The 108,393-nt window shown below is 45.4% G+C and overlaps 1 protein-coding gene across 1 annotated transcript; it reads right to left on the bottom strand.

Annotated features, from left to right (window-relative positions):
* Positions 1 to 23,766: 23,766 nt before the first annotated feature.
* On the bottom strand, positions 23,767 to 106,737 carry LOC131284747 (mushroom body large-type Kenyon cell-specific protein 1). Its single transcript, XM_058313607.1, has 8 exons — positions 106,644 to 106,737; positions 49,497 to 49,871; positions 48,065 to 48,502; positions 47,092 to 47,492; positions 46,782 to 47,019; positions 46,471 to 46,708; positions 25,460 to 27,103; positions 23,767 to 25,411 (listed from the first exon to the last, which is right to left on the bottom strand). Exons 1-8 carry the CDS (start codon positions 106,735 to 106,737, stop codon positions 23,767 to 23,769), a joined length of 5,073 nt encoding a protein of 1,690 aa, XP_058169590.1.
* Between the last annotated feature and the right edge of the window lie 1,656 nt (positions 106,738 to 108,393).

The following is a 108,393-nucleotide window of genomic DNA, read 5'->3' as shown; positions in this document are numbered from 1 at the left end:
CCTTTTTTTTGGAAGGGGGAGGAAAAGAACCGTTCGTTTGGTGCTATTGGGAGTAATTTTGGAAGTTACCTGCGCACCGGATGGGAAGGTTTTTTTTTTGGTGTTGAACGGAGAAGAGTCAAAAATGATGGAAAAATGAAACCCTTGTCCCTTGCCCGTTAAATGCATCCACCAGCGCCGAAGGGCGGTTAGTTTGTCTCGTTCGGGTGTCTTTAGCATTAGCATATCTTAATGGCATCTTGGGTCCACATATCGGCCATTATACTGTAGGGCTGCAGTACAGAAACAGTTATTCATGGGGAACATTTATGGAGCGAACCGGCAAAAGATTGCACGTAATGGTGGAAATTTCAGACAACAACGCAAATCGATCATTAACGAACACTAAACTGTACTGTATTGAGGTTTTGTTAGCAGGAAATGAATTTATGAATTTATGAAATGAAATATGTATGCAGCGTTTCTATGAACAACGGTTCAACATGTAGTTTACCGTGAAAGTATGATCTGCACTGTAGATGTATGTGCTTCTATAATAAAAGTACATTCAGTTTTTGATCCAGTATTTTGTCACTTTTGATCATGTAGTCACCTAATTTACTATGATTTCAAACATTCAAAGCAAGCGTTCACAAGGAACTCGAGTTCCTTGTATACATATATGTATACGTTCAAAATAAAACGGAAAATTGCAAACGCAGGGTACATTAAGACACATTTGAGGAGCTCTTCATTAAAAACAAGTCCTTTGGATGCGGAATTTTGCTATCAATTTTGGTTTAGGTAAATCTTTTTTCCAAGCTGTATTTTTTCCGGGATTTTTTTACCTGGTTTCGTTAACCTATATAGTGATTTATTTGAAGTATTCCCATTTTACCATTCCTTTGTGTAAAGTATTTTTCCCTGAAAGTTAGCAGGTTTTACTCAACACTAGAATACAATTTTCGGGCTATATTTTTTCAATTTTAATATCAGGAAAATGGTTGAATCTAATCTTTAAATCTTAAGTTACATATACAAAAACAAACTGATTTTTATTTTCCACCAGTTCCGAGAACCAAATTTTGACCAAACCCCAATGCCTTTTAGCGGTCATGTTGACCGCTCGTTTAACCAGACTGTAACTTCGGGCTCTTTTTAGCTGGCTTAAATTACTGAAGATTTTTCAAATTCAGTCTAGTGCATTCTTTTTTCTGAACTTATATTTAGCATTTTGAAAAAATAAATTTACAAAAGCATTCCCATTCGATCTTTTTCTGCTTTACACTGAGCTAGCGGAATGATGGAGAGGTACATAGAAAAACCGGAAACGTCAAAAGATAGTCAACAAATGCGCTAAAAAGTAATCGTTTACGGATTTGAAAAATCTTCAAAAATGATAATATAATAGCATTTGTGAAAAAGTGGCCAAAAAGGCTGCTAAAAAGCATTCGGGCAATATTTTAAAGCAGTATATTCCAATATAAATATAACTAACAAATAATAAACAACCAATCCGAGCGTGCAAAATCGTCATGCTTTCTCAAACAAGAACCAAAGTTACTGAGCTGGACTGGTATGCCTAATTTACGTTCATAATGTAAATTAAGGTATGGGTAGTAAACGAACCAGTAAAAAAAGGTCAGTAGTTAAAAACGGTCCTTTTTGTCTGTTTTATTAAAATATATTCATCATGATGATAACAAAAAATCTCCAGGTCCCCTTGCTTCCTTCTACGGATCGGTGTATTCGAGTCTTTGTGTTTGTAACAAAGGTGTGCTTTCCAAAAATTCACCTCAAAGTTGTTTTTTTTCCGAAAAATGTCCTCAACTCGAGGCGCAAGGTGGTTTTGTCAATTTACACAAAGAGAAGGATGAGAAAAAATCAACTTCAAAATTGTGCCCCTTTGCAGGTGCTGCCTTGGGTAGTACAATTTTGTCCTTGTTCTTAACCTAAACAAAGATCGAACAAAATACAACAACTCCGCACCGCACACTTAAAAAATACGTCGTGTTGCAATGCTGCGACTGTTTTTCAGCTTACGCACAGTTTGCTCCATGTGTGTTCTTTATTCGCGAACATTCACCGAACGCGAATTGCCTCCCGTTCCCCGACGAAGGGTGACCAATTGGGGTGCCCCCGGGTGCGTTCGTTGGGCAGGGGGAGGGCGGACAGGGTGGTGGACAGGGAGTTTATTTTCGCGCTTCCAATCACTGGCTGGCGCAACCGTCTGGCAAACCGGGGCGATGAGAGCTTATCGCCCTGCGGTTGATGTACGGCTGCGTCCTTGGACTCGGCTCGGAAGATGCCGGGACGGAAGATGCTCCAACGTTCCCGGCCGTTAGAAAACGCGCGAGCTGACGCGCCTGTACCGGTGGTGGCGGATCTTGCCGGTCGTGGTCTACAATCGGGCGAACAAAGTTTCTTGACACGCGAAAAATAAAAAACGAAAAAACAAACATGCGGAGGAGATAGCGATAGCGGGGACTCGGTTTGCACAAACGGGGTGTGCAAAAAACGACATAACAACAAAAAAAAAAAAAAGAAACGCACACCCCTGAGCCGCACACAAACGTCTAACGCACAAACGGCATATCGCCCTGTCCCGGACCTAGCCTAATCTGTTGCACAGTGAGGTTCGCGAGTCCGGCGGGTCTGGAGGACGTTTCGGGTTCAACGAATTAGAAACATTGAACTCGCGAGCGTGACCGCGACGGAGACAGAGTGGCCAAAGCAAACAATCGAATGCGGTTTCGTAGGTGGGAGAGGATGGGACGGCGGGAGGGTGTTGTTTGGTTTATGTCTGGTTGTCTTCAAGTGGTGCTTTTTAAGGTTTTTTTTTAATTTAATGGTATTACTCATCGGTTGACTTTGGGAGTTGCACTTTCGGGATTGGCCTTTCGATTCGTACAAAATTATCACTTAATTGCTCAACTTTATTTTGTGTTTAATAATTAAACATTTTAGCTTGATTGAAGGAACCATTGATTTTGTTTAATTTATTTCGTAATTTTAGAAGAAATTCAAACATGTAAATTGGTTAACTTTACCCGCCAACTTTGAAGGATATTTAAATCCGTGGAAACGTTTAATTAGCGTGTTTGGAAAAATAGTACAGTCATCCAATTATTCATTTTATTAGAGTTGGAGAATTGCTTCCCGTGGAATACAGTGTGGCTTATAACGAGTTTATAATCCGCTCCAGTGTTTCAGTCGGTTCAATGAAAAACGCGTTATGCAGGAAGTTCTTTTCCAACGAATCTTAAATTAACCTTGGTCATACAAAAATGCATGTAGTGAACACAACTTTTTAAATTGAAATTTAATAGTAGATCGAAAAAATACACAATGAATTTTACCGACCGATGAGTTGCTTCCACTTCGACTCCGAACAGTAGTAATAAAAGTGTTTCGGGACCCGAAAATGATCTTCACATGAATTCCTGTTCGATAGAAGAAGTATTGTCAAAACATTTCTAATTGATATTTATTGCGATTTTTTAAACAGTTGTCCTCTTCACTAGGGGGTTAGCTATATTACAAAATGACAGTCCGTGTGAGGCACTAAGCGTTAAACTGACTCATTCTGAAAGAAAGCGATCGGTATTACGTTGTACCAACCATTCGGACGGGCGTGAATGATGAATTTCGCAAGCCCCTGACTCCAGACAGACCGATCCGGCTGAAGTGACCCGCGGGGGGAGTGCTGTTGTGCGATTTCAAGGCCACCATTTCGTCTGGGGAATGGATGCGCCATTATCGTGTGCGGCGTTTGTTTACATGGCGATCGTTCCGTCTGACGGAGCCGGAGCGTCGGGGTGTTCGCCAAAATGAGGTTAGGATTGGGCGTTCCGGATGGGATGGAATGGAATTGAAAGCAGAGCGCGACAGAGGCAACAAAAAAGAAAAAAAAATCGCGAGTACTTTCAATCTGGCCATCGTCGGGTCGGGTCGAAATTGGTTTTTTCTTTCTTTTTATTTCGGAAGTGCACCCGACTGTGGCCTCATTTTTCTACGGCAGATTCGCCGTCGGCCGGGGTAGGGGTTGCGTTTGTGCAATATTTGACCACTTGACACTGCGTCCCGACGGTGGTGGTTCTCGTGCAGTGGCACATACACACGCACAGGGGGCCAGATGTGGGACTCTCTGTGTATCGGCGGAAGGCAACCCTTGGGGTAGATCGTTGAGCGCATTTTATTTCGTAAAAGAATGAAACAACAAGCTGATAAAGATGAAGCGAAAATCGCCACCATCCACGGGGGGTGGTGGGAAGCGATAAGACTCGTACTCGTTGATTTAGGTCAGTTTCGGATCGGTTTCGGGTGTTTCTGTTACGCGACCGTGGCAACACGCGGTTAATGTAGGCCATCTGTAGGCCATGGTTTTGGCTGTTCGCCGTTTATTTTTAGCTCCCGAAGCGACAGGAAAAAAAGGTTATCACCATCAGACAAACCCGGTTGCTTGTTTTGAGATGGTCAAAATGTGGTTCAACATTGAGACTTTGGCTCCTTTAAGCTAACACTTCGGTGGACCATGGACATTCTTGGGAAATTTGCAATTACGTTGAGATTGAAAATAAACTCTCTCGGAACTTACCTTCGAAAGAGTAATATGTTTGGTGTTGTGTACAATTTCTGCTCCTGAAATACATCCGATCTTTTTTCTTGCGAAAGACCCAAGAAGCCCAAGTTTCAATTCCTATTTTTAACTTACCTTGTAGTCCAAGTTCCAATTCCTATTTTTAACTTACCTTGAAAGGAGCATAACATTTACTTCATGAATAATTGTTCAACTGAGAAAACCCGATCTTGCTTGTCGATCTGAAGTGATCTGACCTTTGTTCCAAGTTTAACTTCTCCTTTCATGGTTAAGAATTTTAAAATATATTTATAAGGGACACTCATGTTCGTGTTAAATGAAAGATAAATGAGGAACATCATGGAATAGAACATCGAACATACCATTCGTAATGAAATAGAACATTGAACTTACCTATCGGAGGTGTAATATTTTTAGTAGAGAAAATTTCAGAATACAAATCGCATAATTCGAAGCAATTGAGTAATCAAACTTTAAAAAGTAATACTAGCACTGTCTGATCTTACTTTCGTAGAAGTGTTATACAGTCTTATGTTTTTCTTTGTGAATATTTTTTTGTTGGAAAAACAAAGCCAAAGCCGATGACTGCTGCGTTTCAAGTTCAATTTCTTACCAGGTGATTAATAACATATTTTATAAGGAAACGTATTTTTTATTGTCAACCAAATTCTAGAACACACAAGTTAAAATAAAAAAAGCATAATATTCACCCTTTGTTCTTACCTTCCAAGGAACATTATATCTTTCTTCGGGACTACTTTCCTGTTGGAAGAAAAACCCCCTCTATTCTTTTTGAAACGAATGGTTCTTTGTCGCAAGTTTAAATTCTTTCCAGATTGTTTACTTTTTAAATACATTTTATTACAGTATAATAAATACTGGTTATATTCCAAATTCACATTATAAATATATTACAATAATTATTTTTTTCTTGTTTATTATATAATTTCACCTCTCTGTTCCACCTTCGTGAATTACATTTCCCCATCTCTGTGTGTTTTGCGTGTTTGTGTGTGTACGGGTTTGCTTCAACACCTCGCATCCTTTTTTGTTTTCTTCCCACAGCTAATCTCTAAGCCATATACTTCCCCAATTTCTTAGCCGAACGGTGTGAATTCATTTTATTTGTTCCTACATCACTCGCATGTCTGAACTGCATGATCAACACCGGAACCGCAATCGGTACGAGCTGCTACTCGAATGCGTTTCATTCTCACACATCGCGTTTGATCGACCTCTGGGGCGATCCGTTTCCATGCTTGTCGACACATGTTTTCTCTTTCCTGCATATGATGCATCTGTACTATGTTTAAGTTTTCTTTTATTTTTCAATAACAATCCCACAACGTTTAATATGTATTCAACATGTTTTGTTTGATTTACTCGTGTCCCCTTTTTACCGTTAAGTGTACACAGTCTGTGGTGCGTCTTTTACCTTTTCATTGGTTTGCAGACTTTTTTTCGCGCATTTTGTTCTAGTGTTTTTTCCCCCATTAGACTTTGATACCGAGTGTGCCCCATAGAGACAATGTTTCCCCCGGTCGATTGTTTGATTGGCTAGTTCCCTCTAGAGTCGCGTAAATCTTTTTTGCTGTTCTACCGGACGAATTATGATTTGATGGGTAAGTTAGCCAAGTGGTTCGATTTTGAGGACTATTTTTTCGAAAATGTACTGATTTTCAGAGCTGCTTCGTTTTGACCCTCTTTGGGCTCCCCAAATCTTAACTATTTTACACTTTTGTTTTGCTTTGATTTTGATTTACTTTTGATTTCATCAAATATTTATCGGAATTATCTTGTGATTTAACTGTACGCACCGACCTGTCGTCTTTTGCTGCTTCCGACAACGAAAAGGCATTGATATCGTTCAGCTTACTTTGTAACAGTTCCCCCTTTTTTTGAAGTGCTTTGCAGACCTCCTGCAGGCTGCGTATAATTTCGTTCCGAACAACACATGCCGGTTTCATTAACTAGTTTATTATTTTGCTTCTACACGTGCACGGTTCATTTAGATTGTAATTTTCAGTTTCATATGTTTGGATATGGACTTTTGGAAAGCTGATTCTGGAGATGCTTTTGGTCCCAAAACAGGTTTTGCTCGCGTAAGTTTATTTTTTCTTTCTTTCGTTTTTGGTTCACTTTTCTTCCGTGGTGCTCAAAGCTCAGATAGATTCGGGATACAAAATTTCAAAAGCAGTTGATTTCCACCCCTATTTGACTCGATTACTACACCCGGTGTGACTGTGTTTAGATTCACAGTTGGTTTTGTTATTTTGGATTGAGAAAAACTAAAACAATAGAAATTGGAAACCAAAGGTTGGCCAACTGCGCCAAATTATTGCCGGATATGGCATCGAAACAGTAATACTAGTAAACCATTTACTGGCTAGAAAATATTTCTCTAAGTACGTACGTACATGTTCCTTTTTTTTCTCGTTCCATAACGTCTTTAAGGGTTGATTTTATGGATTTGTCAGTCTTTGTTTTTTTATATATTTTGTTTCATTCGGTTTTGCTATGGAATACGATGTCGCATAGCTTCACACCTATTTCCTTGCCTGAACGTTTCGAGCCAACGGTTTTTTATTCTTTTTTGCTTTGTTCTAAAGTTGTCCTGGTCGGTTTTCGCCTTAACGGTACTTGTAGTTTTGCCATGTTTAGATCCTGTTTTGGTATAAAGATGGTAGTGAAATGAAAACTTCAAACTAAGACTTCGAGTTGGGGCTATTGCTTTTGCCGTGTTTTGTGTGCTAATGTTATAATACGCTGGTGGAAATGGTTTGGGTATTGTTTCTGTTGCTGCACTTTTATATTAGTTTCTATTGCGTTTGAAGCTGGGGTTGTTCATCTGTTTTATTTTTTATTGTTGATCTTATTGCTGTGTTCATAGTTGTAATTGTTGTTGTTGTTGTTGTTGTTGTTTGTTGATCTTAACTGCGAACAACGATAAACGAATGGAAAGTTTATGCAATCGTGACATGCACCCGGAGCATACCAGCATAAATGTAATGTTCCTGCTTGGGACATGTGATTGGAGGGTAAAATTAACGTTAAAAATTAATCTGAATCGTAAACCAACACCATACTCCTACCATCTACAAACCTAACCAACTAAACTTAAAAGGTAATGAACGATTGTAAAATCTAAATAATTTCTTATCCAACAAAATCAATCCTCTACCGTCCTAAACGCTCATTGTACTTGTGATCTGAAATAAACGTTCGTCCTTGTCGTCCCTGCTCGGGGCCGAGAGAAGGAATTGCACGGCGCGCTGATCGGACCCAACTTGAAACAATATATACTCTTACAACGTAACCCTTGGCTTCAAAAGAGGAAGTTACTGCTAGATTTAGGCGCTAGAAGTCCTTATGAGAGGTAAAAATTAGTATTATCTGATAAAGAGCGCACGTCCGGAGTCAACGTCGAGTGTCGACTCCGTTCGATGCCTCGGTAGAATCTAAACGCTTTGCTGCTGTTGCTGCTGATTCTGCTGTGTCTCAAGCATGGTTGTACAACTTAACTAAACAACTGACAAGTTGGCTAAAATTAAGCGCAATGAACAAAACCCAACTTGGCGCTACGCTAATACCCAGTAAATAAATGAAGCTTATTAACTAGCACTTATTAGAACATAAAGACAAACAATGTACCCTTACTGCTAGCTTCCTGAACAATGAATATTTATATAAAAAAAAAGCTTTCCATATACTCTGGTCATAATCCGAATCTACAACCAAAGTGGCCTTGTTCTGTGGTTTATTCGTCCAACGTGTGATTAAAATTAAAATGTACCCTACTGTACACACCGCCTCTATCCCCAGGATAGAGAACGTGCCAACAAAAGTCTCAACATAGTTAAAACGGATGTTGATCAGCCAACATTTAGCTTAAACTGGCACTATAGTAAAATAAATTCCCCATTCACGATTTCATATTAGCTGGCCACGAACAGTAATTATTTCTGTTATGCGATGCTGCTTTGGAAGAGGATTGAGAGCGTCAGAGGCTACCCACTTCCAGTAAGGAGTTTCCCCTGGGCGTTAGATGCACCCATTGCACGATTGCATTCACTTTCTCGATTCGCCTATTCGATATGGTACGCTGTTTGGTTGTAAACTCATATTACACCTGTTGGACTGTTAGTTGAAAAACATAAGATAGAACTAAACGCTACCTCTATTGTGTGTTCGTGCTGGAACCGGAAAACTCAATTCTGATCCTGTTTGCATTGAAGTGGTTTACTGCGGTATTGGCTACTGTTCTCGTGCTCTTCGTACTCTGGTCGGGTGCTGGTTGTTTTCCCGCCAGGTGACCGTCGTCGTTGCTCGATTTTTCTCTATAGTTTCCTCTCTCTCAGAGTGTGTGTATCGTGTGCGAGATGGTTCAGCATTTGCTTGACTTTCGTTCAGTTTCTCGGTTCGGTTTTAAATACAAGTGTGTAATGCCATTACATTGACTACTAAACATCGTTTAGTTTGCAGCGTCTTCCTCTCGGTAGATTTTTAAGCGATTTCTGTTCTCTCCTACGGAAGAAAAGATGATCCTTGCTCGATAGTGTTCGTTTCCTGGTACTATTTACACAATAACGTTCTGCTTCGTTCACCCACGCGGGGCAAGCGACCCTTAGTTAGCGACGACGGCAACATGGATGCCACGTTCGAACTCTTTTGCATGCTGTACGATCATATGATTTGTTTTAGAGTTAAATATTCTACCAACTTGATTTACTGGTGGAAAAGCACACTGATTGCATTCTGTCGCGTTTGCGCAGAAGTTGCTAATAATTCTGGCTTTCATTGCCCCCTAAACGTGATCGTGCTGTTAGATGCTTGTATGCTTTCTTATGCTGCTTTTTTGCAACACCCATTAGCCACTCGCGCTGGAGTACGTCTAGCTGTTCTGGGATCAATGTGTGTATGCGTATGTGTGGTTTTCGATTCTTTTCCGCCTCAACCTTATCCGTTTGCACGTTTTGCATTTAGTATGATGCTTCATGGATTCTTTCTTGTTTGCTGTGACAGTTTGTATTTACTTACTTTATCGCTATTGTGGAGTCTTTTTGTGTGTAATTGTGTTAATGTGTATTGTTTTGTTTTATGTTCTTAGTGTTTTGTTGTTTACTGTTATGCACATTTAAATTTGTCTTCCTTTCGCGGTTTTCCTCCGCGCTCTAGTGCATGCTGCACGTTGAGTCAGCAAAAATGTTCTTTTGCTCTCGTTTGGCTCGACCCCCGGTAGTTAGCATCGGTTCTCAGTTGCTTTCAGTGGCAACGTGCTGCACACTTCATGGTGTTCAACCTCATTTGCGCTTTGCCCAAAATAGTAATGATCCTAGAAAAGAACGTAGTTGGCGTCGGGAAAATGTAAGACGCACAAATACTAAAGTCGTTAAAATAACTTTCGAGCGCTAACACAGGTAACTGTACTAGGAAAACTAAATTCAGTAAATATGAAAAGAACGATATTTGATTTGGAAAAAGACGAAGTAACAGATAAAACTTAACCTAACAAAAGAGTTAAAATTGTATATAAAGAACTATGAAAAAAGGAACAAAATAGTGTTAAATAAAATTAGAAAATTAACAATTACTTGGGAGCTACTATTGTTCTCAAGACTGATCGTAAAACCGAATATAAATGGAAGAAAAACAGAGCAGAAAATCATAGCGGATACATGCAGTAAAAGATAAAAAATGATTAGAAGCTTATGTGTTCCTTCAGAGCTTAGACATTGCCGTTGGACAGGCAACTGTAATTGCGTCTCGTTTTATAAAATAACGCCGTTCCGTCTGGAATGCTCATAGCCATGTATGTATGTTGAGTATCGAACATGTTTTGCAACATGCAACAGCACATGGCGTTCGTCGGCGGACAGCTATAGTGGCTAACTGTCAAAGAACGAAATATCCAAAACTATGTGTCGGACACTGTCACCGGCTGGCAATCATCAAAGCGTCCTGTATTGAGCCGGGACTTAAAAATGTCTATGTTCAAATAAAATTCAACTCAGTCAATTAATAAAGGTGAATAGTATTTCTTGCAAGGAGTAGACACCTGATACCACCGCGAGTTACATTATGTGCCCTGTATGGTTCCATCGATCGGGAATGTAAAATGAACCCTGAATGTGTTTTGTTTTTGCTTCTGAGTTAACAGTGCCACCTGAAGTTGTTCGAAATTGGAATGCTTTGGATTTGTGTTTAGGCTGATGGTCAATACAGATGAACAGAAAGCTGTCGATTGCTACTTAACGCTGCAGTTGGTATCGGTAGCCTACTCCTTTAAAGCAAATTAAATATAGTTCGTTCTTGAATGATTACGATTTCACGTAATTGCCTCTGCTTATGGTTGTGATGTTTGTTGTTGTTGTGGTTGTTGTTCGTAGCCTATTGTTGTATCTGGTTTCCTGTTGCTGGTTGATGGTATGCCTATTGCTTGAGATAATCTAGTGGTGTTATCTGCTCTTATTTCATTGATTTGATACGAGTCTTTCCCCGTACCAATGATATCTGCTATGACAGTGCCTTTATTGTAGCATCGTACAAGCGGAAAACTAATCAAGTATTATTTACGATCGTAGCTGATCATATGTTGAAGGTTCTTCGTAAAAGAACCGGCTGCTATTTCTATGGGGTGGAGAGTGTGATTATTTTATTGTTGTGTATGTTTGTGCAAGTGCTTAATAAGCCATTGTATGCTTGCCTTTACTGTTCTATTGTATTTAGCGATTGAATGTTATTGAAAATAAGATAAACATATTGAAAGTATAGCAATAAGTTTTCAAATAAAATATGTCAATTTTTCGTTTAAGTGCAACATGGGCTTGATACTATTCGAGCTTCTTTTCAGTTTGGTGAAACTTTCATGTGCATGTTGTTCGTTTTGCTGTGCAATTTTTTAAATTTCTCATCTTGCGGCTTGACTTTCCATTATCGTTACTCCTTTATTTTTGACAGCTCGAAGAATCTAAATTTTGTTGGACCACACCATACACGCTCTTATTATTTAGATTTTCTTAACTTCCTCTGCGGCATGCAGAAAATTTTGATCGTCTTAAGTTCTTAAGCTGATAAATCAATACACACTTTCCCGTAGCTTGTAGAGAAGCACAGATTTCCATCAGTTTAAACGGAATTTATGCAGGTAGTGTTTACCTCTTGATATTTATTCAGCCAATATATCCTAAATATCACATTTAGACACGAGATGAAATATATACGTTTTCGTCCATGACCACTGTACTCTGTATAATTTGGAGGCCAAAGTTGTCATCCTGTTGTCGTGCATTTATGATTACCTTTAGCCCTCGATTATATCCCTTCGAAGGAAAGTTGTATGCACATATACTAGCCGGCAGAAAATGTTAGGTTCTAACTTGAATTTGATACATCTTTTTTGTTGTAATTTGGACAGAAAGTACATTTACATGGTGCTATCTCGAAATTGTATCCATCCCAAGAATTTAGAATACCTTTTCCATACATTTTTACATTTCAAAATTTGTATAAAAGCGATCCTTCCTCCACATGCTCCATACAAGTATATAAAACAAAGAGAAATCTTTCAACGTTCCCTAGTAATTATAAACAGTTTTCTTTTTCTGTTCCACAAAGCCGTTTGTAACACTCTAGCTTGGTTGACATGTTCGGCCGAAGAGAAGATAACAACGAAATAACAAATTCCCATTCGGGTAGAAGGTGTGTGTATGTGTGTTGATCCTTTGCTTTTACTACTATTTACACAAACCAAAACGCTTATTCGAAAAAGTGGCAACAAGGTAAGCAAAATTAAACTTATTTCTGCAGCAGAACACGACAGACTTCTCTATATTGGTAATACGGTAGAGCGTACCTACTCTGCCGCACTCGAATGCTTCATTAGTTACCCTATTCGTCAGATGTAAAATCCCTATCAATTGTTGGATTCATGACCGTGTTGGATGGTCGACGACCACGCTTTCCTTAGCATTGGAGTTGAAAAAGTATGACTAAAAGCTAGCCGATCATTAAATATATTTAAAATTTTCTAAAACTTTAGCACCTCTACATGTGAACGAAGTAATAATTGGTTTGAATTTCGATATTCAGTTCAAAACATGTGTGTGTCTCAATGTAAAAATTTGTAATCACAATTTTGTTTCGTAACGCCCTTTTCGCACAGTCTTACTAAGTTAAAAAAAGTTGCCGATTTTTCAACGCCAATTTTGTTTCTATCTGAGAAACCATTTTAAAATGAAGGCAATTTATTGACAAACCGATTGCAGCTTTTAATCACGATTGAATTTTGTTTCTAACATTGAACACTAATTTAATTTCTCTAATTCCTTAGCCAATTGCGATGGGGTTTTAAATGTTTCGTATCACTTGTTCCGTAGCGTTTTCAAATAAAGCATAGTTTTCAATTTTCCGATGGTATGAATATTAATCAAAGAAAGCTGATCTGCCTGCCGGGAGTAGCTGGATGGCGCTGGCATTACGAGTTTCGTTTAGATCGATAGTCATTTTACAATTCCTTTTTCTACCGCAATTTTAGTTTAAAATAGGCATAACTAACCATCAGAAAACGTTTGAAACCATGTTTCGGTGTTGTTATCATTTACACGATTTTTTAAAAATTTAGTAAATAAAACCCGGCAATTTGTTACATAGATCAAAAGAAGTGTAAGTACCGTTTGGCTAATTTTCACACTTACTTTTCGTTAAAGATGTTTTGAGCATTTAATTTCAAACTGTTGAAATGCCATGCTCTAGTACACCTATTAAACCAATTCTTGGAAAAGCTTTCGAGAATATTGATTTTTAACTTAAAGTAAAAGAAACACTTTGCTTTGCTGTAGGTAATTATAGTAAACGTCTCGCTTTGCTGTTACGTCCATCCACGCGATTCCGCTACGATCTCAACTTTTTCCACCTGTCGGTCATATCATAGTCAGGATGTTTGTTCTCATGTCCCTCTGCTGATCGCTTAAACTTTCGCTCAATACAAGTAAGAATAATCAATTTATAATTTTCATTCTTTTTACTTCCGTTATAAGGCATTGTTTTTCATGTTTGTTTATACAAAGATAAATTTTGTTTACACTTTAGTCGCTTCACATTAGTATTAGCTAAAACACACCTGGGATGCACGTGTCGATGGTTTAATAATTTTATTCCCTTATCAAGCCTTTTACGCTGGTGGCTCGCATATGGGCATCGTACGGGCTGCGGCACGAGTTTTGCGGCCCAAAATGAACTAAATGCATCGAGAAATCGTTCCAGCCGGCCAACGAACGTACGATAGATGATGATATATATATATTTTTATAACAACATTTTCGATCACCTACCGGTAAGGTGTGCTTGTGGGGGGGGAGGGGTGCTGGTTATTTTAAAATAATGTGCATTCCTTTTCCTGCGCTCGTACCAATGTGCAGCGCAGTAGATGTAACAAATGTAAAAAGTTTGTGTGATTCACTTTTTTGCTTGTTTGTTCACGTTCATTGGCGCCTGGCGTACACTGTCTTTAGATTTTCCCACAGACAGCAGCGCCTGTCTGTTTCCGTCACGCACGTTCTCTGGCACATTTTTGGTGGTAAATACTTGGTTGTTGTAGATTTCTTTGTTTTTGTGTGTGTGTGTATGCTTGTGTGTTTTTGTGTTTGGTGGTAGTATGTTAGATTTTAGAGCTTTACCTATACGTTTCCTAGCGAGTAAACACATGTATCAAAAGATGTACACAAGGTGGAGAAATCCAAAATAATCCACTTGAAATCGTTTATTTCCTCTGTCTAAATTGCCATGAACTCGCCGCGCGTCCCCATCGAAACATTGTGGAAAGAATTTGGGATTTGCAATCAGTGAAGCCATCCCGATGCCCTGATGGTGTGTATAGGATGAATGTGTTGGTGAAAATGTGTAGCCGGTCGCATGTGAATTACTGATCATGGAGGGGGAGAAAAAAAAAGTCTACACTTGGTTTCAAAACGTATTTTGTGTCAGCTGTATTCTTGATCTTCAACTAAAGTATTGTTGTGCCAATGTAAAGCATGTATTTTTGCTCGCGGTTTCACTTAATGCTAGTTGTTTCGCGAATGGGTTGATGCGTTTTACATGGGTCTCTATTTGCTAATGTATATATCTCTATGGGTTTCTAGGCAGCCAGTTTACTTTACGTTCCTGCAGCTCGCTCGTCCTTCTGCACGCTACGCCGTAATGTATGTGTATTTATATTTTAACTTTTGTTGTTCTCACGTTATTGTTTTGCTTGTCTACTGTTCCTATGGGCACACGGAAAACCGGCAGGCTGTTTTACCTGTTCGATCTGTTGATCGACCATGCGCCTCCATTTCCGCACTGCGCGTCCCCGGAATTTGTCAACGCGCATTTGGAGGCAGATACAACTCAACCATTTTGTTCTCGCACGACGCATACGAGTTTCGTTTCGTTAGCAAGAAGCGCTTAAGTGGTAGAAGGGAGAGAAGGAAAGGGAGTGGGAAAGAAAAACAATGGACACTAAATTAATAAAAGTTTCAAAGTAAATCACTATGCAACAACTGCACGCCTGCGCCAGGCGCTCCCGCCGTCGTGGATTACGGGAGCCGCCGTATGCAATAGCATCACGTTTCAATTGCTGGTAGTACTCGCCCGGGCGTGTAACGCATGTTTGGGATATTTCCTTCTTTTCTAGTTTATACACTAATTCAACTAGCCTTAAGCCTACAAACATGATTTAGTGCCTGTCCCGTCCGCTCGCGCGGAAACAACTCGCGCCCGCAATGTTTGCTTCACTTTCTCTCTGACCGCTTAACCCCCTGATCGCAAACGTTCGACTCAGCTTCTTGGTTAAAGTTTGCCCTTTTTGCTGCAGATGAGTCGTAAACCATTTAAAAAAATATAAAATTCAATATAAAGTATCTCAGTATTTCCTACGATCGTTTCCCAAGCACGCTGGGCCCCTTTTAGTCCTAGCTCATTATCACTAAGAGTTGGTTCGAAACTATTCTGCCTGAACGTACGGAATGCAATATTGCTACTTCCGGAATTGATTCGATTCGAATTGCTGGATCAAAAGCAACATATTTTAAAGGAAATGCATGCCGAAGAAATTGGGGTTTTCCGTCCGGTGTGTTTTGCTCGTTCGTTTCACATTGGCATCGCAAATGCTCGGTCGTCAATTTCCCTTTTACCTATGAACGTCCGCGTGCTGTCGTAAAACAAGACTTTTGCCACATTTAGCTTTTCTTGCATTTGGTTGCTGTTGTTATTGTTGACAAATGTATTAATCTGCTGCTGGTGGTTCGTTTGCTGGGTATTCTTATTTTATTTTTATTAAAAATTGGTTGTACTCTTGCACACTTTTCTTGCGCCACGTTACTTTAACCTGTGTCACCAACTGAATGCTTTCCTATGCTTGCGTGAGCTATGCTTGTCTTCCTTTGATAATCGTTGATCCAATCATTAAGTTGTAGATCGTGTGCTTTCCTATATGTGTGTTTGTGTGTTTTGTTTGTCTGCAATTGTGTTCCAGTTTTGAGAATGGTAGTTCATGAATGGATGGTTCCTATTTGTAGTTGCGTTTTCCTTCGTTTCCCTGTTAATCTATGGTTTGCTCTATTAAGTATCCATTTTGCGCCTTGGCGCGGCTGTACTAACTGTTTGCTGGTTTGTTCTGTGAGTTATTTCTATCCTGTTTTGCTATTGTTTCTATGGCATCGAATGGTCCCCCGCAGACAGTAGCGCGGTTTTTTGTTCCCTCCTTCTATTTCGTGGTAATGTTGTTCTTATGCACACCGATGGAGTTGGTTGCGTTCGGGGAGTTTTTTTGTTCATTCATGCCCACGGGGGAACATCCGATTGTGATACAACTGTACTCGCTTTGCTTCTTTGCTTCACGTGTGTGTGTGTGTGTATGTTTTTTTACATGGGTTTACAGATCGGTTGCTCTTATTGTTTACTATTGTAACTATTGTAAGACTGCAGTGTATTGAATTGAATGTGATCGCTGTAGTTTGCTTGTGTTACTGTTGTACTGGTAAGAGGATCATCATCAGTTTGCAAGGATATGCGGGAGGAAGGGGGGATATTATTTTTTTTTTGTGGTTTTTCATCTATTATTATTTGCTGTTGCGTTGATTACGGTTATTATTACTGCTTAGTAAGAGAACTGTAACAAAATTTAAACATTAATGTGCCCGAGCGCCCAATGGGCTCGGATGCACGCTGGTGTGTTTATGTATCTGTATGAAGGGTTGTGAACAAGGGACAAGACGGAGCTTATCCTAGAATCCTGGCTATTGTACAAGTATTTGTAAGCTGATGTATTTGTATAAGTGATTGAATTGAATAATCATATGATGTGAAGATCGAGCTTTGCGGCCCGCCCCTCGGTCGGGGCCACACCAAAGCTCTTGTTCCGGTCTATTGATTGTTGAACTGGCTGCGTGTCTTTATGTGTGTGTGTAAGAGAGAGTGTTGGTGAGTGGTTCTGTGTCAATTTACCGGATACTAATTTACTCGTTCCCCACTGCACTGTAGCAATAATTATTATAACCGTAACTGGGAGTTTGAAGTGTTGGTTTGTAGTGCAAAATTTTATCCATTTTACCATGCTATTGCAATCCCCCTTTTCGGTTAAAGGGGATCTGTTTCCATGTTTGTGTTGTGAGTTCGGTTCTATTGTAGCTGTAGTTCGCTGTAACTATTGTAAGTGAGCTGCTGTGATGTTTGTCTATTTGCAAGTTTGTTGTTGTTTATGGTTGCACTGCGATGCACCGCGAGCAGTTTTCACTCGGTGGTTGAGTTCTTGAAATTGGTGAACGGTCTAACCCGGCGGAGTGGAAAAATGGTGCGGTTTTGTCGCGGTGCATCACAATGCCAATCGACTGTCGGCGTAGGCTGGTTTTTAAAGGATGTTTGTAGTTTGACGGGTGGAAGGTGGAGGGTGGATGAAAGGATGGTACGACTTTTGGGGGTGGGCTTGGTTATGTTGTGCTGGTTGGTGAGATAGTATGGTGGATACTGTTGATATTTGTAATGATGGGTGGTGATGATGGTGGTGCTATTTGTTTTTCCTCTTTGTTCCTCAATTCTCTCTATTTCCGTAACGTTATCATCTCTGATCTCTGAATGTTTGATTTTTTTTACTTAGTTGGTGTCCTGTTTCTTTGTCTGCGGATAAGTGCTTTCGGTTTTCATGACCATTTTGAAGCTTTTCGTTTTGTTTTACGTTCTTTGATTTTGTTTTTGCAGATAATATCGGTGATGCGTAATGTATTTTCTTTGCATTTTCCGAACTTGTGTTGAATACATTTGCCAAAGCGTGACATTCCCAATCATAAAGATCGTTGAAAGTATGACAAAAAATAACCGAATATCTTTAGTGTGTTGTTGTGTGCGTGTGCTTGTGTTCTTCTTCATTTGTTACGTAAAAATACCTGTTACTGAATTGTTGTTGTTGTTGTTGTTGAGTAGTGTTTTGTTGTGCAGTTTGAAGTTGTTTAGTGGTGGTTGTTGTTTTTCCGAAATCCTTTTCTGTGCGAAACATTCTCCAGACTTATGTCCCGCTCGGACGTTTCTGTCTATTGGTTGTTACCTGTTTGTAACTCTGTGCATTTGCGGTTGGGTCAACTGTTATACGGAGGGTAAACTGTAAACTCATGTATTAGTAAACGAATCAATGTGAAGACAAAATCATAGGTAAGAAAACTGGATCATTGTAACGAGCTGTTGCTTTTCATGAATGCGATACGAACGGTGTGTCTCTTTTGTAATGTTTTCTCCTCGTACAGCGAGATTGCTTCCTGCTGTTGGCCACTTTTCTTTCTTCCGAACGTCGTCGAATCTTATCACTGCCGTGCCGTGTTGATGTTGTTCATACAAGAAAATATATCAATTTTCCGCTTATCGTTCGCTTCTTTTCTATTCCGCTTTTAGCTTCTACCTCGTTGATTAATCTTTCATACACATAGTTCATTCTTAAAAGTTATTTTTGATTTCGTTCACTTAAAGCACAGTTAAAAGGAAAACATGGATGATTCGTTCATGTCTTGCATCATTAAAACAATAAAAAAAAACATTGCACTAGCTATTTGTTTTGAGTTCTTCCACCGATGAGCGGGCCAGTTCGATCGATCGAACGATCAAACTACCATCTCAACTCTCTAACGCCTGCGCTATTGAAGGGCGCTTCGCTTTCATGTGTGGGTATTTTAAAGGGAAATGGCGGAAAGGAAATATATAAATATTTGGGTAAAGGATACTGACCCCACCGGGCCACGCGGGTCTTGGGAGAAACTAGGAAGCTTAAGTGAAAACTAAAAATTGTCGTAAATCAAGAGAACGGAAAGGTGTTGTTGTAACAGGACGACGCTGCACGGTAGTTGTTCGCTTTGTCATCAACAGAGAGAGTTCGTCCACTCGGGAGCGTTTCATTCGCGTTTTATGTTCAATCTTGTATCTCTCCAAAACTGTTCAAAAGATGCATTCCCTTTCAGCTATCTGGTAGCTGGCACAAATGGTTTTTACCATAATTTTCCCACGTTTTTGTTTTGCCTTGCGGAGTTGTATTGGTGACGTTTGCTGACCTTGCACACCCATGTTTTGCAGTTTTTCTTAATTCTAACACAGAAATGAACCGAAATAGTGTTCTCTGGCCTCGATTTACGATCACCTCCACTTACGTTACGGTTGGGTATCGTTTTTTATTTTAACATACACTTTAGATGCTTTTAGTTTTTTGGATTTTCAAACCACAAAAATGGGTCCTCGTTTTTGCTTGCCAGCTCGCGTTCGTACAACTAACCCGCGTTTGGTCAGCTCAATTATTTCCGCGACAGTTGTCTTATTCCTTTTTCTTGTTTTATTTGTAAATATAGAATTAAATATTTTTTCCCTATATATTTAAATTTATTTCACCTACCACTTCGACTCGCATGTCCGTGTAAATGTTTTCGTGTACGCGTGTGTATGCTGTTTCCATGTATTTTGTTTGTCCTCTCTCCTGTGACTCGTTTGGGTGTTGTCGCCGTTTTTCATAGCATCAGTTTTCAATGGTTTTCGCTTTAATATTTTTTGTTTGCTTTGTTTTGTTTAGCTTTCCCTTTGTTTTATTTTTGTTTGTTTCTTCAATATAAATAACGAATATGTTACCGTTTATGTCGTTCTAATTGCACTTTTTGTTTCATCAACACACTCGCCGGTTGCCGGGCCGGACTCTCCCGTTCCATTTGACCAGCCCCGTTCAATATTACACGTCTCAATCGTTAATCTTTACACCACCATGCATCGATTCCATGCGCATTCTCAGTCTCTGTCGCGCACACTCCGTCACTCCGTTTGGTTCTGCGTCCATCGCCATTCTTTCGGGTATCTACATGTTGCTTGCACTGCTTCCACTAACACTAAAATCGAAGGACCGCACCCTGGGGCTCCGTTGCACCTAGTTTCCCGAGCCCTCAGTCCTGTTCGAAAGGTTGGAAAATGTCGCTTAAAATAAGTTTCTGCTGCATATCATCTTGCACACGTTTCGCGTATTGTTTCCATTTTCTGTTTGTTATGTTTTTTGGTTTGCATTACCCTACCCCTCTCGCCTATCCGCTATAACGAAATCTCAGTTTGGTCAAAAGGCTCGAAATAAACGATCGAACGGAACAAGAACAGAAAACAAACCCACTTCCGGTGGTAGGACTCACAATGTTGGTAATTGGAAGCCATACCACGAGACATGGTTTGTACACTCTTTAGTCAACAATTCTTTACGCCATAAAAATCTACAATTTTTCGTCTCGGTTTTTTATCTTCCTAGCTTTCCACCTGTTTTCCACCGGTACGGTACCGTCATCCATCGATCGATGGTTCTTCTCCTAGTATTTTTAGCTCCTAAATTTTAAATTTTCTTCTTCATTTTTGCATTATTAGAGAAAAATATACATCAAAATTTTGGATTATCAATCACAGATAGTGTATAAATATATATTTTTTCGTCCTTCTTCTCTCTCCCGCACCTAACTGCTTGTGTCGTTCCATCAAACATTCATCGTTTTAAGTTTCACTAATTTTGCAACACTCGTCTTTATTTTCCATTGTTCTTATACCACGATCAAAACCGGGCGCTTTTCAAACCTCTTACCAGTGACAGAAAGGATGGACTGAACTTTTCTTGAAACAGAGTTTGAAACTTCAAAACGTTGTTTTTGAATAATATCAACCAAGCTTTAACTCATAAGATACAAAAAAATATATATAAAAAAACAATTGAAAAAATTAAATTGAAATTGAATTGAAATGAGCATGATTAAATTTTAAAACTCCTAGTTACAGAAAAAATTGGTACAATAAGAAATTGTTTAACATCAATGAATGATTTGTCCATCATCTCTTCTGTCGTGACGTGGTTTTCTTCGTTACTGCTTTCAGTTACTGGTTATGCTAAGTTTGGACAAGTTATTTTCCATTCCACACTGATTCCAAAGTTCTGCTCGTAATTCTTGCACGGGTTTCTGTTTTCCGTTCAGTGTTGATTTTGTATGTTTGTTTTGTTTGTTTATCGTTTGAGGTATACGCGACGTGAAGACACACACATATAATATATTTCTTACTTATTTTTCGCCTTCTCCCCTACTGTTGGACACTGCTACGTTTTGTGGTTACACACATTTTGCTTCTGCTCCGAGGGTGATGATGGTTTATGTCGAGAAGTGTTCCGCGGAATGATAAGCTAGTGCTGGTTGGTTTTGGGTGGGCTAGGTTTCAGGGTTGTATGAATAATCCAGGTTTCGCAGGTTGTTGTGTCTTGTGATCGTTTCCGGCAAACGTTTTCTCTCTTCCGTTTTGCTCAAAATACGCTCAACCTTCATTCGACTGATGTTTTAGCACGTTTTGATAATTTCTGTTTTTCGTTTTTTTATAGTCGATTGACGATTCGTCTCGTTACACCAATGCCAAATCACTTTTTTCCATTAGCTTCAATAATGTTCACCACTGTGCTGCTTAGTTTAAAAAACACCGAGTTAGATTTTAGTATGTTTTTGTTAGGATTTTGCTTTTGTATAGATAAATTTTGATAAGATTCGCCACAACATCATTCAATCGGCGCCATGCAGCCTTCGCTTCCTGCCCTTTACAATACTTTCGCTTGGTTTTGTTTTAGAGTAAGATGTAAAAACGTCGAAACATAGAGTGATTTGTTAATATACTTTCCGTTTTGATTTTCGTATTTTTTTACTTTCTTTTCATATAATTTCAACAGCCACCCTGTAACCCCGCGGTGTGCGGCTTGCCTTAAAGATGAATATAAATATGTACGATCATTCGGAACATGTACGGGGAGCGATTGGCCAGGGAAAACATGTGGCTGACAGATCTGATATTTTCCCACACGTTCTTGACTCGCCATCCCCTTCCTTTGCCGCCACGGATCGCTACGGTTTTGATAGAATGATAGAATTTTGAACACCAAATAGATTTCATGCTAGGATTGACGCCCTGACGCTTAATTATATCGCTATGCTTGTTGTTTTTTTTTTGGGGGTTGGTTTTAAACTTCCAGTAATACGTTCGTTTTGTTCGCTCGTCTACCGAAACGATAATACTTTTGCAATTTTGATATAGCCACAACATTTAGGTAATTTTACTGTTTCGTTTTTGATAAGTTACAATATTCCCTTCCATTCTGGTTCCATTGATTGATCGAAAGAAAAACCGAGCTCTAGTCTTGTTCCGTTTATACTCTGCCATACACAACACTGAAATGCTCGAGGAATGTATGTTGCATTGTTTACAATACTCCGTTCGAAGTTGTTGTCCTCGATCGCGTTCGGATAGCAGGACTACACCCGTTTCCCTTCCTGTGCTGTTAAACTACTCAAAAAAGATAGCCAAAACTGGGTTCCAAAAACTTCCTAACTTCAGTGTTTTCAACGTTCGGTTCGGTGTTTGTGTAAATCCGGTGTTCGGTTCGGATGTTCGAATGTGTTTGACCCTCACTGCGTCCGGTTTGGAGTGTACAAACATGGTTGGTACCCGGTTGACAAACGATTGGCCTATTGGTCTGCCGACTATTGCTATGTTGGATGCGGTGCGGTGGTGTTGGTGCGGTTTGCCTGTGGTCGATTCGATATGGGTATTGATTTGCGCGATTTTTCTGATTCCCCATTTCGTTAATGCGTTTGCTTACCTACTTTCTACTCGTTCCTTTTAAAAATCCTGTTACTGATTTTCCAGGTTTGCATGGAAGTAGTAGTGGTTTGGGTGGTGGTAGTGGTTTGGGTAGTGAAGGTGTTTTTCTCTGTTATTTTAGGTATGTGTGTGTGTTTGTTAACGGTACCTGCGAGCAGTGTTTCGAAGGTGCCGTTGCCTTGACTCCTGCAGCCTACTTGTCGATTGTCAAAAACATTATTTTCTTGTGTGTGTGTGTTTGCGTGTGCTTGCAGATGCATATGATCTTTCTCTATCTTTCTCTGTTTTATCTGCTCCACGTGTTTTACATGTTAATGCGCGATTTTCCGTTTTTGTCCGGTTTACTTAGCTTTCCCTTTTTCCTAACCGCGAGAGGTTAGGTTGGCTGATGTCTTTACTCATCAGTGCTCGCAGTGTGCTTGGAGTGGGTGCAAATGTCTTAGACGATGACGCGAATGGTTTGATGAGGTGGACGATGTGTGGTATTCTCTTCTAATTCTTCTTCTTCTCTTTCTTCTTCGTGCCATGGTTTGTGTTTGGGGACGAAATAGTAAAGTGTTGCCTAACTGCCGCCCCGTGAGCTCCCAATCGCTCAGCGGGTTACGTTTTGTTTCGTTTTCCTGTTGCATTCTTATTGTGTTCTCCGTTCTCCGTTCGGTCGCTAGCTTCACTGTGAAGGTTTAGTTTAAATCCTTTTTCCCCCTACGAACCGCAGGGAGAGTAGGGCTCTGCTCCCTTCGCTTAAATGGATAAAATTGTTAACACTTCGTCCTCTCCGTTAACGGCTTCTGCGCTAAATCCTGCAACCGACCCGGCTCCACCTCGGAACCGCGGCCTGCGTGCACTTTCGCCTCTCTGACTACGGCGTTAGAGTTTACTGTATAAGAATAATATTTGAACTATGGATTCTCCATCGAACGCGCTGTGTGTGTGTGTGTGTGTGTGGCACACCTCCCGCTCACTTACGTACGTCTCGCTCAGCAGATGGGTCGTCGCAGTTGCATGGTCGCCGATGCACCGCGCAGCCGGCCCTATGAGCTGTCGTCCGTGAAGCCTCGCGGCCCGTGCTGCTGGTGGTGGTGTGGGTGATGCCGCCCGTGGCCGTGATGGTTGGCGGGGTGGTGGGAGCGGGGCGAGTCGGAGTCGGCGTCGCCGTCCGAGAAGTGCGCGTCCGACACTCCCGGCGGGGCCGCCGTGCCGTTGAGTTCTTCCATCGCGGTCCGCTGAAGGTGCGCCGCGGACATCGACGAAAGGTTCTCGTGCAGCTTCATCAGGCTCTCGACGTTCTTGGCCAGCAGCTGGTCCGCCTGGGGGCTCTGGTGGTGGTGTTGGTGGTGCTGGAGGTGCTGGTGGTGCAGGTGGTCCCCGAGCGTGCTCGGTTTGCTGCTGCTGCCGGTGGAGGAGGTGGACGAGGCGCCGGGGCTGGCCCGCTCGCGCTTGATGGCGTCGGCGGGGAAGCCGAGCGGGGGGCTCGTGGCGGACCGCTTGCTGCCGGCGGCGCGGGAGAGGGGGTGCGTTGGGTCGTCGGGGCCGGAGTTGGCGGCCGACGGGCGCAGGTTGCCCTTCAGCAGCTGGTCGAACAGCGCGCTGTGGGTGGCCAGGTCGCCCGACTTCTTGTCCAGACTGTGGCGGATGATGTCGTCGAGGAAGGAGCCGCCGTTGGTGCCGCTGCCGTCGTACAGCTGCTCGGCCATCTCGCGCACGCTGCTGCCCTTGGGCAGGGCCGTGCTCTGGCTGGCGGGCTTGGCGGGCCCCGCGCCGGCCCCGGACGTGGTGGAGGAGGAGGAGGAAGAGTGGAGGCGCGCTTCGGCCGCCACCGCCGCCTCCTGCTGGAACCGCTGCATCAGCCCCTGCGAGGCGAACAGCGAGTCGGCGGCCTGACCGGAGCTCTGGCCGCGCGAGAAGTCCACCGCCGGCATGTTGCCGTAGGCGCCGGCGGCCGCGTGCGGCCAGAAGAAGGGCGACCCGTACGGCAGCTGGGAGGCGAAGGCGGCCGAGTCCAGCATGGGCATCTTGGCGCCGAGTGCGCCGTTGGGGGAACCGGTCGCGAACTGCGCCTGTCCGGCCTGCTGCGTTTGCTGATGGTGATGGTTCTTGCCGAGGCCTCCGAGCGAACCCTTCGAGCTGGAGCCACCTCCGAGCCCGGCCAGACCCTTGTGGCCCTTGTCCAGGCCCCGCAACGAGGAGGACCCGTCCATTGAGCCCTTGGCGGACGACGGTCCACCTCCACCCAACCGATGGTGGTCATCGAGACCGGGCTGCGGTTTGGGCTCGCGCTTCCGAGGCCTCATCAGGTGCCGCTCCTTTACCTTGTACTCGAGGGTGGAGTGCGGCACGCCGTAGTAGCTGCCCGCGCGGTGCACCGACATCTCGCCCCGCTGCACCGCCTTCACCGCCTCGACCAGGCTGTCCCGGTCGTAGTTCCGGTACTTGCCTCGCTTCGGGCGCGTCCCCTTGCCGCCGGTGCCCGTGTTGTTGTTGTTGTTGTTGTTGGCCGCGGCGGCCGCCGCTGCCACCGCCGCGTACTGGGCCGCCGAGCCGACCGGGCCGAGGCCGGCCGCCGCCACCGCCGCCGCCATTGCCGCGTTGCCGCTGCCGAAGTGCGAGATGTCGCCGAGCGTCTTGATGACGGAGATCGATGGCCGCTTCATCTGCTCGATCTGCTGCTTCAGCAGGCTCTCCTGTTGCTGCTGCTGCTGTTGTTGCTGTTGCTGTTGCTGCTGCTGTTGCTGCTGCTGTTGCTGCTGGAAATTCTTGCTGATGCTGCGTGCGATCACCTCGTTCACGGAGAGCATTGGCTTGCCGGAGACGGTCGTCGTGGGTGCTGGGGGTGATGCTCCCGCCTCGTGCCCTTTCACGTTGTTGCGCAGCCCGACGAGGGGCGGCGAGATGACGGACAGGTGGTTCGATGGGCCACCGCCCGCCGCCAGCGACATCCGGTCCGGTTGGGATGACGACGCCACCGACAGCGTGGACAGCGGGGACGAGGACGACAGGGAGGAGGCCAGGGAGGCCTGCCCGACGGTGGACCCGCTTCCAGCGAGGTGGTTCATCGAGGGCGCCCCCTGCGGGCCACTGTTGAGCAGCGGGCTGGCGGCAGAGGGGTGCGTGATGCGGGCTCCCGAGCCGGACACCAGGTTGCTGAGGACGATGGCGGCCGCGGCCGTCGGGGGCGAGGGGGACGCCAGGGACGGGTGGTGCGGCAGGTGGCGCTCGAGGTCGGTGCCGTTCTTGCCGCCCACTCCCGGCGAGGCGCCGGGCGCGCGCCCGTAGGACGGAATCTTCAGTATGACCTGCGGGTCGTCGCTGGCCGGATCGTTGGGCTCCGAGGAGAGGGAGGCGGAGGTGTCGGGCGTGCCGGCGGACAGCGTGCGCATCTTGCTGTGCTGCTGCTGCAGCTGCTGCAGGAAGGGCAGGTAGCACGGGTCGAGGGTGGTCGGAGGAGGCGGGGCGGTTCCGTTGGCGTTGAGGGCGGCGCTGAGGGAGGGCGATCGGGCCATCGCCGCGTCCAGGGCCGAGTGGTTCGGGGTGGCCGGGGCGGGGCTAGGGATCGCGTTCCCTGCGGAGGTCGTCGCTGCTGAGGCGTTGCTGCCCGAGCCGCTGGTGGCGCTCACCTTCTTGATCTGGTCGGCCAGCTGCTGCTGCTGCTCAATCAGCTTCCGCAGCAGGTCGGGCAGCTCGGCCAGCACCTGCTGGGTTTCGCCCGAGGCCTGCGTTTGCGCCGTGGCCGTCACCTGCATGACGCGTTGCACTTGCATCAGCAGGCTGGGGTCGAGCAGCGTCGAGGCGGCCGCCGCGGCCAACGGGGACGCCTGCGGGGGCTGGGTGGTGGGCGGGCCAGGTGGGTGCTGAGTGCGGCCGAGAGTGGCGGCGGGGCCTTGGCTAGTGGTTGGCGGGAGGGGGCGTGGCACCAGGGCCGGCTTCAGGCTTAGGGCGGCCATCTCGAGCGAGCCGGGCTCGGGGGTGGCGCGTTGGGCCGTGGGCGGGGTGCCAGTGGTGGGGGGCGTGGGGGTCGAGTTGGGCTCGTGCGGACGCTGCGGGGTGCTGGGACCGGCTCCGTACATCTTGAGGATCATGTCCGCCAGCACGTGCTGGGGCAGCTTGTCCAGCAGGTCGCCATCCTTCAGGTCCAGCCCATCCTGCGAGTCCTTGTCGTCGTCGTCGTCGAGCAGGGCGTTGGCGCCGCGCTTGCCGTAGCCGAGCGCCATCTTGTAGGCTTTGTTGCGCAGCGTCGAGCGCGGGATCCCGTACTGGACGGCGGCCCGACGCGTCCCCAGACGCCCGGTCAGGATATCCTGCAGCGCGTTCCGCAGCCCGTCCTCGGTGTACGTTTTCCGTCCGCCGATCGGCGACAAGCGTGGCTTTGCTCTGCGAAGGAAACGAAGGGTGGCAAGGGTTAGGGAAGCAACGACACTCGTGAACATTGACGATAGAAGTCTATTTGTCTGTTAAAAATGGAAATTTCATCAAACTCGCTCTCATATCATGTTGACTGCAACGTCACCCATATTGTGATTAACAGCTGCAATCCTCATTAGCTCTTCAGTAGTGAACTTATATCGAAATATGCTTTAGTAATTACAACAGCGTATCCTTTGGGAAGGATAGTTTATGCTTTTGGTCTTCGAAAACCACATTCTACAACCAATTTGTGAACACGTTGACATGCTGTTTTAGTAAAGTTTTTTTTAGAAAAATAATTTTTGTTTACATTTGTTAAAACAACAAGTTTCAAAAACTAAAAAAAACTATGCTTCTTAAAGGGTACACTCACTACTATGTAAATCCACTGCTATATTAGTGTGAAGGGCCGACATTTCTGCGTACTTAAAATAGAGCATTGATTTTCGGAATAGTTGTGTCATTGAAATTGGTTAAAATATTACAGTTGTCAATATGTGTAGCTGAAATTTAAAGATGAAAATATCTGAAATGGTCTGATTGCCTGAAAAAACTGATAGAAAATGAAATGTTATATTTTTTAACTAGCTTATGAGATCCACGGCAATTTGTATTTGAACTAGTAAAAAATGAATAATGTATGTCAAACATTGAAATCATCTTGTGAGAAAGTTTGACGAGTTTTCGTTATCTTGTTCCATACAGTAGCACCAGCACGGAATGATTGAAATAAATTAAAACGTTGAGAATATGGAGTAAGATCCACTTCTTCTGCTAGTTGTCGTCAGTTTCAAACAATAAAATTTAAGAAAAGTCGTTCACGAGACGCAAAGGCGTAAACGGGGCTTTTCGAAAGACGTAGCCGAAAAGTCAGATGCAACAACTCTCCATCGGTAGCGAACGTCAGCAAACGTGATTTTTCATTAATTTGCCGTCTTGTACAGAAGCTGCTAGTCTGCGTCCGCTTTCTACCGGATTCGGACGGATGGTCCTGTCCCCGCTGACCCTGACCCTCCCCTGGCCGTGGTCCGTGAGCCCAGTTTAGCACCATTCTTGCTTCACACTTCTAAACTCGTGTGTGAACACCGATCCTCGTGCACTATTACGGGTTGGCAGCTCTAGAGCTCGTTGCGAAAAAAGCCGCATCGTAACGACGCAGCATCTTGCTTTTCTGGCAAGGCAGGCAAGGCGCTTTTTTTCGTCGTCATCTCAGTTTTTTGTTTCCTTCGCCCGTTTCCCCGCGTACCTTTCGGGTGCCTCAAGTGGTTCATGGCTCTTGTGAGGTGGCTTGGTGAAAAATTTTCGCCTGCCAGAAAACAAGTGCCACTTAGGACCGTGAAGGAGGGTGGGAAAAGCGAATGCGCTGGAGATGCCGTGTGTGTGCATGTGTGCTGTAATGCGTGGGTGTGCCAGCCGCACGAGGCCACAAGGACGAGCAGCGGCGTCGATGAGCGTCACAGCGACACAAAAGCGCGAAGACGGCGAAAAACAAGGAATGCGCCAACGAGCAAGTGTCAAAAGTGGGAATCATCGTGAACGCTGGCGACGGTGGAGCCAACCCTGGTGGTGGTGGTCGGGACGATGGGCGGGAGGCTGAAGCGTGAAACTCGAAACCGCCTGCCCTGCCGGAAGGGAACCTCGCTGGCAGAATCTGCCATCTTGATGGCAGCCAGGAAACCACTCTGGACGCCCACTTGCCCCAATTCGGTGCAACAAAAAGCGATTCGTGCGGCGGGCGGAAGCACAGGGTTGGAGGGAGGGAAGCTGACGAGGGGCTTTTTTAGCCCGTACACATCCCAATTCTATTACAACTCTCACAAGGGATATTGGTTCATTAGGCTCAGCATAGGCAAAGTTTGGAATAAAAGTTACCCTCGAATCGAATGCATTTGACAATTGAAGTACGGAACATTTGGATGTAAAAACGAATCAAAGAAATCGATATTCAAATATTTGGTTACTAGAACTTACTGTAAATAATGACGAAAATTAAACGGCTGAATCTACAACAAAATATTTTTTTTCTTTTAAAAAGCAACAGAATTAGGCAAAGTTTTAAAAATGAGAAAAAGCTGGGGTTTCAGGATTAAATTCAAGAATCGAGCATTCAATAAACAAACGATCAAATATGTCATAGTACTTTGCATGTGATATTTGGAAAAGTATTAAAGCTCTCTGAAAAAAAAAAAAAACAAAATAACAAAACAACCCTAGGATGCAAAATGAACTGACCAATGTAAATGTACATTGCGTTTGATTTCTGAAGAAAGGATCTGAAGTAGTGCGAATTTTATGTTAAAAAGATGAATCAAAAAGCAGATGAAATATTTGGTATTGTGAAAAAACATTTGGTTATTTCATTACGTTTTAAATTGTACACTATTTAAAGAAAAGTTCTACAGATCTTTGCTAATATAAAACACATTTACAAAAGAATAGCTTTCGGATCATTCCGATCCACTTTAAAAGAAAAACTGTCCAATGAATGTCGCTTGATATTGATATGATTAAGGCATGTAAATATTGTTTGCTTAAACCTATGAGGTCTTGTTAAGGCAAATAGAATTATTCTAATAGGATTTCTGCAAAATATAAAAAAAATCTACGCATTTTTGTAGAAAGAAACCGTTGTTCGGTGTCAATACCAAACCTGTGGTTTCATTGGCATGGGTAGATAGGTTCTGTCCTTCTAGAGTAGATAAAATCCAACCGCCCTGTCGCATTCCATTTCCAGCTCGACCGAGACGAACAGCGACATCTTCAGAATCGTCGAAGTTCAAGTGAAACACGATCCACGCGGCCGCCACAATCATGTCGTTTTTTTTTGTTCCCGGTTTCCCGAGCGCTGCGTTTGTCGTCGTCGGTCAGATTCGAGCTGGAGGACTCTGGCCAGTGTCGCTGGCCGGAGCGCCGAGGCAATCAACCGTATCGAACCGAAACCAATGCGAACTGATAGATGGAGAATCGTTAAATCTATCGGGTCGGTTTCGATGTGAGGCCAGACCGACGGAGCTGCCCGGAGATGGGTGGCAGGAGGCGCGCGGGGAGGTGATAATTGCATCATAAAACCGTTCCCACTCCGACGGCTGTCCGCGTCCTCAGCGCCGTCGGAGCGTCCCGGCGTCGGGTTACTGACCAGCGCAACTTGACGACGACGTGCTACCTTCGCCTTCAGGGCCATCCCGGGGCGGGGCGGGGCGGGGCGGTACGGTTCAGGGGCGGTGGCAGATCGAAGGATCTTCTTATCTTGCCGTGTCTCATTCGGTTCAATTCGCTTCGTCGATGCATTCGTCGCTTGCCCCCTCTCGTTGTAATGAAGTGAAAAATAAAATAAAATGAAGGAAAACGCGATAGCAGCGCCAATGGCGCTGATTATGTCGTTGCATCGGAAGGCTACACACTCAGGGCCAATAGTCGTCTTCCTTCTTCCCCGTCGTCGGCTTGTTGTTTTTCCATCGCTCGCCGAAGTTTGAACCAGTCGGTTGTTGGACCGCTTGTCGGAGGATCATGTGGCGTTTTGTGTCTGTTTTCGTTGAAAGGAAATAAAACGCGGAGTAGAAACGCGTCATGAGCTCGCGTCAAGATGAGAATGGTGGCGGGGAAGTGAAGGCACGCAAGAATCGTACAACATCCCCATTTCATATTGTCACACATCCGAAGCCCACGTTCGGCTCGGAGGAGGACTCTTTTCTGGATCTCTCTTTCTCGCTTCGCGTTGAATAGGCAGCCCAAGATAAGACGGGGGGAGACACACTTTCGAGAGGCCACCGGAGAAGAATCCCATCCCCATGGGAGCGGTAGGGTGGGGCGGGAGAGAAGGCATGTCTAGACGTGTCGATTTTTTTGAGGCCTCTTGTTCGGCTGTTGGCCCAAATTCCGGCGTCGCCCTCCCGACCGGCCCCGGGAAAACCACCCCCGGCGGAGGGTGGCGAAGTCGAGGGTTGGTGCAAAATCGGGTTCAAGTGGTTGGCTCATTCCGGGAAAACTCCGGCAGGCAGTTTTCGGTGGGTTTCGTTTCGGTTCGGTGGGAACCGAAAACAAACGGGAAAGAAAAGAAAAACTCCACGCCGAACGCGATGGCGTTGACTTGCCGACTTGGGAAGGGTGTACCTTTGCAGTGGAGCAAGCATTTCCTCGAAATCTTGTTTGTCAATAATCGACGCTTTTTACACTTTCGGCACCTTTCTTCCACGAAACGGCCGATGCTTAATCGGGTGGCGCGGGAAAGGGCAGAAGGGAAAAGGTGCGACTTTTGCGGTGGTTAACGGAATCCTAAAAAGACAATTAAAACACACGAAGAACAACGCTGTCATTTGCATCAGTGCAGGTGCAATTTGTTAAACATGAGAAAAAAGTGTATACGAAGCAAGTGATTGCACGGCCCGTTTTGCGGGGCAACACGAGGCAAGGTGGGTGAGTCACGGAGGCTCGTTCGATTTATCGCCCGGAATCGAATTACATGTCATTGGAATTTGAGTAAATAATTCACACATCCCGCTAAAAAGTGGTCGAAAATAAAGTAAACTAACTTGTTATACGCTGCTGCGTAACAAAGCGTTACAACACGTTACATGATCATAACGCTCAAGGCGTTCAGTCAACATTAGTCAACAGTAGGCGTTGGCGTGGTAAACGGAGATCTTTTCCAAACTAAATTGGAGCCCTTAGAAACAGAAAAACAGTGATAAATAGAAATAAATGAAGTCGCCTTCACTATGCTTGTAACCTCATGCGTCAATGAAAGTAAAAAACGTTATAATTTTCATCAGACAGCCTGCCAATTGAAAAATGAACAAAACAAAACCGATCACCAGAAAATGAAACGAGACGAAGATAGCTCAAAAAAAAATGTACGATGTAGATTGCTGGCACTAGATGAGGTGCGTTTGTTTAGAAAGATGGTCACCCGAACGAAGCGTACACGTCTTGATCGCCATCATGACTTCCCAATCAAAAGGGAAGGGGCAAAACGCTTGTTTCGTGTTCCTTTTTGTGCCTTTGGTTTTCGAGAGGGGCTTAGAAAACGCGAAAAGAGCCCTAAAGAGAACCGAAAAATTTGGTTGTTGAAACACGCCTTCTGATTGGGTGAATTTTGTGACGTGAGCCATATTGGAAGCGAGATTAGAAATTGTTTAGTTTGAACACGCACACACAGCCGGGGCTAGCGATGGTAGAAGTCTACGATCGATTGATCTTTTGTCGTGGGTTTTCCAGCTTAAACTATGATCTTACAAATATTAATATTAATAATGTATTTTGCACTTGAACCTGATGGCATGCCGACAAATAGTTCACATATTTGGAAACCATTTTTGATAGTCAATAGAGCCATAACACTTATTTTGTTAATTTACAGTCGTTCTCAAAGTCTGTCCTTTCTTGGAAAATTTTTTATAGGATGAAACATAGAAAAATCTCACTTTTTACATATTAATTCATCTCATTGGTCATATAGTGCTTATCATTTATTATTTATACAGCTGTGAGGTATTTCAATAATGTTTTAATAGCTTTCTCCAAAAACCACATCTTCCAAAATTGCAAGCTTCAATAAATTATCTGGATTCTTGGTATGTAATCTTTTTAATATGCCAAATTCTGCCTAGAAAAGTTATTTACATTAATTTTAAGGTATAAAAACATCACTACAGTGAATCAGATTCTACAAATTAATTTGAGGTAATGATTTGTTAACGGTTGTTATAGGAAGGTTCAAATCTTTTATCAAGCTGTGCATGTACATAGAAACACGATGTGTTATATTTATTCAATAAAAGATAGCTTCTTTATCGCTTCTTTAATCGACTAACCACAGGGTGGTTGAGAAAGCCAACAAATACCAATAGCCAGTAGATTGCACAACGAGGAGCGAAAAGACAACAGGACAAGCCCTTGAAAACAGTAACAATTGACACTCCTATGTGTACTGGACCTAATGAAAGTCCGAAACACCGCAATTGCTCCGGTGTGGGGCCGATCCACGTGCAGAGTCTGTCAAAAACAGGAACCTGGGGATGGTCGCTGTGACTGAAATAATTTGGATGGCAGCGCTAATTGAAGTTAGCAGCCAGCAGTCTCCACTTGGACGAAACAAAAAGTAAATTATATCTGCCCGTAGTTCGTACTTTTTACCACAGTTGAGGGCCAGCAGTTTGTGTAATTTTGTCGCTTACTGCACGGACAGGTTGAATAATTTCGTCAACGATCTGTGAAATCTAACAGGTTTAGTCTCAACCGTTGCTGGGTGTTGCATTTGTTGTACGAATCGATTATCGGCTCCTACGAGGGAGGTCTTCGAGGTATCGATCGTTCGATTTAGCTTGGAGCTACGTTAACATTGTATAACATTTTTAAATCCTTCAAATTCCGCTCTCCATATGAAACGATAAACTACACAACAAATAACAAGTCAATTGACATTTACTTTCGACCGGTTTACAAACTGCGTCGGAAGGTAAAAACGCCCCGAAAGTATAGTTAACTTCTTGCGACGAAAGGTCACAGCTCGGAAGTCGTAATCCTAGAGCCGTATGTCACTGTCCTTGCTCCGTTCTGGTCCCTTTCTTTTATTTCACCATTTACACACTCTTTATCCTACCCAGCCCGGTTTCTGGTAATAAGTTTTCTTCCGTGTGTTGTTTTTATCGGTGCGAACGTAGGTACTCACACCAAAAGCAAACAGGCGTACGTGCGAGCGAGAAAAGGAAGGCGAGAACGAGCGAGCAGATGCTCGAAGGAACTCCAAAGTGCATCTTTCGGTGCATTTTCTCCTCGGAACCAAATGTTGGGTTTTTCATTCCCATTTTTCCCCCCGGTCCGTGGCCGAATTCCCCACGGCATCCTTTCATCCCTCGTACACCACGTTGGGCGCTTCATGCGAGTGTGTGTGTGAATGTGCAGCCGAACTCATATATTTTTCTGCATGATGCAGTTTTTGTGCATCGCCCCGGTTTTCGCGGTGCATTCGCACCGGGGTTTGGATCGTTCCCCGTGCGTGTTGCAGCCGATTCGATGCCTTTTCGGTTCGCACAGGAAAGGGGCCCGAATGATACGGCTTTCCCCCTCTTTTATCTCCAGCCCCCCCAGCCCCCGTCACCCCTCGCGGGTATGCAAAGTAGCATTTGGGAAGCCCCTCGTCGCCTGCCGCATCCCCGGCAAACGCAAACAGAAGCCCCGACCGGACGAACATTACCCGATGCCGACTGACCAGATCTAGTAGGTCGAGGCTCTGCTACGGCCCATCTTCCCTACCGCATCCCTGCCCGACATCTATTTGCCCAAGACGGACGGTTACGACGACGACGACGTCGACGGCGGCATCTTTTAGCGGGCGCATGCTACTTTCAGTGCTTGCCGTTTACAACAACTACGTTGATGGGTGTGTGTGTGTTTGCATATGTGGATAAGGTTTTTTCTCTGATTGAAGTTTGCAAGAGAAGTGCATAACTTTAGGCACATGAGACCAGAATTTTTTACACTCTTTCGCTGTAAATTATTAGATTGAAAAGAGTATTTATCCATTTGGATTAATTCAACTAAGAGGAGATTTTGTGTGATTTCTAATGAAAAGTCTTGATTTGGATTATCCAAAAATGAATATAAAAATCCCATAGTAAACATCAAAAGTTGCAAGATGTAGGGAGTTATTATGAGAACAACGTAAAAACCATCAAAAGTAAATAGCAAAGGATATATTATTACCGTAAAACTTCAAAACGACTGTAAATGACATCTTAAGCTGCAGTTATCGAAATATCAAAGAGTAGTGTGCGAAAAACAAGCCCCGGATGGGAAAGCGGAAAAGTAAGCACACCTTCCTGGGACGAAAGTTTCCCGGCGTTCATTCCCCAAGGAGGAAAACGAAAAACCCCATAACCTTCGGTGGGGAAACACGGGCACGGGAAATCAAAACCACCAACGGTAAAAAAATACCCAAAACATGAAGGGAAAAAAAGCGAACGATTTCCCTTGACACGCATACACAAAACCGAACCTTCAGTTTGTGGTTTTACCACTCCGAGGGTTTGAAGGACGGTAATGAGCATGTTGGTGCATTTTCGGTGCATTGAAACGATTGTAATACGCTGTGGTGGATGGGGAGAGGGTTGGCTGACGGAAGTACGAGGACGGTGCTTGCTGCTTTCGTGCTACCGAAAAATGCATTCTAACATGCATGTGCACAGACGTACCGGAGTGTGCATATGTTGGGCCCGATGTGCCGTTTTTCGGGAATGCATTTTGTGGTATGGTGTAGTTTTTGTTTTTTCGTTTGTTTCAAGGGGGAAGGGTAAAGGGGGAGGCTAGGGGGTGTGTAATTTATGCAGCCATCGAAAAATAAAAACAAAAACCATTGCTCCTGTTCAGCAAAAAAAAAAATCACAAAAACCCCCACATCACCAACACGTACGCAATGCACACGCTCGAAATTTTCCACCGTGGCGTGGGGTGTAGCACCTTTTGTGCAGCCGACTGTAGAGCGGGCGGCAAAAAAAGGGTCACAAGGCGGGGGGAGGGGAGGGGTTCTTTTTTGTGGATTGTGGAACGAGAAGTAAAAATGTGTGTCCCGGTTCTCCACATCGGATCAGGAGACGGCGACGACAATTCGTCCTTTTTCGTGTTTGCGGCAACGGTCCTTTCGCGCGCGCTTCGGCGATGCACTTTTCTGCATGCGGGAGTGCATCCGAGTCCGAGGCCGCTGCAAGTCGGAAACGAAACGTCAACCCTTGGGCGGACGGGCTAATGAGCGGCGGTGGAACGAAATCGCGCCACGATACAACAACGACGACGACGACGATGGCGATGAAGACTGCTGCCTAAAAGGACACCATACCTTTAAGGTATGTTTGTGTGTGTTGTCTCTTTCGCCTCCGCCTTCTCTCCACCTCCTCCTTCTGGTGCATAGGACACACAGGGTTTTGTCTCGAGCGGGACGAAGGGCTTGGTGTTGGTTTAAAATTTTGATGAGAACTCGGTTTACTTTTTTACCTTTTTTTCTCCATTGCGCGGCAAACTGCATCCCAAACAGTGTGGATTGCATAGGTGAAGCAAGCGCGTGTGTGTGTGTGAGTGGACCCTTTGCTGTATTTTTTGCTTCTCATACCTTTGCACTCGGTTTGTGTTTGTGTGTGCGTGCTGGTGACAGAAATGCAAATTCTGTGCTAAATGCACACGGATGCAGCAGTTGCATAAGAGCGCGGTGGACGGCGGAAGGGAGACGGTGGAATCAGAAATCCCCGATCGCAAAAGGCACCGAGGGAAAGGACTCGGGCGCATGCAAGCGACGGTGCACCGTGTATGCACTTTTTTGAGCTAATAAAAGGAAGGACCGTCCCAAAAGGAAGTTCCTTCCGCAGTTTTCAATCACGGCGAAAGGCACAAAGCGGGCCAGGACTGGGGGCAAAAGGAAAAAAGAATGAAAGATGTTGTGGTGGCGGGAGCGGTAGTCGTTGCATCGAATGGAATGCATTCGAGGACGACGGGCGACGTCGGTTTTCCACACACGGAAGCAACGTGTCGCACGTACACGGTGTACTTTCGAAGATTTGGCTTCTTTTGCCGCGTCGCGATGCGGGGAGGGGCTGGGGGGGAGTTGGCTGCGGGACTCCGAGCCTCGGGAGGGTGGTAAACCGAGCGGAAGTTCGGCAGGTTCATTAACCTTCCCCGCCTTTGGCGCGGCGGTGCATTAGTGAAGGTGTGTTTTTATGAAAATTTGATGACATCGCTCGTATGTGGTCGCTCCGAGCGTGTGTTCGTTTTTTGGATAATGTATCGATTTCGTCTGATAATGGTTTTTGAAATCCTTTTATCCGTGATGCGGTCCACCATGTTGTTATACAAACGAGTAAAGGGTGTTGTTTTTCCATACTATACTTGTGCATAAAACCTCAAATTCATATGTAGATTGGCTTTAACAATTATTGGTTTGAATATGATGATAATGAAAGAAATAATGAAAAACACTATTTCCTACATTTTTGGATTTCTTTATACAGTTCCTCAGCAGGAACAAAACTGTACATGTTTTTAATAGTGAATATCCTAAGATGTTGAATCAAAACATAATAGAGCATATTCTCTTAATTTGTTAAATTACCCTGTTTTTATATCCCGTGATCGGCTGTTGACAGAATTGTATTTCTAGTAAATGTATTAGATGAAAATTCACTGGCCTTTGAGCATTGATGGTGAACATATAAATAAAAACAAGAGTAAAGTTCAAATAATTTAGTATCAATAACAACTCGCATTTGGCATCAATTTTAAGCATAACAATTTCAATCCAATTTAATGAATAAAACAGAGAAGCATAAGAAATTTTAAAAAATCACCCCGAGAAACATTGTACATAGAAGAAGGTCAAAAAAAGTTTTAAATGTTGTGCATGCATGTTTAAAAATATTGCTTTGGTTATGAAATCATGAAGTTCGTTTCGCAATATTAGTGTAGCAATCTTACGAGCAAATTCAAGGCAACAAAAAGAAGTGAAAAACCGAAATCAAAAACAAATAATTTACAATTCAAAGTACCGACGATGTGTGCAAAATTGGTGATTTAAAGCTCGAGATCAAAATTGTGTTAGATCGAGAACTAAATACTTGGGCAATCAAAAGTTTCATGAAAGCTGAATTCGTATCTTTACGTTACTTCCATATAAAAGGGCTTAATCGTTTTACTTTTATTTGCATAAGTTCTTTGTGCAATTTAACCTTAATATAAATCAGATGAAAATTTTATTAATGGTTTTTCGTTTGCTTCTTGCCAATTATACGTCAGTTTTTAGAAAAAAATACCAATACAGTATTGAATTGTCATCAACCCATAATGTTACAAAACAAAACTTTTTTCGTGCAACATTTGCAACTTTCTTATCCTAAGCATTTGCATCCTACTGGCATGTATTTGCGGATACTCGTATCTTAATTAATTCACACGCACACAAAAACTCACACATCTGCAACGTTGTGTCCACCCCGCTGTTGGAACAACAATGATAATGGGTAGCGCATTAACCGTGGCATTTAGCCAAAGACGCTTGGCTGACGTCGCATCCTTGCACCCACAAACCTCACTCTCTTCTCCTCTCCGTCGCCCGGGGCAATAATTGTTGACAGCCCACTCCACCCCAACCGGCGAACCGCTCTCGAGGCCCCGGATGTCCCAGAGGAAGCGACTTGGAGACCGAATTGTTCTCGCGCCTCCCCGGGGAGGATCGGATTGCACGCCGGTTCAAAGACGCAAAAAGTGATGACGCTCGTGCTTCATAATTAAACCGGCGGGTGGAAACCCGGTTGGGGCGACATTTGGGCAGGCGACCACCCTTGGTCCAGGTTGGACCAATGGGATTAACATTCCGCGCTCCCCATCCCAGGCTGGTGAAGCTGGTTCACCCGTTTCGTTGTCAAATCTCGTCTGCTTGCTAAATTATTTCGTCGCAATCTTGAATCCACTCGCAGAAGATCCTTTCCTTCGTTGCGCGCGCCTGCGACGGAGCCGATCGGAAGGACGAACGTGGGACGAAAAAGCATAATGCGGGTCGCTTTTCGCCATTTGCAAGATTTCATTCCGTTCGCCCCTTCCCCCGGGGCCCAAGATGCGGTGCCTAATATTTTAAGGTCAGATTTATTATTTATGAAACTCGCGTACACTCCCCTAAACCCTAGCCAACACTCCTGTCCTAGGGTGGGGTGGGGTGGAGGGGGAAGAAAGGCATGTTGGGAAGGTCTAGGCAGGCATTTTCGATTAAAATTGCAGTAATGCAACGCACCGCAGCGGTTCAATGCAATGCGGTTAGCGCAAGCAACAAGCGTCCGATCCCTTCCCTTTGCTCCTTCGATTTATGCTTCCCTCGGCTTCGTCCTAGGGACTGTTCTTTGTCCGAAGATCGCAAGGGCCGCTCCTGTCGTCCATCGTCGAACGCGCGTGTCATCGCGTGGTGCCGCCTCGGATCGCAAAGGAGCGTGGAAACCACGTGAAAGAACGGGGCAAAAAGTCGGGCGGAGGGAAAAATACGTTTGGTACAAAAAAAGTAGTTAAGCGAGCGCAAAAAGGTCACCACGACCGCGAGGTCGCGGGCCGGTAGGTGAGCGGCCGGCGGCACTCCATCATCCTTCGAGGGCGCGAAACGAGCCGGCTACGCAAGCTGGCATTTCGTAATGGCGCTGACATTTGATGGCCGATCGGTGGTTGATCCGCATCCGCTTCGCGTGTGTGCATGTGTGTGCCGATCTAAAGTTTGCTCACACGTCTCACGTCCTCTTTGCCATTCCGCACACAATAAAGTGCAAAATGAGCTCGAGATCAGAGGTGAACACCGGACACATAACACACATGGCTTCATCTTGGCGCTCGGAGTCTTGTGTATGCTGCACTTTTTCGGACTCGGACACCGCGCCCCTCCGGGTGGGTGGTGTTGTTTAGAAAACATCCGAGCATACCAACCCCCGCCCAACGGGAACATCCGCCAACGTGCTGGCAGGGCGCGCAAAAGACTAAACGGTGTGTGCGAGATAACTCTTCTCGAAACGACATCCGAACCCGGTTGGGCGTACTTTGGTGTTCACGTCGGTCTCACGTGAAACAGGCGCCTCGTATTTCCACCTTCCTCGACCACTCCCCAAAAACCCCCACCCGCCGAGGGGTGATAATTTGTCCGGCGTCGGTAACAATTGCATCGCACCGTGCACTTGTGCACTTTCCGCCGAATCGTTGCATTTCGTGGAATCCGGTGGGTGACACGCGAGACGACTGCTTATTTTGACTGCGTTTCGGGTACGGAGAAGCGCGGGTGCGCGAGTTTGGAACGGAAACTTCTTGAAATGGAAATTCTAGAATCTCGAGCCGAGCTGTTTTTTTTTGTTTTTGCTCCTCCGGTGCTCCAGTTCTCGTTGTTTTTGTGCAAAGTCAACTTTGTGGAATCACTTATGCTTGAAGGAAATTTTAGAATAATTCCAATCTGCAAATAATACTCTATCCAGAAAAATATAAATCCCCTATACAATTCCCGTGGTGTGTCCACTGGTATGCAATGGGAAAAAGTCTCACTTTAATATTATGTGATTGTGCGGATCAAAATTGGAAAAATAATATTATTCAGTGTACCTTTTTTTCTGACTCAGTTTGAGAGCATTTGTAAAGCACTAGGATTTTTTTTTGTTGATCCTGATCCGATGACGATTGATCGTTCGTACATCGACACATAGACACCATGGATCCGGTCACACACGAACACAAATAGCCCATCCGTTTTCTAATTGGAATTTATTCGTTCACATAGAGGATGGATATTTTATATTTACAGGAAAGAGAAAAAAACCGGCCGGCTGTTTATATCCACGCAAACGCGCATTTTTCCAGCCAAACCCATCGAAGCCCATCCGGTGCGAATTGCTTCCGCCAATGTGCCAATGTGGAAATCGATGCGAACGGTGTTGGTAAGCGAAACAAACATACAACAAAAAAATAGTGCAGGGGAGGGGTGGGAGAAACAAAAAAGAACTATCGCAAACAGACACACAAAAAATGATAATAGAAAATGCAGATGCACATACGGTGGAAAAGATGATGCAACAACAAATTTAAAACAAATAAAAAACCTGGGAATGATTATGTCGGTCGTGATTTAAAACGCGCCATGCAGGACAAACCAAACAAAAATATGGTTGCAAATCCATAGAATTCTTTTCAAACATCACACCTCGTTTTTTGTTTTTGGTTTTACTTTTCCCAACGCCACGAGCTTTCCGCGAGCGACGGAAATGCAAAAAAGAATGTTGGAAAAGAGGAAAATTCCGACAGGTGCATCATTCAATTAACGGCTAGAAACAATTGAACAAACCGGGGGAGACGGTTGGTTGGTTTTGTTTTCGGGGTCCGGGCTGAAATAGAAAAATTCTTTTGATGGCAAATCATCGGTTGACCCCGTTGGCGCAAAACGAGATTGAAAAAAAGGACAAAATATCATACCGGGATTTAAACAAAAACCCCGATATACGCCCCCCACATTCGGCAAACACACAGAGTACTGCACTTGACCAATTTATAGTAGAACAAAAACACACGCAAGTGTGAAGTGGCAACACGGTTAAAAGGAACAAAAAAAAGTTGCAAAAATGTTCCGAATGAAAACCGGAAGAGAAAAAATGAGAGCTTATGCTAGGAAATTGAAAAACTAATATAATTTGTACAAAAGAAGAGCAGAGCGCAAAACAACCGAAAAAAGGAAACCCTGATTTAAAAGCTTTCAAAATTAAATAGTCACAAGCCCTGGAAATACACATTACAATTGTGATGGACCTGTGTCTAAAAGCGGTGTTTCAGTCAAATTTATTTTACATTGCTTTTTATTTGTAAGATTGAAAAAAAAAATCATAACTTTGTATGATGAAAAGAGTCACTCAAACCGGATGAATAACGATTATTTAAAAGGCTTCAGCTTCATCAAATGGGATGAGTTATTGACGGATTAATTTCAACATCCCCGGCAACACGCGTCCTCGCCGGAGCATGGCCTTCTGTCACCTCAGAAGGCGTAATTTGTCACCTTCCATAACACTCTCTGCGCCCTCCGCGGTGTCAAAGGGATCCTCGAGCCTGCAGGGCCATAAAATGTGCTCGTAAAAATTTGTCAAACGAAAACGACTTCACACGCGGCGTGCGTTCGTGAGCCTTTTTTTTACCACATGGAAGGCAAAATGCAACGAATCTGTGCCTGAAATATCACCTCCTCGAAAGGGGGCAGGAAGAAATTGGCATGAAATCACTTTCACCCGTTAGGCCACGGCCGCAAACGTCATTAATTGCATTCTGAACGACGGATAAAGCGCAAATGAGAAACAGATTGCAGCGAAGTGGTGTACATCTGGTTTTGGGGGTTTTTTTTCATGTTGAGTGGTGAGTATGAAGATGGCAAATGTGGATTTTACGAGGTGACGAACAAGTTCGTTTGCAAACACATTTGAAGAGTACAGTGGTTTTCGGTTTCGAAATAAGTAGTCAGAGTTTACCGTGAACATGTAAAACCATGGGAATACGGCTTAAAAATAACACTCTTCCCCCAACCAACTTCAGTGTTTCAGGTTTTGTTTGTTTTCGTTTTGCCAAAACTCGACCGTTGACTTTTGCCTTTTCCCATTTCCTTAAATTATCCACACGTTTGCGGTCGTTTGGTCCCCGTACAGTAATGTAATTGCTTCAACGTAAATTTGGACCATATGGAGCCGACGGATATCGGCTTCATGAACCGGCAGTTTGGCGGAAGATGCGGACTGCACCCGAGGGCGCATGAAAGGGCGCGGTGCATTTGAAAGATTAATTTGTGCGTACCATTGTGTGCCCGAGCGGCGTTGGATTAAACTGTTAAACTCTTTCCTTTTTATCCACCCGAGTTGACTTGTTTTTCTTTATTTTGGCTTTTGCTTTCGTTACGAAACCCGCTTTTCCCGCCGCGTTCTAGTGCCGAACGAAAAGGAAAGTTCGGGGGGGAAACGACCTGAGATCAACGACCCCTACGACGAGTCGAGCGAGCGACTGGTGTCGTTGTTCTGTTTTGGCCACATTCGGTTGGCCATTCTTGTGGGTTGTCATCTTCTTTCCTCATAAGTCATGCGACGAACGAACCGGCGATGCACCGGGCCGAAAAGCGAAAGGGTTGCGTGAGATGCATCATGCATTGCAAACACAGAGAGAGAGAGAGAGAGAGAGAGAGAGAGAACAAAACCAAAAAAGGGAATACGAATGCGTCCGAATGTCCCGTTGGAGTTTTCGGTTTTTCTCCAAGCCCGTTCTGACGCATGAACGGCTTCTTCCCCGGGGGAGAGAGTTTGCCCAAATGTGAAATGCGCAAAAATTAAATGATACCCACTAAAGCGCCTGCAGGTAAAACGTGGCCCGAGGAAGGGTGCAAAAATACGGAGGAAGTGTACGAAACGAACAAAAAAGGAATCAACTTTTTGACACATTTGTCCCGATCTCGCGTGTCGCCTTCCAGAGCGGTCCGCAAAAGGCGACTGCAAAGGTTTTCCATCTGGGGGGACGATAGCGTTCCCTTTTGTTTTGTTTTGGGCACCGTTTCGCAACATGATTATTAGCACACTGTTATTGCCGGCCCTTTTTTATGATATGTTATTTTGGCGGCAAATTAACCTCACACGCACTGCAACCTCACGGCGGGGTTCGGCGAGAAACTGTTCGGCAGCTGGTGTGGTTCATCTTCACGAAAAAAAGCGAATAAAACTGATGCGAGATTCGCATCCCGTTAGATGTGAACGAACTTTGCGGTATTTTTGGTGGTCCACCGGGTCCATATGGGGCGCAAGAGGGAGCTCACAGGAGTTGGAGGACTGATTTTCCCCCTTTTTGGACCCTCTTCAGCGTTTTTTGCTGCAACATGTGTAGCGTTCGGATGCGATTTGCATGTGCACCATAAAACATAAATTGAAAACAAAAACACAACGTTTCGGGCCGGGTCAACTTGAGTGCGTTGCCTCCGAACGCCCTGCGAACCCGTCGCGAAGCGTCACGTGACCGGCTGTTTGGTAGCGGCATCATTTTTCCTTCGCCCCTTTTCCAGCACCAAACACACTAATGAAAGCAATCCGGCGGCGCATCATCTGCCTCCGACGATGGCAATTCAGGGAAAACATTAAAAATCTGGCCTGCCAAAGCTAAAGGCCGATCCGGCGGTTCTGGCGTTACGTTACGATGTGTCAAGAAATCTCGGCCGGCTGTCATTCGGTGTTCGTTTAGTCGATCATTTTTCTTCGTTCCCTAAATGGTCGCACATTAGAGGGCCTATTAAATGTCCATTTGTTTCGTGCGATCGTCCCGGTTTGGGTCGGGACAGCGATTGATCGTGTGTTTCGATTGGACTAAGAGTGTGTGACTGTGTTTTAAGACATTAAATTGATGCTAAAAGGGATAATAATTATCTACTCCAGTATGAGCGTAATTATAATGCAACAAATGTTATGTCAAACAGCGATGCGGTTTTCAAAAGACCATATTTTTTGGTAGATTTCATAAACGTATTTAGTGAAAAGGGATAGCAGTAAGTTTCTTGTATAGGTGTATTATGTACCGGTATAATATGAAAAAAAAATTGGGGGTGCCCATGGCGCAGCGGTAGCGCGAGGAAACACCACACCACAGGTGTGGGATCGAATCTCGAGTCTGGCACCCTCCGGTATTACGAACGGATGACCACCGATCTATAATATACCGTCTTTCGGTCACACAAACTCTCTTCGGAGAGAGGCCTTGTCCCACTAGGGGATGTCGTGCCACATAAAAAAACAAAAAAATGATATGAAATTTGGAACAGAAAATACAAATTTCAATTACCAAAATATGGTTAAAGCCAAAATCATTTTGAACACTACACAATTGTTTATTTTAGAAGACGGTGGCAATCGGCTCAAAACGGCTGTATTAAAAACCAGAAACGCCAAAAGATAGTCAACAAACATACTAAATAGTAGCCCTTTACAGATTTTAAAAATCTTTAAAAAAAATAACGAAATTATAACATGTGAAAAACAGTGGCCAAAAAGACAACTAAAAGTATTCGGGCAAAATTGCAAAGAATTATATTCTAGTGCTAAACATGTAGACTCTGAATCGGTTTTGTTTTCGTGTTCCTACGAAGTCATAATATTTTGTGGCGTTATAGTTGAAAGAAGACAAATTAACTTTAAAACATTACCTAACCAAATAACCCTAATTTCTGGCAAATAGTGATTTCTACTCAATATTTTCCCTTGTTTTATCCAAGAATTGAATCAGACACATAAACATCAATTCATAGGCGTAATATTCAACTTGTAGTTCTCTGCTCATAATAAGCTAGAGTACCATCCATAAATTAATAACGATTGGGTTTTCTACAATTTTCATCTTTTCCTCGAACACTCCAACGCAAACAAAGGGCACTTCCAAGGATCGTTGTAAGCACGGTCCACCCAATCAGCTCAACAAGTCTTCCGGCCACTTCTGCGGAGGGAAAACGCTGAAGAACTACACCTTGGCTTACAATTGGTCGAAATCGATGGATTAAGTGACCCACGGGTGGTAGTAGTGTGGTCAGGGAAGGAGGGGCTATTGAATCGGAATAAGAAAACAGTCCCTGGAAGACAGCTGGGGCGTTCAAATTACTAATTAAAAATTTATCCTTCACCAACAATACGCCGGCACCGGACACGATGTAAGCGAGTGTGGGATCGGAATCGCTATCGGATGTTTTTTTTCCCCATCCCCTCGGTTTAATGACTTTTCTTAGCTCATCACACATCCACCCACCCTGATTCCCCTCTTCCGCCCAGCTCGATTCCTATTTTCGAGCGCCAACCCTCGGCGGGGCCGGAAGATGATCGCGTTGAGGAGTCCGCTTGATTCAGTTTTATTTTCCTCTACAATTTGAAAAAAAAAACCACCATTCGTGAAAAGAAAACGCGCTGAACAGCGGAAGAGGGTTTGAACGAACCGAGAACCTCCCTGGTTGGTGTTAATGAGAAAGGATAGCTCGGAGGAAAACCCCTCTATAAATACGGAAATAGAAAAGCCAAGCGGAGGATTCGCTTTCGAGTGCGGACACGAACCGAACCGAAATGCAGCTGAATCAAAACCAATCAATCGAACCGGCTATCTCCTCGATTACGTGCCGATCGGGAAGGACCCGGGGCAGCACCTGGTGGAACTTCCTTGCCATTGTTTCTGCTCCCGCGACACGATATGCTCGATGGTCTCGACTGATTTGTATGTTTGTTTGTTTTTTTTCTTCTACCCTCTACTTCTACGAAACCATACGCTCAAGCGGCGGAATCGTGGTAGTAGGTTAGAAAAATGGCAAAACAATCGAGAACAAGTAGATTTTCATTATCTTCCCTCCACCTCCCCCCCGTCACCCAAGGGGGCAACCGCGTGTTAATGGGTCACCCGATTGTGCGATGCGGTATCATAGTGGAGTATCGAATTTCCAATTCCCGAGTTACAAAACCGGAGAACGGAATGCCAGGAAAAAGGGGAACCTAAACAAAACGGTGCAGGGAAAATTCAATTAAAAAAATGGCGCCACCGGTGACACCGTTCGGGTTCCGGCCGCCCGCGCCTCGCACCATCGCGTCATGCGTCGGATACCGTTCGCCGTCGAGTAATTTGTACCTTGTTGATCCAGCGGGTTTCGATTGCCAACGCGGAGGCCACACCCGCGGCCAGGTGAGGCAAGGGTTAAAGAATAATTGAAATCATTTCTGTCCTAACCCCTTCCTCTACCTGGATCCCCGTTGGAGTTGGGTGGATTGACTAATAGAAAAGAGTAAGGAGAGCTAATAAACGCCACTTACTTGTAGATGTGCTTCGGGTCCATCATGCTGCTCAGCAGAAAGGAGCTCATGCCGGAGGTGCCGGGCTTGGCGCTGAGATCTAGCGGCTGCTCGCCGGTCGCGCTGACCGTCCCGAGCTCGGACGCCATCTTGGCCGCCGTCGTCGGACTGATGGCGGCCGATGTCACGCCGGCTCCGGTCGCTGCGTCGACGGCCGTCGGCGACATCTGCGGCTGCAGCTGCGAATACCACAGGGAGGCTAGCCGGGAAAGGACAGATTAAGGGTTAGATCGAAGGTTGGTGGGACATATAGATATAGGTCGGTAACTCACGGTTGTAAAGCTGGGCAAGATTCGGCTGAAGACCCTGCAGCGAGGCGGCCGCAAGGTGCTGCGCCATGTAGGACTGCAGCGAGGGTAGGCTCTGGGAGGCACCGCTTTCGCGCAGCAGCGCGGCCAGCGATTTGGCCGACACTCCACCGCCGGCCCCCGCACTCAGCAGGCTGGCCAGCAGCTCCGGTTCGCTGCTTTCGCTCGTGTCGCTGTCCGACTCGGCCAGCGAAGTTGGAGCCTGCGGAAGGAAACAAACCACACGACAGGGGTTTAGCATATGGTTTAGAGAAGGGTCTGAGTCGGAGCTTACCCGTCGGCCAAGCAACCGTTCGGCCTCGGCCGGGGCCGGACCGGATTCGGGCACCAGCTCGCCGGCCTCGTTCACCGTCAGCAGCTTCCCGTCGACGCAGAAGTTGCACTTGTCCTGCGGCTTCCAGTCGACCGGGGTGACCGCTTCCGTCGGCGAGTCGGCCGGGGGCTGCCTGGCGCCCGGGACGCTGTCTTCCGCCGCCGGCACCACCACCAACCCGTTGCTGCGCGGCTGGATCGTGTTGTTGTTACTGCTAATGGTATTGTTGTTGTCCGCGCCGGTGGAGGCTACCTTTGGGACGATGTTAAACTTCAACGCGGCCGCCTCGGACAGCTGCGAGGGGCTGGCATCTTCCGTCTTAAAGAGCGCTCCTTTTTTGTCTACCGCCTCCGTGGAATTGTCTGCAATAAATGTAGATGTAGGGTGGAAGGTTTGTCAAACTCGTGGTGGTACTAGGTTTTCGAGTATTTTTGTTTGCCTTTTATTCCAGAAATACGAACATTTTTAAAGGGTATTCGGGAATATAATCTTTTGACTATCATTGAAATCATGGTTAAGTATTTTCGCTCTAATTTATTATCAAAGATCTAAAGTCAGATTCTTTTTTAAGTTAACAATAAGAGTGATTTTATGTATGAGAGTATTCCAAGTTTCACTTTACACTTATTGGCAACAACAAGGCTTCATCCACAATTGTAGATTGTAATATTGTGGAATACACTCCGCCCAGTTGTTACAAAACCGCTTTGATTTTCTTGAAAATAAAAAATATATTTGAAAATGAGCTCGCTCTGGAAAACTATTTGGAAAAATTTGCTTAAACAAGTATAGATAGTTGTACTGGATCATGACCCTCGAAAAATCGTTTGATTAATTCGTGTTTTTATAAACAAAGCAAACCTAGATTAAGATAAATAAAACAAGTATATCTGATGTCGGATTTGGCATCTGTGAGTAACGACACGATACGCACCTATCGGTTCTTGCTTGACGACGGACGAATTGTTCCGATCGGTGCCGGCAGCCTGCTCGCGTAGGACGGGACTGCTCGTGGCCTGCCCTTCCTGTCGGTCCGGTGTGTTGCTGGTCCTTTCGCCTGCTGGTTCCTCCGTCGACGGTAGGTCTCGCCTGGAAAGCCCGGGAGGTCCGGGCGATGTACCGTCGATGGCAGTCGCCGTACCGTTGTCGCTCGCGTGACAGTTTGTCACCGGTGTGATCGAGCGATCGCGACGTTGGGGCTCCGAGGAGCTCCCATCGTCCTTGCCGTGTCGCGGCGAGCTGGCATTCGCAGGCTCGGGTTGCGCGGACGGTAAGCAGTTGGTGTTAGCGGAGGGCGGACTGCTAGGATTGCTCGGGTGGACTATTTTTGTGTCGACTTCTACGTCTCCTTGGTGATAGTGGCCGTTGCGTACTGATGGAGGAAAAAAGAAAGCATGGAAATGTTAGGGTATGATTTGCGGTTGTTCCACCGAGAAATGGTGATTTGTCTATTGTCATTGGGTTATTTAAGAAGTCTATGAAAACGTGTTATTAGCGAAGATGCAAAGGAAGTAAAATAGTCTGTAAAACATCTAAAAAAATTAGGTTTTATGCATAAAAGCATTAGCAACGCTACACGTTTTTTAAACTAGCTGTCAATATGAGATCATCAAAGGATATCTAAGCTTTGTTGCCAGTTATAAGAAAGTATTTCTGCTTTTCATCCAAAGCTTAGTCAGTAGGTAGCTGATAGCTCCTATGAAATTAAACATAGTTCAGAATGAATCAAAATATAATAGAATTTGGATAGACATCTGTAAGCAAATTGATTTCAATTTGACAATTATGAATCTTCTACCCCTTTAGGGGTAAAATTCAACTACGACCTGCCGGTTCACTCTAATTACGAGGCCTGCGAACAATGCGGAGGACTTTAATATTACTGAACGCAAAGGGGAAGGGTACAAAAATGACCATGCTGGTTTTACCATAATAACAAAATATAAGAAAACGGGATAGGATTAAAAGATTTGCACTATAATAAGACAGAGATTTATCAGGATTTAGGTAGCATTGTAAAAGTCCATCTCTGATAAAAATGTGAGATATTATTTAGTTTGGCTTAGGCTAGCGTTCATCTGTTAAATAGCGGGTTTGTAAGGTTATAGAGAAATCAGTGGTATTTGGTATCAGCGCGATAAAGCAATATAGACCATAGTTTACCCTAGTACTCTTTGCAAATTAGCTTTAAAGCCATTAATTGACAAATGCTTTAGTATATCGAACCTTTTAACCTGTCCAAGTGCTTGAAATGTTTCATTCGTTGTCATGATGAGTAAGTAAGTCAATTTCAAGCAAGTAAGAATTTGACCATCGTGTTCATGAACTAATCGTCAGTGGATAGCGGAACAGAGTAAGCAGCTCACCTATGGCCGTCGCTGCGGTTGTGTTGGCAGCCGCCTGGGCAGCGGCGGGTGTCGTGAGGGCCGCCACGGCCGCGGCATTGGCGGCGGCCACGAAGGCGGCGGTCGGGCTGGTCTTCTGGTCGATCATGCCGCCGCCAGCGAGCGAAAGGGCTGCGGCAGCGGTCGTGGTGCCGGCGGAACTCATCAGCTGCCCGGGTCCCGCGGCGGCTACGGCGGCTGCTCCGGTGGACACGCCGGTCGTGCCGCTGAGCAGGTCGTCCTCGGTTGTGTTGGTCGTGCTGGTCTCGAGCAGGTTCAACTGTTGTCGCGTGATGACGTCCTGATAGTGTTTCCATTTCCTGCGTCCCATCAATTCTTCAGCGACACGTTCTAGTCCTGTGGAGGAGAGAGGGAGAGAAAGGGTATCATGTGTGGTTAATAAGCCGTCTCCATTGTCTTAAAAGCAAGTGGTGGTATAAGAGTATACGCTCGCTATGTACAAAAGTTAGTCGAAACATTACAGTACAAGAGTGAAATGTTAATGTTCAAGTGCAATCAAGTTAAACAGATTTTAATTGATACAAGTTGGACAAGATGTTCATTGATTCTCGGAATGCATAACCTTATTGATTACAATCCGCCTTGCCGTAACTGGACTACAAATCCCATGGAAAAGATTAATCTTGGATCAAAAAGAAAATGTCTTGAACGACAAGCCTCAGTTGCTTCGTGCTTTCTTAAGAAAAATTACAGGTCCAATCGGAGTAATGCAACGATGGAGAAGATGCTTTGTATTATCGTGATGTAATGAAATTCTAGAAAACATCCCTACATCAGCAATTACCGCCCGTCGAAGAAGCGAACCGATTTTCTAGTCTACCCCACAGAAGGGAAGATGTGGAACTTGGTAAAAAAAAACCCTGAAGTCTTATAAGCGGCCCCCTTGACCGCACCCATTCCCGCCCACCAGCCTACGTTTTGGCCATCGATGTTTCTGACTAATTACAAATCAGTTCCTGTCGTTGTTCGTTCCGTGCGCCTGCCTTCCTCCTTCCGATGGACATGCTAAAAAGCGATTGAAGTGCAGAAATGTACCGAGGGCGTTTCGGCGGGGGGAGCGGGGGTGAACTTTGCTAATCAATAATCATTTACCAGGACCTCCGCCCAGGGTGGACGCCGGGGGTGCCAAAGAGGTCGGTTTTGTGTCGACTAGTTTCCGTGGCGTGTAGATTTGGATTGTTTTTTCTTCCACAGTGTGTTTCAATGGCGCACCCCGAGTGAAGGTAATGGTTTAAAAGGGAGGTTAAAAACACTACCCACATTGACTAGGTAGAGCATTTTTTTTTCCCCCGCAGATGTAGTTAATGTTTCGTTCTCCAGTATTTTCCACAAGCGACAACGCTTGATGGCCTTATTTGGACTGGCGATGGGGGAATTAATGTAATGCTTTTTCCCTATGTTTCTATACCGTAATATGTTGTTTTCTCGATGCATTTTCTTCTTCTTCATTCTGTTTTTGTTTAGTTCTAGAAATCCTAGACCAAACCATACACTTTTCTACGCTCGCATCGAGCGAGTGTTTGTGTGAGTTTAGCCGCTGCTCTAGGGCTATCTATTCCTTGCCCCCGTCCGGTCGCGCAAGAAACGTGCCAACCCCTTGTAGCAGCACTCGCCCTGCTTGCCTTCGATCGCCCGGTTCGATCCTATTTTCAAATTTTAATTACTTTCCGTTTCCGCTTCAAAACGGCCTCCCCCTTGGGGCCTCCCGTATCCAACTGCTGCCGAAACGCTAGAACATCGAAGGTAAAGGCAAAGAATGTTGGACATCGAATGTGGAAAGCTTCGCGGAGGTGAGAAGGCGGTGGTGCAGGGGGTGCGAGAACCGCACGCAATTTTGACCCATTTAACCTATTCGGTTAAAACTGCGAAGTCTCTTTTAACCCCTTTTCTACGCGACGGACGAAAAGCCGAGGCCACTCAGGTTGGGTAACGCAATGTCCGGGCAGGTGGAGGTGGAAAGGATAATAATTAAGGAAACCCCTCCCTCCTTCTCTTCTTCCCTTTAGCCACGCACGCCACACATGCATCCAAGGTGCATTACTGTCGCTCCTTTCTGCGTGTTTCCACTTGGATCGATCGACGGAACGGGGAAGCTCGCGGTATAAAAACTCCACTATCGAATGGTTTTTCTTTCTTTTCTCTCGCTCTCTCTCTCTCTCTCTTTTGCTATGTTTGTAAAGGCTGTTTTTAGGCTGTTTAGGCTATTATTCAAATGCCTAGGGGTGGGTTTTCCTCCGCAGTTGGATACCTTGGGACCAAACAGATAGGGTTGGGCGCGTGCAGCCAACAACAACTACAACAAATTGTAACATTTCCACACCGGGCATCGTGGAAGGTGCGTAGGTTTGATTGGGGAAATGGTTGCAGAAAAATACAGTCGAACCTGCGTAACGCTTCCTGATTCTATTTTGTTTAAACATCATTTTACATGAACATCAAATGAATTAATGTTTGACATCTAAATTTCAATAAAACAAAATTAAAACTGAAATATTTAATCCAGTCCAAGCGTTTCCCCCCATCTGCATTGAATTTTTCATATTTCACATTTGTTATGTAAATTATGTAATTTGAAAATTTTAATGAAGAATTACTACTATTGATGTACTGTGTACTAAATATTAATTTAAATTAACTTCGAACACCTCAATTTTGGATTGATTCTTCAGATTTTAATTAAGAGACATTTTTTTAAATACCGTTTCGATTTCTTCCAATAAATTTCTTGTATCTACTTTTGTTCATATTTCTTCTTTATCCGATTGTTTTATTCTCTCATATAGTTTCCTACATAAACTTAATTGTATTGCCTACAGAAGCTGAGCAATTAGTTTATTTTGCATGAACTTAATGATGTTAAAAGAAAAAAAGCACAATAAAATAATAATTACTTGAGTTGGTTGAAGAGCATATTTGTTTTAAAAACCCAAATTTATAAAAGTGCTTTTTTGCCACACAAGTTAACATTTGGAGCAAAGCGAAAGGCAGAAATAAAATTAAAACTGTATATTTTGATAGCTAGATTGGATTACTTTTCTAGATTTTAAAATGTAATATTATAACAATGTTTCAAGGACAACATAAACATTGCTTTCTATTTGCGGGCTCGACCTCATCGAGGTTCTACTGTTTGTAGTAGAATAAAAAAATAATACGGGTGCTCACTAACGACCCGTACCCCGGTGGATTGCCGGTACACGCACCCTTGCGGCGCAGGAGTTAGGGATGGCGTTGGAGGCCACGAATGTAAGGAAAAAAGTTGCCGATTCTAAAACGGCCGACCACCAGCAGCACAAGAAGCCGAAGAAGAAGAAGGAGGAGGTAAAAACAGAAACCCATTTTCATCATCCTCGTGCGTGTGTGCATGTCATTTACGCGTGCCGCCCGCCTCCCACGACCACCCCGCCTCCCATTCCCGCTGCTTGGCCAGCAAAATTAGCAAAACTCCCCCCCCCTTCGAGTGACGAACCGCGGCCAGTTTCGGTGTGGAGTGCGGGAAATCCGCAGGGCAACGGAACCGATTGCGAATCCTTGCTCGGTTCCTTCGCCCGCCCGGTGGGGGGAAAGGGGGAACCGGCGGGACCGGGGGCTTCATTTATGCGTAACAAGCGCAAAGTGCGTTCGGGAGCGTACAACACTCACCCCCTTAGTCCCGTGACCCGTCCCCTCCTCCAAGGCGGAGGCCCTTGCGTTGCCAAACTTTCTTGCCGAACACCGCCCATTCCGGGCGCGCGTTGCTGCAGTGGCACTCTGCTGCAACGAGCGCGGTGCATCATCTCAACCTTGTCCCAAACCCCTTCCCCGGCCCCCTGTCACGGGTTGTCCCACCCGCACGGCGAGGGTTGGTATTTGCCGAATAATGCCTTACATCCCGGCCTGCGGTGTTTTGTGCTTCTCCGCGTAATTACGAGTGGTTCGGGTGGGAGCAGGGGAAACAGGGGGAAGCAGTGGGTGGGCATCGAACATGGCCGAGCACCGAAACTGGACCCTACGCACATACATAAGTAATAAATAGAAAATCGATAATGCATTTCATTATTTCAATATTAGTTTGCATTAAGTATTATTATTTCTGCCCCGAACCAAGACGCACTTTCTATCGCTTTCCCACACTCTGGGACTTGCTCCCTCACTCACACGGAGAGTGGCATGTTTTGGTCCACTTGAAGCTGGATAGCGGGCTCCTTATCTGGCAACCAATCGTCCCTTTCGCCAGGGACGACGCTGTGATGTGCACTATTTTGTAAAGGCGAACTCCTTGGCGAAACGTGCTTGAGGTTCGCGTGTGCGCACGTGTTGCGATGTGTGGGAGAAGGGGGCCAGGAGGGTGGAGGGCGGTTCGGTGGCCAGTAGGAATAGCAGCAACAGCAGCATCAGCAATTCCATCATCACCAAAAACAGAAACCGGAGTAAGACGTTCCTCCCGTTCGTCCAAGCCGAGCCGAACCTTCGCCTCTGCGCCAAATCCGTTGACCCCGGATGTGTCGCCTGCATTGTGCACTCGACGACCGACAAGCATGCATACACCCACCCACACCCACCAGGAGTTGGATGATGGTGCACTCCTTCCATTCAACCCCCTTTTCCCGACAGCTTCCACCCGGAGCCAAGCTTCTTCCGAAAATTGGAGAAAATGACCACGTATTTCTTCATCTTGCCATCGTCGACCACGGGCTCTTGTTCTCCTTCCCTCCCCCACCCAACCAGCGCTCCGGGGGTGAGGAGTTCGATTCTCGAAAATTGCATTTTCTGGCCACAACCCGAAGGTGCACACGGTCCTTTCCCCCGCCCAGCCCATGTTTGATCAAAATCCCCCTTTTCCATACGCACTGCACATACACACAAATATACAGCCACACAGCATGCCTTGTTCCGGCCATGGGACGCCTCGGTGTGCCGTCTTCGAGCACGAAGGCACTAAGGAAATTCAAATCTTCGATCTGATCCCAAATTTGCTACCAACAACGACCGAAGTGCCGGCGCAAGAATAAGAAGCCCGGTTCTTCTAATCTGCCGGAGCGGAAGGCTTCAGCAGCACATACACACACACACACATTGCTTCTAGTTCCTCCCCTCAACATCGTCCGGAAAAACCGCACACCCACGAGCGGGGGAGTGGATTAGTAGAGCGCAGGCGAACCCTGGCATCGGTCGGAGGCTTCGAAGAAAATTGCACCTCGTTGCGATCGGACGGAAAATCAAAGGACGGCGTTCGGGGATACGGCCTGAGCCTGGCCACATGCAACTGGCACCGTCGTCATCAGATGAAAGAAAAAGCAAGCACTGGTGGGGAGGAAAGGGGAGTGTGATGTGGAAGAGGGGTCCATATGTGCGTACCGAGAAGCAATGGGCCTTCTTCAAGGCTTCGAGTACGCATGAAAGGCAAGAAAATTGCCTCCCACCACAACGCCACACCACCCACCCACACCCGAGACCACCCCCCCCGTAGGCTTTACAATCTAATTTCGACTGGCCTCCTGCATTATTGATGCATCCCGAAATGCATCCGAAAATTCGTCCCCTTCTCTCCCACACACACACACACACACACACACTCACGAACGCATGCGGTTTCTAAGGATGCGGACAAGAAAGTCTTGCCGATATCTTGTTGTCTATGTGTTTGATACGCCGGATAGGATGAAAGTTTCTTCCCCGGAAGGAAAGGGTGTGGGGGGGGGGGGGGGGTGTAGCCGAGCAAGAAGAAAGTGGGTGGGGAGGGGGAGGAGACATTCGATGGGTTGCACTCGGGCGACACGTTGGTGTGTCGTTTCCGTACGTGCTCGAACGCACCTTGAAGAAAATTCCCAACCCCACACGCCCCGTGGCTATCTTTGTGTGTGCGTTTGTGTGTGTGTGCTCCTTTATTAGAGCGCCAGGAGGTGGTTGTTTTGGATGCTCCTTGCTCCATCCACACTTTTGCTCCGATCAACCCGTTCTTTTGGTCGGCCCGAATTGGAGATCGAAGAGCCTTGCCACGCACGATGGTTATGTCACTAGAGGTGACTTTGGTGATTTTAATTTGACTTCAAATTGATAACTGTTAAATAACTTTACCAGCTAATGTTGCCAGGTTTCAAAATGCTCATAAAATGGTTCTTATTTATTTCGAATTTGGAAATTGGAAAGCAATAACATTTTGTTAGTATAGTGTTTGGGAACTATCTTAGAAACTCAACTAAAAGGATAGTTGAGGTTCCTCGCTTATCGAAATTTCTTTTATGTTGAAATAGATTACTTATTTATGAAATTTTATTAAAAGCGCTCTAATTGTTGCCACTATTGTACCATTTCGGTCCTACAAAGCTGAGCGGTGAAATTTTTTACATGTATAAAAAGGATTTAAGGACGCACCATCGCTCTTTTTTCAACTAAGGAAAACAGTGAAAAGCCAGACACTTTTTTGGTAGAACGAACAACGACAAAGGATAAATAGTAAAATTAGTTCAAGGCAAGGAAAGCCGGTTGCCTTTCCTTCAATTCCGTTTAGAGCGCAGGTTCTTTTAGATATGTTTCAATTGGTAAACAGAAGACTTTTAATGTTTGTTTTTTGTAAATAAAATCAACTTCCGTAAGCTATTTTGAAATACTAATCGTAACAATATAATTAAAATACAAAATCCATGACAAATAGGCTGACGTCCACGGTTGTACCACTGTGCAATACCCGGGAAACCAGACCCGGACCAAAGGACGAACCGAAGAAACAACCGTCTTGGTGCAGTGGAAAGCGTCTTCGCCTCATCTACCGTGAGGGGGGTGGGGCTGGTGGGGAGGGTTTGCGAGGGTGGCATAAATAGGATGCAGTTTCCGAAATTGCCTCCAACAATGCCTCGGAACAAAGTCGCCAACCGTCTCGAAGTCTCGATGCCTTATCTCGGGCCGGTCCATTTTGCACGCACATTTTCGGTGCAACCGTCTCCCCGCCGACCCCCTTCCTCCTCCTACGCTTTCCCCTCCTCGTCTGTTTAGTGCATTGGTAACGCAAGTAAGCTTCGGTTCCTGAGCACCGAAAATCCTTATCATAAACATAATAACATGTTTACGTAGGTTTTACACACATGAATTGCGCCATAAATTATTCGGTAAAATCGAGCATCCCCTCTCATCCCTCTCCGCCTATAGGTGCATTCCAAGGAGCGTTTCAGAAGCATTGGCCCGAAGCGGCGAGAGAGAGACGGCGAAATTGGCGAAAAACGGAACACGTGTGTTTCGGTTATTCTTAGCTAGAAGGCCAGAAGGAAGCTGGAAAGGAATCGAACGGACGGCACGACAATGGGTCGGGGGGGGTTGTGGTTTGTTCCTCGATTGGGTCGAAGTTTGGTAAGGGGTTGACCCACCTCTCGCTTCCCCCCCTCCACTGCTCGCCATCGGATGTGGCTGCCGAATGATTGCATGTGTGTGACCGTTGTTCGATCGACGTGTTGGCCACTCCGAAAATGTGATTAGTTACTGGGAGGTGGACGGAGAGAGCGGGTGGTGTGTCATCGTGCTGGTGTAATCCTGTGTTGCTGGGAGTGGGTGTGAGTCAAACCTTTCCTTACGGCGCAACCTGTCCACGCCACGACCCGGTTGACCTTTCGTCATGTCTTCGTATCGAAGTGCATCTACGGGTGGAAAGGAACCCCCTCTACCTCCTTCCCGATGTCAACGTCTTTTTCAGAACGGACCATCTTGGGGCAGCTCCTCGGGCGGCTTCTTGTGTTTGTGAGCAAAATGTTGCAATTTTTGGCACCGACACCGAATGATCAACCCATTGCGAGGAAGGGTATGATAACGGGAGGGGGGGCGGCAAGGTGGAGAGCCCGATGTAATTGGAATTGGATTGCAGCCAGCACTCGATCGACAAAGGGGAAAGGGTAGCGATAGTGGAGCTACCGGAAGCAGAGCCGTGTAATGAAGTTTTACACCAAACGTTCCAGAAATCTTACCCTTCACAAATGGAGGCGATGGAGCTTGAATTTGTCAAGAGTGTCAACGGAGACTTGATGACTTGCGGTGCAACGACTCACCCAAGCCCCCTCGAGGGTGCCTCGATTGGAATATTTTGACAATAAATCGATTTTTGATATGAACGTTCCTTTCCTTTGGGACAATGGTCCAATTTTCAGCTGATGCCACCTGTACGACATCGAGTTACGTTATTTAGTCTGCATCTTACATGTAGTATTATGGCTCTGCAGGTTCCTAATTATTTAAATGTAATATCTCCAGTTTTAGAGAATTTTCCTTTAGGAAAACATTCAAACAAAATTCAGTGTTGTGCCATATGATTTTTTTTATGTGGCACGACATCCCCTAGTGGGACAAGGCCTCTCTCCGAAGAATGTTTCGGTGACCGAAAGACGGTATATTATGAATCTTTAAGTGAGATTAATTCATATGAATCTTTCAACTAAGATTCATTCAGTTTGATTCTTGATTCTTTTGGGACTTGAATCTTCAAATGTAGATGAATCTTATGAAATCTTAATAAATCTTCATGAATCTTTCATGGATCTTTCACGTAACTTGATGACTCTTTCATTGGCGTAGATCGTACGAACAAAATAAATGGGGGGGTCTTTCTATCCATTTTTTCATATGTCGCTTTATGCTCTTTTAACATAAGTTATAAATAAATAAATAAATATAATAAATATCAATTTCTTGAGGCGGTAGGGTCCTGTTTTTTCAAACGAATTCAATCCAAATATTGATCTATTGTTGTTTTCGTTATTCCTTTCGGTAAAGTACGTTACTGAAAATTGAGATCAATAATCACCAAACTAAAATGAACCGGTAGCCAAAAAAAACCATTAGTCATTGGTCAGAAAAAGCGGCGAGTGTTTTGAGCTGGGACATAATATGCTCAATATGTTGCAACGATGTCAATATTCCCTACGCCAAACAAACTTTTCATCGAATGTTAGCAAACATGGTATCTTGAAAACTCCTTTCGACAGCAACCCCTTCGTCGTCCGATCAAAGTGAAGAACACATGCACAAGTGTTTGCGAATGTGTGTGTGTGTGGTGTGTATGTGCATCGTATCGGCATTCCGAAATGCTGTACACTCAGCTCACATCCGCTCCGATCCGATATCCACTCGTCTTATTTGGTGCGTCTTGAACTTTACTCCCCCCTTTTGGCCGGTCAGCTCCTCAATAGTCTTGGTCACAAACGATGCAGTATTTTAAATTTTGCCCGGGCCAAACTCGGTCCGGAAGCGACTGCGGAGGGACGGTGAGTGGCGGGGGGCGCTTTCTTCACGTGCATGGTGCAAATTTTAGGCCTCAAACCACATTTGCATCTTGCGTTTGGCATTTCGAACGCATTTTAATGGAGTTTCTTGGTCGTCCGGAGGATATACCCGTGCGCCCGTAGCGTAGGTCGAATGAACACAGGCCAGGGCCACACACACTACATAGGACCGTATGACCGAAATTCCTTCCTTGCCTCCCAGACCTTCCCATGCAGCTTCCCGGACGCGTTGCATGTGGAGACGATTATCGGAATCCGGGCTGGTCCGGGTATCGCAAGGATCAGAGTTTCGAAAAGACCTCAAGGCTCTCGGTGGCCGAATAAGAAAATTGAACTCAAACAAAGATGGAACCCGATACCGGCCGTCCGAGAAAGAGTCCTGGCCTGACCGTTTCTAGTGCATTCCGACCTTCTTCGGCGTGCGTTCCGGTACTTCGGGCCCAAGACTTCTTTTGCCAGAAGGAAAGGTTGCATCGTAAGAAAGGCGTCCTGCGTGAGTAAGGCATGGACTAGACATCTGACGTGCGTGTGCGTGTGCGTGAGCGGACGAGCCCGGTGGCGAGAGAGGAGTTCCCGAAAGCTTGGACTAAGATATAATTTAAGACAAGACAGCGCCGGAGCCCGGAAGTCTATCGAAAGGATATCGGAAGGCATGCATAGTTTACAAGAAGCAATTAGATTTGCCCGGGCTGCCAGCATCCCGAATTGCCCCCCTCCCACTTCCCTCCAAGCCTCACCCCATGGTGAGACCTCTCACTCTCTCTCTCTTTGGCAAAGAAAGTCATGCTGAAGAAATAGCTTCCTTCGGTTTGGTTCCGGTCTGGGTGTCTTTTTAAAATCAAAATTAATGAAATTTCCAGTTCCATACCGGTTTCTTCGGACGTTTCTGGGAAACGTCTTGGCTTAATTGAAGAAGCCGAAGAAGACCCAAACCCGTGGTCCGGCTAGGCTTCTTGCGGAGATTTTACCGATCCTACCAACACACTTCTCCGCATCCTTGACAGGTTGACGGAAGGTAGCGGAACCCCGAGGGGAACGTAAGACGTAAGAGAGTAGCTCGTTTTAAGGCAGTCGGCGCAAATGGCTCTGTAATAAATACCGATCATAACTCGATCATCAATCAATTCTTGGCCTCAGAGCCGGGGTAGCTCTTCAGGATGGATTGTGGAAGTTTCCCGTTCGTTGCTCCGGTCGAACGGCGGTGGGGGCTATTCTTCAGATTTCGTCTATCCATGTCCATCCATCTCTATAAATTCATCTTACCTCCCTACCGCCACCGCTTGCCGTGTCTCCCAACGGAGGCAAGCGAAGGTGCGTATCCTTTAATTTATATTTACCATAAGAGACCATTATGTGCAGAGCCGGTGGTGGCCAAAGGCGTGACGGAAGAGTCTCGAGAAAATGCGATGCACCGTCCGACGTGCAGCTGCAGTCAGGCTGGCGGATTCTTCAAAATATGGTGCCTTCTCATCGGCCGAAGATGTCTCGGCTTGGCGAATTAGGAGCGGCCGAGGATTTCCAAAGGGCGATGGACATGGTACGTCTTTTGTATGTCTTACCGTTTGTGAGTATCGTTGCCGATAGGAAAATCTTTCCACCCTCCCTCGCTCCCACCCTGATATCCCAGCCAATCCAGTTCGGTTTCGGGTAGGTTTCGTACACAAGAAGCACCAGAAGTACTCTGGAATCGGCTTCGAACCGAACTGCTGAATGGCTCCCGCTTGCCATCATCCTGCTTGCTGTCTCGTTTTCCGGAAAACTTATCGGTTTCCACAACACCCCGGCCGCCTCACGACACCCCGATGTACACGCACAGGTGTAAAGACGGGATGCACTTTCATCTCCAAAACGAGCACATGCACTTCCTTGGACGGCATCAAAAATAGGCCCCAGCTCCCGGGCGCATGCATATAAGATGGGCTAACCATCTGGCTTAAGAATGCATCTCACACGTGTGGTCACTCCTCCTCCCTCCGAGCCCTTCTTCCCTGCTGGCCACAACCAAGTTCGGTCCAATCTTGCTCCGGCTCCAAAGATTAATTCGAAGAGATTCTAAAATTTCGTCCCGGAAATCTTACAAAAGCAAACGTTCCAACGGGGGAGGGGAGAGAGGAGGCTGGCCCAAGGACCTGAGTATAGCGTCCAGTTTTATATACTCCCCTTCCTCTATAACCTCTCCCGATCCTCATCGTGTGTTTTCCTTTTAACATTACGGACAGGTGAGCCTTATGTTCCCCATTCCGGACACGCAAAGATCCGAATGCTCATCAAGGTTTTCCCGAGCCCAATCCCTTCCCCCGCACACCGGCAGGGGGAAACCAAGGGATCCGGGTCGAAGCGAGAAATCGAATCCTTAATAATTTTCTTAAACTATCCCTCGACCGTTGCAGCCCTTCTGCGTCGCCGGGATGGGATTGATTTTCTTCCGGTTCGAGGGTGTTGTTTCTTGCTCCGATAAGATTATGATCCTATCAGGGAGGTTCTAGGTTCGGGGTTCGGTTTCTTCCCCGTGCCCCGTCGAGCTGGATCGAAGACACCGAAGCAGCTGAACGACTAGAAACGCCCAAGATCCGGGGGTGTGTATTGCCCGGGGAAGGGGTGGGAGGGACAAGAAAAAGATGGCTCCGGTGCAATAATCTTTTATCTTCGCCCCAAAAGATGCATACATACGTATGATGCACTCGATGCTTTATCTACCCTTCGACAACCATCCCGGGAAGTCGTTTGTGTTAATACATAGCCACCCTTCGCCTACCCACCTTCCCCCCCAACTCCGGTGCGTCTTATTCAATGAACGACGCACCGAACGGGCAAACTTCTTACCATCAATTTTCGTGTGGCTGTCGCCCGTCCGGGATGGTCGGGTTAAGGAGGAGGGTGGATAACATTCTTGGAAGACTAAGGATAAGTGGAACAGGCTCATCTGAGGTCCTGTGGAATGGGGAGCGGGGTGGGGGGGGGGGGGGGTTAGATTTCCGGTAGCTCCAAGCTGAGCTGGCTTATGTTTTTGGAACGGAATTATAGCAAACTCCTTCCTCCCGCCATTCGTCGACGTTCGATTAGACGGGGATGGGTTCGGGCCAAGAACCAAGAAGAACCACATAAGAATATCACAACAGACTGAATTTCAATAAAACATAATGCATGCATGCACCTTCTTGGGCATCGAATCGGTTGATGGGGGCAAGATTTCGGACACACACGAAAAGCGGTCGGCCGTTCGGTTGGGCTGAGGACCACGGGTAAGGGAAGCAAGGGCCTTCGATGCTTGCCATGTTCACGCCAGAGCTGGTAGGCCACGTTGAACAAAAGGGCAAACAACAAACCTCGCAAATAGCCGCTCGGTTCGCAAATAATTGGGGCAGCTTGCTGTAAGGTGCGTTCACGTCGTGTGCTCTGTCCGAGGCTGTTATTGGCTTTTCGTTTGGTTTGGACAGAAAGAATCAATTTATTATTTTTGAAAGTCGTCTGCTCTATTGTCTCATGAAATAATTCTCAGTGATTCAAGCGTTTAGGGTTTAACGAAAACAACCACAAGACCACAATCCCATCGGGGAGCCACAGGACTATGTTCGGGCTGGTTTTTCAACATTGCAAAGATGATTAAAACTGACAAGTAAAATCAGTTGTTTCATCAGACTTGGTTTATCTGATTGGTTTGCACGAATGGATAGAGGAATAAGACACGATTTTCGTTAAGTTAGTATAAATTTGAGATGGATAAAGATAAAAAGATAATGTTTGGAGATAGTAAGTTTTATTAAAAATTAAAAACCATGATTTGTTTTATATTTAATAGTGCTTGTATGGTAAATATTTACTATTTATTTTAAGAACATGAAAGTTCCTTCACAAAATTGAAGCTTTGTTCTATTTCAATGCCTTTAATGAGAAATTGTTTATTTTTATGAAGTAATTGCTGAATTTGTTCACGTAACACAAACTGTTTACTTTCAATGGCGAGTAATTTTAGTTTCTTGCTCAGAAAATAGGTTTAAAGTCACGTTTAGAAGTCGTTATGGAGGATATGAAATCTCTTCCAAATTAATAAATTTTACTCTTTTACATTATTTTTTTTCTTGGAATCGTGCATCCTATTTGATTATATGCTTATTCAATCATGATAATTGTACAATATTTAATCGACCATACTGCCATATAATTTTAAGAGAGTATAACTTATAAGAAAAGTAACTTAATTTCGGGTTGCATATCTTTCAACTTAACAATTTTTACTCTTTTGCTGAACTTTTACTGCAATAAATTTCATCTTCGAGATGGTACAAAGTAGATGGTTCATTATGTCAGCAATAGTTTAAGCATTCATTCCGTACCATACACTTTGTCGTACAGTTTATCATGACAAAATCAACAAAGGAACTAAAAAATATAGTTGTTTTTGCTACGTCAAACACCAGTCCGATGGGTGGAGCGCAAAACAGGACCTCGCATCGTTATCGATTATTTTCCGCACCCACGTTCTTGCTTCGAAATGGCACCGGAAGGCGATGGAGAAGGACTCGAGTCGGCGAAAGTCACGGTCCGCCATGGTGGCAATTTAGTAGAAAAAAAGTCCACTGACATCCGTCGTGGCCGGTTAGTTATTTCGTCTTCCTCTACTGCCGTTTTTTTCTTCTATCCTTCTTTCTCCTTTCTGTAGCGTCCCTTTTTCGCTCGCATCAGATTTCTTAGCTTCCCGTTAGTGTCCTAGGTCGCATCCAAGCCCAAGCCCCGGGAAGCAACTTGGACTTGGTGACGATGACGCCCCGAAACAGCAATGTAATGGATCGATAGCAAAAGAGGTGCGAACGGTTGCCCACGGCGTACTTGCACGCGTATTGGTGCGCCTTTCACCACCATATGTTGGGGGTTCTGTCTATGCTTTTTTTGTGTTTTTGTCTCTTCACTTTTCGATTCCTCGCGAAATCTTGTCCTAGAAATAGTAACGATGAAGTGGCGATGACACCAGCCACATAAACCATGCTCTGGACCTTGGGGGTGGCGGTTTTCGTTATCATTTATCCTCATCGTCTTTTTGGCACTGTCTCAAAAAGTTCACCGAGGTTGTGTTGCACATATTTGGAGGTACTTTTAGGTAAGTTTGGACGGATCAGTTTTGGCACACCGAAGAACAAAAATAGTTTCAGTGGGCTAGGAAGAAAATAAATTCCACGATTGGAAGACAAGAACTCTACTTCACAGATCAAATGTTGGGAATAAAAATGGATCTGAAGAAAATGCTTCACAAAGGGACAATATCCATTTGGTCGAAATAATCGATCGTTTCTTTAACGTTTGCAAAAACCACCCGAGTTTTCTTTACATCTCCCAGATCAATATATAAAACACACAATCTTAAACCAACTGAGACAACACCCGAGCACTCCAGCATAAACGTTCGGCTGCAGCGTCGCACGATAAAGCTGCGACAAAGGTTGAATAAGAAAGGAAACAGCAATCGGATCAAAATGGTGGAACATTAGAGTTCAATGGATCAGTGCAATCGCAGCAACATACGGACCGAACCGAAGGGTGTCCACAGTTAAAAACACACAAAAAAAAGGATGAGCGAGAGAGAGGGAGAAAGAGAAAAAAAAGGTGGATTTTAAAATCCCCGGGATTCTGCATCGATGATGCATAAATATTTCACTTTGTCATTTATATCAATTTTGCATGAATGTTTTTACAAATAATGATAGGATAATAATAGCAGCCATCCCTTTTTCCTGATGGGACGGTGCTAGGGGCTGTGGAGTAAGAGCGAGGGTTCGGGAGGGGGGAAAAAAAACGAACCGGGAATATGTACATAACCGGGCTGCTCAGGCGTAAATACACGTAAATCGTGGCACCGATCCGTGCGGGCATCGAGCGCGGGAGTTAGATGACAGTGAGGAACCAGTCCTGTCGGTTTGCATGTGTGCACCTTCTTCGGGGAAAGGGGTCCGAGCGGGCCACCAGGCGCCTCCACCGGGGCCGAAGAAGTAAGGGTCCTTCCATTTTGAAACATTTTTATAACACACGTATTTTTTTCGGTCGACCAAGAGGGAAAACGGGGTCAGGGAGTGGGAGGGCTCGGTAAGCCACGTTCATTTCCATCCACCACCACGTTCATTTTTAATTTACAAAAAGCTGAAATTCATTTTCGGGTTGTGAAATTCAATTTGTCGCCCAGGGGAGGGAGGGGGGTTTGATTATCCTCGGCGCAGGCTGGACGTTGGTCATAATTATGCTACACATCCTTCCCCTCGGCAAGGAAAAACTGCTGGCGCGTGTGCGTGTGTGTGTGTGTGTGTGTGTGTGTAGGCAAATAGGTGCGTATTGGTAATTTCGTTGGTCAGGAAATGGGGCGGGAAAAAAGTCATAGGGGAGAATGAAAAATACCAAAAGCAACGACACAAAAAAAAGTACATCGATTGCAGTGCACAAACACACACATCTACACTCCTTTATGCACACATTAATGCAGCGTGCAGGCAGACTAGACCATGCGCCTGACGTTGGGTGCCACCCAACAACTCCTCACTTCCCCCCACCACCATCATCGGCCCCACCCAAGGGGTTGGAAATGGCGGCAGTAATGGCAGTCGAATTATGTGAGTCGTGAAAAAAAAGGTCGAAATGTGCGACAAGCTAATGGACGACCACCCACCCCCTTCCCAGGGAGGGGGGTTGGAAAAAACCCGTGCAGTAGAGGGCAGGGACGGCGAGGGCGAGAAAAAAAGGGTACTTTTCGAGAGTACATAGAAAAAAGAATTTACTCGTATATTAAAACGCAAACCCATCGCGTTCCCAGCCTTCCCTTTTCCACCCTTCGTTGCGTTGATCCCTTCGGGCGACATGTTGCCCGCCTTCGCCCACCTTACACCGCCCCTTCACGCTGGCCATTTAGGCGTCTCGGAGCAATACATACACACACACACACACACACGCTTCATAAACATGAGCACCGGGCGGTAATCATCAATCGGTTTTGCTGCCTGCATTTATGTGTGCATTTCGGGTGCAACGAATGGGTGGGGGAGGGGGCGGTTTGCAACTGCACATTATTTGGGAGGGTTGGTTATACTTTTTTTTCAAATATTTTTTATCGATTTTGCATTTGGAAGGAACTTTGGGCGGGCAGGTGGCGGGATGGATCGATGGTTTCGGATGGATTTGAAAGCGACGAGCGGCTTGCAGTAGGTTATTTGCATACCACGGCGGAACGCAAATGATTTGTTTTAAACAAATTTAATGCCACTTTGTTAAACCGGCGGGTAATTTTGTTTTTAGTAAACGCGGTCTTTTCGATTCGACAAAATTCGATTAATTTAATTTGACATGTTGCAAATTCGTCGTTGTCAATTCCATTCAAATGGTGTAACATTTTTATCGGCAACCTTTCTCTTATGTCCCGTTCACTGTCAAACACGGCGTGTGTGTGTGTGTGTGTGTGTGTGTCTATGACGTTAGCCCATTCCAAAGATTGTCATGTCTGACGCACGAAACTGTTCCTCACCGCGCCGCCTCGAAAATGCTCGAAATGCTCGAAAGACGGCGCCCGGCCACGCGGCATACGGCATAGTTTTTGCGTTTGTGAGGGTTCCCGGGTTGATTTGATTAGACAACGGAAAAACCACAACCTACCCCAACCGTGCGCTGCCTGACACGCTGCACGGCCGGAGGCTAAAAACGGCCCCGGGGGCGGAAATGTCAGTTTGGCAAGTGGGCGAAAAGCAACAAAAAATAACCGGCTTGGCCAGAAATGTTGCGTTTTCGTCGAAATGTGTGTTTTCTTCGTTCCGTTTCGTGGCTTCGGTAGGAAAATGCCAGGCGCCGGTACCGATGGAGGCGCACGGTTGTCTTGGTCAGGATCGGCCGGAACGCCGGGACGAGGTGGACGGGTGCAAAGGAATGATGTGCGGGGACGAGTGTGGGGATGTGTGTGTGTTCAAATGCATAACAATCGGCACTTGGCGGTACACGTCGAGCGGGAAATGCCATGGAGGATCCTGCCAGAGAAGGAAGCGTTTTTGTTACGTTCCGTTTATCGTACAGCTTGTTATTAATAACTTATTCGTACGTTTGCCGGTTTCCCGGTGCGAATCCCATTGGAAGAAAAGTTTCGCCCTTCGAGGAAGATGGGTGTAGCATTTTCCTGCCGGGGAAAAAAAGTGGTTGCTCCGGTTTGAAGTTGGAATCGAAAGGATTCCAGGGGATCATACACACACACACGCACACGTACACCGTGTATCATTGTTACGACTTCGGTGGAGCAGGTTACATGAAGCGTTCTTTATGCGCACTTACATTACATAAACCCCGAAATGTGCCAGCCAGTTTTTACGCATACTCGCGTGTGGTAATACAAACATAAATTTTGCTCTACAACAGCCCCAGCAATCCGCCTTCTTCCATTACCTCCCAGACACAGAGACACAAGCCATCGAGAACGAATGCCGTTTTTCATACGAGACGAGAATGGCGCGGACGTTGGCAGGAAAAACATAACTCCACTATCGCGAGCAACGCAAGCGGCAAAGAGGTAGGGCCTCGCATCTTATCCACTCGCCCCATCCAGAAAGAACCCCACTTCCGTCCGGCTTACTCTCTCTCTACCTCTCTCCCTCCCTCTCTCTTCAGTGCGGTCCCAGAATGGCCAAACGGAACAATGGCAGCTTGTGAGAAGCCATTCGGACGGCAGCTTATTTTTATTCGTTTTAAAATGTCATTTTCTACATTATTGACACACTTTTCTTTTCTCCTTCTTTGCCAACTTGCTATACTATTTTCTTTTGTTTTGTTCGAACACTTCCAAAGCCATACGCGCGAAACCGCCTTCCGGGGGTGGTGGAAAAGGTGCAATAATACCATTAGACGTTAAATGGCGGATGGCAGGAGAATGGTTTTGTTCCATTTTACCGTTACGTTTTATTTTTGGGCGAGGTCACAATCGTTCCCCGAGCGGGGTGCAGTTGTGGTTAAGGAGCCATCAAAATTCTTCCACTCCGTCAATAGTTGGATGGAAATTTTGAAACATACAGCAACTTCTGTTTGCTTGTGTCATGAGACATTTTGAACAAATTATACTACCAAACATATAGTCCGAAATTATTCCGATTTTTCTTTTTAATTGATTTCTGTTTTCTTTAATTTCTTCTACTTACACCAATGTTTCTCTTCCATTTTTAACATTGACAGTAATTTTGTTAACCGTCACTTAGCTTATTTGATCGTATTATATCTTTCCGAAAATGGTGGATAAAAGTAACTATAAAAATTTCATAAACAAAGTGTCACTCAACCCCCTTTCTTGTTGTTCCAGTACCAAACGTATTATTTTTTAATAGTTTATAAAAATGGTTATTGATTCAAGCTGCTACCACTCAGAAACTAAGAAAATAGTTCTGTTTTAAGGCTCTGAAATGCATTGAAAATCAGCAGTTGTTGTTCAATATACAACAATGAATGAATAAAGTGAAGATCAAACTGATTGCTTCATAACCTTGATCGCTTGAATTTTGCTTTGTTTACACTTTGTTGTTTTTACTTTTGTTTACATGAAAATTAAAATAATATTAATAAGAATAATAGTTTATTTTTCATGGCAGAGTTTACTTACAAATTTTCTAATGAAATAAATGCATACCCAATAACAGTGGTCCTAAAATAAGGTGTAAAAGTTACAAGAGGCCTGTAACAAAACCCTTTCACTGACAATACGGAGCTGATTATTGAGGGCGAGTGGTGAACATGTGGATCACAATGTTGAATATAAATCTCATCACCTGCTGCCGGGTTTTGACGATGCAAATGGTGATGCTTTTGCAAGCGGCAAGGTTAGACTTCGCTGCATCCATCAAATGGTGGCCATTTCGATTCGGTCAACAAAGACCCGCCACGAGCGACACAAAGCACGATTCGCGTGGAAGGACGATAGCGAAAAGACGGTGATGAGTCACGCACGAGTTTGTCACATCGATACGGCCTTTGGGAAGCCGGCGACGATCGACAACAACGGCATCGTAAAAGGCGAGCGGCCATTGAAATAGACGGCGAAGGGCGACTTTGTGCGCTGATGCTGCTGATCGTCAAACAAATGCCTTTGTTTTGTCTTTTCAGATGCGTTAGAAAACGCGATTTTAAAAAGTTTGTTCTGGCACGCTGGAAGAATGGGATGTATTTCCGCTTGGTGGTTGGAATGTTCTAGTTGTCATAAACAGATTGTTTGGCTCGTTTTTCCGAGGGCAATACTTTTCGCCAGCATTCCCTTCGCGTTGCGTAAGTCTATTTTTTACTCTCAACGCAATAAAAATCAATAACCAACCCTTCGTTTGGTCAGCTTGCGGGCCATTCTTGGGCGAGCGGTTCCAGTTATATTTGTGTGTGTGTGTTTATTTTTTCCGTAGCATTATTCTTTTTTCCTCCGTTTTATATACCCACGCAATGCCACTCTACGCTATCCCCCGGCGCGGACCTTTGGTATGCTTCAAAAATCAACATAATTTATTCATTTCCCATCAGGTTCTTTTTTCTGTTTATTTATTTTTTTCTCGCCTCCATATCTCGGATGGGCGGATCGGTTCGTGAGCCGGTTGTGATGCAGAAGCCCCACGTTGCACCACGGAAGGCGTACAAGGCCTGCAGTCCACAAGCGATCCGTTTTGTCAGAGAAACCATCAGGCAAACTTTTCTCATTTTTAGCGGAACAAAATGTAGGGATTATGCGTTTGATTCAAAAAAATGGGCGTAAGTTAATGCATGTTTGATTGTATAAAAAGTTTAAGTATCTTAAAATATGTGAATTCAAATATGATTGATTCTGAAAAGAATCAGAATAATTGTCAAATCGAATTAAAAAAAAACATTTCAACAACATAACCCAAGAAATAATAATAAAGGAGGAAATAGTTTTAGAAAAAAAAGTCAGCCACAAGAAAACACTGGTTTTAAAAATTTACAATGTAACACTAAAGTGAGTCATTTAAATTTTGAAAATAAGTTATTCTATTCCATGAACTCCACGAAAACAGAACATTCCATCGTGTTTATTTTGTTTCGTAGTATCACGGCTTATCCATTCGAAAATAAAACACCACTTCCTATTTATTTGAACTCAAGGCAACAAGGTTGTTTTTTTGTTACCAAAAACAAGTACTACAAAAATAATAAAACACCAAAAAACTCAATGACCTTCATTCGCAGCAACCGAGAAACGAGACGCCTTTTACTTAGTTTATTTTTCGGCAAACGGCAGAGTTCAACGATTTGCCTGCGTCCCAGTGCGGTTTTATTCGACTTTTTGTGTGCCTCGCAAGGTCGAGGCCGCCATTTGTTTTTCTCGTTTTGTAGCCGCTGCCGATGGGGCAATTTTTACTATCCGGATGCTGCCGGTTTCGTGGAAATAAAAAAAAAAAAGGATACGATCCCAGGCCCAAAACTGAGCCCGCGTTGGTGTGTTGGTGCGAGCTGGGAACGGCCGCTCGATGGTGTTGGTGTTTGGTTGGTCCCCTTTCAAAAAGGGACGTATTTTCCGTGAGCAAATATGGTGAACAAAAAACAAAAAAAAAACCAGAACGTTCCAACAGGGCTTCAAATAAGTTTATACATAAAAATCCATCAAGCCACCCAACACACATCGCCCCGGTTCGGTCAAATCGACATAATGTTCGAAACACTCGCGAAACTCGCTGGCAAACCTCACACGTGCCCCCGTGTGACCGTGTGGCACATAACTGTCGGTTTATTTGTGGTGGTAATATACTTTTTTTTTCGTGCATTTTATTTTCCATCTCGCGCGGAATTTGTGAATCGACAAAAAAGTGAATACATTTTTCCAACCTCCTCCGAAATTTTGGTGGGACGGGGGATGGATCACGTACGGGGTTAACAGCCATAGCAACCATTACAATGAACCACACGCACACATTTATGTTCTCATTAACCCATCATCATCATCATCAGCAGCAGCATCAGCGTCATCATAGCCGTCGTCATTGTGAGCTCTATCGCAAACATTCCTAGCGCAACTGCGACGAAATGCACTTTCGATGGAGTGCACCGGGTGGGCGGCAGTAGGAAAACACAACAAGGTAAAATTAAACGAATCGAGAGAGAGAGAGAGTAAAAGAGAGGTAGAGAATGAAAAAAAACCATCATCCCGTAGCGTTAAAAATGAATTTTTAATCGGTGGTGATGACGCTACTCCCGAGGGCGCGGATCGATGGGACGTAAATCGGTGCAACGTGGGTGTGGGGGTGGAAGATCCTCTCACCCCACTAGGGTGAAATGGCATTTTTTAAAGGGATGCGAAAAACTCCGAATTCGGGGTGAGGTGGAAAACCCGGGAGATGGCGACGTGGTGGTGCAAAAATATTTTATTTTCGAACCGCTCCAAAACCGTACAACCGAGGCGAGTGGAAAAACGGATGAAACAAACATCGAAAAAAGAAATCGTTATCCTCGCCAGGCCAACGCTGCATACATGCGCGATTGCAACATGTGCAGTTTTTGTATATAATCCACCACCCTTCCCACCCACCACAATCACACCAATGGATGCATACAGACACACACACACGGTCTGTGGCGAACCCTCTTTACTGAACACTGGTCAAAATTGGAGGGAACGAGATTTTTTCCCGTGCGCTTCGGGGGTGGGCAGCATTTTTCGGTCCAAGCGAGATTCAGCCACCCCCCCCCCCCTGAGCCCCTCTCATCACGTTCCGTTTTGGTTCCAAATGTTCAAACACCCTGTTTAAAGGGTGTCGAAATTTGGTTCATCCCTGGCTTTCCATACATTCTGCCATTTGGACGAAGCAGAACTTCTAGTCGTTCGATAATGAATAAATTTTCAACGTTTTTATCAATTACAATAACAGTTAAAAGCGACCTGTTTCGAGCTCTTTGAACGGCTTGCAATACCTTTGATTAAGTTGACTTCAAAAAAGCATGCCTCTGGTGTTGCTCATTTATTTTGCGCTCATTTGCTGCGTTCGCCATTAGGATGGGACGGAAAGCGAAATAAATAAATCTGCAAAATGATGTGCATGTTTGTTGCTCGTGCCCACGCACCGCACCCCGGCCTGCCCTGGGACTTCTATGCCTCAGAGCACAATTTTGAGACATGGTAGTAGCTTTATCATTTATTACGAGCGAGAGTCATTTTTATTTCGTATGTGAATATGTTTTCTTTCACCCTTTTTCGCAACCAAGTGTGTTTCCGAAGGAATGGGGAAAAAGCAACCGTTGGTGGCTCGAGGTGTGCTTATTTCCTGTGTCCTCTGTCGCTTCGTTTATTTTACTGCCTTTCCCTGCTGCCTCCTTTGCCACCGTGTTTGGATGGCGTGGAATTTTCACGTAAAACCTCGAGGCTACGGACGATGCAAAATCGATCGGTTTTCGGACATAAAATGTCACCCATCCTATTTTTTTTTTAATAACACCACTTGCTAATATTACCATAAGGCTACCATTTTACCCTACGTCTTGTGTGTGTGTTCAAGGCTAGATATTTTTATTGGAATAAAATAATCAAAAACAACCCCAAGCGAAGGGTGTCGGTGCGTTGCGTTGAAGAATGCACTCGGCACTCAAGTACTTCCCTTTCCGGATCTGGCAACAGGAAGCACATGATTGCCGTTCTTTCGCATCACGTTAAAGAGGAAGATAGAGGATTAAAAAATGAGAAATTCATCTAAGGGGAGAAACCCCGTCTTCTGTCGACGGGAAAATGCTTAAACGACGTAATTTTGAGAACTGTTGCCAACGTGAGGCGAGGAATGTGAACGGTATTATCCACTCTTGAGTCGATTGGTGGATTCTAATTAAGTCCGGTAGGTTTTAAAACAAAACGGAGCGAGATTTGGTTGATGTTTATTTGTTGATGGTTGATGTTTTATTGTAAAATATAAAGAAAACCAGTAGCAAAGGTGGCCCAATTCCTCGAATTTAATAACCTTATAGAATAAGAAAAAATCAGCTATCAAAACGGTATTTCCAATCACAAGACAAAGATAGCGCGGAACGCGGTTTCCGACGCGTCGTCCCTGTTGAGACAACGACCATGACCTACCGCAAACAGTCGTTAAACGTAAACAGTCTAGTCGCGTCGCCGCCGTCGACCGTCGTCGTGGTCGTTGTTTTGGACGGCGGCAGTAAAAGTCGCCCCCAAATACGCCGCAGGAGCGTCTGCCCGAGGCAGCATAACCACACAGACCACCGTACCATTCAGACAGACTGGTTTGCGTCGTTACGAAGACACGAAAAATAAGAACCGACAAATGATTCCCCATCGCAGGTTCGCTCGATGATGATGCCGATGGAGAGCGAGCGTCCCTTGGGGGCGATAGGAAGACCGAAAACCGACACCGAGACCGTACGCGGCGCGTGTGTGTGTGAGAGTACCAAACAAAACAAGAAGCCAAAAAATGAACCCACCCTTATCGTTGTCCGATGGTTTCGCGGACCAGAAGTAGGGCAACCGGGTGGAAGGCGCTGGGGGTGAAAAAGGAAGCCACCGCGAATCAACCCAAAAAATGACTAAGCGGCCACCCTTTCACGGTCGCGGTCTCCCAGCGAGCGTGGAGCAGAGAGAGAGCCTCCAAGTAGGGAGGCTTTTTCACCCGCTGGGGTATTTTGGGAGGCAAATCGCTCACGCCACGCACCGTCGAAATTCGCCGAAAGGCACTTGCACCTTCGGTGGCTCTCATCCTACGCGGATCTCACGGATGCGTTTTTTAGGCCCGAAAGCCGGCCGGGGGATTGTTCGTCCATGCCGATTCTCGCATGCGTATGCCAAAAAACTACCGAAAACACACTTTGTGTCTGTGCGTGTTGCGCGGACAGACAGTGTGAGACGATGGACACAACCCCTGCCCCTCTGTGTGTGCGTATGTGTCTGTTGATGATGAGTGCCTCTTTGTTTATCTCGCGCGGATGTCTCGTCGACGACGTACACTTGACCCCAAAAACACAGCAAGTCGGCTTGTGCCGTTTTTTTTGGGACACCCCCGAGCGGGTGGGGGATCCGCCCTCCCACCGCCCACCCTCGTGACATGCATTTTTCGGCAAGATGCAACCGGGTTTTTGGGAATGGGGCCACCACTGTGCACTCACGTCATCTTGGTTCTTTCTTTCGCGCAGCGAAAGTGACTCACGTGAAAGCGAAAGGAACGACAGGTGTGAGGTAAGGTTCGAAGAGGGCTGAAGGAAGAGGGGATGTTTCTTTGTTTGTTCTTTGGGAGGGTTTTTTTCTCGATTCACCAAACGCACTTTGCAATCGTGGTCTCAATTGACCGATTCAATTCTTTCGACATGGCATCAATAACTTCAACGATGCCAGTTTACAAAATATGAGCGCATGTGATGTGATGTTGATGTGACTCTGCGACTTCCAGGAATGGACTGGAAGGCGGGAATTTGTTTTATAATATTTCAACTACCGTGTCTACATAATTGGTTTGTCATGCAGTGACTCAATAGGTTACGCTGAACATCCTTCGTTGTTATGAACAAAGCTTGGAATGATGTTTGCAAAGCAAATATTCTTGCTTGGAGATGCAACGCATTTTGTTTTATTTGATGGAATATATTTTTGCGTCTACCAAACGAAAATTAAATTTGGATCGTTATACTTCTAGCTTTAGGTTGTAGCAATTTTGGAATTTACTATCAAAAAAAAATTACTATCAAAAATGTTACAATATAATTGCAAAAGTAAAATCTGACTTTTAACCATAAAACCATATGTTCTGGCGATAGTATTAAAGTTTTCAAATGATCCGCTGAACCATTTTCGAAAGATATGATTGAAAACAGCTGTTTTACTTGAGAAAATATGAGATCCAAATTTCAGAGCTAGATGAAATTGAGGAATTTACTAATTTGAAGTATCCTTACATCCTTCGATCAGCTTGGTATTTAATTAGTTGATCACTTGTTTTAAATATAAAATAATTGTTTATCGTTTTGTTCATATAATCTTAAACTAATGTACTTGATAGTATTGTGTTCATATAACTAGTTTGACTTAATTGTACTAATCGATAGTTGGTCAGGTTTTGTTTTTATATTATGTGATATTTTTGATTAGGCACTACTAATTATTAACGATTTAAAAGAACAAGTAAAAGTATCAACTGTTTGATACGTTGATGTATTACATATTTTAGCTTTTTTCAGGCATGGAGTTTTGTGTACGCTAACTCGCCAATACTGAACCGTCAATACTGATACTTTCCACATAGCCACATAGCGTCGGCCTAGTAATTAATATAAATAATTGTCACTTTCAGTTAGACTTTAGTGCTTGTAGAAAATTGTTTTAATTTAATTATTCTACCTCGTTTAATTGGCTTCAACATAAACTCCGTTGCGTTGGTTCAAGAGTCGGAGCCCTCCACAAACTAAACACTTCACGCACGGTGCGATCGATACGTTCGACACCGGGTTGCTAATGGTGCGTACCGCGTGAATAAAGACTGCGGGACTCAACGCACGATAACGCACTTCTTATGTCGTCCACTTAGGTGCGAGCCAAAACAAAAGGTGTATGGCGCCAAAAATGCGCCATCTTCTGCGCCCCTCTGCCACAAACGGTGCCAAGCTGAAGCAGGGGGAGGGAGGGAGGTGTGCAGGAGGGCCACAAACAAACCCTTGCGCGAACACATACTCCACGCGCCGGCCGTTCCGAAGGGAGATTGCTGGCTGATGAGTCTCACTTGACAAAAATGCGCCAAAACTCACGTTCGAGTGCCGCGCGCGCGATTCACCCCGTTTTCCGGTCGCCCAAGTGTGTGTCAAACTTGGAACCATTTTCGACACGCCGCAGCAAAGTAGGGCTCGCGTGTGGGCTCCTTCCACGAGTGGGGTGCCATCGAAAGGGGGACGAAGACAAGCGAACAAGAAAGTAAGCGGGCGAACGCTCGGAGTAAACAAACAAGCAGACAATGGAGTAAAAAATCCAAATCTTATCAAGTTCGCGAGAACGCGACCGTCGGAACGTGTCCAGCGGAGGGTTCCCCGTCAAAGGTGGCCCCCGCTTGCGATGATGAGGAAACGATGGGGGAATTTTGCGATCGACTCCACCGTTTCTTGCCGAGATTCTGTGCTTGATTCGCAACTCACAACTCAGGCCGCTTTGTGAGGCCGAGCAACCTCGAGCCGAGCAAACACGGTTCGCTCACCGAAAGGTTCTCCGCATGAAAAACTGGTAAACCTTGGGTCGCGTTCGATCGCGTGTGGAAAAGGGGGCACACGGGGGTGCAAAAAATGACCCTGGAGCAACATAGGAGCCCGAAGCGTGGGCTCGTGTGCTCGGGGGGAGGGGAAGGGGGTTTGGATCAGGTGTTTTCTAGAACAAAGAATTTTCGATAAATCCACCATCGGAATTGCCAGGAATCGCCACCGACAACCGAATCAAAGTGGAGCACAAGCCACACGTGCACGGGACGTGACCAATGGGTGATCATCCTCGGTGCAGAATCAGACAAAGGCCACACCGGTGCGGGTGAGCCACAGTTGTTGGTCTGTGTGCGGCCGATAAAGGCTTGCGTGGGCCGTTCCGGATGAGTCTTAACTCACGTCCACTGCGCACGATTTGGACCTGATAGATTCAACCCGTTCGCTTCCTGGTGCGGCCATCTTTTTTTTTAGCCCCCTTGTTGTCGTTTCTATCGTTTTTCTGTCAAAACGCGTCACCTTCAAGGAGGTAGGGGACTGGACAACCGGTCCTTAACTGCATTCGACAACGTTACCGCGAGATCGATCACTAATGATCTCGAATTCCTGTTGTGGATCTATTTTCCCCACCTTCCAGTACTGCACCGTTCACTACCGAGAGTATCTGTGTGCGTGTGTGTGTAGTTTATGGCATTAATTACGCACAGTCCTGCACTCGTAGTGGTCGTCACTAGCGAACGCCATATTGAACGCTTCCACAAGCCGTCGATCGATGATCGAGGAACTGAATCGTTGAAGGCCAAACTATATCCAACAACTACACACGCAAACCGGAGGGTTTCCATAGGATAGGTGACCCCGGTGGAGGGGGAGGAAAAAACTTGAACTTATAAATGCAATTGGTCGGAATGGACCGAGCGACGGGCGGTTGGAGGTTTTTCTTTTTCTGGCCCGCGCTGCTGGAATTTCAAGTTTAGATTTATTTAAATTCATCGAATTAAGCTCCACCAGCGGCGTGCGAGGGTAGGTGTGGGTACGTATGGGTTAGGTTTTGATGAGTGTGTTCCTTTGGCTTCGCGCTCCTCAATTTCGCGAAGTACATTCGTTACGAGCCGGTGGAGTGTTGGCGGCGGGCGGATGAAGGGCAGCATCGCCGAGATCGCGCGCGCGAATGGCATGCCACAAACATGGTTGTGCGCCTTGGGCAAAAAGAATGTACCAGTGTGTGTGTGTGAGAGTGTGTGAGGAACCGCCGAGGGAAGTAGAACGTTCAAAAAGTGGTTGTTTCGAGGGTTTGGCCTTTGGGGTTGCACGATTTAAATCTCTCGATTTCGTTCTCAAGCGAACGGTCACCGCGAGCCTAATGCCCTGGAGTTGGTGGCGCGTGTGGGTCTCCCCCGATGCTGGAACTTGTTTTTAGAACGCTTTTAGAAAAACAAAATGGCGTTCCCGTTGAGCCGACTCGAATTCTGGTGTGGCATTGAGCACATACGCCATGTGCGCGGTTGTCATAAGCGAGTCGAATGATTTTTTCGCATTCTAAAGCCCGGCCATGTCCGACCGGTTTGCGGAGTGGCCGCTCGAAAACGGAAACGGTTCCTTCGGTCGGTGGGCCTTCGGTTGGCGGTTGCTTACTCGGACTGGCCGAGCATCGGTGGATGATTTGTTCAATCAAAATCTCATTAAAATCGTCCGCTCGGAGGCTCATTAAGGTCAAGACTGCGAGGTGGAACCGTCCGGTTGAGTCATTCCGGTCAAGTTTGCGCCGGAGCGTTGGCCGAATGGTGTTGGCGTCGAAGGGCAGTTGGAGCCAAGCAGCTAAACCAAACTAGGTACAAATAGACGCAAGTACGCAACATTAAATCGGAGATGGGTTTCGGTCATTGCAGTTAAAATAACGGGGACGGCCAAATTAGGATTCGCCTGTTTGAAAATTTATTTAGAAAAAAGCTGTTCTCAATCATCATGAAAATTTGGCTTTGTTTAATTGCTTATCATAGAAAAGTTTAGTAATAAATTCCAATAACTATAGTCTCGTTTTTCAAAAAAGTGTTTGTTCTTATGAAATAATGCCGCTTCACATCGGAGATGCATTTTGATCAATGTTAAATAATGAGCGACTTGGTTTAATCAATTATCCTCAAAAACTAGGATTTATATGATTCATTGTGCAAAAGCATTCATGTTTTAAATGCGATGCAGCGGATTCTGAGTCAATCTTTACGAAAACTTGGTTCTCTTTTAGTTTTGCTAGTAGTTTCTGAGTTCTTTATTTAACTTCGTTTCAAAAACTTAGAACCTACTTAAATAAATAATTTAAATAACAAAAGAAGGACACCCCGTAGTAGAACAGCAGCTTATAGTAATTTTTATTTTCCGTACCTGAGTCATAAAGTTCATTGACTATTGCGTTGGTTTCCTCTTTTTGATTCAATTTTTTAAATTAAATTCTAAAAATCCTTCAAATGGCAGCCAATAATCTTCAACTGGTTTGTTTGATTGTGCTACGGAAATGACCTCTGAATAGGAAAAACGAGAAGATGAAATCGTGTAGTGGAATAAAAACGAATTATTTATAAGGAAATAAAAAAAACCCAGCTAATGTTAATGAGAATCAAACAGAAACTGTTTTCATCTTTGCCCGTTCGTTGCTTGATGGCAAAGCCGTTCGATCGAATCACCGAAACGCCTTCCGACCAATAACGACCTCCAAAATGCGACTTGCGTTTTTTGCTACTCCATCTAAGCACTCTTTTCCCATCGATCGAGTGCACTTGCACTGCACACCGAGTGCTGCAGTGCGGTTGCATTAGAAAATGCACCTTCAATTTGTCCCGTTCTGGCACGCCGGATGATTCGGATCCGTCCGCCCCTGAGCCCCGGGTGAGGATGTTGGGGAGCGAGAGTGGCGTTGGGATCGGTTTTTCTAATTCTATTCCCATCCTGCACCGGCATCGGTTCCTGAGCGTGTTGAGCGCGGTGGTCGTTTTTCTAAACACCCCCCCAACACGCTATCTGTTGCATCGGCTTAGATACATACACCGATACACACACGCACACACACAGAAGCGACGATGCACACGTGGCCCGACGTTCGGCTTCTGAGGGTGGCTTTGTTGTTCCTCCTGGTTTTTCGGCAGCCAGCTTTCCGAATGCATTGCACGCAGAGGATGCACCGACCGAAGCCGAGTCGCATCATCGGACGAACATGGCGAAGCTGCAAGGCGAGGAGGGGGGTGTTCATCACCATTCGGTGGAGACGATTTCTAATCGAACTCAAACACTGATGCATGTGCAATTTTCCCAATTTTTCCCCCCAACAAAAACCGAACCCCTAAAAAAGGGCCGCCGGGAGGTGGGTTGCCTTTTGGGGCGGCAAACATTCGCGCTAGCAGCCCGGGTGGTCGGGTGGTCGAGTCTGTTCCGACGATGGCGATTGGCGCGCACTCTTACTTTCGCCAACCGAACCGACTAAGCACGTGCCATCCCGGGCAGTAATCGGCCGGTCAGTGCATCGCCATCTGTGCTCGTGTGAAGGTGTCGATTCGAGGGCTCCAAGGGTGGCGAGGGCCGGCTCGAGGAGAAGCGCGGTGGTGTCGTGGTGCCGGTTTGTTTGCTACTCGGGGAAAAAGGAACGCCATCGCAGGAACGCTGAGATGAAGATGACGAACCAGGAGGAGTTCGTTGCACCAGTTGCATACCGAAGGGGAAGAGGGGGAGGGGGCCAACCGGGAAGCGATCGGGAAGAACTTTCCTCGTCGGACCGCAACCTGCCAGCATCCCGCAAGAAAATCCCGCCCGTTAGGTCGAACCGGATGGTGGCACGCCGTCTGGAAAACTCGCCGTCGTGAGATTGTTGCTCCAATTCCCTACGGCACCCGGCACCCTTTTCCACCCACACACACACACACACAGGTCCACCCAAGACCGTGATGTATTTATAAAGGTGCGACGGGTCGTTCCAACTCGCCATCCACACAGTCGTTGAGTTGAGTTGAGTCGAGTCGTGTCCAGGGATGCTTCCTTCCAGCTTTCCTGCCGCCGCCCCAGGAGAAAGGAGGGGAAGGTGTGTTCCGTGGGATGAGGTCGACCTTCACGGAAAACCATTACCCGCGTCGTCGCAGCGTCGCCGCGTGAAGCAGCGAAAGCCGGTTTGCGCCTGATGCTGTTGTTGTTGTGCCGTGCGATTATGCAACTGCAACTGCAACTGCAGCGACGGCAGCCAGCAGAAGTAGTAACCGACCGATTTTCCTCCCTCTTCCCAACACACACACACACACACAGACACACATACCGATTCTCTCGGGAAATCGCGGCGTGCATCAAGGGAGCCAGAGGGTTGGTCGCGCGTGGTCGTTCGATTCCGATTTGCTGCGCTTTGCACACTCTCCCATCCCCATCCTCCCCCTTTCCGTACTATTACGGTGCATATCTTACGCTGCATCTTAAAGTGCGCCCGTTCATTCACAAAACGTCGTCGTTGTCGTCGTCGTCCGGGCGGCGAGTGTTGTGGGTTTGAAGACGGGTGGTTCGTCTTTACTGTGCGCGCTTTCATCGACCAGTGTTGCTCCACTAAGATAAAGGTGTGCTCCTGCTAGCCTAGTGGCCCCATCCAACCCATCAACAGTTGCAGTTTGCGGAAGACGAGCGGAGTGCTGGTTTACGACGGGGCGACGCCACGGAGGGAATCAATTATTTCACGCGCTCGCGTGCGACGTACACTCTATTGGAGGTTTAGTTGTAAATCTTTAAAACAACCATACCAGGTACCAACGGTTTAGTTCTTGAACGAATGATTCCACTTTGTATTATTTCGTTTTACAATCAGTGAAGAGTTAATAACGTACTGGAAGTAAAATTTCATTTATGATAACAGATATATTTCCACTGCTGCTTAAGATTGGAAGGTTCAACTTCACTTTTAAGATTTAAAATAAACCATTTTCAAGTTTGCACTAACTTTCCTTCCCCTCTAACTTTCATACGTTGAAATATCAATTGCTTTAAGTGGCAGACAGAGAAAAGAAACATGTTAGGATAATTGGAAAATTCCATAAATTTATACGTATCATTTTTATATAACTCATTTTCATAAGTTCACACGTATCAAAAATCATTTATAATGTTAGAGAGAAGTATCTCATAATACGTTTTTTTTTAATTTGATGTGTTTTTCATTTATTGTTATTTTGTCCGGGAGTATTTTAAAGAAACGATGAACCAAAGAAGTAATCACAAATTTTATAGACGCATTTTCTATGAAGAAGTTTTCACCTCTTGCTCTAAAACCCTCCGAATCATTATCAAAGTTTCAAGCAACAAATGGAAAGGAAATTACAAATTAATGCTCAACATTTGAAGCTATGTTCTACGGTTAAATCGCAAGTTATCGGAATCGCCTGTCACAAGGAAAAATCATTTAAAACTCTTCACAGTGGATTTGAACAAACGAATAACAATCATATAAAATATTGAAAGCATATCATTAGATCCTAAAAATTGTTATATATACTCTTTCCTTTTTTCAATAGATAAGCTTCATTAACTTACTCAACTTGAAAGAAAAGAAAAAACTAAACAAGCTACAAGTACTGAAATAAAATTTAGTAAATGATACTGAACACGCCAATGCGGAATAGCTTTAATGAATACGCTGCCATGGTAAAACTATAATTAGATTTTAAGTTCCATTAGCTTTGTTTCTATTAGGGTTAGACAAGCAACTTTTTGTTTTCTTTTGGGGTTTTGGCAACTTTTACGGCGCATAACTAAACAGATCAAAACAGTAATCGTAAGAAAATTCGGAATCCAATCTATACATTACATTTTTCACGATGATGATAGAAACAAATTCGAAATTTAATTATCGGAATCTCCTGGCATAAAGGAAATAAACAATATTTGCTAAGGAAAACCAACTTCCAGGATTTTCTTTTAAATCGTTCACCATAGCATACAATATAATGCCAAATTCAAGCCCAAACTCTCGCTTAAGGGATTGTTTTTCGAAACACTTTACAACTCAAATCGATTCGGTTCATTGTTGGTCACCATCGGATTGCGACACAACGTCCAATGAATTAGATCACAAATAGTGGCGAAGAAGTTTTTTAAGTTCTTCTATTTTGTACGGTTTTCTTTTCCTTTTCGCTTCCAGCGGTTTAGCGGCCCCGATGTTTATGTTTTCCGTTTCGGTTGGTGTTGCAAAACCGGATACGGCGAAGACGACCACTTTCGAGGCGCAAGCTAAGCAATGTCGCTGATGCAACCGAATCCGACCATCGCGGACCAATCGAAACGGCGACCCTTCGGAAACGGCAAGGTTGAGCCTTCGATTAGGCACCACTTGCATCGGGTGTGATTTAGGGTTTTTCCTTCCAATTGCCTTTTCGTTGACAATGTTTCTTCTTTTCTTTGTATGTGGTTCCGTTTGTCCGCGGCTTTCGCTTCCCGTTGGCCGAACGCATTCGAGTGCGGCACCGGCGTGTGACTTTTTGCGCGTCGCCCGAATGCACCTTTCGTCACACTCGACCACCCCGCGCGGGATTTCCAGCCAGCCCTTCCGCTCCCTCGCGTTATCGCCGCGGCGGAACGGCTTCTTCGCGACGTTTGTGCTACTTCTTCGAAAAGTTTTGTGCTGCCCATTCGAAGCTTGGCCCGTAGGCTCGCCCAGAAAGAAGGAGGGGCTTCCCAAAGTAGGGCCGGTTCGGGTGCGTGGCCTCTGTGTGTGTGTGTGTTTCTGTTTGGTTGAAGCCCCGAAACTGGCCGAACCCTTGGCTGGCTACTTGGTGCCGGATGTGACCGGGTAGGTTTTGTTCGGTTGAAGACGTTTGCACCAGCTCGAGGATCTAGCGCGTTTTTTTGGGTGGAACGGAAGGGGGTCACCGGAGAAGGCACCCGGCTGAAGTGGCCAGACTTCGCTTTTCCGGCTCTCAAAATGCGTTACACAACGATCCGGGGCGGAAATCAGACGGCAAGCGAAAAATCTAGAACGCGAAACCGTTTCGAAATCCAACCAAACTCTTCACAAAGACTCACACTCGCGAGTGCTGATCGGTGTTGCGCCATTGGATGAGCCCGACCGGGCCACACCGGGTGCTAATCAGTGTGCACCAACACCGCAACCGTAGCGTCTTATCAATAATTGGTTCGATTTCTGCCCGTCAACCCGTTCGCGGCAATGGCGGACTTTGCTAGATCGCTCGAATTATGTAAGCGCAGCGAAAAGCGTCTCGCGTTGTTCCTCGAAAAATTCCGATTCTACAAACTTGCCGCCTTTTAAAACAACATTCCAATATTTCTTCCAAGGGATGCATTTTTGTTGCCAAACCCTTAACCATTTTATTTCAGAAGCAAACGAAAGATTTCACGCCGGGCGAAAACTTGATCTTTTCAGCATTTTAATTTCTTCCCTAACCGATAACACATGTCCCAGGCTGCACTTTCCGGAAAGACCCCCCCCCAGAAAACCGGCTTCCGGGAGGGGTGGGGGAAAGACGCGAGGTACAATGGAACCTGGTCGGCGAGTTCTCATTCGAAATTCAAACATATGTTGCGTCCCATTATTCTTCGCCGCCGATGCGCACCCGGATTATTCCAGGTTCGCCGAGCATTTCCATACCCGCGCAGACACACTACAACGAAACGGTGGAAAAGGCCCGTCTGCATTTGGGGGAAACGCTTGAAACGTGATTGTGGATTTCGAGCCCCGGGTTCGGGTTCGTTTCGCGCTGATATGTAAAAATGGATTTCGTGTTCTTCCATCCTTTGCCTTTTTTGCTTGACCCTACCGTTTGGGGTGTCCTTTCTTTGCATAGCGTGCACAAGATGCACTGCTTCACGCCGAAACAAGGTGTGTGACCCAATATTGCGAGAATAGGAAAAGCACGCGGTACGCATAGTTTCGTTGTGCACGGATTCTTGATCACCAAATTATAAATGTAAAATGTAAAATGGTAAATAAAAACGATGGAAAAAAGAGAAGTTCGATCAAGTGAACATAAAACATAACAGCAAGAAAAGCAAACGAACGTAACTATTATTTACAAGAAAACGGTACACTAACGATGGTGGTTAGTCGGGAAGATACGTAAGAAAGAAAGAAAGAACAACATAGAATCATGGAACGGAAGTAGTTAATTCACAGAAAAAAACACTTAAACACATATACACAAGATATAGATTCTGCAGGGAAACAGGGGGTTTGAAATCGCGCAAAGGTGGAAGAAACAGAGGGAAGAAGGAAAATTGGTACTGCAAAACTCACGCACTCATATCTTTCGCCGGCAGGAAGGAAGAGGCTTCGGAGAACATCACGACATCGGGTGTGTTTGTGGTTTGGTTTTTGTTTTTTTTTTTTTTTAAACCGACAATAGTGTAGAAAAATAAAAACTTTACGAAACTTAAACCGGACCCTGAGGTGTTTCTGTGGCTCGGAGACCTACTCCGGCGATCGTATTTTCACGTCGAGTTTAAATGCAAGCTGCTTCAAAAATCCCAAACCCACGCAAGCAAAACAGTAGTATTCTTTAAAGTACTTCACGATCGCCTCAAACGTTGGAGCTTCACTCTACTCAGATATCTACTTGGCGATTCTTTATTTCCGTTCTCCGCCTTTGGATTAACGTTTCGGGACGTTGAAATGGGGAAACTTGTCTTCCGGCGATGTTCCACTGGCGCAGGGTGCCGGTTCGCGCCTTTCATTTGGGTTTTTGATTCAACCTTTGCTTGTTGTGGAGGAGCGTCGGCGCTGGCCGGGATGCACTTACCACTTTTCATTTATAAAAGCACTTCGATTCGATTCCTTCCTTCAACTTCTCGCTTCGGTTGCTCGCTTCTCTTCTTGCTTCGCTTCTGGCCGCGACGCGCGTGGTTTACGTGGGACGACGAGGACGCGCACCGTTCACACATATATATTTATGTAGATGTATATGTACACTAAAAATAACAACTACGCACACGCACTGACGCACACTGCTGGAGGCGCACGGGCACGGGGCAAGTCGCCAAAAGAGAAAAACCCGTAAGTATATACCGAACGATCCATCGAATATGTATATTTATATTCACAACTACGCTTTTTTTTTCCTCCCCGGAAAAACTCTCCCTTTTTCTATCTGGGGGTGGAAACGTAAGTACTGTGACCGATCTTGCACCGGTTCCGGGGTACGGACCACATTGGGCACGGGCGGCATACAAGTTTGCAGCTGGGCTTTACAACCAACGAAACTACACCAACGATCAACGAAAAACTTGCATTCATCCGCACTGTGATCAAAGTGATGGAGAGAACAAAACAGAAGAAAAAATAAGTTAACAGAAACTAAACACACAAATTCGCCTCACATAAAACCTATGATTCGAAGCCGAAACGGTGCAGGCAAAACAAATGAAATAAAACGTAAGAAACACTCGCAACGCCACTCGGTTTAACGCACGCGCGATTATAACGGAGCTCCAAAGAAATTGGAGCCGGCCCAAAGTTTGCACACGAAAAACATTTGTAAACTCCAAAAAAACACAAGTACCGTGCAAACCGAAAAACAAAACCCGCGGGTAAGAAAAATACACTGAAACACGAAACTGACAACAAATCACTTAAAAAACTTAAACCGAAAACAGAAGAAAAAAAAACCATCGATGGTTTTGGGGGGGCCCATCGTTTTGTGGACTTTTTGGGTGATGAAAATAATTCGATCGTACTTGAAAGCAAGCGGGACAGTTTTCGTTGGTTGGTTGCTTTGTATGTTTGTTTGTTTTTTTGTTTGTTTGTTTGTTAGGTTTTTTGTCGATGGTCCATCGCTTTTCGAACAAAGATTGCAATTCGGCAAGTTGGGTGCTTCTGGGTTTTGTTTTCTTCTCTGTTTCATGGTATGCGGGGGATTTTTTTTTGTGGCGGTCAAATTTTTCCATTCGGATCGTGTGGAATGCCGGTGTCACTACAGTTGCCGTTAGTTGGGCGACTTCTTTTAAAAATGATTAAATCCACTCAACATTGCCTTCTCAACTGCGACGCGGTGCACTTATTTTGCGTCAAAACCAACGCAATGATGCGGGTGAACAAGAGTTAGGCTAGTTTTCTCAAACCGTACACTCGTTGGAAATATGAAAGAATGAATCACTGTCCCAAAGGTGGGTGAAAATCCTCCCACCCCGCTTTGGTTCACCAGGGTGGACAATAACACACGCACTCGAAGAGAACTTCCGATGGCCTTTGTTTGTGACAAACATCGATCATCCAACCGGCAGGGGTTTGCAAGTATTTCGGTGCAGAGCACGAAGATCGCCCAGCTCAGGGCGAGAGTATTTCTTTTCGATCATTCCGACACGCAATCCGGTCCATCGTCAGACCGGAAGTGCGCCACTTCCGTCAACTCTCTTCCACACTGTGACACCACAAACACGCATACACACACAAACACACAAGCACACCATTTACGGCTGAGGCAAAGAAAACCACGCATTGGGAGTAAAAGTAAATCACTCGTTTGGGTTTGGTTTAAGAAAACAAATCCCGCCGAAAGCTGATACCACACACAACCACGCTCGTTTGTCCCGCACGGACCCGATCCGGACGGAGCGGATCGACCGGATGGCAAAGGCCGGCAAGTTTTCCGCCTGGCACCGGGCGCTGGTTAATTTTCTGTTATGTCTTCAGGATCCACCACGAAACGAACGAACGGATTAAAAAAGCACACAAATAAACTGAACGCCAGCAGGCGAGCAAAACGGCGGCCAGCGGCGGACGGATGGAAACCCCCGCCCCGTCTTCAGGAAGGGAAAACCAGGCTTACTCGGGTCGACTCGGGCCGCGTCCGAAATTGCGTTCCGGTGCATATCGGAGCAGTGCGTTGATGCGACTGACGACGGGGAAAGCGCACTGCAGCTGGCTGAGTGCCATCGCGGCTCCGGCCGGCGTCACCACTAGCCGTCTCGCTCGCACACGCCCCCTCCCAGCCCCCCCACCACTCGCTCTTCCCCCAGCGGTGAGTGCCGGGTGAGTGCGCGCTCACCAATACCATCGCATACCCCCCCGCGAGGAGGTTGTTTGGGTCGGCGAATCATGACCACTCCAACAAATGCTGCACGGATGCAGCGAAGTGCAACGGCGCATGCGAACCGTCGTCATCGGCGTCGTTGGGGCGAGTGCATCGTCGGGACGAAAAAGTGCAGCTGACGTCCGATCGGATGCACTCGTTGCACTCGCACCAACACAACGGAGAGTGAGGGAACGGCTAGCGGTTGCGATGCACTTTTTCCCCTCAGAATCTCACCCGTGATGAAGGGGGATGACAGGGGGAGGGTGCGAGGTGCACCCTTGCACATGCACTTTTAGAACGGGATAACTGCAAGGCACGCACTTACGCACACCAAGCTTTTTTTGGGGTGAATTAATACAGCCCACCACTACCAACATGCACCCCTATGCGTGTGCAAGTGTGTGTCTATGCACCATTGTGTGAGTGTTGGTGTGACAAGGAAGGGGTGCTCCTCCACACCACCACCCCTGTACGAAACCCCTCACTCGTCCTCGTTCCGTTCCTTTTCTCATCCGGAACTGAATTTGGTGGCCTCAAAAAACGTAAAGCTTCGCGAAGTAAAGAAAAAAGTGTCACTAGACACGAGAAAGGGAGGTTGGCAGGCGACAGGAAGGGTTGACCTCGGTCATGTGCGAAACAGAGAGAGCAAGAGCGTGCGAAAAAGTGAGAGAAAGAGTGAGCGGCTCGCGATGTTTCTTTGTGTGGAACCTGAGATTAGAAGTGTGCTCCATAAATTGGAACTATCCGCCAAGCCCCCCTCCCTATCCACTCCACCATCTTCTTTTTCGAGCATTTCGATTTCATCCCCCCCCCCCCCCCCCCCCTCCCCCTATCCCTTCCTTTTACGCGTGCCCAACAAGTGGTTTTTCTAGCGCCGCCGGAGTTCCATGCAACAGGAACGTGCTTAGAAAATTGGCACTTCTTGCGTAGACGGAATGATAATGTTAAAAATCTCGCACAAAAGCGAAGCGATGACGCGGCTAACGCGAGTGAGCGAGAGGAGGCGATTGGAGAAGGGGGGAAGGGGTCTGGGATCCGAGGAATGACGCGAGGCCCGTGAAGGACACGAAGACGAACGTCTGCGAAACGGAAAGAAAGCGGCGAACGCTGCGAGGGTGCGAGAAGGACGGACAAACTTGTTGCATCTGCAATGCATGGCTGCTGTGCAGTGCATGCTGTGTCCCCCCTGACCACTCTCCCCCCCCTCCACCTTCGACACTTTGTCCCCATTTCCCTGCGCACGACGGAGCGAACTGGGAAGTCAAATTCTTGGTGGCGTTGCGTACGAAAGAAAAAAGGGCAGCCTCTCGCTTGTGCTCGCGTGTGTGCATGTCGGCGAAGAACGGACGCCTTGAAGACGCGCTGAAATTATGCGTCCAGCACGAGGGAGGAATGCCAGCCGGTTGTGTCGGGATGATGATGAATTTGTTCGCCGTTCGGCAGCGTCACCAAAGGCGAGGCCCTTCATCAGCGGTCGGAAAATTGCACAGAAATGAGGCAATGCGTGCGAGGGGGCTTACTTGACGGATTTCGAGGAGATTGCAACGGGCGAGAAGCAATTGCACCGAGATGCACTTTCCTCCACCCAACCGGACGCTGTGCCCCCCTTGGAGCGAACTGCGTTAGGAAGGGGAGGGAGATACCCCGTCACACGCACATTCACGATCGGTGGGCCAAAGGACGCCCCACCCGGCTCGTGGATTCGCAGAAAACCTTGAATTTATTTGCCTGATAGTTGACTGAATCGCAATCGCTGCGTCGCCCTGTTCCCAACCGAGCTTCCTGGTGCAACGGGGCCTTCCTTTAGCTGCATGATTAACCGCTCGGTTGTGCCCTCTGATAAGAATGCTAGTTTTGCTGCCGCTGCTGCTGAATGTGTGTGTGTGTGTGCGTACACGGCCGTGCGTTTCGGTTCGCAAAACTATCGAGCTGATAAGCGATTACGCGCCTCAGGGAAGGCAACATTGGTTTGGCGTGTGCTCGTCCATCGGGCGGACGGAAGCCTTCCGCTGTGTCGAGCATTTTCTGAGCAAAAAGGGAACCGTCCGCTCGGCAACAGCGGGTTCCGAAAAAGGGTGGAAGTTTCGATAAGATTTAGACGTCAAACGAACGAGACGCTTGTATCATGTGTGAGATGGTGAAGTAATACTAACCAAACGACACTGCTTACGTGAGCAATAATTGAATTGATTAAAAATGGTCCGATAAAAATTGTAATTTATGTAAATTGCAATTTGATGTGTGCATCACAGTGATGCGGTAATTTGATGGCTTTGGGAAAACGATTTGCTTGACAGCTAGGTATACGAGAATTTCGACGGATTTATAATTTTGACGTACATCTTAGAATTATTGGTATCATTTCCATGATAAGAGAACAAATCTTTCAGAAATATTTTTTTGTTATGTAAACTTTGAATTAATGGTGTCATTTCTGTGATAAGAAAACAAAACTTTCAGAAATAATTTATTGTTAGTCAGACTTGGTTAGTAAAAATATAGTATTCTTAAGTGAGAAATCTTTCAGAAATGATTTGTTGTTTTGTAAACTTTGAATTATTAGTATCACTTCCGTGAAAAAGAAAACAAAACTTTCAGAAATCATTTTTTTTTATGTAAGATTTGTTTTTTTGCAATTCAGACTTAGTATGTAAAAATATGGTATTCTTTGAGTAAATTCGTGTTTTCATCCACCTGCCTATTTGATATCAGAAACGGCCGCAAGAAAAGTGTTAATATGTTTTATTAAACACCCAACATTGACAGTAAACAAAATTTTCTACTTAGTGCCATGTTTTGTGCGTGTCTTATCTAGATGGTGTCAATAATTGTATTGTTCTATTGATTTAAGATTTTTTATAAAGCAACATTATTTTCCAGCGAGCATATGTTTGAGGTAATGAAATGTTATTATAGTCAATATAGGAATTCTTGTCATAATTAGAACACAAAGTTGTTTCAATTTAAAAGAAACAATGATTCATTTACATGCTGTAAAACATTCCAAAAAATATTGAGGCAGCATTATGAATTGAAATTGAAACACTTCAAGAAAACTAATTTACAATATGAGTCCCTTTTATCAATATTAGTTCATAAATCATCTACCAAATCACCAGAATAAATTTATAAACGTTGTATAAATAGCTCTAGATGGCTTCAGAAATCGGCAAGACCTCATGTTAGCCGGTCGAACAGTCACGGAACCGAATCAACAGGTTGCTGTTTTGTTCGATCGAACGGAACACTCGACAGACCATGCCTTCAGTCAAGCGAAATGTCCTCGCCCAGCCGAGTTGGCGAAAGGCAAGGCATTTCGAGAAGAACAGATGGCCACTTTCTTCCAATGGTAGAACGTTCGAAGACGTCGGCTGCTTACAATGGAACCAAGCGATCCCCAACTCACCCGCTTCGTCCATGCTGTCCACCGGGGAGAATCGATGGTGATGCAGATGCTGCACCGCCAGGTGCCGATGGGGATGCTGAGGATGTAGTTTAGGCTGTTGGTCAATGATGCCCCGCACACCGAGTGAAGCTGTTTCTGAGTTGCAGAAAGTCATACCACTCCAATCGTTCATCTTTGCAGATGGCAGTCGTGGGAATATTGAATGCTTGACTCGGCAGTCGATTTCCTTCTAACTCACTCACTTATGTGTGTTCAGTTACAGTTAAACAGTTTTATTTCACTCTGTGCTAGGTCTTTTGGTTGTTGTAACGCACTTTGGCACTTTTTCAAAACCGAAAAACACCATGCGCCTCCATCGGAGGGTGCGTACACACGCGAACTTGGCGAGTCAGCTGATGCGTGCTGCGTATGGACGGGGGTTCGTGGTGAAGATCGTCGGATCCACATCCAACAGGTGGTTTTATGCACTAGGCGCAAGACACGTGGCGTGTTGTCAGCATTGTTTCCAGGTGAACACGTTAACCGCGGTGATGTCAGCCTTTTTCTACAGTCCAAAAAAAGACAACACACGCGCTGGCAAACTCCAGCATACAACGGTTGTATGCCACTTGGCAAGGAAAAGAAAAACTAATTTCGCCTCCTAGCATCGGCTAAGGTTCGGCTCGGCTTGGGTTGGGTTCCTGATCTCACTGTCCGGGGATCACTAGCAGTGCACGGCATTGTTGTTCGAGAACTACTACACCGTCCGATTCGACCCGGACCGGGCGAGAGTCACTTGTTGCACTCGCCGTCGCCGACGAAAAACTTGTCCAAATAAAAGCAAACGACGATGTGCCAGCCAACGGACGGGACGCCAGCGGTGGCTCACGGGCGGTGGTGTTCCGAAAAAGTCCCCATCCCCACCCCGAACCACCCAGCCAAAGGTAGGAGGAAGAGTGCAGGCGCGGCGCTTAGTGCACTATAGTGTCTAGTGCCACACTATTCGACATCTTCTTGTCCGCATCCGCTTCCGGGTGTTGGTGTTGGTGGCAGGTGGTGGTGGAGAAATTGGAGGATGCCGCCCGATGAACGCCCGATGGCCCGAAAAATGCCGAACCCCGAGCGAACCCCAAACGAATATTCGTATTTCGGCCGACGGGGGCGCAGGTTGGTGGAACGAAGACAGAGACGGCTGCCAGGTCCTCCTCTGCTCCTTCCCCCAAGCCCACGAGCTTGACTAGTTTTCCCACCACGTCCAAATAGTGCCAACGGTGGTGTTTGTGCAGCGCGAGCGAGAAGCGGCAACAGGAACGAGATAGCAGGCGAGCGCGAAGAAACGAGAAGGCAGCGCGCGAAGTCGATGAAGCGACTAGGAAGCCGAAATGCATCGTGACTGCACGAACGGGGCAGCGCTCAGCGGTCCTTAAAAAATGTACAAAACAAAGAGTTGCCACACAAAAAAAAAAAACGAACCCATCTAATCGCATACAAACATAAACACACACACACGCAGAAGCGCGCTCGTTCGTGCGGGAGAAGAAAAGACCCACAGACGAGCAGCAGACGGACGAGCCGAGTCGGGTCGGGTGAAGGCGGGCAGGGTTGTGTCCTGCCCCGAGATCCTTCGGGATTTGGTGGCTCGAAACGGCAGACCGAGGAGGAAAATAAAAACGAATAAAAGAAAAACCCCAGAAAACACGTTATAAAAGGAAGTAGTCCGAGCGGATGCACGAGCGTCGAATCGAACGAACGAAAAGTGACGAACGAAAATTGTCGAAACGAGCAAAAAACAAAAAAATAAAAAAGTAAAACAGGGAAGGAACGTGGAACTCCCTGAAAAAGGTAGTTGAGGAAAGAAGGGTTGGAAGGTAGCCTCGAAGACGGCGCCACCGTCAACCCCGTCGGGAAGACACGAGTGGAGAGCGGTAATAAAAAGACGATTTAAAAAAATAAAATCTTCACCTTCTCTCTCTCTCTTTCTCTCTCTCACTCACACACACACACACACACACACAAACAGGCACATTCCCAGCACAGTAAACATGGTGGTGAGGAACAATTTTTAAATGTGAACAAAAAATTGGCCAAATACGGATGGCACGGCGGGGGAGAGTGGGGCTTTTAAAAAAAGAAAATCTACGGAAATGAAAGCTCACGATCGGAAGTAGGTGACGTTGAGGTGCGTCGAAGGAGTTGAGTGCAGCGCAGAATGAAAATGGACGCAGAATTCGGGAAGGAAAGCCGACTTTCCCCTTACTGGAAAACGCGGGGAATCGGGGCGCGGGCCGGCAAACAGGAAAACCGTGTCCCGTAGTTGTTTGACGCTGTGTGCAAAAAAAAAACTATGGGAAGAAAACTACATAATGCACCCAAATGTTATTATATACATACACACCTTCCCGTCGCCCGGCTCTGTGTCCCTCGAATCTTCCTCTCTGCGTCCTTCGTGGATGCATTTTTATTTCTCTTCACGATTTTTTTACGACTTTTTTTTTTGTTATCCATGCTTTCTCTTTTTCTCGCACACTCGAATAGGATGGACTTTTTTCGTATTAACGCGCGATGTCTTTCCTTTTCATAGACTCTTTTGCCTTTTAAAATTTAAGAGTGTGAAGGAAAAATAGTTTCTTTCCCACAAAAACAAGCGCATCTGTGGACTCACACTTGTATAAGGTGGTTTTGCGTAGTAGATGAAAATGAATAGTTTTTTACAGTCACTTGCAGAGTCTATATATTATTTTTTTATAAAGCACAAAAGTATGCAATTTGGTGAAGAAACATAGCAAAATTAGAAACAGAATTATGCTGCCTCCCGCATTACATACAACTATTCTTGTTTAAACTGTCGGAAATAATTTATTAAAATGAACTCAATTATGCTTTTTCGTCTAACTAAATTGAATACTGACGATCAAAACAAGACACTACAAGCACAAGAAATAAGGGATTTGATTTGCCGGTTTTGTTGTAATTCATCTTCGGAAAATATAATCAAACTTTTCCACAAACAACACCATGCGTCTCCATTGACCTACGTTCCAGTTCTGTGAAAGGGCTTGGTTAAGGGTGTTTGCTGTTGCGGATGCAACTCGTGACGATGCTTTCAAAGACGTATTCCGAACTGGAAACCACCTGTTGGATTGTTGACGATTAGACTGACGTTTTCGCAACTGGTTTTTCGCTACAGCCTCGACAAGTGGATACGCCCGGTGTTTTGTATAAACCATGTTTGTTGATGCGGTTTGTTTATGTTTGAAACAAAAAACGTTTGAAAAAAAAAACAGTTTAAAGTCACGGCAAGGATACAATTTTCAATAGATAATCATTTTACAAATTGTAACATAGTTCAACTGGCTTAGCATAAAAATGGTATACATTAGGAAGATAATTAATATAAAACTCCACGACAAAGTGTTGAACCAGTGATAAATAGACATAATATATTAAAATTACTAATGGAACAGCATAACTGCGGGTCGAAAAGGAATAATTTAATTTTTTCTAGGAACGACAAAAAAACAAGAAAGCTCAAAGTATATAGGAAAATCCTCAAAAACTACCCCGGCAACAATCCATTCTTTCCGGCCATTGTGAAACGCAAAGAAAGAAAGGATACATATTGAGACCGTTGGAAGGAGGCAGCAACACACCCGCACACCGAAATGGTGCATCCGGAATGGGTGAGAAAGTAGGTTTCGGTTCCGTTTGCAACAGATGGCCAAATGACGGACATCGTGGGGAAGGAAGTTGGCAAAGGGTAGAAAAAAAATGGGAAAAAGCGAACAGAAGCAAAGTAAACCCGTCCCGGATGGTCGCACTATTTTTAAGGAGCGGCCCGGACAAACTTTTCCAACCGTCCCGGGGCGCTCGGTGGCGTTGCCTTTCCATTCTGCTCCATCGGTTTGGTCGCTGAAAATGTATATAAAATAACAGCGGGGTCCACCGGTGGAATTTGTGAAGCTGGTCAGCTAGGATGGCCGCCGGGGCCACCCCGAATCCGTGACTGAAAAAACGGAAAAAGCCAGGCGAGCTCCATACTTCCGCCCCAATGTGTAGGTATTTGCGATGGCTCTGTGTGTGCGCCAGCATTTGCGCTTTGTGCATCAAGCGTACCAAGTTTGGATGGGAAAACGGGTTCGGGGGCCAGGGAAGAGAGGCGGGTGGATAGTAGAAACAGGAGGGAAACGAAAAAAAAACACACAGACACAGAAAAGAAAAACACCTTCCTCGACTTCAACCGGTCGGTGGAAGCAGAGCCGCTTTTCCTCTGCACTAACCGAGGGGATAGGGGCGAAGAGCGCTTGGAGTGAAGATAGAAAAAATTACGCCTGTTGCAACGCGCTAAGAAGAAGCCAACGACAGGCGAGTGAAGAAAACGCCGCGACCCAAAGGCGAACGGTTGAAAAATGTTAAAGGCAAAGCCGAAACGGAGTGAGCCACGCAATAGAGAAAGAAGGAGAGAAAGCGGGAAAGAGGGATGGAAATGCAACGAGGAAAATATCTGGAAAAAATCCGCTTCCCCGAATTTCGTCCCTTCCGATGCCTTCCAGCGCCGTTCGAGGTTCCTTTCGAAGCTAAAGGAGGTAGTTGGATGGAAGGGGAAGTTAGTGGCTGATGCAATTTTTATACACTATTCGTTTTCCCCGAAGCACAGTGGGAATACGGGTGAACTATTCCTTAAAATCATTTATAAAACTATGGAGTTTATTGATTGAGAAAGCTGATAAATATTTGATTCAATATAAAACAAAAACGCTTAAATATAATTGAGAAAAGTATGTTTATTGAGTAAATTCACGTTTGTCACTCACTCTAACCTGAATTTATGGCCATTTTTTCGGGCATGTTGTTTTTTTCAATTTTTTGAAGGATCTGTTTTCGATTTATTGTTTTAAGCACATTGAAAACAAAATTTTTGAATATCTAAAATAAAAAATCTCGATGCAATGCGATTCTCTTAAACCTTGCGTATCAAGACTAATCGAGGCTAGTAAGTATTTCATTTTTAAGGAAAACCAAACCAGTTGATAGCTTTTTTTTAAAGTAGGAGGATAACAGTAAAGTAGATAGTTTGTTTGCCTTCAATTTTCTTTCACAAGCGTTTTGATTGAATTCACTTTTTGTGGATCCGTTTTAAGATGTAAATTAAGCGAAACAATACCCTTTTGCCTTATTTTACACTACGTTTTCGTAAACTACGCCCTACTTTTAAACAAGGGTAAAATTTTAAATTTCACAAAAAAAATTTTAAAATCCCAAACCGTTCTAAAAAAAAATTGTTACCCATAGATGAATTTAAATACATTTTTTCTACTTTGCAAATGTACTCATATATCATATATGTAAAATAATCATATCTCCTATCCTGATGAATATTTTTACATGAAACTTGCTGAAGAAGTCAAAAACACATATTTCGACAATAAAAAAATAATAATCCGCCAATACCTTGGACGTGCACAGTTTGCGTACCAATGTCACCTTACTTTTTGGACACAGTAGTACATCAATTAACTCAACTCAACTTAAGCTGCTAATTCTAAAAATTAAAATTATGAAAAAACACTCCCATTGACCCTCGTCGACTGTTCATACACCCGTTTTTCCCAAACTTACCACTGCCTTTCGCAATCCCACTTTTAGCACGGTACGCGCACATAGTGAAAAGTGCAAGACGTCGAGGGGAAGTGGGTGGTCGAGAAATGCATTTTTTGTGTTTGGTTTAACGAAAACTCCCGAACTGGACATTCCGCTCAAGATGCAAAAGTATTCCCGGGCGGCGATCCCCACGCCCTCGATGAGGCGAACGAGAGCGGGAGTGGAACGGGGGAGACTTTTTTTTTCCTACAGCTCTCGGGAAGCCAGAGTCAAGTCCGGAAGCAGTTGGAATGAGGGCAGGAGCTCGGGCTTTGATATTCGGTTTTTGCATTGACCCTTCGAGAGCACTCGAGGAGCACTGGTAGACACTGGCACGAGCAGTACACAAGCTCACACACGCAAGCACACACATTCACATCCACCCTTCCGCCCACTCCCCGATGGAATGGAGGCGTCTGGCGGGGGCTCTGAGGGAGGAAGCGAAGGGACCCAATATCGCGTTTCGTTCCCGAGCGCCATCTCACGCCTTTCCACGGGGTTTTGATGGGGGAGGGGGTAGGTGGTCGGGGTTGGAAGAGGGGTGTGGAGGATGGAAATGAATAATAAATAAGCACATAAGGAAGCGCATCGTTGGCAGCGTTGTGCATCGCGACCCGGGTCGCATCGTGCTGTCCCGTCGGAAGTGGCGACATCGGGGGGTGCCGGGAGAGAGGGGGGTTGTCGAGGGGGAAAAAATTAGATCCTGCCCGAAACCGAGCACCGCGACCAGCCGACAACGGCGACGATGGCGGATCGTCCGGTTGGGAAAGGATGTGAAAAAAATCATTAATTTTTGCTTCCCTCGTTCCTCGTCCGCGTCTTCTTCCATTTCTTCCTCCAGCCGGGATCGGGAGTAAGTTTCGGAGCAGGGTGTTTTGCTTTCCTTTGACCATTTCCGCCTGTTTGCCCCGCTTGCTGATCCGGTGGCAGACTTTCGGACCGTCGGCAAAGAAGTCGGCGCAAAGGAATGGGGCGTTTTTCTATATTTCGTTAGTTTTGGTCGGGAAATGTCGGGACTTTTGTATGTGTACGAGCCGCACTGGACATGACCGGAAAACGATGCAACAGGGATGGTGACAGAGACGCAAGAGACAGAGACAGAGAGAGAAAGAGAGAAAGTGTGCGTGCAAGAAAGTAGCAACGATTTTTCGTCTTCCGTGCAGCGAAAACGAAAAAAAACTTATGTCGGTGAAAAAAGAAAATCTACGCCAAACCGAACCCAGGATCTTCCGTTGGCGAGTTCCGGGAAAGGCTCCGGCGATGAGCTCGGACTGAAATCGAAGTTCGATAGCCTTTCCCCAGCCAACCCCGGCAATGTTGGAGTGCTTTTGCAACTCGCTGGAGTTTCCATAGCAACGTCGCGCTGTACGAAGCAAAAGCTACTGATGTTTGAAAAGATCGTCTTTCGATAGTGTTTTCATTTACAATCAAATAGAAACGGTTTGTTTCGAATTCACTAGAAAATGAAATATTGTAAATAGTTCTTATCACGTCAACTCTTCGACTCAAGTTTGTTAAAAAGCAGCTTGCCAAGAAGCATGAGGGAAAGAGCCCCAAAAGTCAAATTTGGCCCTCTCGAGGGAACTTTAACCGGCTTAGCCAAAAGTGTCCTTAAACGGGCAAATGATACACGAAGAACAACACGAATGCACCATCTAGCGCACAACGTGTGGCAGATGAACCCGTACTCGGGTACAAACCAAACGATCCAATCTCATCCGTCCAACCCAACCAAAAGATACGACTCCATCGGTGCTGGAGCACTTTCGAGACTCGCAGACGTTGGCACTCGCAACCAAACACAGTTGGTTCAACAGTTGCGAAGGTGGCAGGACGCAACCGGATGCCGGGGGATGGCGGAGGGAACACCACAATGGCTGGAAAATGACAACCTGTTGCTCGGCTTAAACAACCGTGCGTATGCTCCGCGTGAAGCCAATCTTGCGGGGGATTGTGAGTAGAGCAAGTTCGCAGAGGACTATTCTTAGCGTGAAGTCAGCTGAATGTTGCGACTGAAACGGCGAGTCTCAACATGATTAAACGTTTCTCTACCAAATCAGTTAAAGGTAAATTGATGTAGTACCAACAGTATCCAAACTTCAATGTCAGTACAAGTGCCATGTTGGATTTTTATTTACTAAAAGTATGTTTGTCCAATTCAAGCATATTTTCAATATTTTGTCAACTTGTAAAGTTCCTTTATTTGTTGTATGGGAGGATCCACATATAATGTGGATACGAGAAGTTTCTAGCAAGTATATTGTGTGTAGAGCAAATATTCATTCTTTTATGGTCCCATTTCACTGAAAACCGTGTAAACTGCTCTAATTTGAAGATATGGATCTATAATAGCTAATCAGGAAACTCTTGCTTGAAAATTTTCATGGTTATTGTAATAAGAAATAAAGTCAAAGTTATGGAAATTAATTGGAAATGGATTGGTACGTTGTCAATGGCAATATAAAATCTTTACTACAGAAAATTGTGTGATCAAATGTACAGTTTTGAGAAACACTTTCCTGTTTGTTTTATTACGTAAACATGTGAAAAGATGTGATAATAGAAGAAATACTAAGCATAACGCATGTTTTTACCTCAATTTAAGAATACATTCGAAGTAATTTGTGTAAAATTATTTACTAAACAATCTATTTAAGTATTGACAAACACGAAAAGCACAGTATTGGAATGATATACTTTCAACGTTTCGTTGCTCAATGGTAATATTTGAAAACAGTGATATGTAACATTTTTGGTATTCATTCTTTATATAAATTGAAAAAAAAACATTTTAAAAATGAGACTAACAAACAAAGACAGTTAAATTGATATTTTGCAAAGTAAGAGTAACAAGAAAACTTTGCAGTGTTAACCAATTCGTATGTCGCTGTCATAAAAACAGCTATTTTGGTTTTCACAATTAGAGAATTTATCTCAAAGTTCTAAAAAAATTTCATATTAAAAAAACGTTTTATGTAAGGAAATATATCTTTATGAACTTCGCTCAGTAATACTTAAAGTAAAGAAACCGCGGACACTATTGGCCGGAATTCAACATGCAAATCGATGAGGATGATTAAGGTTGCGATCCTCCCGTTAAGGAGGTAGTTTACGTTGCTGATTATCTGACTAGGGCTACGCAACAGGTGTGAAATATCCCTTCTCTTGTGATATAGTGATTTAACAGGGTTAGTATACCCCTTCTAGTGGATCCCCCGCCGGTTCTCTTGGTTTCTAAACAATGTCCACAATGCGCTCGAACATTATGCTGCTGGTTGATGCTGCTACCGGATGTAGTAACAATAGGACTAGCAAGAAGCAAACTTTCGCCAACCATTCCATTCATCCGGCCAATCCGACACTATCTCTAACTACTGTCACAACCCCCACCCCATCGCACACGCCCCACCATCGCGACCACCCGACCGAATTTGCAATCACAAGCGTCCCACAGCACGAATTCTCGCGTCCTTCGCCAACGTCCACCAAACAGCGCGCGGTCCGAGGCTGGCTTCGAATCTCTGCAACCGGTTGAATCGACTCAACCTCCCCTGGCAGAACCGTAACCATCAACAAGTGTTTCTGCCGGCAAAGTCAAGCGAAGCACTCCATCGTACCGCCGCGTATTGGCACGCAGCCAACTTCCGCCGCGACGACACGCCATCGTTATGTGCCGTCGAAAAATAACCAAACCAAACCACCGGCGGCCCGGTTACTGCTCGGGAAATTATCTTCGTATCTTCGAGCGCGCGCGAGCACCGGCCTGACGGCATTCCGAGCCACCGTCGCTGGCGGACGCGAGTTTGGGACCGCACGGCAAACAAACCATATCCGCCCGGCCGAAACGGTACACACGAAAAGTCCCTCACGGCACGGGAAGGAGTCCCGGCCGGCACTTAGATAAAATGCCTCCATCCGGGAAGTCGATTGTCTGGCCGCGTTGACCGTTCGGTGGTTTGATGTTTGGTGCAAAAATTTGACGCGCTCCGTTCGCACGATCCCCGAAGGAACCGGACGTTCAACGTACGGTTCTGGTAACGCTTTTAACAGAACACCACTTGTATGGCAGGCGCAAGTAGAAAAAAATATCGTGCCACCAGATGAAATGGATCCCGCGTGTAGGTTGGTTGGATCACTTTCAAAACACACGAAGGATAACGGGAACACGGGAAAACAATCTCCATCGCTCATTGAATCGTGATTCAAACGAAAAACAAAACCAAATCCGTCACAAATGGAGACGCCTGGTAGTCTTAGGTTAAAATTTAGGTTTCTTTTCAAATGCGATAATTGCTTGGTAGAGAAAGTGTTTTGTGTGTTTTGGTTGTTTTAAATTATCTATCTTTGATATGATTATTGGAAAAAGTTCTTAATTTCTTGTTTTGTGTATGAGCAAAAACACAGAACTGTTTAATGTTGTTTATCTCTGGATAAATTTTGTTGTAGTAAATTTACTAAAAGAGTAGGGTGACGACTCAAATTATATATATTAAAAGTGAAGACTTAAGTTATCAATAAAGAGAAAGTACACATAGTCAAGTCTGTTTGTATTGCAAAACACCAACATAAATTTAAGGTTTAAAACTAAACAATCCTATAATAATAATTAAGCGCAACAATATCCCAAAATGTAATTTTTCAACTTTTTTTGGAATATTTGCAGAAAACATCAAAACACACGTTCAAATTTTTAAGGATGAAATTTTATAGGATATTTGTTCCAAAAGATAGCAACAAATATAGAAAAATGAAACCGTTGAAAAATTATAAAAAAACGTCGGAGTTATACCGTGTAATAAAAAGCAGCCAAATTACCCATAAAAAGAATTGTAGGAGTGGTCGACTATGAAAATGATTGACCAAAAAGATCTGAAATTATTGTTTTATATTTAGCATTGAATTTAAAAAGCCGTTGGAAAGCCGGTTGGAAATAAAAAATTACCATAAAAATGACCACTGTTTTTATTAAGAAGGCAATTTGTTGAGTTCAAACAAATAAAAACTAACAAAAATAAAATTTTGAAAACTGATCCCATTAAAACATCCTTATTGCACCCTTCCCAGTCAGGCATCGGTTGGCCCTAAAGCTAGTCACCGCACGAAAGCACAACATAGTAACCAACAGGTAACGAAGCCCAGCCAGAAAAGTTACCCACTCCGACACCGACTGCGTTCTGTCCGTGGCCACTGGTTTCCAGCGGCAACCTGCCAAAAGTCCTCCGCCCCCCACCTCCCATCTTTTTCCTTTCCAACGGGTGCCCATTCAGCAGAACGAGTACGGAGGAAACGAATCCGACAGCCATAACCGGGCATGTGCAACAGTCTGCCGGCGTGTTTCCGTCTGGATTTTGTGGGATTTTTCCTAGACTCGAAGCCCCGCTCCAAGGAAGGACCGACGGAGGGCACGGAGGAAAACACGAAAAAACCAACCCTCCACCCACACGGAATGAGGCAAAAACTAGCCGAAAGTTGGATCTACGTCCGGTTGGTGGTGATGGAAAATTGGCTTCCGTTTATGCCGACCGCCAACCGGCCGCCGAGCCAAACCCAACTGAGGGAGTCCTGCTTTTTTTGTGGCATCCGTTTCGAGTGCTTTCGTTCCATCCATCCGACGAACGAGGAGCATTTTGGCTCGAGCAAACGTTTGTTTTGTTTTTTGGTCTATTTCATTTTAATTTCACCCCGCTTTTACGAACCGCTTGTTGCTCGAGATAGTCTCCGGTTTTCCGATTGTCCGTGTTTCGTCGGGCATGATCCTGTTGGTTTATGGTAACGGGCTTTGAGTGCCACCCGGTGACGAAGAGACACTTCAGGATGTGATTGTGTGGGCCTGTTGCGCTTTCGTTCGTTTTGTTTTGGGACGGGGAAAACATTCACGAGCTTCAATTGTGTTTAGCCACTCTTTTGGCAGCTCGAGCAGCTTAACGAGAAGGGGCTACACTTTACGGTTCAAAAAAGCATGATCCACCTGCAGCCAGGTTAACAGATATGATTCCACACCGACGAAGCTCCGATTCGTTCACGGAATCGAGTATTTTCGTCGCGAACGAAAGAACGATACAATTCCCGTCCGACGTTAACGAATCAAATCAGACGATGGGAACGGTTCCGTACCGTACGGCAAGAGTCTAAACGCATCTCAAACACACGGACACGATGCTGGATAAAATTCCTTCACTCTCCTCCTGCTCTGCTCGAACAGCGAAACGAGCCCAGGCTGGCCGGTTATCTCTATCAATTTCGAAAAGTTTACCCCACAAAAAGTTGATCGTTTCAGATTTCGAGAGCCGTTTAACTTTCGGCCCGGCGTTCACCATCGTTCAGCGTTGGATGGAAATGGCAGGATAGCAAGCATTCAGCAACACACATACACACTCGTGCACGTACATGCCATGAGAACGGAGTACGGTTGTGTGACATTTGGGCACATGTTTTCGGTTGTTTGGGCAAATGTTTTCGGCCGCTCGTCAGTTGTGTCGGTTAAAAGGATTAAGTTATTAAGTGATTCGGTGCGTTTCGTCGAGAGCCCTTCCGGGTGGCATACGTCGGTGCAGAAGTGCCGCTCCGGATGTCCGACGTGCTGATGAGGGCGACGAGGATGCACTCGAGTAGCGACCACTAGTTGCTGTTCAAAGGTAGTGGATTTCAAGCACAGGGTAAGCCACTGCAGAGTGCAATTAGTTGTGGCGTTAAAGGGTGTGCATGATTGGAAAATGGGGTCTTCGTTGGGAAGTTTTCTGTCACTTACAATTAATAATTATAAAAGAAGGAATTAATGATATTATTAACAGAAGAAGGAATGTCTTGAAAAATATTGTCCAACTAAATTTTCCTGCTAGTTTTGTTGATTGACGTCCTAGCTGAATTGAAAACCAAATGAATAATATCAGAATCAAAACCTTAGAATTTCATAACGTGGTTTTAGAGGCCCATACATTGCTTTAAGATTTATTTGTTTTTATAACTGGTTCCACTTTAAAAATGTGTTTTGGGTTTAAGCAAAATTATTAAAAATAATTCACATCACATTCCCCCATTTAGCATTTTGAGGAACCATTTTCTTCACAACTGTTTTCTTCAATTCAAACGAATTTCTGAAAATGTTGCTTAATCTTGTCTAGTTGCTACCGCCCTGGTGGCAAAATCATCATGCTTTCTCGTTCTGGCGGTATCAATTGTCAATTGGACAGAACGAGAAAGCATGCTGATTTTGCCACCGGGGCGTATTCCTTTGACGTTTACTTGATACTTACTTCATAGCTATAACACTACTTTTCAATCTAAACTAAAATCTTCCTCTCATTGATTTTGAAACTGTCCTCTAAAATTTTCTTCTCCAACTTTTAGAGTAATTTTCACTGAAGAATTCATTTGAGGAGTTAATTTTGCTTATTAGATTACAAAAAACAAAACCTTCTCCAACCCACTGTTTTGTGTGCCTTAAATCCTAATCCCGAATCGATCGCGGTTTAAACATGTCTCATACGTTCTGAGGCACAAACATCTGAACTGTTCTACATCCTCACGATATTTATTTGGAGCTTTAAATGTTTCTGTTGAGTTTAGTCAGAAAGAAAATTTGGGTCAGAAGTAGACTTCATTCTCTATTCACAAACGAGTATATCAGCATTTTTCAAACCAAAACAAAACACATATAAGAATCGGTTCCTATACAAAAATTTCTAGAAAACTGTGCAATACTCCAGGAGATGTGACCCAATAGAAAACTTGAATCGGTGCACTCAACACAGAAAGACCGCATCGGCAAAGCTTAATCAACCTTATCAACTACAATGCAAGATCCTCTGGATGTATGTGAGATCCTTAATATCCACCGGGTTCTCCGCATATCACATCTTGCTTCAAACCGGACTAAACTTTTCATTACGAGAAACCTTTGAAAATAATCTGGCTTATCAAGGTCACTATGGAGTATGTAATCACACTAAAATGAGAGGGTAATTGAATTATATTACTTAAGCTAGTTTATCTTTAATAAATTTTAAGTTTTTCTTAACGAATCTGTAAAGTGTCTTACATATGAACTGCAGGAAGTTATAAAAAATAAATACCTCGGAAGGTTGGTTTGAATCGACGTTTAAAGTGTGCCGATCGTTTCCCCAGCAAGGAACGGCAAACGGCGGCCACAAATCAATCGTGAAGCTCCACCGTGAGGCAAATTGATTTTATTGATTGTCTAACGCATCGTTTTATCATCATTCCGCGGATCCATTTCGGTTTGCGACGATTCCGCCATCAATCGGCTCAATATCGGGCCCGCTGCCATTGTGATTTATTGTGTGAAAAGACCACGCCAGATGCCATCTGTTTTCCGCGAGCGCCAGCTGCCACGGGAAGCCACACAAACATTCCCCGCACACACACACAGACGGACGCCACAATGCACCGGGGGCTACCGGGGAGCGGTTTGGGGGAGGAGGGTACGTTTGGAAACCGATTTGGTACCCAAAGAAAACTTTTCCTTCCCATCGTCGTCGTCGTTGTCGTCGTCGTTTGTCGTTGTTTTCGTCGTTCGGAAACGGAAACCTGTTGCCTGTTCGAATGGCAGCGCTCGAGTACATACGTCCCGTCGTACCACTACCACCATCGTATGCTCCACTCCCGACCGAAAAGGCAGGCGTCTGGGGCGGTGCAGTCACGTGTTTTATCCCAATTCTGACGGCGAAAACAGTCCGTCTTCGACTCGTGGCCCTTTCCAGCGGGTGAGCAGTATAGGAGAGAGAGAGAAAGAGAGTTCGAAAATGGGACCACCACCACAGCACCACCCCCCAATAATGTCCTCGAAGGGAGAGACCGGGTGCTGGGTGAACAGAAGGAACAGTAAGGAAGTGACATTTCCTTTCCTTCCTGCTGAGTTTTTCGGCATGGAGGTGGCTTCGAAGAACTTTTACCGAGGGTGCGAGGAGGGAACGATGCAGCCGAGGCACGACCGAAAGGCGATAAAGAAAAGTGCAACCTTTCCACTAAGGAGATGGCACTCCTTGGGCTGATGGTTCTTCTCCGCCTTCACTTCCCTTCGACAGGGACGACGGTGGGTTGGCCAGACTGGGGGGTAGGATGCTTTCTTCGTTGTCTAGGACGTGGCCCACCCACCGTCTTCCGGTTGGGGCTCGCCGGTTTCAATGCAGGGCCGCGTTATACAACAAAAATTGATCGGTTTACTGAGTGCAGCACCCAACCGATGGAGTGGCTTTATTGAGGTGAGTGACGCGGAACGGGGATGCAAACGGGGGAGCACCCGGGAGCTGGTATTTTCGTGTTTGCACAGGAAGCTCCAGAAGGAAGGCCACACAAAAAGCCCTCAAGTTTATTTGGTGAAGGGGGAAGGAGGGGGAGGGGGGGGGGTGGTTTCTGGGTGGCAACGGCTGACACACAAGCGCAAAACCTGATTATATTTCCTGTGCACCGAATGAACCACCATGCAACTCCATCGTCCTCCTCGAGGGACTACTTTTCGGAATCGCCTTCGACAGAAAGAGAGACACAATGCGCCAATGCATGTGCGTGCCGTGTGTGTGTGTGTGCTTTGGTGTCTGGAATACTCTGTTCCGTTTATGTACAAAGTCTTTCTTTCTCTGTGTAGTACGGCTGCCGTGCTGGAGTGCACTTCGAACGCGCGTCCTACGGATCGTTTTGATCCTTTTTCCCCCACTTCCACAACAACAACAACAACAACAGCTGCAGCAGACGACGACGACGACGGGGTGCGCCATTGCCAAGACCATTGCTAGTCACACTGCCAATGGGCGAGGCGTGGGGAAGCAGTGAGCGAAGTTACGAGATAACATGGATGACAAAAAGCGAAAAAAAAGTAGGAGAGAAGGGAGGAAAAATGGGAAAAACCCCACCGGGAGCTGGAGGGTAGGAAAAATAAGACCGAAAAGAGAAGCCAGCTTTACCGAGAAGCATCCGACGGAGGAAAAACACACACAAAACGTGCGGAAAACTCACTTGTTGCACAGCCCTCGCTCCAAAGCGGACACACTAATACAGTCTTCGGCATCTTCCGCTTCCATTTCCACCCATTCTCCGGCGGAGGGAGGGAGAGAGGAAGGTAGATGGGGGGCCTTTCCTCGTCGCACACTTTTATTCACACCACGACGAGGGGCGAGGAACATAAAAAGGAACTATTTTCCTCCGGAAGTAAGACGCAAAATCGATGCAACACGGCGGTAGCAAAAACGAAAAAGAAAAACACCCAAACGCGCTTTCGCAGAGAGCGACCGGTAAAGAGAAGAACACGAATAGCGAGAGAGAGAGAAAGAAGGAGAGAAAATAAGGTAAACGTGGCTAAGGATTGGAAAACCTTCACTTTAAAACGGCCACAAAACGGGTATCGGTAGCAAACATTTGTGATGGAGTCGCGGGTATCAATTATTTCTACGAAGCTGACACTAGGCCAAGGGAAAGCGTGCTTCAAGGAAAAGCCTTTATAAATATGCCCGGTGCAATCGCATGCGAGTGTTGCAGCTCAAGGTGCGCTAATTTCTCGACCCGCTATGATAGCTTCCCGAACAACATGCTATTTCGCCCGTTTTTGTGCGCCGGGTGGTAAATAATGGGGAAACAGGAGACCGGGAAATGGAAAGCTAAAACAAAAAAGTAACCCCTGGAATCCACTTACCGACTATGTACACCATGTTTTTGGTCCACTTGGCCAGCTCGCGTCTTATGTAGCGGCGCTCTTGGACGCAGCGCGCGTACGAGCAGTCCGCCATCGTTCGTTTCGGGTTTGTTTGTTGGCTCAGCGTCTCCGCATCGGAACCGTGCGCTGCCCGGTTTTCCCGGCTCACGAAGCCACAGGTGGCCAACGATGCCGAGATGCACTTCCTCGTGCGGGGCTTCCAGCCGCCGTTCGCCAACTGCCACTCCGCGGGGGGGGCAGTTTCTTTTTGATTCGATTCTTTTCCGGATTTTCTTTTCGCGATTGGAAAAACTCGCTTCTAAGGAAACGGCAACTGAACGGGAAAGTTGATGCCGCACTGGCACACCTGTTGTTGGTATATTTTTGTGGAAAACTAACGTCCGCCCGAAGTCCGCTCACTGCAGTTTACACCCGTTTTGCAATCGTCCGTTCACCGCGCGGCAGCAAGAAAACAACACTTCTCTACTGCACATAATGCACACCGTCTTCAACAGCACGCGCGCACGTGTGTGTGTGTGTACGGATCGACCGGAAATGAAATCTGGAAACCACCAACATCCGGCGGCACACGGGCTCGGGCACAAAGCGGGCGCGATCCGGATACCAACACCGGCACACGTACAAAACTGCTCCCGCGGACGACCACAGCTCGAATCCTGCGGATGGAAATGGAAGAAAGCCAACGAGGAAACACAATTAGAGAAAATTAATGTAAAAGAATATTAAAAAAGGGGAGAGGGGGAAATAGGAGTGATAAATTGTGGAACGAAAAAAAAACGCCGTATCCTTCGATAGTAAGGTTGGGAAAAAAAGTGTCCGAAAAAAAATTTGCAACTCGAAAGAGAAGGAGAATGCGTTGAAGGAGTATAGAAAAAAAAGCTTGGCCTTAATCGTAAAAGGAGAAACGGAGAAAAAAACCCCTAGTCTTCCGCGTCGACAGTTTTCGCAACGCCGTGCAGGGACGCAAATGCGGGTGGAAAAAATATATATTTTTAAAAAAGCGCCCAGAGTTTCAGAGGGTGAGGAAGACATAAGCATCATTTGAGGTAAATGGCTCAAGTGTGGTGCATCCCGGTGGTGGTGGTGGTGGTGGTGGCAAAATGAACCGGAAGGAGGCAAACTAAACGAAATATACAAGTTAATGTATGTGGATGTGCCACAACACACAAAAAAAAGACCAGAATGGATCCCAGGAGGAAATTGGGTGGTTGCCTTTGGAAAAGAACCCGCTCAGTGACAAAGACACACAATAGTTGCGGCGCTGGTGGTGTTGGGTGCTAGCTGCGCTGCTAATGTACACCGGCAAGCACACACGCACACTTTTGGCCGAACGAAAAAGTGCACCCGTTGGGGTGGGTTGCGAAATGCTAAAGTAATAAAAAGTACGCCAAGTATCCACTCGAACGGGGAAAATCCTTGGCCACCTCTGGGAGTACAGTGCACAGGGGGTGAGGGTGGACGATACGGGTGCAATAGTTGCAGCGAGCGCCACTAATACACACCCACGAACGGCAGGACCTGCCCGGACTTGGCGGAGGAGCCCACCACTACCAGCGCGCGTACCACATGGGAAGGAGAAATGGCATTTTTCCTGGGCGACAGCAAGACGCCGTCGCGTTCTGGCCGTTTTCCGTTTGCCAGCAGAGTTGGGCAGTTTTTTGTCCTTTTTATTTTTAATTTAAATTTCATTTTTCTCCTCCCATGGTACCTCTTTTTTTAAAACCAGGGG

This window comes from Anopheles ziemanni, chromosome 3 (genome assembly GCF_943734765.1).
Source record: "Anopheles ziemanni chromosome 3, idAnoZiCoDA_A2_x.2, whole genome shotgun sequence".
In the NCBI taxonomy this organism is placed as follows: Eukaryota; Metazoa; Arthropoda; class Insecta; order Diptera; family Culicidae; genus Anopheles; species Anopheles ziemanni.
Note: the sequence above shows the minus strand (reverse complement) of the source record. Positions and strands in the feature narration are given on the sequence as shown.

Excerpts from the sequence above, each read along its gene's own strand:
- LOC131284747 (XM_058313607.1), bottom strand. The coding sequence starts at position 106,737 with ATGGCGGACTGCTCGTACGCGCGCTGCGTCCAAGAGCGCCGCTACATA. Across the intron at positions 49,872-106,643 it reads AAACATGGTGTACATAGTCG|GACTAGAACGTGTCGCTGAA; the intron begins GTAAGTGGATTC and ends TCTCCTCCACAG. Across the intron at positions 47,020-47,091 it reads AACGGTTGCTTGGCCGACGG|GCTCCAACTTCGCTGGCCGA; the intron begins GTAAGCTCCGAC and ends TTCCTTCCGCAG.